This window comes from Trichoplusia ni, chromosome 14 (genome assembly GCF_003590095.1).
Source record: "Trichoplusia ni isolate ovarian cell line Hi5 chromosome 14, tn1, whole genome shotgun sequence".
NCBI lineage: Eukaryota > Metazoa > Arthropoda > Insecta > Lepidoptera > Noctuidae > Trichoplusia > Trichoplusia ni.
Genome location: NC_039491.1, coordinates 4,393,362 through 4,537,540, shown reverse-complemented (window position 1 = coordinate 4,537,540; position 144,179 = coordinate 4,393,362). Strand labels below are relative to the sequence as shown.

Below are 144,179 nucleotides of genomic sequence, written 5' to 3'. Positions count from 1 at the left end.
TAGATGAGAAACGAACCCACGACCTCTGGTATAGCAGACAGAGCCACTAACCACTAAGCCAGTCAAATATAACTACAAAGTTATATATTAGATTCCTTGATTATTTACCAAAGCTATAACTATCAAACCAAACCAAAAAGAAGATCTGTTAAGTTTGAAAAAAATGCAATTTCATTGGGTTTCTAGTACCAAAGAAGATAAGATCATTGGAAAAGGCAATTCAAAGAAAGACCAATTTTAATTCCTGTTTAAAAATGTAAACTATTAACAAAGCAGTCTTCAAGTCTTAAAAGTCTACATAGTTTCGTTTTAGTAAAAACGACTTTAAGACAACCTACTTCCAATGCCTGTACCATGAGCTTGTAAAATGGAATTTTTCCCGTTGTGGGAGCAAGACTCCATATTACTGTCTTAGCGGTGATTCCCTTTCACAAAGACTGCAGTTTGATTTTAAGATTTCATGGTACACGGGCTGGTCTTTGCTAAAGGATAGCTATACAAAATCTTTTACAAGCCAACAAACGATAATCACAGCCTTATTCGTTTCACGAAACGGCACCAAGTTTCTTTGTCATTAGTCGATTAGTTCACTTCGAAATCACAAGAAACTTACGTATTGTCGTTAAACTACAGCTTGTACACATAAACACGCAGTTTTCAACCTTATTGTCAAGACTGTAAAGGTGTTCAGCATACCATTAAATTTGTAATCGTTGGACATCAAATACGTAAACTTTGGCTTGGAAACCGCAAAACAGGTGTTTACACTCTGCTAGGCTGTGAATTTATCAGGTACTAGCTGTTGTCCCCGTGGGTAGAAGATATAAGCCATGATTTATACCTGCCCTGTTTTTTTTCACATTTTCCAATGTATCTTCGCTCCTATTAGTCGTAGCCTGATGGTTTATAGCCTAAAGCCTTCATCAATAAATGGTCTATTCAATACAAAAAGATTTTTTCAATTTGGACTAGTACTTCCTGAGATTAGCGCGTTCAAACAAACAAACAAACTCTTCAGCTTTATATATTAGTATAGAAGTATAGATAGATTGATTACCATTCAACTCATTTTATATCCGAAATTAGGTTTACGTCATATATGTGAAGACATCCAGACACAGGTCTCAACAGACATACAGGCAATCTGCACAATTATTATGTAAATGTTTCAAAATGAATACCTTTTGATACCGGAATACGGTTTCTTTTGGTAGCAAAATGAGTGACAATACACAAAATGAGAGACAGTACTGTCTAAAAACAAAGTTCTTTTATTCCTTTATAATTTTTTTTGCTCCTTCAAATAATAAAAGATTAAGGAGTGTTTTATTACACAAATGCTACTAAATTCCTTCCACTTTGCAAGGCTGTTTGAATGCTTACTGGTGCATTCATGAAATGTGCACCGGGGAACGATTTACGGTACTTAATAGGACCGAAACAAATCTCCACTGACAAAATATTCATACTTCAGTAGTTCTTTGTTTTGATTATAAAATAGCAAACATGATTTTTACTATCTTTGTTTGTTCATAAAATATTTTGATAATATTTAAAAAAAAAACCGCTTTGTCGTGTCAACCAGTGTTGTTCCCCGATTTTAATTTTAGTTGTTGTTACTTTAAATTCATTATCTGTGTCAATTTCAAGTATGTATGTACCTGTTATGGTTCATGAGCTAAGCCTTTCGGCTGTTGTAAGGACAGACAGTGGAACCACATTATTATTGTTCCGTTTTTACTCTTTGATTAGGTTATCCTTAAAACCGAGAAGTTTTAAGTCCAATAACTTGAATAGTTACTATTAGTAACGCGTACTTTAAAAAAAAATCTCAACATGATTCTGACATTGCAATTGTACTAAAATATAGACGAGTACTGAACCAGTTATCCCTAACAACAAAAATAAACATTTATTACTCCAACCAAAAAGTACAAGCACCAAAAACGGGCAACAGTTAGAACAACTAAAAATCTGTATCGCATAAATTTCTAATGGCCTGCAAATGTTATCCTAGCTATAAAAAGTCCGTGCTAAATACATGTAACCAATACTGCGTAATGCCCATTTATATGCAGCTACACATTGCCCTGCACATTAGCAAATACCATCAAAATAGTCCGTTTAGTAGGGTATTACTGTGGTCAGCGTATCAATTACACACTTTCCTCCTACGTATACCAAAATAGTTCTCTATAAAATTATTCAATTCAATCAGTTGGTCAAAAATGTTCGCTGGATATTTCGAGACTGTGGTCGTTGTTAGATATGGATCGAGCCACGCTCTAGCAATACGTTTTTACGAGTGGCATTGGCTACGGTAACTGTTATTAGAATTGTTCCATAGTCCACGTATGTTTACTGAATGCACTTATGGGATGCAATGTTCACATTTTGATTTTGCTGGACCTGTATGATACTGAGGTTTTAGAACAGGCACGGTTTGAATGTGTCGGGATTATGTTGGTCATTGTCGTTCTGTTTGTTCCATTCCAAGAAGTTCAGATTATTTGAATTATGAAATAAAAGTTCTATACATAACATTATCTAATTAAAATGGTTTTCTGTAGTAATTAAACGAAAAATGAAAAGGAGCGTTTACAAAACTAAACAACAGTGCTCAAAGTGAAGAATAAAGGTTTACAAAAGAACACTCTAAAAACGAGAAATTCTATTAATACATATTTTTATACAGACAAGTAGCGCAATATCCTCTTCATCAATTATTTACGAGCCTGAGACAGACACTTTAGCTAACAAATAGATTTACAAGGATAAAATATTCTGTCGTTTTCTTTAAGTTTTTTCTTTGTTTCTTTGGAAGAGATTTACAGGAAAGTAACGCGGCTATATTATCTCCAAATCAGAGCTTATTATTATAAGCTAAGAATTTTGTGTTCACATATTATTTTTAACCTGTCTCCCACTAAGAAATTCATACTTGTGTCGCTAAGGTTTTTACACAAATTCAAGTTACATGTAAAAAACACATAGTATGTGCAAGCCAAATCAGGTCTGACTGTGACCAGAAAAAGAGAGCACAAAAAAAATCACATTTTTAGGCCTGTAGGCCCCCAGAACTGTATTCTAGCAAAATAGAACAATTAAAAGAGAACAATTAGAATAGAGCTTTCAGTAGAAAACAGTTTAATTAATTCAAATTAGCTGTAAAACCTCTAAATTAATAGATAATGAAATACATTAGCAGATCCTATTATTGCAGACCTAATTACTAAAACAGCCAAGTATACATTAGTAACAATAAACCCACACCAGAAATATGTTTTCAAAATTATAATTCACATTTCACCATCCATTTCTGGTGACCGCACGTATAATGCGAAACTGGTTTGCGTGGACACAGACACTTACCTACGTGGATATGTGAGCGTTGATGAAATGTATTTCGCAGAGAGATCGCGGTCGTGTCCGAACCTAGCCTGTAATGGGATTATTGGATAACCGAAGCTTCAACCTTCAATTACTTCATTATTTCACTTAAAGTACATGTAGATTTATTTATATATCTGTGTGAAAATGATTGCTTTGTGTAACGCTTTCTTAGATCGATGGATATACAACTAGTGAATACAGCTGTGTCGGACTGATGCTGTATCCAAGTGACATTTTCACAATCATTAACTTGTCTCGAATGTATGAAGATGATATTTTGTTTTGATAAGTCACGTGACTTTGAACTGTCATCTTTATACATTCAACCGTTTTCTATGGACGTTAACGATTGTTAAAATGCCAGTTTTGTAGCGGGGCTGATGTGTGATTACCTAGCTCTGTAAAGTAATGTTGCTGTTGTGTAAGGGAAACAACGTTCCACACTGTGTATTGCGCTGTCACTTCTTAAGTACGGCGAAGTGCTGTTATCTCTGTCTTTAGTAAGGTAATAGCAACATGTATGAAGATAATCAATTCCCAGGAAGTGTTCTGTAATTTAATGAAGGTAAGTGAAATTTAAACTTCATTCATAATTAAAATTTCAAACCTTTCCTTTCTACACTTTTTATTACGTAAGCCTTTAAAAAAAATACTCCCATTTCCAGATCCAGAATCATTTGCTCAATGACACCCAGACTCAGAACAACAACGAAAACTTCTCTTTGCTTGTCCTACGCGGGGATCGAACCCGCGACATGTCGCGCCCAGTGGGTTTAGCGTGGTGACCTCAACTACTCGGCTATCCAAACTAATTGCAAATCAATGCGAGACCTATTTCCAGGTTCCAATTTAGTTATTTTATTAAACCTCATTAGTGTTACTACCAAAACCGCAGCTTGCATGAGCTTTGCATTTAACACATCGACCTAGCTATAACAATTATTTAAAGGCATAGTCATATGAAAGTAAAATCACATAGTGCCTAATAAAAATGTAAAGTTTGTTATGAGCCTAAAACAAGTACCTACATCCTAACAGCTTTACTGTCAAGACCATATGTCGAAGGTTCAAATCCTGTGAAGATTAATATCTCAAGGTATTTTTGATAGCATGTGTGTCTTGCAAATAACTTTAATTATCCCTTGCTGAAAACTGTTAACAGGAACATTGTTAGTAAAACGGCAAAACTGAGTATTATTCAAGGTTGTCCACAGCCACGTCATAATAACAATGGGTTTGAACTCTGACGGTAGGTTGAACACCAAATATCCGATAGAAGAACTTTAACTTTTAATTTTTAAATCGCCTTTCACTATAGGCTACTTAAAATAAATGTAAACATTAGCCAGATGAATCAGTGTCACAGTACAGCGAAGTTCACTTATCTTAAACTTTCTCAGCGCATCAACTTCATGAATAACGCAAGCGTAGTCGTTTGAAAGAGAATCAACATTTACTTTTTTATAGCTGAACGGCTTACATCGTACACTTTGAGAACTCATACTTGATAGTCTTTTGGTTAGCTGTTTTGGTGTATTTTCATCTTAAATACTTTTTTCATAAATGTAATGATATATGCAGTTCTCATCAATAGATTACTAGTAACTTAAAGTATTTACGTGACTTACTTACTCACGTCAATATGATAAGTTCTAAATTGTCATTTTTTTTAACAATATAATGGTAAAATCAAGTCAGTTATAATACATGAAAGTACTATTTTAGTAATTTTGGTCAAAGAAAATAATTTAGGGTTTTAAATATTAAAAACCTAAAATTGACGAAATATTTGACTTTGCATTCTGCGTAATTATAGATATACAGTATAAACAAACGAACAGTATTTTTCATAGCAGTCCATATTTTTTTCTGTAACTGCCTTTCCATTGCGACCAAACTCGTCAATCCACTTTTCAAAGTCCATGAGAATGGACTCTGACCATTCGAATCAACCAGTCGGTAACGTTTCAACGTTACTGCCCTTGCTTTGTCACCGCTGACAGGAACGTGATTTCTATTTCGTAAAACTGTACCAGTATTTTGAATAAAAAAGTTTACCGAACTTTAAGGGAAATAATGTCAATACTAGTCACGTCAATAGTAGCAATGGAAATGCTAGTAATGATTGTGTGCAGGCAAATTTAAATGTGTGAAAAACGAAATCAGTTTTTAAATATAATGATATACAAATTTTGCTGTAAGAAAATACTTACTATTGTATCTGATAAATACTTCTTTTAACTGATCTACTTACCATACTCATGTGCCTGAAGAAAACCAAGAATAAAAATCCTGTCCTTAATAAACGGATAAAAAAAGAAGGTAATCAGATAAAATACAAATCAGTTTGCCTTAAAATCATAAAAAGTTCTTTTAACTCGAAAACAAAATAGAAATCACGCAAAATACCTACACAGGTGAGTTAAGGTTAAGACACCTATTTTGACCACATTTACCTAGTTGTTTTTTAAAGATACACAATTGCTTTCTTGCAAAATCATTCACTTCTAGTGACGGAAGAATTCTTTTAAAATCGGGCTCTGTTTCAGCATACCAAAATCCAAGTTATAGTACTAAATATAACTCATGAAGATAATAATTATATTGCAAGGACGTAAACAATATTTAGTTGGAAATTTAAACAGTATTGTTCCATTCCATTAGGAGTTGTCGAAGCGAGAAGCGTTTCATGTACTGCTAATTAATGGTACGCGACATGGCGAAAATACACGACACCGCCGGTCCGTGTCGTTTCGGTATTATTATGACGATAACAATTAGTCTCTTATGATTCATAGATGGTAAATGACAATATTTTGACAGTCAAAAAGTGCTACTTCGTTGTCATAATTTGTTACATGTTGTATTGTTGCTATGAAAATACAATTACGAATACAAAACCAGAAACCAGAACGTAAAGAAAATCAGATATTCTTGAAAACAAAATTTGCCTTCACGATCAGGAGACTTGAACTTGTAGACTACTACAGTCTTAGCATCACGGTTTAAGGGTTATTTACGGCCTAGTGACAGAGAAAATCAAAATCAAAAGCTTTTATTTCAAAAAGAGGGAGACGGCAGTGCCTTAGTAAAAGGGCTCTGTTTTTACACTAGAGAACAGAACCCTAGAAAAGTCTATCAAATAAACAAAGCATTTGTTATGATTTACCTTAATTACACTAACATCCCTTTTCAATAAAAATATTATACAATTCATTTACCATGACCCCATCTGTTAATTGAAGGTGTTTTAATAAATATCAATTGTCCGCGAATTGCATCTGTCACAATACACACATCATACAATTGTTTTCCGGGGTCATAGTCGCATATTAACTGCAATATTCGTGATCAATCGAAAATTGCAGTTCATTGTTCAAAGGGTTCACTGAAATATTAATAATGTCACACTGTGTCAGTCCCTCTAGAGAGTCTGAAACACAAATGTGAATACCTGATATACACCCGTGTTTAACTGTATATACAAGGTATCCTCCAAAGGACAAACAGTTCTAAGAAATATGGTTCGTGCTAAATATTATGGTTGGCTAGGATATTCCTACTATAAGATTTTTTAATAAGCCTTTAGGAAGAATTGCAAAAACTATATTATTGTATTATGAAATCAATAAAATGAATATACAAAACCTGTCTAAGATGGTTAAAGACTAGAAGTGGATTCTAGTTGAGGGCGTCACTCGACATTTTTATACTCACTGTACTTAGGTATAATTTTTATCGTTTGTTTTGGCTATAAAGGAAAAATCCTTCTTCTGCAACGCGTTATTTAAATTTTATATCATTTAAACCTCAGTGTAGTAAAAAAACCTAAAATTAAATTACTAATGTAACTTGAAGTTACGTAGGTAGGTACATAGAAAATCAAAGAATATTTTAAACACAAAATCCGATCATTTGAAAAGGATAAGTTAATGATATTTATTGAAGGGCTTTCTATCTGAACAATAAGATGTTTTCATACAAACTAATACTAGAAACGTCTGGCCCTTAAGGTGACCCCGACCCTTACATTATATGATGCCCTTACACGGTCAGCATAAACATGTAAAAAGTGTGTAGGAGCATTTCTTACATTTACAATTTATGTTTAATCGAAAACATTAAATTTTTTATAATTATAATTATGTTCTATGAAAGGAATTTCGTCTAGAATAGCCACACACAATATGGAAATACAGTTTCAATAAAAAAGTAATTTATTATTCATAACAACATTGTTCGAAAATTAAAATAGCCATTCAATTGGATTGCGTTAAAAGTTTGGCATTAATTGTGACCTATTGTTGAATTATGGCAATATGTTCACAAATCACACTATCGTCTGTAATTATCGTGTTTTGTTTAATTTAAATCAAACAAGAACGATCAGCAAATAAATATGATTTATGCTTGATAAAATTATAACTGTTTTAATAAATTTTGGATCATTTACATTGATCTTAACGCATCCATACATGGTGTTTTCTATATTATTATTCTTTATTACTGTTTATCACAGGCCCTCCTTCGCTCCTTCCTTTGTCAGATAATAAGCGATTCATGTTTATCGCAAACTTAAGCAAAGTCGGTAAAGTGTGATTCTCGTACAAACCAGCTATGGAAAAACATCTTATAAAAATGGATATCACTCAATTACTGTACCTACAGCTGCTTAGGCTTAAACACATCATTTGTAAAAATCTCAACGATCTTTCTATTAAATTTCACAGCGTATGGTCTGGTAAGGTGAGGCCAAGAAGGATCTGCTTACTTTTTCGGTACGAAATCTTAAAAATACAAGCTTGTAGAAAAGTCTTTTCTGAAACACTATTTTTAGTCTTACCTAAATGTGGCCGTTCATTACTGAGTACCTGTGTCACGTAGTTTATTAGAAAATCTTGTACATCATAAAGCTTAAAGCCAGCTTTATTAAATATTTGAAGACTTTATTAAAATACTTCTATGAATAAAGAACGTCTGACACGAACTTTGAACGAGATAGTAGCGTTTGTTCTTTCAGGTATTGACCTAAGGATTCCTTTAATGTTTTTGATGAAACTAAGTGCTTACTTAGAGGGTAGAAAAATACAGCAAAATGTCTGCACTGAACGCAGTTTGCTATATTGAATTTGAAGCTTACTGTGAAGTTAAATGTCCTCCGTTGTAAGAGGTTATTTATTGTTTTGTATACTACATTTGTTATTTATTGATGAGTTTCTATTAATTTGTTCTAAAACCTTTGATATAAAATCAGCAATGTGATGCGTTTATACGTTATTGTAACGTACAACGCCATCGTTTATAATCCTTAAATCTTTAGACGAATTTCCAGTATTTTTCGACGTAAATATATTTCATGTTCCATTTATCACTTTAATCTTAAACTAGAGATCCAGTAAAGCGTTTAATAATCCCGCAATGATATTCCTGTGTAGCAAATGTCGGTTATTACGTAAATGAATGAGCCTTCACTTATATAGCCTCATTTGTTTTCCATACTGATATTATATTAATGCTGGTTACACAGATGTTTGGGAGTTTCGGCGCCAAAGCGTAGCTGTAAAAGTTATATTTGACAGCACTTTTTTAACTGTTTGTGATACAATGGAGGGTTTAGTAGGTTTTTTAAATGTTAATTTTAAACTTAGGTAATGATGTATCTTAAATTAGACTTTTTTTAAATTAGAACAAATTAATGTTTTTATTGAATTTTAAGTTCATATATATAGTCACTATTGGTAAGAAGTTTAGAGAACGAAATAATAGGCTTCAAAACATAAAAGCAATGTGTAAGGAAAATCACCTACATATAAGTAAGCTTAAAATAGTTAAACACTTCTATCATTATTCTCCACAACATTTCTCCCCATATTTCTCAGTAAAATAATAAAAATACATACACTTTTAGGTCAATTAACGCGTTCGCTCAGAGCCAGATAAAGCGGGTCTTAAGCGCCTCCCAGTCCCAGATAAGACCCACCCATTATTTTTCTCATTAGTCCGAGCCCCAAGATAACACTGCCTATTACCCGGCAATGTAGAGGTGTGAATTGCTTGACTAATCTTTTCCTTTATTGCTTCAGATTAAAAGATAACACTTATAATAGAGTCTGTCTCATTTTTTTCTCGCATGGGTTCGTAATGATTTATTACCGAGAAGAATTGTTGGGCTCCTGCCCTTATCATTGAGTGCTCCTTAAAAGAGTTGCGAAGCGAAATTCGGGATTTACTATGGGGATTTTCATATTTAATAGGAATCGAGTGCTTTTTTGTACGGTTTATTTTATAGATTGTGCTAAATAGGCTGAAAGCTTTAAACTTGCTGTATTTTGAAGTATGAGGATAATGTTTTACGAATATCATTCCTTAATCTACAATATTATTCAATGTGGATGACTCAGGGTTTCTGACGTCTATTGTGCGACCGCTTTTCGTTAGTTAGGCGTACTCCCTTGTATAAGCCACAAGAGCTCTTTATATTTCTCATATGCCCTAGAATTAAGGCTATTCAAATTTAAATGTGAATGTCATGAACATTTTTATGTTGTTGTATTATGAGATTAACAAAATTGTGAATATGTACAATCATTTTACTAATAACAACATTTAATATCATTCAAGCTAGCCACTTAATTTTCTAGCTATGAATGTTAGGTATTTGTAATTACAAATTTTGTGCCATTTAGAACTGACCGCGATGAATACCTTTTGATTAATTAAACGAATTATTTCTGGTTACGTAATCATTGTTCATGTGTAGCACCATTTCTGGTTTAAATAACCTTCTTTTAAATACAAACTTTAACAATATTATCTTTATAATTTGCAAAGAGCAAAAAGCGCTACGCATCGATTAATATTTACAATTAAATATAAATGTCAAAATGAAAAAGAAATAACTTCAGACTGGACTCAAATATAAATTCTTGGTTGGTAGCCTCGGTAGCTTGGTTGCTAAAGCGGTTAGCAGGTATTGTTTGAGTCCTATCTTAGTCTTAAGTATAAATATATAGTCAAAATTTCAAATATTATAAAGAATCAAAGGAGTTTTATAAAATGAGGTTGGTTGAGCACTTCAATAACGTTTCAGGTTATCAGACTTAGCCTGGTCGTACACGATCTACTCGAGAAGCAAATATTTATGTTTGAAGATGTCCGGAGCATATCAAACAAACAAGATGCGATACGACGGGCAGAAATTTCCGTAACGTGGTATGGGCAGGGCTAATTGGGAGAGAACCGTCGGTACGTCGATTACTTTATTAGAATTTTATGCTTACAGCTAAACAATCACCTCCGACCGTTGAAGATAGTAAATCCAAACGAACAATGACTATTTTTTGCAGACAGTAATGTCTAACTTGACTAACTGACTGTTCTAAGCAATGTGTGTGTTGCCTCTCTAATAGATGAAAAGCTCAATTTATGTCCCATTTTATCCCTCCAGTTGTATACTTAGTATACTTCAAAAACGTTTAAAGAAGAAAGAAAAAAATTAAGGCTAAGAAAGAGAAATTCCGCTCTAAGTTGGGTGTTGCTCTGTCACATTTCTACAACCATAATAATGTTTTGTCAAGTAGTGGTGGCACCATCCACCAACATTTAAAATTCAAGACTCGTGATTGTATTATTTCAAGAAAATTCCACGTCATCCGGCTCGCGCTTGCCTTGCATCACGTGTACGATTGGCAAAATTTAATACTGTGGCTTAACTTTATCTTTTTTACACTGTTTTTGTAGTGAATCCTCTTATCCGTTCATTTAATTTGGACTTCGTGTCATTTTGCCGCTGTCTAAAAACGACAATCAAATCGATCGATTAGGCTATATTTTTTAGGACACATGAAATTATAATCATCGATACACAATCAATTTGAAGTTTACCCGCTTAAGCGAAAGCCTCGTTTATCACTAAGCTCACGCCCACAGCATCAATGGACCTTTGTTCGCATCACAGCGGATGAATATTTGAAGCCACCACTCAAATTCAGTTCGACCACATGCGTGCCAAGCTTTATTGCCCACTGTTTGTACATATGCCGTATTTTTACGGGCTAAGGGGATAAAATGAGGAAGTGTATTTTACGTGTGTATGTTGTAACATGCACACGTACATGTCTAAATAAGTTTAACACGCGAATTTTATTTTTGGGAAAATATTTTTTGAGTTAACATGCGACCATGCGAGGCCCCTTTTATATTCTATACACTGATGACGTCACTATTACTAATAAAATAGACTGCTATTTCCATAGCCTGTATTTAGTTACTAAAATATTTCAGTGAAACGCTCCTAAACCGTCAAAGGACCAATTCGTGTGTAAATATCTGGTCTACAACGTTAAAATGATAAATTTTCAGACTGAAACATAATCGTAAAGCATAATATTTGAAGGCACTTTAATTTTCTTCGACCGCTAAGCTTACAGTAAATTTTATTGCCTGGGATAAATGTAGGTACCTACCGATGTACCTACTCATAGAACCAGTGATGAAACTGTACTGGAATACTAATGTACAACTTAACGAAATTGGGGTAAGAAATTGTTTAAATTGTTGGCGGTTAAATATTAATTTTAAGGATTTTAACAAGGGTTATCAATTCAGTACTATTTTCTTTCTATACATTCTTTCTATTCATCTATACTAATATATAAAGCTGAAGAGTTTGTTTGTTTGTTTGAACGCGCTAATCTCAGGAACTACTGGTCCAAATTGAAAAATTTTTGTGTTAAATAGACCATTCATCGAGGAAGGCTTTATTCTATAAATCATCACGCTGCGAGTAATAGGAGCGAAGATACAATGGAAAATGTGAAAAAAAACAGGGCAGGTATAAATCATAACTTATATCTTCTACCCACGGGGACGAAGTCGTGGGTAACAGCTAGTCAGGTATAAGGAGCATAAACATAGAGTTTTCTTCTTCTGAATATGATAATTCAATTAAATATTTTTGATAGTATAACGATTATTTTCAGTTCCGTTGAAATTATTTTCCTAAGAAAACTTGAAAAAATTAGTTTTCATCATCTTGAATCATATAAAGATTTAAGAAACATGATTATTCATATCGTTCCAGTTTTTTAAACATTTAAATGATCAGCCTGCATTAAAAGTTGAAGCATCAGTAGTCTCCATTCTCCAATGGTTGCAGAATCCATATTGAAAAAAAAAATCTTCCAAACTTTCCTTATAACTCCTAAGGAAGAGGCAAAAAATGTGGGTTAAGCCCATTTATCACTATTAACACGGCGTGCAGACTAGTTCACAAATAAGAGCTTTATCCTCCGCCTGATAGTTCCTAACGAGGGCGAGTCCTTAGACCGCGTTCACATTGACAAAGACTGATATGATGAACAACTCCTATGTGACCTATATCTGCAGAACAAGATACATAAAAATAGATCGATATTTTGTATGCTTCTTAGAGGAATCAACGATTTTCTGAGAGTAGTAAAATATAAAAAAACTAAAGTTAAAGTTTTAAAAAGAATTTTACGCGGTTCAGAAACTGTTACGTCACATTCCAAGAAAAAAAGGAAAATGAAACATCAAATTCACGAGAATAACATTCCTTTTTGACAAATGATGTCACTTGTCAGTCACGTGATTTGGGTGATTCGTCAGCGTTAACGTTTAGAGACAGGCACAGTTCTTCCGAAATATAGTAGGTACACACCTCTGTCCCCTCGAATGTGGAAAGAAAACGTGATAATAAAGAATATGCTATAAGGAAAAATAAAGATAGAGAAGCTAACAGCGACTCAGAAAACCTTCCTACTAAAAATAACACAACAAATAGGTACAAAAAATCGCCAGGCTACCTTTGAGCCTTGAAACTAAAGGACGAGTTATAAGAAGAATACTACAGGTATTTTGTAAAATGGATGTAACACGGAAAAATAAACCAACCTCTTTTCGCGAACTTAAACGACCATAATATGTTGATTATTTCCGAATATCGTTTAATTGTATCCATTCATTTTTTATCTGCAACTTTCCCTACACATCAGTTTTTGACCGCAAGGGATGCTAATAATATCATTTGAAATTCAACTCACTCCGGAAAAGTGGGACAAGATCATTTATTACAATTTTCTGTCCGAATTCGGTTGACCGGCCATAAATCCTGAGCAAACACATTATTTCTTTTCGTGTCGTCTTTTTCTTATACACTTGAGTGTCCTTCGTCATAACCTTGCTTACTTGAAGCTGCGAAGAGTTTGTCGTAACTTTTATAGAGACTTTCGTAAGCCTAGATAAGGGCGTTGAATAATTATTTTTTGTACAGTATGATAAATAACCAACTGATTGACGCTGTTTTAGAGTCCTATGATATGATATAAACTGTTGACAAAATATAAAGAGACCGCTCATTATATTTTGACTATCCGGCTCTGCTTTCACAATGACAATAGGCCAAGATCGTGACTGTACAGCTAATAGAGACTAACACCTCGACATACCGATTCTACATTTACTACTACGGCGTTAATTGCATCTTTCACATGCTAATTACGATTATTTTTAAAACAATATAATTATTTTTATTTTCAAGTCTGTCTACACCTCAAGAGTCCCTCATCATCTTTAATCGCTGTCGACAGCTCTGCGCTAATGAGAAAAATAATGATGAGCCACAGACTCAAAGCCTGCTTTAATCAACACCTACCAACAGCTCACGGTCCTCTTTAGTAGGTATCTTTTTTTGGCTCTAGACTCGGAAAATTGTCTAATTAAATTATGTGGCAATTTTATGCATTACGTAATACTGTGGCCCTTGGATTACGAAGGTCTGTTAATCGCTAGCGCTTCCTTTATTATGTAACTGGGTTTGTTGTTATAACAATTTATAATAGTCACGTATTTAGTGTAGCTGTTTACATTGCGGTTTTTAAACACAGAAATGCTGGGTTCAGAAAAGATTTTCCGAATTGAAGCGAATACGGTATGACCAATTACTGTTATTTTTCCATTGAGTCATCGTGCATATGCATCAAGTTTTTCGACAATATTTTTTCGGCGTATTCCTACATAGCTTCAAAAAGCCCACATTCAACAAATTCTCCGAAATTGCGGTTATGTGGTTACGTATGAAAGTTTGCGATAAATATAACAAATAGCTAAGTTTACCTGTAATTTTCACGTTCATAAATCAGATTTGACCAGATTATTGCCTAACGGGTGTAGACAAATTGGGTATCATTAGATTTATTAAGGCTGCCAGAAATATATCTGTTGAAATGGGAGAAAGTTTGTGGACGAAAAACATATAAGTGCTATAATATGTCCAATAAAATACTTTGCTTAGGTAGAACAAATTTTTAAAACGTGTATCAGAAACTTGAAAGTCTTGACTGAAACTATTTCAAGTCAATTTTGAAGATTTCTTGTTAATAATGTCTTCAACTATTTTTTGATAGTAACTGTCGTGAGAATGATTCATTATTAAATGATGTAACGGTTTACTCACGCGTATTTATCGGGGTAGCCCGACTAGTTTCGGACCCAATCGGAGTCCGAGCGAGCGAGTTCGACTCGCGATCCCGCCGCGTCTGCTCATGATTAAGGACTCCGATTGGGTCCGAAACTAGTCGGGCTACCCCGATAAATACGCGTGAGTAAACCGTTACATCATTTAATAGGTCTTCAACTATGATCAGCTGTGTGTGGTTATTTAAAAAGGAAGAATGTGTTATACAAAAACGTTATGAATTTCAATTAAATATGTACATTGAACAACCATGCGATTTTGAAGACCTTTATGCATTACTAGCTGTTGCCCGCGACTGCGTCCGCGTGGTTAGAAGATAAAGTTATGATTTATACAAACCCTGTTTTTTCCACATTTTCTAACTATTAGTTGCAGCGTGATGGTATAAAGAATAAAACTTCCTCGATGAATGGTCTATTGAACACAAAGATAATTTTTCAATTTGAACCAGTAGTTCCTGAGATTAGCGCGTTCAAACAAACAAACTCTTCAGCTTTATGTATTAGTATAGATAGGGGGCAAATAAAATATAAAATATTGAGTAGATACTTGCGTTCCAGACTACCACTTAGCCACTCCTGTAACATAAACAAACGTGTTAATAATTTTCTCATACAATTTTCAATTGGAATCCAATGCACTGCTTTTATTCGATATTGCTTCACATGAATTACTGTTTTGATATCGTGCATTTCGTGATTGCGTTAATTAGTTAATAAGTGAATCGGGATTGTATTCGGTATTGCGTATTATCTATACCTCTTCCTGAATAGGCATGCAATTCGTTGGGTTGAAGTATAAATGGTTACAATAATTATTCATTATTAAAATTTTGCTTAGACATACATGGCCGAGTATATTTAGCAAGTCTCTAGATTAATTTAGGCTGTCTCCATTTGTTATAAAAAGGTGCCGATTTATAAATATTTGTTAATTAAAAGAAAACCCCAGGCCTTCATTTATCACTTATTTTATAGGATTTGTCAAAGTTTAACTTAATTACAGAATAAACAAAATCGGTTTATCAGTTTAAGAGATGCAATGCCACAGACCGATAAAGAGACACTCAACACTGACTTTATTACGTAGGACGTTAAAAACTTTTTTAATAAGGATCAGCACCAAGATCTCCTAAAAATATGGATAAAAATCTTCTTGCATAATATTCTACGAACCTAAATAAAGGGTTACTGAAGAAAATTCTGTATTACATTCGAGTTCATATCTATAAAAGTTATTTACAAAAAACCTAAAATGTTTATATTCAATTACAAGCGAGTACTTTTAAAGCGTTAGGAGCTCACCAAAAACCTCTTTCTGAGAGGCCCAAAATTTATACCTAGCACCATTTTAGTGAACATTATCTTTTGTTACACGAAAAGATTAGACATTTTCGGCCTTTTTTATTCTTTTACAACAAAGGTAAAGGTAAAAATATCGAGTAAAATAAGATAATGTGTACCTTTGCCCCATCTGAGCTCTTGACTCGGCATCCAGAGACCGACTTAGGTGCTATGGCGTAAAGTACAAACTTTTACGAGTGGCTTTTTTGTTTTTTATTTTCATACAGGTCATTACGCGAAAACAGAACAATGTGTAGTATCTGATTTAGTTGTAATGTGTACGAAATTCTAATATTATGTATATAATCTCTGCAGCCATTTAGTCCATAATATACTCTTTTTTTCCGGCTATGGACACCTACTGGCTAAGTTCACATACATCCCATACACTGTGACAAAAAATCGTGACACACTAAAACCAATAAATGAACGAATAATTTCGTATCATTTTAACTTTATACCATTTTATATCACTATAACCTAGAATGAATTAAATACATACTATTTCATCCAATTAATTTTCTCCCGATACCAATACCAGCCTCCAATGAACCATAAAATACCAATACCAATACATTAACAAATCAAAATCGAACGATCAACATTACCAGGCGTTCATGAACCGATACAATCGTTAACAATCACAACTTACGGCACCCCTTGAAACCAAGCAGGCGTAGGACTGTACGACCTCCCGAATCCCGTCTGTAAATCTCGTAAAAAGGATTTGCTCCGTTGTATTCGACGCCGATTTACCGCAATACACCCTCGTATATAATTCAAACGTGTTTAGTTTCGGAGGTTAACGTGGTAATGGCATACTTTTAAAGAACCGTTCGTGTGACTTTTGTTTTTTCTTACGAGGTTATTTTTAGAAGGTGTTGCCAGTGACAAGGGCTTGTGTGAAAGGATTTAAGGGGTGTGTGACCCTAGTTCAAATATCGATTTGCTTAAGCGAAAGTCCTTAAAAAGTAACATTGAAGTCGCTTACGCTTCGAACTAATATATTTAAAAACTAATATGAAAATAAATGAAAAGCAAAGCTTCACTGTCAATATTATATCTTTTAAATTGAATATGCCTGTCGATCTAGAATCACTAGCCTTGATATTCAAAGCTAATATATTATCACTAATACTCTGTCAGACGGGCTTGGTATCAAATCCCAGTGCTATTATTTAACCTGTCACGACGAACATGGAATAAAAATCAAATATCAAAACGTTGATTTACATTCGATTTAACCTTAAAACTGAAACAAATAGCTTTGAATCATTTGTAACTGAAGGATACTTTTAAAAAAGTTGATATAAAAACATAAAAGCTTTGATCTTTAAAAAAAAAACACAAACGTGTTAGAATTTATAAAGTTTTGTTTTGTATTATTTTTGTAACTATTTGATGTGGTGGTCTAGCGGTTTTATTGGATTTGCACGCTCGAGGTGCATGTTCTATCCATACCCAAAGAGGTGAGGTTTTTAAGTTTTTATAAGATTGTTTTTATTTGTTTTAAGACACCACGTATTAAACGATGAATCCGCAGAACTTCGACCACGATTATAAAGTGCTAAGTAAAAATTCTATTAACAAAATTGAACTTCTCACAAACAACTATTGAATTTCGGTTCAGTTAATTTTCCCTTTAAACATGACAAGCGAAAGTTTAAACACGATTCGCGGATTAGCGGCGAGATGAAACGCCATCGGTTCACAGCCTCCAAAGCTTGTGGTTTAAACTAGTAAGTTTGTAATTGATTAATTTCTATTGTGTTGGTGTTGATGAATAATGGATGTAAACAATTCACTGAGAGTAACAAGGTTTTGGCATGTATTTGTAATAAAAAAAGCTAAAACTTACTGCTAACGGCGCTTAAAGTCTGAAAATGTACTTAATACAGAAAAAAGTAATAGACTTGTAACATGCCTTTACTTTTAACGGTTTTACAATTTAACTAGTTTACAATAAAAACATGTAGTCATTTACCTTTAAAAATTATTTAATATAGAACATTTTTTATAGTACTTAGCAGCCATCTTTAAAAAACATCACTAAGCTTGTCTTTTAGAAATATGCAGACTGTTGACTTTCAGTCTTATCTTTAGATGTTCATACCTATGTGGTGTAAAAGTGAAACTTTTTAAAGGCAATTTTCCGTACAATCTCCAGATTCTATCGGCTATAACGTAATTCTCAGGAGATATCGTCCGGACCATTCAATCGAGATCTACGGAACTATTGAAGATTTCGGACCAATCTAACTCTACTATAAATAAAATAACATTGCGTACGTACTTAACTTTGTGTTATTCCGACTGTTCTTCTATCCAATATTCGCAATACAAAGGTCGGAACAAAGTACGATGTACAAAAAGACTGGAAAGAATTACAAAAATTAACTTTACTGCTTTGTCATAAAAGTCAACTCAAGATTCAATTGGTACTTCATGATGGTCACTAATGTGTTCGATATTTTTTTAAGCAATTATGCGAGTGTTGCCTGCTTATCTACATGCATGTGACATATTGGTATAGTAGTAATGATCTTCTTTTCATTGAATCCATAACTCATAAATACACATAAGTACCTTATTTCCGAAATTAGATCACGAGTTATATTATAAGGCTTAGATGTAAGTTTTTCATGTTTTTAAAATTATGTTTACATAACTAACCGAAAATACTCTGTGATTCGCTTATAGCAGTTTAAAAAATCTCAGATTCTCCAGAAATAGTCTTAAACTATTAAACAAGCTAGTGCCTCGTTAAATCACTGTCAACTTTCACGCCATTTTTCTTCTACGGTATCGTCAATAAGCTGCAGACAATTTCACGAGGCAAAGTCTACATTACTGTATTTATTTAGATAGTGGCTCGAGTCGAGACGGCGACGCCCGTAATGGATTTCTGACGTTGAAATAAATGATAGATCGCCGCCACACGATGCATTACCTGTACACAAGTAGGTGTGCTATGAGTTTGATTAGAGGGACCTTATTTATTAATGGCCTGTAGGTATTTGTGATGTCGGCTTGTTATTGATTTTTTTATTAGTTCTGTTTCTCATAAAAATTACATATCGAAAGAAAAACGTTGGGAATTTTTAAGCTTTAGATATGACCAAGATACTTTAATTATTTATCCACTATAAATCAGTAGGCAAAGTATGGATATTTTCAATTGTTTTATGACTGTAGCATTCAATACTCTTTACAAGATTATTAATGTGGCCACAACCTCCAAACAATTTCTTTAGGAGTCAAATAAAAATTCAATTCAAATGCTACCTCTAGAAATTCTTAGCTCTACTTTCGTCCCACATAACGAAATGATCGGTATCCGAAATAAATCCATTTGGAATAAAGTTTTCGAGTGCACGTAGACATTTGACTTCATGTGATAGATTGTTGCTCGTATATTTATTGATTTGGGTTTACGATACGGTAAATAATGGTCAACGGTAGAGCCAGATGTTTGATACACACCTCTTGGGAATATATAGTTTGGAATCCATTTTAGACTTTGTGTTGTGACTTTTTCAAACGACGACCGATACTGTAGTTATAACGGTAATAATTTGAAATGAGAACAAATTTTCTACTCATCTAAGCAATTTGACGGATTTTTGCAAACCTTCTTATACTCAAGAAGATAAATCGAATCAAAAGTCGTGTAGAGTATGAAAGTGACGGTATGTTGTGAAAATATATTTGACGGATATAGCCATTTGGCGCATAACGACCATAGAGAAAATTTTACACTCTCTACGCAACATTTACCTCATTTATTGTTGAACCTCCAAATATGTAATCTACATTTTAACCTCAAAATAGTAAGTTTACGGGTTGAATATAAATCCACATTACTATCTACTACATAGTACATTGTCGGTTAGGCAACGCTCAAACAGCGGACATAATCGGTACATAAAAAGTTCGTTAGACTGACAGTGGACTAAGTATACACTCTAGCCTTAGCTACACCCGGACCGAACATCGAGTCCGGGCATTGTTTTGTTACAACTTTAATTCACAAACCAACAAGCTTACCCATTGATGTTACATTTCGTCGAACCTTTTGCACGAGCTTGAGTAACGTAGAGGATATCTGACATTTCAACAAAAACTGAAAGCAAGGTATAAAATATGGGTAAAAGTCGCACAGAGCACCGAGCATTCCCACAGAAGTAAAATTACGTGGAAAAAATGCAACATTTCATGGAAACGCTGTAATCAAAATCAAAAAAGATTTTATTTCAAAACGTTGTCTAGGCACTTTTAAAACATAGCAATAATGTCTCTTGATTGGAGAAAAAGAAATGGTTACAAATTTCATAAGTTAGAGTAACTTATTAGTACTTAAAAATATATTATGGCAGTAAAAACTTATACATTATTATTAATGTATTTCAAAACAGCTTAAGAAAATAATCTAGTACATATCTACTCTTACAAACACAACTATATCTCAAACAGCAAGCAAAGTTATGTAAACATAACAAACTTTAAATTATTATGAACAGCATAATCACGTGTGTCTAGGTGAGGTTCACTTTAAAATACACAATACGCCAGCGAAGCTCCAGTGGTAAATACTAATTAATTGGGAGCGACAAACTTCGCTCCCGGTTGCATCGTTCCAACTCCATGTTTTATCACAAGCCCGACCCGGCCCCCGGCAAGGCTCGCTATTTGTCCTATAAAAGCTGTGCCACACCGAGAGTAAGTATAACATTTTTTGAACTTAAATTTAGTATTCATTAAGATTTTACTTAATTTTGTTGCTGTGTTTGGTGAACTGTTTAGCTTGTTTTGAAAACGATAATGAAATATTTTAAACTTTGCCTTCAAACATCGTTCTCATCGCAGAAGAAATGAATCTGCTTAGAAAATTATTGTCTTCAATACGTTCGTACCAAAGATAAAATAAGTTTCTCCTTTGTGATTTCCCAGACTATTCTTCCAAATTCAGTCGACTGGCTAGTACTATAAAAGCCAAAGCATGCGTGAGTAAGATTGTTACCAATAGGTATGCGAAACGGCAGGACAAAATCCGAAAATTTTCGGGTTCTGCAATTACAGTCGATGAAAAATTCTTGAATGGCCACACGATAAGCTGATGATTTTTAAGCACGCGGGATGAAGTGAGACTTTTTCTTCATAGCCTGTATCAGATTTTACTCCTGGATTGAGGAATCAGACTTCTCGATCTTTGCAAATTCAGAGACAAATATAATGTACAAATAGAAAAGTTAAGAGCTCATATTTCTTTCAACGTTATAGATAGAGATCGCCTTTTATATAAAAACTTCATTTGTCGCCTAATCCTGATTAAAATAATTAATGATGTAGGAAAATACACGTCGCAACAACAATTTGTATTCACGCTGATTAAATAGCTTAAAAGCTTGTCGCGTGGCTTTTAATATTAAAACGAGACAAAAATGGATTAAATAATGTCGTGGCAGATTTATAAATCACTCTATATTTTGTATTTAATAAAGTCTTGAAAACGTTGTTACAGATACCTGATGTTAAGGAATTAAAATTGTTCTAAAATGACTTAGAAACAAGCTTGACTGAATGAGAAAGTTCACACGAAGTTGGATTTGGTTCCTGTACTGGAAAATACGTTGTTTTCATGATGGGCATCATTTAAATCGTAAAGTTATAGTTAGTTGTTTCATATTTGCCTCATTCCATAAACATACAATTTCCTTCCGTTAAATACCAATATCGACTATGAATGCAGGTTTAGTCGGCCACCTAGCTAATTCTTATCCCACGCGAGTTCAAACCCGCGAAGAACAGGCATTTAAGTTATATATCGGCCGTTTTGTGTTAATATGACGCATATTTTCCCCCTTCTATTTTCTATTTTAATTTATTTGTTTTTGTGTGTATGCGCCACTTTTTAAGCACAAATAAATATATTTTCTTTCTTTCTTTCTTTCATATAGGAATGCTTGTCCTTAATCTGGACGCATGTGGCATTAACGTAAGTAACGTAACGTAAACTCCAAAGAATCCTTAGTGTGAAAAAGGTTTTTTTTTTATTAAAGAAATGATTGCACTTGATTTTATTTACACTACGAAATGTCGTAACGATGAGATCAGAATGTTACGTAATTTGTGTAATACATGTATGATCCATTGTGTTGTCACCCTAATACTAAATTTTGTCTGATGCTCGTAATATATGGGACGTGGAAATTATCTCATTTTATATGTAACTGTCCTTGACTAGTTTGAGGCCTCTTAATAGTCGTTTGATCTCAAGTAAAATATTATTTTTGTCGTTTGACCTTTTGGAATAACGTACATTATTCTTTATAAAAAGTCCTTGTTTTGTCTATCAGAAAGGCAAGACTTTTAAAGGAGATTGGACTACGATATTACTTTAATGAGAAAACGTTCTATTTGCCTTGTTTTTTAACAACTTTGTAAGGATGTGTAGCATTTCAAGTCTAATTGAAAGCAGATAAGTATAACTGTAACTGTTTTACAAGAACGAAGGGACCCACTATTTAACTTTCCTTCAGAACTACGAACTAGAAATCCACAGACTGACCGTCACGAGCGATGCTTAACCTTAAACTCCTGAGGGAATGGCTATTGCATGATAGTTTAAATGGGATGGTAGAATCTCTATTTTAAACAGGATAGGCGACAGGACGAACTAAATCCGTTCTTACAAAATGTAACTCCTTCTTAGCCATAGATAGAGCTTATTAAAAGGAGGGGGGCCTAGTTTTACCTTACCCTGTATTGGGACACTTGTTTAATTTCACGTCAAGGGTGAATTTTCAATTTTGAATTTTCCATAAAAATGCAATGTAACTAGAAGTATTAAAATATTTAATATACGTTGATTTTATTTAAGACTCAAATAAGTACAACAAAGTGTAAAGTTAGGGTCTAATGAGAAAATAATGAATTTTCCGCATCGTCATAAGCTATGCCTTGGATGCTGTTGGCAGGTGGTGTAGATCTACGAACATTCTATTTTTTATCGGATAAGGCCAAATAATATACTTTTTAAGGAATAAATTTTCCTTGTTTAAATATAGTGCTGATTATACAAACAATTTATTAATATCCTACGATATCTTTATTTGTTTTTGTGTAGGTGTTTCACGTTTACAAAATATTCTTACGAAGAGAATGTGGCTGTTGTGGGAGTGGGAAGGCATGATACGCTAAGTGAAGTGTTGTCTCATTTCAATAACTGCAAAAACGTTTGTTCTGTTCAAAAGAGATTGTATTAATAACTCAGATCCAACGTACAAGAGAATAAAATTAAATAAAAAAATAGAAAAAAAAAACAATGTGACCAATGTACTTCCTTCCGATAGAGTCGAGTTCAGATTAATTATAATTTAGATCAAGTGGGTTCTTTAGAACATAACACTAGCGCCAATTTGAGCAGTTGGTATGAATGGAAACTACGCTCTATTGAAATCTAAAAAAAAACAATGCTAATAAGCGAGGAACCAGCGGAGTCTGCGGAGTCCAGTTGGGTCCGAAACTAGTCGAGAAATTAGGCTAAACGTTGCGCGGGGTTTCACTAACATCCAAGTCATATACACAAAGACACCCAGGACAGCATTCGTGGATCACACAAATCGTTGTCTTACGCTGGGATCGAATTGGTTAACTAACATTGTGATAGGATGATTTTATATACTTGTAAGATGCCATATCTACGAACACGTCCGTTACAAATAGTTTCACGTCCTCTCATTACGCGGCCTCGATTTACCAAGCAAATACGTAAAGCCCACGTATAGGAAAAATTAAGTTAATTTGATCCGATTCCTGCCTTTTTATTTCGACATATTATATTTCGAGTTTTGAAAGCATTTTATTTTCTACCTACACAAATAATTGATTTAACATTTATGCCAAGCACAAAACGGAACACTAGCCAAAAATAATAGGTTTTCGAATATTTTTTGAAGAGATTCACAAATTAATATCAAACTTAGTGTAAGTAGTAAGTAAGTAGTAATTCACAACTGAGCATAGGGCTACTACTCCAATCGTCAGTTGAAATGTCTACAGCCAGAACCTAAACTTAGTCAAAATATGATTAAGGTGATTAAAACATAAAGGAATTAATTTAATTTAATATAATTTCTGCCGTAGTAACTCTAGTTCGTTGGTTTACGGCGGCAATAATTGAAAGCTCCGTTTTAATAGGAGGCACGATTAAATATATTACGGGTGGTAAACAGCGGGGTAATGCTGACCGTTACTTTATAAGACTAGCTGAAGTACCGTGGTTCTGTTTGTTTAATCGAGAATTTATTAATGACTATTTGCGCCTGAAAGGGTTACCTGAGTTTATTTTTTCAAGGTTCGACCTCCGTGGTCGAGTGGCGTACGAACCGGTTTCAAGGTGTCGCTAGCTCTGAGGACCCGGGTTCGATCCCCGGTCGGGTCAATGTAAAAATTCACATTTCTACATTCTCTCGGCCCAGACCCGGGAGAATGTAGAAATGTGATACCTTCGTTGTATCTGAATTCCATAACACAAGTGCTTTAGCAACTTACTTTGGGTTCAGAACAATGTATGTGATGTTGTCCGCATTTATTTATTTTAAGGTTGTTAAGTCACGTCTTATTAGCACGGGTTCGAAAACTCACACCAAGTTTCCCATAAACCATACAAAATAAAGAAGTTTATCTCAGATACACTGTTGGTTCGTCTTACTGGGACTCTACATTTTATTGTGATAAAAGGCTGTATGCCTGTATTAATCCTGTGTCAACCGTCTCCATGCCAAATTGCAACAAAATATCTCACTGTTTGAGCTCGGAGAATTACAAGGATACGGAAGCAAGAACATACAAACCCACTCAGAATATTACGCCTTATAATATTAGGGTGTTGTTCGTGGATCAATTACATCTCTTTTATTCTATTTTAAGCCAACGCTTAGCTACAGCCGGTGTTAGTCAAATTAAATTACAATATTAATCACAGAAAAAAGAAACTAAATTTGTAAGGCATGAAAAATAATAATGTATGAAATTTGACTCCTAGTAACGTAGTGGTTACTAACGTAAATGGTAAAAGGTTTTACCAAGAAATGTTAACTTCAAAATAATCTCTAATTCGCCTTCAGCAATAGAAGGAAACATGATACGCAACATGGCATATCCCTATAGTAACAGGTAATAATATTCCGCAATTTTCAGACATCCGCAACTTTGAAACTAAAATTAAAATAAATGGAATATCAGGAGTGCTAGACAATTGATAAACATACTAATATAAAAATACTAATATAACTTCTAAACACATACATAATACGGATAAATTACACCCAGACATAGAATAATGATCGTGCTCATCACACAAACGTTTGTCCTGGGTGGGGATCGAACTTAAGTTGCACGGTTTTATTTGATTAAGCATGTTAAAATTTATAATTAAAAATATTGAAATAATATTTTTCGTATTAAGGTAAACGAAAAGAACTGTCACAGTATACTAGTGTTAAATAGCTTGTTTGTTTAGGCTCTGGCAATGTGCTCTGAAGATGCAAAAAGTTGAAGTGGTTTCAAGAAACTTAATTTCGTAACCAACAGATGTACATATTGAAAATTAGTTAAATATGTCCATTAAATGTCCAATGTTTAAAGTACGTCGTATTATGACTTAACGATACCGTAAAAGAAGGGATCTACAAAATTGAATCGCATGCTAGCCTGACCATAATACGTCAATAACATTATTTATACGTTTAACGTAAGTAACGTTTTTGACTGAAGTTTACAGTGGTTAAAATATTAACTAACAAAATTAATTTAATCTTTAAGGTGTTTGTATTTTATAAGTACGAGTCGTTTTCTCGAAACTGACTAATTACAGTCCAGTCAGTCAAATAAGCTAGAAACACAAAAAGCTACGAAATGCATAACCCACCTAATTAATTACTCTTGCATTCGTTGCTCAAGATCGGCAAAAGAAATTATTCTGGAAAAATTAACTATCTTTTCTCTTTTATGAGATGCAACTTGGTGAAACATGGAAAGACCCTGGGACCCTGTTGCCCCAGAAATCGTGTTCCGTTTTTACTTTTTTGGTTAGGTATGAAACTTAAAAACTCTACTCTAGACCCGAACTGAAAATCATTACGACATTGGCAACCAGTCTTTCTAAGCAATACCCATTATATATTGATTTATTTACGTAATGATTCCATTGTCAATACCAAGGCTTAAAAACAAGTGACGGGTCTTCTTGGTCAGAATACGAACGTTAATGCTTTTTTGGTACGAATGTTGTAAAATATGTCGGCACCAAATCGTAACCTAAAATCAAAACTGTAAAATCTGTAATTAACGGTTAATGATTTACTTTTAATAATAGTTTTTAACGTTTATTTAACTACGGTAGAAATAAAAGGCTTTATAGGCCTTCTTAATTAACACGCAATCTTTTTGTTAAGCATGCGACCGATTCTTTAGTCGCGTGTTTCATTAAATATAATTTTTATTTTAAATGTCAGATTTTTTTTTCTTTATAACTTTTAGTACGATTTTTTTGGTCGAATTTTGTTGGTACGACATGTTTTGTTCGACTATTTGAAAGCTTACTTGTAATTATGCTCGGATATTATTCGAGTTTGAATCGTTTGAGTTTATGACGGCTTGTTTGTTTAATGACATTTTAGTAGTCGAGAAGGAACAAAAATTAAAAGAAGTGTTCAGTTCTTTGTTCCTAATTTTTTAATTTGCTTATTGTATTTAACGGAAATGAGTGCTTTTACGACAACTGATGTGAGTTTGACATGTCCGTTCAGTTGATTTGAGCGTACGTTTTATCTATTGGCGTTCAACAGCTAGATGAAAGCATCAAAGTCAGCCAAAAAGAATAAAAGTAAAAGAAAATTGATACTGAAGCTTGGTCGCTTACGAGTAGGTGGTTTCAGATACATGAATCTGAGCATGAACAGCAAAATCTAGGCACTTCCAGAGTTAATAAAACTAAATATCACAGACCAATACGCTGATCGCGATAAGACTAAACATTCTAATATCTCAGTTAATGGTCTATGAAGTTCAATATAATTGGACACGTATAACCCCAGCTAATATCGTGAGCCAGCTCTCACAATTACTGGCACAATACAATTACGAGTCAGCAATGCTTTAACTTATTACCAAATAAAAAGAAAAACCACTTCAAACCGCGCCTTCAGAGCATAAATCTTACTTTTAATAGCAATTTTATTGCCAAGGAAAACTATTATTGCACAATTTTGAAGTTGCTGGACTAATTAGAGAAATGGCTTTTGATTCACTATAATTAACAATAATTTAATGTTACTGTAAAATGGACTTTATCAACTTCTCATAAAGTTAAATTTTCTTTGACATTTACTTTTATATATGAATTCAATACACAATGATTGCGCTAACTGGTAACTGTCTGAAATTGCATAGGACGGTTTCGTAACAGAAATAAGGCGGCGAAAGATTAATAAGCTGATTGGATAATGACGCTCGTCATTACCTATAGTACAGTGAAAAGCAACAGTCACGCCGAATACGAGTCTTAGACGTTTATAAGCTTACTGAAACGCAAAATTACGGGTTTGAACATAAGATAAAATATATTATACTTAATCTTTTCCTCCATATCATTACTCCCTAAAGGCAGGGAAGATTAATTGTGAAATAGCTAGGTCAACTTAATATAGAAATCATCATGATTTGTATCGTAGGACCCCAGCGTATCCCAAGGGTGCCGTAAGGGACAACTAATGGATGCGTGCCAGAGTAATGGACTTAGAAAACAATATAGCGACAAGAACACTGTCTGTACTATGATTATAGTTCTTTGTATTTACTTTAGCAGAGTAATGTTCCGAATCGTACCTACAGTATTTGTATTATTTGCATGTATGTATAGGTATAGGTATAAGTAAGTTGGAAAATATCAATTTATCCATTGAGTGTTTTACTATTATCCAATTTTATTACAACACTTTAGTCGACGGTAGTACTTTCGTATTATCATATTTCACAGTTCTCTATTCAGTGTTCGACGCAATAGAAGTTTCTTCGAAAATGAAAATAATTTCTGAGGCAACCATCAAAGACTATTCAAAAACTGTGGGAGTCAGGAATAAAATCGACAAAACCATGACACTGCCCCTTTTTATCCAAGCAATTCTCGGGCACAACATCTTAGATCCCACTTGGGCTTGGCGACGCAGAATCTCACATCACATATTTGTAGTATTCTTACTCGCTTACGTTTTACTCGGCACCAGAGATTATTTAAAAGATGCAACCGATGTACCAGAAATAGGAGAAGCATACTACACGATACTAATAACATCACTATTCCCGATGAAATACTTGCTTTTCGTGAACAGTAGAGGAACGTTTCGACATCTCTATTTAATGGCCAAGACTTCGCTATTCGAAATAGTAGAAATGGAATCTACTGCGAAGTCAGTCGAGTTGTTGAGAAAATTGAAGCTGTTTACGAGATTTCTGCTGGTGATAGTCTTGTTTCCCGTGATAATGTATTTAAGCGCCGCGATGTGGTTTTATGTTCATGGTGAAAGGGTCACACTGTCAAGGACGACTTCTATTTTAATGCCCCTGACTTCCCCATACCACGAACTTGGTCTGACGCTGCACACGATGTTCTTTTTTTACATGTCATTCACTTTCTTGGTAATAGACATGTGGCTAGTTATTCTCATGTTTTTCTTTTGCGTGGCTTGCGACAGTTTGGCGACGTTTTTGTATGTGGAGCCGAAAGAGTCGACCGAAAGTGATACGGAATACGCCACACGTCTTAACGACAGTCTTAGGTTGTTTTATGGTCGTCACAACGTATTGATGGAGTAAGTATCATTTCTTTGCTTTATTGAAAGAAAAGATATGTGAATAATGGACGCCTCTTATTATTACAGGTATCTGAATATTCTAAGCGATATGTACAAATGGCCAACTGTAGTTCCTTTGATAAGTGTATTGCTTGCATCTGGACTAATATTGTTTCTTATGAGTGAGGTTTGTATTTTCTGGTTTCGAAAATAAATAAAACTGATAGCCTTTTAAAATATTGTCTCTTTTTTTGTTTTTCAGCAAGTTGAATGGACATTCTTGTCCCATTTAGTGCCAACATTCATGGAAATATTTGCTTACAATTGGTTTGGTGAACAAATTAAAGCAAAGGTGAGATTAAATGAAAACACATAAGGCGCCGTATGGTCATATGTATGTACGAAGAAAGAGACAGCACAATTCTATTGGGTTCACAAAGCCATAGTGACGATAAAAAATTTGGTTTCCTTTCAATAAATCAGTTACAAAATACATATATATTCTCATGAACTTATTTTTATTTTCAAGGGAACCTTGCTTAACATGGCGTTACTAGACTTTGATTGGCCAAACATGCACCTAAAAGACAAGAAGAACTACCATATTATCATCACTTATATGGTAAAGGACTTCAGTATTCAAACGGCCGTAGGAAACGATCTGTCACTTTGCACAATGACTGCGGTAAGTATGAACTCTGTTATACGAATAACGAAAAACGCACCAGTGCCAAGCAAAAACTGTTTTAAATAAATAAGGGTTACTTTAATAAGTAAAATCATATTCGACATCGGAGAAAGATATATCTTTTTATGTACTAGCCACGTCAGATTGCTACTGGAACGTCTCATAGAAACTCGAACATACAACAACAACGTACTAAAGTACTGCATAGAACCACTTTGGGCAGAAGGAGAAAGCTCCCGTTTTTCTTGTGTCAAATGTTAATTTGACGTCTGACAAACATCCCCTCTCCTTTGACATTTAACTTCATATCTTAGCAATTCGCAAATTCATAATGCTTAAGACGTCACTTCCATTTTAATTTAATTACTTATTCTATAAATATTAACGTTGTGCTCTGAAGTATGACAGATGCCTAAAACAGTGTATTTTTTGCAATCTTTTTCTGGACACAATGAATTTTGCTCTAAAAATTTAGGGAACCAAAAGCCCATTATGATATAATCGAAATATTTTCACAGGTTCTCAAAGCGAGTTATCAAGCCTTCGCACTACTCAAGTCAATGGAAGAGTAGCTTTCTATCTCTATTTGTATTTAATGGCACACTCACTTAAATTCCACAATCTCAAATGTACTAATGTATCACACGGCAAATTACTTACACAACCCAAAAAACCAATTACAATAAAATCATACGTTAAAAGAGAAAAGTTCTTTTTTATCCAAACCGCTTAACCACCAATCAGATAGCATTTGCACGCTTCAATTGAAGAAAAATAGAAGTGTATTACCGAAATTGGACATTGAAAAAGGTAAAGTTGTCGGATCGTACGTAATCCTTGGTTTCAGACTTTTTTTTACACAACTGAACGAGTAAAGTTTGACTTAGAACATGGTGACATTGTGTGAAATACTGATAGCATGTATTTTTATCTTTCCAATTCAACCAAACGAAGCTCACTCAAAACGTTCATGCGGATGAATTAAGGGATAAATTTCTTTGTTAAACTTACAACTCAAAGGTCTTTACGGTGATATTTAGCTTTCAGAAACATACAATACCAAAATATGCCAAAACCAAACTGATTTTAAACGTGACTGCACTTTCAAAGCTATTTAAATACGCAGCAGTAGCCGAGAACCACTTTGAATTGCTTTCAACTGGTCTGAACCGATTCAAACCAGTTTGATCTGGATCAGTGTTCAGAGCGCAATACCGTGAAAATGCTTTACGATCACTGCTACGGAGCATTTATGTGAGTGTTAAAATTCTCACCGACTGTACTATTATACTATTGGTTTTCGAAATGAATTTTTAAAGCCTTCTACGGACGCAGTATGACGATTAATAATTAATCTATTTATCACGTGACTTTTTGTAGTGGAACACTGTGGGCAACATCTACTACTTTTGTTTTTGTCAAACTAAAATTTCTAATTTTATCGTTTCTCATTATGTGTATACATTCTAGTATGTAATTAAATACGTCTTACGTACTTACATTTAATTTCTTGATTCATTTTTGTCTTCAATACTTAAGAAAGTGCACCGTTTCCTTGAGTACAAAGCTAAAAAGAAAACAAAATTGTCACCTTCGTGAAGCAAGTAGTAGTAGCCAGAAGTAATCCCGGGAGGTAAGTGTGGTAATTCAAAGTCTTTCCCCCTCCCCTCCCTCCGAGACCATACATGTGATGATTGAACCCCGGTACGTGGCGCAGCTAGAAATAAAATAGTTCGCCGTTGTAAGGTGTTATTTTAAAACCTTGAGAACTCACTTTTTGGGAATGCGGAAGTTTTGCGGCAACAAAGTTTACTGGTAAAATTCAAGAATAGAAGGTACTGTTTGGTAAAGTATGTTGTAAACTTATAGTATTCCATTATGTCATGATAAGTTTTCGTTGTTGATAAAAAAATTCTCATTAAAGAATTGGTTTGCGAAAAAAGTTTGCGATTTTCCACAGAATTTTGGAGGAGGTTTATTCGTAATACTAGCGAGAACATAACAAAAAAATAAGAACTTTTCAATCCTTTTTGTCTGTTTTGTTTCTCGGCGATAATAATCTGTACTTCGTTAACAGAAAGTAATACTTTTGCTCATTAAATTTTACTCCAAATGATGTCAGTTAGTTAAGGCTACTAAGTATGTCTTAATCCTTATACGTGTATTAAAATAAATAGAAAAAGATATTGTACATCCAGCACTTAATACATCGTTTTTTAATGGAATTTACTAAATTCACGAGGCGAGATTACTCTTTTAGTTTTTGATTCTTTAAGAATTTTCACTTTTTGTTTGATGAAAAAAAAAGGATTTTGCCCAGATACGCTTCTATGTACTTACAAGATATTGTCACCAGTTTCTAAATAATACATCGTAGATATTAACTCTCTGAGAATTCATGCCAAAACAAAATGAAACTTTTTGAAGCCACTGTGGATGACGTAACATGAAGAAACTAAGATTCTACTTCACTGAGCAGAATCACAAAGCAAATTCAAGAGAAGGTCAGGATGCAAGAAAAGTCGATCGGAATTTACTTTAAATCTTATCTCAGCTGAAATATTTACTTTAAAGCTCAGTAGCTGTAAAAATAAGTTTCAGTCTTTTATATTAGAATCTGAGTTTATGAAATTTTAGATAAAATCAGTATGGGTTTAAAAATTTATGTTATTATTACATGACGACCAAAAAAATTGAAACATATTAAAAGACGACGGAGTACAAGATACAGTTAATTAAGAGCGGGATTTTTATAAAATCTTGCTATTTTGTGCAACCCAGAAATTTCGTATGGTATCACGAAACCTACTAAAATAGTTTTAGCAAATTGCTAGTATCACCGTATGATTTTATTTTATGAGTTTTTTCTTTACTGCAGTTCGTTAAGCGGGATAATGTTATTACGACTTGCAATACAGTTCCGTATTAAATATATTTAAAGAATGTTTTATTAATTAAATATATAACCATGAATAGAATCTTCTTTTTTTAATAGAAAAATACTTTATTTTGTTTGAAAGCAATACGGCCTGCAAAAATCGAGATTATAAATAAAGAAAGTACAATAAACAATTAATCTTAAGTTTTTTTATCTTCTAATATCTTTGAAGAACCCCAAAAGTGTGAAGCGGAAATTATATCCAACAAAAAGTGTTCTGTGTTAGCTCGGTAATGAAATTAACAGTCCCTGCTGAGTTTAGTTAATTTCAGTTTTACGGTAACTCGAGGCAACTGTTATATTTCATTGTTGGAATAACACCTGCGCTTTCTAGGGACTGGAAAAATTCGGAACGAAGAATTCCGGGAAGGAAAATTATCTGCAGAAGTTGGAAATTGTCTTCTGTTAGATGTATTGTCCGTTAGTTCTAACTACTTTAGAGTTTAACCCATTTATATGATGCAGCTTATAGTTCGTGACATTAATTGGATTAGCTGCAGTGTAAGTGCGAATAAATGTTGTGTTGAGTAAGGTTATTTTATTATAAAAATACTTCTCTCTCACTTTTTAGAGATGTTTAGTTACTGATAATAAAATTGTATTATGTTGCTCACCGCACACTAAATAGGTAACAATTTTAGTAAAGCAAAATTTTCTGTTTTATTCGAAATTGATACATAGAGCAATTGCTCTCTTCTTGGTGCATTCTATGACATTACATAAATCGGAGTGTTAAAAATGCAATACCAGTGCTTTTCAGTAAGGAACCCTAACATAATATATTTTTATATACACAACAGTAAAATATTAAAGTAACACTCCACCCATTTATTTAACTCTATTGTGGGTCTTTTCATCCCAAGTTGTTAAACGCCTACACGAAAAGCCGGCGATAACGCGGCCTGCCCCAGAAAATGATTTGGCCCGCAACGGAATCAATCAAAATTGGAAGTAAGGGGATTACGATAGGACATAATTGTAAGGAAAATATATCGAAAATCGATGGACAATTTCATATAGGGATTTGGACTAGTCTTGCTTTTTGTTCTGTAAAGAATTTGAGTAGGATTGAGTAGTATTAAACACGTAGCAGTATTGATACAAGCAATGTCCTCAAGTTTCGCTCGCTATTTGAATTTGTTTTTCCAAGTGACATAGTCTAAAATTTTTTGTAAAATGATGTCGATGACACCGCTCATTATCGAATTTTAAATCTTAATATATATAAATCTCGTTTCACAATGTTTGTCCTCAGGGGACGCCTAAACCACTTAACCGATTATAATAAAATTCGCACACCATATGCAGTTCGATCCAACTTGAGAGATAGGATAGTTTAAATCCCAAGTTATAGTCGTAATTTCTTCTAACCATGCGGATGAAGTCGCGGGCAACAACTAGTTTTATATAATAAAAATAGATTTAATTCCATTTCAATTATTCATGTATTTTTTTCGTAAATCACAAAATTAGTTTTTATATACCTTTTAATCATTTAGATGCACGTTACGAATGAACAAAGTAATAAAACTACTAGCTGTTATAAAAGCAAACTTTATTTTCGTGCCAGGGTCTAAGAGGCATAATTAATATCAATTATTTTCTCCCTATTAATCCTGTTAAAAATAATCTGCATCCCCTTTTCACTAAATCATGACCCTTAGAATTTATTACATGAAATTAATTAAGCGAGATCCACCCCGAAAATGTTGCAAAACCAATTTAAATTATGTTAATTATTTTATAATCAAAATATTTCTCCACGTCTACATAAGACGTGGAGAAAGTATATGTGAATTAATTAAGGAGTATTATTATGGTTGCTATATTAAAGTTGTTTTAAAAATAATGAAAAAGAAATACATAAAAAAATTGAATTATTTCACCATGTACTTATACATTGTGTGATAAATAGTGGTAAATATTACTTATACTACTAAATTAATTTAATTTTAACATACTGTCATTTACGCATAAACTGAATTATGAATTTCGTTTGGTGTTGCTTTATAATGTTAATATATATTAAGTAGAAAATGACTTATATAATGATACTATTATAAGAACTTTTAAACTCGGGGCGTTTAATAAACCCTATTGACATAACATCATCCTACGAACTGGCACAAAGAGCTATTGCAGTCCATTAAAGCTTCATATTGCATTGCATTACAATAAAGTCAACAGTTTCCTTTCATACAGTTCAAAATCGACACCGCTCATTACTAAATGACGTCATCATCATCACTATCATCAGCTCATATTCGTCCTCCGCTGGACATACATAGGCCTCGTCAATTGCACGCCATCGAGATCTATCTTCAGCTAAATGATGTTTCTATAAAACGAGCTCTTACCCGTGACTGCGTCCACGTGCCCACGGGAATAGGGATACGGTGATAAAAAGTTTCCTATGTCCTCTTCGACGTCCCAGGCTACCTCTGAGTCAATTTTCATTACCAACGGCAGTTGTGGTGCCCTTGTGGTTTAGTCCGGGTTTTTAAGCAGTGCAGGATCGATCTAAATTCAGTATAAGTATAAATATGACTTGGTAAACGTATCTTCTTAACTTTTCTAGTACACCACTGACAAAGGATATGTATGTGTATGGACTATTATAATACGGACTTAATACTTTATTATCTGCTGCACAAATGCCAAAATGCAGATATAAAATCTTATTTATGTTTGCGATTCACAAAAAAAACCAAAGTAGCGCTAAATTATTAAAAATAATATTAAATTTGCCAGTTTACGTTATTTTGCCTCAAATACTTGTCAAGATAAAGTTAGATGGTAAATTATTCAGTATCGCAAAGACCTAGATTACTTCTCAAGCCTCTGAGTTTACCTTACCGTAATTTCTTATTAAAGTAGGATAAACTTTCAAGTGTCTACTAGTTCGAAGTTAGTTACTTGTAGTGTTTCGGGTAATTGGTGAAATCATTTGCTAAAGGCCGAAGAGGGAACTAAAAGGAATATTCAGCAAATAAAATAAGAACCAGTGTTGGTAGTAATTTAGTTTTCATTTTATGAGAGTTGCTTAAAGTTGATCGATCACAGGTTAAGCTACGTTTGATAAGGTCGGATGGATGGATCTTTGACCTTGGATGTGTGACCATCTATGTCATAAAGAGTTCTTTCGTGTTTTGAGAGGTCCGATTAATCCCGGCTGTTACGTATCTGTGACAGTCGTTATGGGTAGTGAGGAGCTAGAAAGTCTGAAATAGTTGAATAAACATAGAAATATAGTTTTTGTGTGTAAAAAATACCTTCTATCACAGTTTCATTTCGTAATTACAAAAAATCTTCTCAAACACGGTCCACAAAAAATAATTGTTAAATATCTTTAATGTAAACTAGTCTGGAATATTGAGCGTAGTTAATGGTAGTACTTATAGTAGACGTTGACAAACTTGGTAGTAGCGTCAGATTAGTGCGGGCCAGCACCCAGAAGACCTATTACGTATCTTGCGAATTCAAAGAAAATTTGTACAATTATTGCTATAAAGTCGCTACTTGTTTTTTACTTTATCGTGTTGCGTAATCTGAGATAGTGATTCCGTAACGCAATAATTGTGATAAGTTTACGTTAATTCGCTTGGCTCTTGCAAGACACGTAATACAGCCACCGGGTGGGCGACGGGCGCTTAGCGAATAACTAACTGAGAATCCCCGGGATTTAGAATAGAGAAATGTTAGGTGTTAGATAATTGTCTTTTGTTGTGTTCTACGTTAGTGTTGAGATATTTTCTTTTAAAAGCGACATAATTTATTTACTATAAGTCGTGGAATACAATTTTATATCGTCGTTATATTTATGACCTCCTAATGCAAAAAATAAAATCTCTACATACAAAAATCAAGTACATAATACGAATTTAATTAAGCGACCATCAGTGCTGATAGTCAAATTAAAATTTAAGGTTATGTTAAACGATATTTTAAAAAACAACCGAGGGTCGGCTTCCAGTCTAACCGGTTTCAGCTGAGTACAAGGAGCGACTGCCCATCTGACCTCCTCAACCCAGTTACCTAGGCGACTTTTCAAGCTTCTGACTACCTGTAACGACTGTCATAAATGTAGGTATAACAGCCGGGACCCACAAGCTAACGTGCCTTCCGAAACACGGAGGAACCCGTTATGACAAAGATGGTCACCCATCTACGGACAAACCGCGTCAAGCTTAGCTTAACCTGTGATCGACTCACTTATGCGGTTATAGCTTAGCCACGAGCTCGTTCTCTTTCACACGTATTTTAATTTAAATTAAACGACTTTCTAGGCAAGTTTTGATAAAATACTTGTATTTACAACATGTTCACAAAAAGACATTTGAGAGCTAAATTAGTTCAAATAGTACAAAACCTCAAAGGACACATCGAATTGATAACTTTTATTCCGGATGGACGGAACGTAATAACGCGCGTTCCTCTACATGTACCTAATATATTTAGATATCATTTGGGAACGGCAACGAGTTTTAACTATTTGTAAACTCTACACAGTTTTGTGAATAAATAACGTTTCATAACATGTTTACGTCACGCATCATAGTATGTATAATATTTACCAACGCCTGTTTTCAATAAAAACACACTGATATTTGCAGAAAAAATATATCTTTCTGTCTTGTCTTTTTAAATGTCAATAGAAAATAATTTAAACAACTGTTCTGTTCTCTGTTCTCAATGCAACTCCGACTTATATATTACTAAGACGATAAATTTAATATAACTAAACTCATAATTAAATACAGAACACTAAGATAAAGCTCGCCATTCATCATGCGACATCTGAACATCGCACCTCAGCGTGCTATCTACACAATAGTTGCAACAACCAGTCGCAGTCGTCGACGCTAACAATGGTTGCGGAATGTTAATTGCTGTCGTTTGTCGCGAGACACTGATAAATGTTGACGCTTGTCACTTGAAGATTTCGTTTGAACGCACTAGGTATGGTAAACTTAGCGGTTTTATTAAATTGAATCCCTACTTTTTTTATTTTTTATTTAATTATGTTGCCATATGTTGTAAGTTAAATATAACACTTTCCGGTTTCTATGTAAACTGATATTTTGCATGCACATAAAGATAATAAAAATAAAAGCATTGCCAATAAGGCAATGCTTTTATTTTTATTATCTTTTGCAACAGAGCTGTTATAAATTTTGTATGAAATACACTTTACCAGAAATACTCAATTTAGCCGAATCGCAATTTTTTTAATTAGTTTTTAATCTTAATTAAAAAGAAAATAGTAGCCGCATACTACACGTTTCTAATAAGTCGTCATTGGTTGAGTTATATTCATGTTTTAAAGTCTTTAACATGATTTAAAAGTGAACAGATATAAAACAAAGTCATATTTAAAATACCATTTGCGAAATTTGTATGTTAAAAAGTTATAAGTGGAAGAATTTATCAAATGATTGAAAATAACATTGCTCTCTAGCTATGATTCTTCGAGGTAAATTTTGTTTATGTTTTGTTAATTATTATATTATTTAAATTTGTGAAAATGGTTGATTTAAAAGGATTAATTATATTTAAATTGATAACTTTCAAAATCATAAAAATATAACTATTCTTGAAAACGTTCTTTGCATAATGATGATTTAAATTATTCGTGAAATTAAATTTCATTTTAACGTAAATGGTATGAATATTTAAGCAAAGAATTTACTGTTTTGTAATAAAAATAGTTTTGTTTTAAAACTGCGATTATAAAAGCTAGTGCGTCGAACATTCCCGCGATCCTGTCTCAAATATAATCTTGTGAATATAGCAAGATTCACCGCAAACATCTTCCAGGCATCTCCACAATTTGATAGAGCCAGCAGGGACGATATTTTTAATAGAGTTAGGCTTCCTGCGGGATATATTGAAGTAATTCCACATTTTATTGTTGTTTGGCGAAATTTTGTTGAAATAAAAGTAAGAGATTGCTCTAAGGTACAGCACTTTTATTGTAGAGTTTGAAAGTTTCGTCGTACTTCTTTCGTCTTTCTTAAAATGTGAGAGCTCTAAAAAGTAGTAAAGTATCTTAGTGCTGTTCCGTGTTACGTAATATTTGAAGATAGTATTTCGGTATTAGATTTTATCGAGTAAAATGTATACGTTTGTCAACATTGATTCATACATTGTCACTTAAGTACAAGCCGTTTCAAAATAAAGTATTATTCACGTTTCTTTGTCGGTAACCTTTGCATTTATTTATGAAGATGTAAGCCCACGCTTTATTTCGATTTGGAAACTCATTCAATAGTTGTACATGCTCTAAATATTATAGAGTTCAATTAATTCAATTCAAACAAAGGCAATAGATTCTTTGTTATTGGCGTTTCTATAAATATTAGGTAAAATAAAAAGAGCATAATCATATTTAGAGAATAATCTGTACCAAGTACCTTTACATTTGAAGGTTTATGTTTTGCAATTAAGATCACAAATTGACAAGCTTTTTTCAGCATCTTTAAATGAATTTCACTCTTTACTACACGAGACCAAAATTTTTGCCGTTATTTATTCACAACTAACTTACCTTTCGGTCCCTAAAATACGGTAACTCCCTAAAATTGCTTCCACAAAGTATAAAGTATAAAACTACTATATAGTAGCGACATAATGTACCATGTAATAGGCGCTGACGAGGTAATGTCTTCGCTAGGGAGCTTTTCGCTCCTCTTTTTACTCGAACCCCAAAACATTATAGTTTTTATCAAAGGTGAACCAGGAGATAGGTATGAAAATACAAAAAAAAAGGAATTTCTATCACGGATTCAAAGTATTCAAGTCAAAAAGAAAAGGTAAGAAGTGAAATTGCTAGGTGACGATAGATTCGATTTTGTTTCGCGTTTTTAAAAAAAAGCGCGTGTTGTGAAAAGATTTCTATAAAATTATTTTACTTTTTACTTAAATCAATTTGAATTTTACCATTCTCAGTGCTGTTCAAATCAATCTCAATTGACTTGTATAAAGCAAAACCGAGCACTTCTACAAAAACATCGAAATGAAAAATAGTCTAAAAATGTTGTGACATTTATTTCGGGTCTCGTCTCCTGTCCCGAATGTTTTATGTTATGTCGTCAAGGGGTTGGGACATCCAAACTCTTCAGTTCACGGCCGTACAACGGAACTCCATTACTTGACGCACCTTCGAGCCCTGAACCTTTTCCCAACGAGATTAATGGTCATAAAGCATTATTTCTCGTGTCCCCTTTTAAGGGAATATTTTGATTAAAAATGTAGATTTTTTTTCGTTAATGATTGCATGACTTATGAGGGTTGAGGGCTTGAAGTGATGAATCGTGTTTTGGGTAAAAGAGTATTTTTTTGCGAATACAATGTTTGTTTTATTGTAGCTATCGTATTTTAAGGTTGAACTTCTTAGCATTGTGTTGCGACCGCAAACTAACAAGAACCAATATAACATCTTCTGTGTTGCTATGTACTTTCGTCGTTATGTTAAGCACTGCCTTGCGGCGGTCGAACATGTTAGTTATGTTACAACTTAAGGCTGTAAAATCCGTTCAAGTTAAAGTGTACTAATGTTTTACTGGTGAACCATTTCGACAATGAAGATACGCGCATCGTTGTCTAGTCCAATTGCGGTTCTATGAATGGATTTTGGTTTCTTAACCCCAAAGCATGCAAGTGCCATTCGGACTTTTTCAAGTTACATATACATGCTGATTATTCCAAGAGATTTCTGGGAAACGGTAAAGGAAATCTTCATAAGTAAACCTGGAATCTAAATAATTTGCAATCGCCTTATAGGTTAAATAGCTTTATGATCAATGCTTAATCACGCATCAAAGTTGAGTCTTGTCTAAGACAATAAGTCTAAACTGGCATTTAATTTAAGTTCTAATAGTTTGAATTTTTTAGTTTTAAAACATAAAAACTAACTAAAAATTTGTTATTAAATCACATCCACTAACGCCTTCATAAAACATGAAGGCGTTCGTGGATGTGATTCATCACACAAGTTTACGAGGACTTTCGAGTTTTACTATCATGAAGAATTAATTCAACTCAATTTAAGATTTAATGAGTTATCAAATATAAGGAGGTTCACATTCACTGAACTACTTAACTGAGAAGTGCTTTCAAACTCTTTTGTACCATAAACCACTTTTTATTTATATATAACTACTAAATTTCCCACCGCTTGGCAAAACCGCTTCTCGCATAGAGAAGAATTGAAAATTGACAGATAGTATAAAAATTGTAGTATAAAAAAGAACAAAATGATATATTATATGACATTATTCTGTCATTCTATTATATTTTTATTGCATGATAAAGATTTTTCAATAAAGGTATCACACACTATCATACATAAAATAAAAACCCGCACACTTTTCGACTATAAAATCACCAGATTTTACTCAACAAAATTTACTTGAACATTACTATAAACCGGGTTTTATCAAAGGAGCAGGGAATCCGCGTTGTCAAGCCACAAAATGCTGAGATAACTCTGTCCACTACAAAGCAGTAACTGGGATGGTACAAAGAAAATAGTTGACGGTTGTGGCGCCCCTTGGCAGTCACGCGATTTGCTTAGCTCAACGAGCATTAAAAATATAGAGATTTTAATAATAAATTTATTAAAAACTTTACTGCTCATACCTAAATATTGATTTATTTTATTTTTTACGAAAATATAAATATATAAATTATACAGTCGCTTTATGAAACTATTGATTGGATGTAGATAAACTATGGTATGTTATTCTAATGACCCCAATGTTTGTTGCTGAAACAAATTTCATTGCCGGCAATTCAGGTTGCTCAAAATACAGACTACCTGTTTAATTACTTACATAATTATATTTTTGTTTCCTTATGATAAGATACTATCCTAGGATCCTATAAGTTTTCTACCAAAACCTTTAAAATAGAACCCGATCACTGTGGTCTAGTCTATTTATACAGTTGCAATACGATAATGTTATTAATAATTGCAGTGTATTTGAAACCATGATCTAATTTGGATAAACTCTCGTACCTTCGAATAGTATTAAATTAAATCCCATCTGCTATAATTTACACATTTAACTGGTTCACGTCAAAGCCTGTAAACTTACCAGTATTGGTTCAATATTAATGTTACGATTATACACAATTACTGAGTTTCAATTATAAATTGAAAGTAAGTTTTTGGTCTATCTTTAAATTTATCTTCTTGAAAGAAAGATTTTTTATTTCATTCGATACATATTTTAAATGTTAAATTTAAACAAAACATGAATTATATAAAGCTAAAAAGTTCGACGTAAATCTGTGTCTGCCACATTATTAATTTATTAAAATTAATTCAGACAGTAATGTTTTTTAAAGATTCCTCCTACGACCACCTTCAACATCAAATTATGTTACAAAAATATAACAAGGAAAACAACAGTTTATTCAAAAACCAGGAAATAGGTCAAATTCGATTTGCAAGATTAAGAAGAATATTACAGACAACGGGACAAAAAAATCTAAACTAGAAATACTTCCAAAAAAACCTTCCTAGTTTAGAGGTCTATACAAAATGTATGTTTAGAGCTCAATGTTGGTAATAGCTCTGTGAAATTAACAAGGCATAACATTACAACTAAAAGTGGAACTATGTTTACGGTCAATTTGTAACATGGGCTGGCACTAAGGGGCTCTGACGTCACGCTAGCTGACACAGGCGCAAGTTAAATTGTGCGGCTGCTCCGTAAGCCCGTACGTACATTACGAAGGGTACTACTCGCTGTTTGGTAGCTGTATTAGATGCTATTGTTATTTAGCAATTAGTATTGTATTTGGAGCATGATTTTATTGTGAATAGTGATGATTTTGGTATTACATAAAACGGCCCTACATTTGATACCCGATCCACAAGTAAGGTTCGGTATGTATACTCAATGTTTTTGTTAAGTAGCTTTAAGAAACTTACTAGTAGGTACTATAGCTAAGAAACAAAATAAAATTTAAATATACTCAAAAAACTATCTAAAAATATTTTTCTGGTTATGGTTGGAAATAATGTTTTATATTTCTCAATACAAGACAGAGAGAGCTGCAAATTGTAGGTATGTAAAATGTGTTATACAATAGGGATGATGACAATTTTTTTTTTCAGTGTCCGTCTTGTAGTTTTTTGTATAATAATGAATACGTATTTTTTAATTTGTCCCGCAAACATAAATTGACCAAATGACAGCGAATGAAACTTACGCGCGACGTCACGATCGTGTATACATTTTACTCTATCGTTACGTCACAAGCCCCCTCTCCTAAACTTTAAAGCAGTTAATCTTTGTCAAATCTAGTTTTTCTGAAAAAGGAAAAAATACGTGTCTCATACTTTTCAATTTTCTAACTGAGGGACTAATGAGATTTTTTCTTTTTATACCCAGTCATCATCCCTATTCAAGAGTACTAGTAATTAGTAAATGAATTGTCACAGAGTATTGAATACACATGACCGTAATAAGTATAACAAACAAGTAATAATTAAAGATACGAGTACGTACTGCAAAATAATGACTGATGTTCAGCGTAGTAAGTTCTTACTTTGATATAATGGTGTACATGGTAAGCGCATTACTGGAGAAATGGTTATTGCGTGCTGTACGCTGACCATTGTTGTCTTTGTTAGCCCAATGTAAATGATGTATCACAGGAATATGCAATGGAGTCTTGATTAATTCCAATTTACGTGAACTTGATGAATTATTGTATTATGAGTGCTATTTGGTATCCTTTGATGCATATTTATGCTAATCTTATAAAATTGACGAGTTCAACAATCTCAAGAATTAAGGGTATGATTTATTGATATTTATTGAAAAAGCTATAAGATATCACGATGTTATTAATAAGTGCAGAGCAATAATGAAGTATGTTACAAAGGGGAGAAGATACGTGCCCTCTCAAACTCTCATGAACTCTGTAGTTTTGACAGTTTTTGTCAGGTAAGCGCCAGTTTTTTATTGTAATCGTAATAAATCTACTTATTAGTTTGGCAAAATTTAATAGAGTATTTGCGCATTTATTTCCAATCAACCAACCACATAATTAAAACCCCACAACTCTAAACGCGATAATTTTAGGCAGAATTATAACTAAATGTAGGTCAAACCAGTTTGGCAAACTATTTTAGTCTTAAATTACATTACCGAAGTGCTTATTCATGCAAAATTAATGTTTCTAACAAATCCCACGTACCTTAGTGTTAGTGAAAATCACAAACAGTTACATTGCTCCATAACCGTCATCCAACTTGGTTTGAAATTAGATTTATTGACGTATCGCGAAACGTGTGCGAAGGTCCGAAACTTTTGAGGCAACCTTACCTGTTGGTACAAGATATTTGCTATGGCGAATTATTCTTGAACTGTATATTAAATAAAAACGACTTCAGCAATAAGGAATCAAGGAGATCACAAACATATCTTCAAGCATTTGTGGATCACACAAATGCTTGTTCTACTCGGGGATCGAACCCGCGACACTTCGCGCTCAGTGGGCTTGGCGTAGTGACCTCAAACATTCGGCTATCCATTATTTTTATAAATACTCGAGCGTTACGTATTTTCGTTACGTATTCATTGAATCTATTTATCGTTTGATTTCAAAAACGAAACATGGACACGGACTATCTAGATGGATTGTCATGGACGAGTCTAGTCTGTATCTATACATAAATTCGTTACAGAAAAGTGATGACGGTGTGACAGTAAATATGCCTGGGGGTTTTTTTGTAAAAAGACTAGATAGGCTCTCTATGATATCGTCATTATATTTTTAAATTAGGTGCAGGTAAAGATTGTAATATTTTTTATGATAACTCTCGAGAGAATGAATCATTATTAATTAAAGATACGGTTTACTCACGCATATTTATCGGGATTGAGCTGATGCCTGGGTCACAAGTCGCCAGTTCAACTCGCAACCCCACCGCATATGTAGGCTCGATATTAATAACTCCGGTTGATCTCGAAAATAGTCGTTCGATCCCGATAAACAGAAAACCGTTGCATTATTTCATAGATTTCAATAAGTTTTGTAACAAAAATCTTTTTTTTTTAACCTTAATTAATAATTTCATTGTTTCTGATTCAGTAGTCTGAAAAGCCTCTTAAAATGCGAGTGTGTGATTTTGTTGATTAAGAAGAATGATGACACAAGTAATTTATAAGTTAACATTACATAAGCTTAAATCTCAAAATCACAACTACTACAAAAAATAACATTCAGATTTCGAAAAGAACCCATCATTCTTAATTCATTTGGCAAAAGATTGAAGTACGAACAAAAATGAAACAAACAAAAACAAAAGAAAGTTTCTAACTTGCGCTAAAAGCCTTAGGTCTTAAGGGACCGTCATACATTATACCGAGTTGTGTAATAAACAGTTTTGGTTGTTCAAATTTTAAGTGCTCTGCCAATGTTCGACGAGATCCTAATATAATTTGTCCTGAACGTCATGTTAGACTTAACGCATATCTACATAACAAATAGTATGGAGATGAACGCTAATTTATGGACAAAGGCGTTTTGTTATGCGCAATATACAATACATTATTGCTATTATCTTGTTGGATCTTATTAAGGGATCGTTTAATATTCTGTTTCGTGTAAGATAATACTGTAATGTATTGTGTAACGGTTCGTGGTAATGGGTTGACGAAATTGAAGAGTTTGATCGTTATTAAAAGCTTTGTGATAGAAGAATGTTTTGGTATTTTAGTCTTCGAGCTTTCTGCTTTTTACTGTAAAACCATAACAGGCTGTAGAAGAGAGACATATACCACGTAACGTACCGTCATACTTATACAACTGTTACTGCTTCATTTTAAGTGGGTTGATTGTCACTTCTAAGTAGAGGAGCTCGTGGCTAAGCTATAACCGTAGAAGTGAAACGATTACAGGTTAAGCTATGCTTGACGCGGTTGGTCCGTAGATGGGTGACCATCTTTGTCATAAGGAGTTCCTCTGTGTTTCGGAAGGCACGTTAAATTGTGGCCCCCGGCTGTTATTCTTACATCTTTGACAGTCGTTACAGGTAGTCAGAAGCTTGAAAAGTCTGACAACCAGTCTAACCCAGGGGTATCGTGTTGCCCAGGTAACTGGGTTGAGGAGGTCAGACAGGCAGTCGCTCCTTGTAAAACACAGGTACTTAGCTGAAACCGGTTAGACTGGTAGCCGACCCCAACATAGTTGGGAAAAGGCTAGGCCAATGATGATTATCACTTCTAACCAAAAATGAGGGCCCTTGACAATTTCAATGAATTTTACTTCATTTTTCTTTTGAAAAGAATTACATTGTATTATCAACTTTAAACATTTAAGGGATTACCAGAATTGTTAGTAATTTTCCATGGAATGAAAAATGTCATCTCTAAACCGACACAAATGACACTTTGACAACACTCCCGCTGTTTTCTCAATTATGTTCATTACAATTGAAAAGAGGCGCTGTAACAAGGAAATGTTTTATAAATAAGTAGGTGACTGTCTCGGAAATAAGGCATGAAACGCAACACTGACATCGGCGGACAGGCGTAGCCAGGGGAGGCCTCGTCTGGTCCTGAAACAAGGCCACGTGATCACAACTCAATTGTTTTAATATATTTTCCACTTAGAAACCCCTCTTGTGGTTTAAATAAAATTAGTTGTTTATTTTCGTTTTGAATTGTTGTAGAGAAAATAAAACTGAACAAATTTTAATGAAACTTGTTTCCGGACGTCTTGTTACTAAAATAATTATAATTTCAAAATATGAATTGTAAGTAACATTGACTGGCTTTGACTGCACGGATGTCCAAGTTGTTTGGAAAACGCCAAATCGACTTCAAGAGAACAAGTCAAAGTTGTGTTATCAATAAACGCTTTTTCTGAGTCCAGGTGTCTTTATGTGACATGAGTGTTTGTGAAATCAGTAAAATATTCCTGAATATTGAACTCATGGCCATCGGTAGCCTTAGTATGAAATCTGCCATAAACGGATCGCAACTTCCAAATGGAGCTTTATTGGCACTTGTTTGAACCAATCTAGTGAAAACTAAGGGTTGCTATCCATGAACCGCTTATTATACCACGACCTGTGCTCAACTCAAAGCTAAGGCATACAGGTACAATGTATTCAATGTTTATTCAAAATCCAGCTTCCAAATCAAGAGCTAGCTCAACTGTCAAAAACTTTGGAATGAAATTAGCATATAGGAGTGGTACAGACAGTGCAAACACTTAGATGGTGAAGTTAGACGCCACAGCAGCACTTTATACTACAGTCACCCACCTATGCACAAACTAAAGTGGCCTCCATAAATTTCAACGGTCTAAGTTTAAACGGGCATTCTAGAATTATATATGTACTAGATATACTTGAAAAAATAACATATTTTTAACGACTGGGGCTTTGATTAAAAAAAATTCGACTCATGTAATAGTAACTCTAAGAGATCTAGAAAGTGATATTTAGAATTAAGTACGAAATTTAAATGGTGATGTAGAAATTTATTGTTACATTATTGATTCGCAAAATGTCATTAAGCTGCCTTTAATATATGTGCACATGCCGTACCCAAATAACCACTTCTACTTTACCTATCTTTATAGCGTAAAGTAAAAAACTATAAATCACCTTCCAGTGTATATATGGGGATAATGAATGCCGCTGTTACTGTTTAGTTTGTCAACAGTTCAAACCTGAAACTTCTTATAATGATAATTTATTCTAAAAAATAAAAATGAATATAAATGAATAAAAAAATCAATCCGTTACTACCGCATCCAGTAAAACATTATCTCTCCCGTAACTTTTCCCTGAAGGCGTATATTTCTCTATACAGTGGTGTCTCTGCGTCTAATAAAGTGGTCACAGTCGAAGCAAGATTAACAGCTTCTCTTTATTATTGTTTGTGTACGGGCGCGTGCATAATGGCGCCTGTTTACGAGTTTATAGAAAAATATGGCGGATTGGGACCCGAGCGGAAGATATTGTCATTGATATTATGATATATCGACAATGTTCTGTAGTTACATTGTTGCGTTTTCATTTGTTATGGGTCGTGGTTTTGTAGTGTTGTTATGTTTGTATTTGTAGGGTTAGTTTTATTTATTAGTATGTTGTAAATTTTATTGTTTTTGGGTAGAGATTTGAAAATTTTATTTTTTTAATAGTAATGTTAAGTTTTTGAATGTTATGACATTTTTTGACTCTGCGGACACTAGTTTGTTTTCACATAGCATGTCCAACACAGTCAGTTTTTAACAATAAAAACGAAATTCGTAATTATAGTCGGATCTCATTTCTAATCTGGTTTATTATCCCAACAAATTACATAAACTATAGAAACATCCGTCTACCTCGACAGACCAAAATAAAAACACAATGCCCAAACAACAAACTTTTCCACCCTTGACCCAAATGTCTCCAAACACTCTTTTCAATTTTACAAACAAAAGCCGTCGATTTCAAAGCAATATTTACATAATAAAATATTGAGGACATAAAACATTCTAATACAAATTATTGAAGCATCACAAAACAGAGTTCTATTTCCCGTGAATGTTATCTCACCATCGGGGGCCATTATCCAATGCTTTCCCGAATTATATTTGTGAAATGGGACAAAGCGACACGTCCAAGGTATTATTATATTTGTAAAGAGGCAGCCATGTTTGCAGCTGAAGAAAAGTGAAGTCAGATTGTGGACAGGGAATTTAGATTGCTCGTAACGTGAATTGTTGAGCAATGATTACTTTATATTATATTTTTTAATTTACGAGGGTCTTAGCAGAATGATGGACTGGTTTAAATTGATGATACGTCGGTTGGTACAACATTTGTAGGAAAAGTCACAGTGGTAATTTTTAGATTTGTTAAAAAATTAGTTTTTGACTATATCATTCAAAGTCAAGGTTCGTTTGGGTGTATACAATAATTTCTTATTGATTGAATGTCATGTAAACCACAATAAACCTTATTTTTTATAATTACAGTGTAGTAATTAATTACCTCTATGTCTGCACCTTAACGAACGCACCGATGGGAGGATCTTTGAATAAATTAAATGAAAACGGTACAAATGAAAGAATTTATCATTTTGTACGTGTCCCGACTTATATTGAGTATCGCTTCTCTTTATTTAATTTGTGCTTGTCTGTCCTGCGTGGAAATTTCATTTTCTTTACATATACGTGACAAGTTATTGGGATCGAGTGACGGTTGTGTATTTAAATTGAAAGCGTGACGGGTGTTTTTCTGAAGACCTCGTTTGGGATGAGTTCAATACTCGTCTCATTTCGTCTCGTATGGCACTCGTGCCTTTGTATATTGATGACTGAATAATGATTGAGCTATCACCTTTTAAGGGCCGCGCATGTTTATTTGAGTGCTATTTCAATTCTGCTCACATTATTATGCATTGGTTTGACGTTCGGGCTAAATTTATAATGTATCATAAGGTTATCAGAAATTGGGTTTCGTAAATGATTTATTGATATCGATAAATGTGAAAATGTATTTCGACTATCTACCTATAGCTGTTTTCTTTTTCATAATATAGTTTTTAAACAAAGGCGAGCTTGTAACGAATGTAGCATTAACAAGGACTAGATAAGTCACCGACCTTTCCCGACCTTAAAACTAAAGTATCAAAACAATGTCCAGGAAGATGGGTTCCTCATTAATTTAGTTTAATTAAAACTGACTTCTCCTAAAATAACTTGATTACAGGGCACGGAGCGTAACAAAAATGTTTCTTGATACAAAACACTTTCTGTTATAAGAAATTGTTGTCGCTTCTTTTTTGTTTTTTACAACAACTAATTGCTGAATCTGGAGTATTTTTTAATTGTTTCTTGGCGCTATTTTGTATAACGAACCAAGTAAAAAAACGTTATTTAGTGGGTGGCTGTGTAGGGTTGTGACACGGAGGAATTGTAGAACCATGTTACGTTACCTTATAAAAAAAATGTAACAGAATTTCGGCTTATGTGTTCACGAATCAACAAAAAATGTGTCATGTTTTAGCAATATAATTTCATGCTTTTAGTTTCATATTTTCACTCGACAATGTTGAAATTTACGTAGTATCTAAAATACCTCTTTTAAAAAAGTCCATAACTCAATACCTAATGCCACATCAGACATTGGTGATTTCATTCTGGAAATAAGGTCCGATCTACATACACGTACGTTAGGACACCGACATGTTTTACATGAAAAAGGAACGCTGCTATATAGGAAAAAGCAATATCGTGTTAGTGCCTGTGTTCCGTTTTTGGAGCAAGAAACAAGCGATTGGCGATTGTTCTGTACATTAATAAAACTTAAGGATACCTATATCTATGTATGGACTCTACATTATGTCATGACCAGCTTAAAAATAAAAACAATTATTAAAGTAGAAATTGTTCACGAGGGTATTTATATAACACAGCTAGTTGTTTGCAATTAAAAGAATATTTATTTAAGAGTAGGTGGAAAACAGGATTGAATGTCATACTCCAACCTACTCAAACTCACTCATTGAAAATACAATATTATGTTACTCGCCTTGCTCACCTACAAAACTCAGTGGGAGAACATTTTTTGCCGGCAATCTAGCGTGATATGTGAGCTAAAGCCAATAAAGATTTCATACAAGATATTGAAAACCAAATACATTGTGAAAGATTTTCTATGAAGCTATGTGTTGTATAAATATAGAGCTAGATAGACTCAAAATAATACAGCCATCAGAGGCAACGTGCCTCTTTGTCGGCGGAAATTCAATCTTTACCATTTGCGTACCTACGATTGTGAATGTTGAGCCTTGGGCTTTCAATACAACTCGACTCTCGAGTCTATAGATGGGAGGCAATCAGTAAAACAAATGCCAATCCAAATTTGTAGAGATATACCAGGTTTATATCAAGGTCCCCACAAGGTACCCTGGTTTATTCAATAATACCTACTGAATCGAGCGTGTACCTTTGACTGTTTGTTGAAACTTATGACAAAGGAAAAAACCGGCCTAGTTCCGTATAAAATGGCTAAAGAAAAACTAATTAGCATACAATTTTTTTTCTTTTCTATTATAGCGGCAACTGAATTACATAATCTGTGAAAACATGAACTATCTAATACGGTTTATGACGGAAGGATAGTCAGGTACACAGCGGACAGCGGAGCCTTCATATCAGAGTTTTTTTTTTTACACTGGAAAATGTAATAAGAGCAGTAAAAACCTACCACTTTCATGTGATAGATTTTCATCTCGTCCAAATTAGTGCAACAGGTGCCCCTGAAAAGAGGGGGGAATAATTATGCCACCATCTTCTCTTTAATCGCTTGAGCCAAAAACTCTTGACAATGTAATCGATATACTCGAAACATTTTATAACTTAACCCTTTTTATTTTCTTTGTAACACAATATCCCGCTTTTAATATACACCATCACCTCATCTGCACTTCTGATAAAACGACACTATGTTCAGTAGGGTCATTCTGAAAGTATACCAACAACGTTCGGCGCGGACTAACGGAACCCCGTATGTTTACATTGGTAATGGGAAACGAAATATTGAGAATATCCCTCCTATTGTGTTGGAGCTTTTGGCTTTGTTCGACTTGCTTTAGTATCGTTTGGGTGAATGAGCTGTTGAACTGGTACTATCGACTTTTTTATATTCCTCGTTTTCGTAAAAGCTCCGAAACCATGACTAAAGACTAGTGTCATTCATATTTTATAATTACAATTATGTGTCGATTGAAGGCAAAATACATGTTGTTGGGTTTACAGTAACATGAAAAATCTCTTCGCTTATTATATTTATCTTTATCGATTATCATTAAGATAGGTAACTTTAAGTATTTAAAAAGATTCTTCGAATATTAATGTTTGGCTCGTCATGGTCATCATTAACGTCGCATAACACACTGCAGGTCCCCTTTTTATTATTTTCTTCTCTTTGTATTGCTCTAATCTTCGACTGAACATGATTTTGTCCATCCAAGTCATAATCATCATTCAGCTATAACTTGACTCCATCTACCTTCATCACATCTGGCTAAGCATCGTAACATCAATGATGATTGGACGCAACCATTCATCATTTTGCAATAGCAGAATCCTTATTTAACGTTAACTCCTCAGCAAAGGTATCACGTTATTTGAAATTACTTCTGTGTACGGATATTGTTTCATATTATTTCGCGATAAACTTGGCGAACCTATCTCGGCTTAGTAACTGTCATATGCAGGGTTACAAATGATGTCGCATGGTAATTTCTAATCTAATGTAAAGTTGTCAGTATAGCAGAAAGATAATATACTGTCATTTCCATTATTCACTCTCTTTTGAATGGACGTTAGGCTTGCTACACCCTCACGGCGGGGTGGCTCAGTGAAACATCAAGCATTGAGTCTTGCGTCTCATTCATGTGAAATAGGGATTAATTACTTTAAATCTTTGTTATTCAAAATTAGTTGTTTTAGTTTTAAGTAGTTAGTTTAAGTCAGTATCAATTTTTATTTGAAAAAGTATTCTATGGAATTTTTTGGCCCTTTTTTCAACTGAATTTGATTTTGGAACCACGGATGACATTTTTAAAACCACTTTCTCTAGACGAGAACTTACAATCGAGATAGAAACTATGCGTTAATCCCGTTTATAAACTATCTGAGTACCAAGTTTCGTCTAAATCCGTTCAGTGGTTTCCGTGAAATATAGATAAACTTTTGCGTTTATAATAAGAAGTAGTAGAGATTTATTTCCCTGTTCAATAAAGCAGTATTATTTCCCGTATAACAAGCCTTATTTCGTTATCAAAAATTACGTACGAACGAAGCCCGGAGGACTTCGTTCATTTGACTGACGTTGGCATTATATCAAATTATTTATATCGACCTAACGGGGACTGGAATAAACTCGAATCGCGGTTAAGTCTCACTGTAATACTGCTACCGTATTCAAAAAGGTTGCATATCAATATTTTTAGTATGGTTCAAAACGTCAGTGGAAAAATAAATGTTTTAGAACGTGAACATATAATAAATCTACGAGCCACTTATTTAAAAACCTTCCAAGCTGACTCTCATTATTTTTTGTTAAAACAATATGGTGGTTAATGGTGGTTTCTATTACCATTGATGAACAGTTTCAGTTTCAAATACCATTGCCTTATTTTAGGAATTAGTTTTGAAATCTTTGTGCTGGCCTTACACCACCCGTGAGCAATACGAATGCGTTATTTGAAAACCAAGTATATTGTCCATAATTGCAACTCTAGTACACCAGGATATAATGACTTATAAATGAGGCGCTTAAGGTTGTAGTTGTTGCGACGATAGCTCAGCAGGTGGAGTAAATAATAAGAGTGGACTGTATAACATGTGAATACATATAATGATTTTATAGAACAACAATTGAGTACAATTAAACAGTAAGAATTAAGGTTTAGGCATAAGAACTAAAGAACGCGTGCGCGCGGCCGGTGCGCATAAGCAAGCTTTGACCTCTGGACTCGGCGCATTAGCGGCGAGCCGTTGCACCACGACGTCACAGTCGCCCCCACTTGCCGTGGACGCGGTTGAAGCGAGTGGCACGACTCAACAGTAGTCTTCCAAGAATCAACTGTCGCATCGACGATGAAATAAGTAAATTATATTGGGTGGAATTTATAGAATTAGTGGATTTTGGTATTTTTTTAAATTCAGTTTTTACGTCATATTTTTTCTAACCGATTCCAAAAAAAAAGACAAAACTCGGCTCTATTTTTGAAAAACATCCATATAAATAAAACTCTAAAGCGATTCCAATCACATATTCCGCAATAGAACTACGAGCGGTCATTGCCTCTGTAAAACCTAACACCAAAAATTTGTGTGCATAAAATAAAATATTGTACATTGCAATACACGAACTCATACCGTGTTATGCCTCAAATCTGTTGATTTATTCTCGAGACTAGCATTCTGAAAAATAATTTGTCATTTATCAAAGTTTGTATGCCAATGGCCTTTCTATCCTTTATACATATTGTTCAGTACTAAGTATCATTACTCCAACCCAAAATAATTATGCATATTTAAGTGAGACCCGAGTAAATTGTATTAACAAACTAAATAAACGGCCATTACTTAGCCAAACCAAAATTACTTGAGGCCGATGCTAATCAAGATCTATTCGACTCATTAGTGGCTAACGAGAACTTAACTAGGGTCATCCCAGTGGGCTTCTACCCTAAAAGCTGAGGTAAGTAATTCTTATTATAGAAACTACGCATCGTTTGCCACCCAACTACTCCTGTGTTTATTTTTGTTTGACTTTATTTAGATGAAAATAAAAAAGCTTCTAATAAGTAATCATTACTTTATGATATGATCGATGTTTAAACCCTCCCGTCGGGCATTTATTAACAGGTATTACAATATTTTCAATCAATTGAGATAAAATTGCTTAGAAATGACATACTCGTATTATGATGACGCCGAGTCCTCGTGATCTCGAGCTTATGATCATATTATATCAAGAAAAATAATTTTAATGAAGTTATTAAACAATTTCACTTCGATGTAAATTGATGGTGAAATTGCACTTCCAGTTATTATTTTCAATAGCTACATGTTTTTTGTTGTACCTAAAGTATCTAAGAGCTCATTAAATCAGTGAATCTGAGGCTATCAAAACCCCTTTACCAAGCAATGAAAAACAAAAAATACATACTTTTTAGTTTTTATTAACATATGTATATTAGGAATTTAACTACACCTAACGCACAGCGAGATCTCAAGTTAGGTCAACAACTCAACCCATTTGGGTAGTAAGTGGGCAAGCTTTGTTTAACCACACAGATCTTGGCTTGCGTAATTGCCGTGCACCTGAAGCTATGACTACTAACAGATCTATTAATGGTACATATGATGACATATGATGCTCTTAACCTTATCTCTAATTCGATAGGTATTTGAATTTCGTATTTCTAATTTGTATTCAAAATACTGTTTTATGTTAATCGTTTTTGAGTTTTGAATCACAAGTTTTTTCGAGAATTAAGAGATTACCGTCGATCGATCGTTGTTTTTTTTTAATATCTGAATTTATTTCGTAAGACCAACGCGAGCTGAACGGTGAAACTAGCCTTCAGTTTACATCAAGAGCCGGGTATGAATTCGCTCGAGGGCAGTGTAAAAACAGCCTTACGATGTTTCTTGACCGAAGGCTATTAAATACGAGGACAAGATGAGGATGAAATCATAAATATGTATATCCGCATTCACTAAATATATAAGAACATCACTACCGAATATTACAATGTGTAGAAATGAATAACGAATTCAAATTTGCGGGCGCGGCAACCAACCGCGTCATTTGCAGTGGGTTCCGTATTTGTGCGGTTCTCTATTTACGCCCAGCGAACCCTGATTACGGATATTGCTAATGGTAGGCGGTGGATGCGGTGTACTACTGTTATATCGATTTGTTTATCGGCTATACAAATAAATGGTTTTGATTACTTAATTTTTGCGCTTATTTCTAGTCTAGTAATGAAATTCAAACATTATGTTGTTTAAACAATTTTATGAAATCAAATTTGTGGTTACTATTTTCAGAGCTATTTATTGGAGTAGAAAATATTGAACATTTTAATTAAAACTGAAATTTCAGAATTTCAAATAAGTAAAGTGATTGAGAAAAAAAAACAATAATTCTTGGATACATGGTAGTAGAATAAACAGAGTATATTAAACATATTATTCTGAACTATAGAAATACTTCGCTTTAAAACGGTTTGATTAAAACTATTATTTACATAATGTAAATTAAGTATGTACTAAAAGAAATAAAACAAATTAAAAAATAATATACGATGCTTAGTAGTTTAACTTAGGTACTTAATATAAAGGAATTTTCTCAAACATCTATCCATTATATTAAACAGACAAGATTTTTAATTACAATTACACAAGTCTGAAGTTTCTTGAACATAACTAATTATGAACAATGAAATACTTTAAAGCAATAGCGTCCAACGCTGTAAAGCAAAAGTTACGATATTTTTATATGCTTTGAAACAACGTTGAAATTTTATTTTCAAATATTTCAGGAATTAATAAAACATCTGTTGTACGAGAAATTAAATACTAGTATAGTTGTTTTGTTTATTTCTTTTGACCTAGAAAACGGAGAAGTAGTTTTGGATAAAATTCATGCATAAGTAAAATAATACTCAGGTGGATATTAGGAGCTACCAGGGCATTTAATACATAGAAAAACAACCATAATGTTATATAAATGCGAAAGATTTTCAACCATTAGATTACATACTACTTTTTTGGAAGAACTAATAAATATTCTGGTTTAACTAATAAACAGTTTAAAGCCGTGTGCTCTCTTGCATTTGTTTATCTAATACCATCTAATTAAGTGATATAAGTAGAACAATTAAAGCAAGACGCCACTCTACGCTATGTATTGCAGTTTTATTCTTTCACACCTGTAAAAAAACTATTTTTTTTTACAGGACGTCCAGGAAGCTTTACAGTGGTAGACCCCTTAAAACACTACACTGGAAAGGAGACATCGCTCTGATCTGTATAGTACGTCTCGTTTCGGCGACCACAGTTTAGTTTAGGCCGTGTTTTCCAAAATACCCTTATAGGTGAATTGATCAACAGGTTTGAAATAGCTCAACAAACCTGATGTCTTTCGATTGACACATTTAATTTACAAATCATATCTTTTTCACTGTCAAAACAAAATTGTAGTTATTTTTTTATTATATTTTTTTTATATTCCACTGTAGCTTTCAGAAATCCAATGTGATATAGGGTTTCATTGGAATCCTTATATAAATCCTTAAATATGAGTGTAACCCGTATCCTCAGTGATACTGGTTACGCTCATATTTATTTAATATGATATAATATGGCTACTGTAATGAACCCATTTTCCAATTCACAGAAGAGTAATCATGATTACTTTTGTGAATATTTTTGAATGATTTGTTTATTTTTCTAAAACCCAAGTGGCTAGTGAACTATTGATTTTATTTCATTTTAAAAAGAATTTAGCTCAGAAAAATCATACGTTGATCACGCAAATGCGGGGATTGTAACAGTTTCACGTGGGTTTTGCGTGGGGACCTATAATATTATGTATACCACTACTACAAAGTTAATAACAATAGCTGAATAAAAAAAATCCAAGAAGTTACATATTATATTAGGACTCTTATAATACATATTGTCGATGTCCAAGCTGCATGGCTTCGCAATGCTTGACTACATTTGAATATCATTCAGTACATTTAGTGAGTTGTCACATCTGTGTCAAGGATTGTCTTGTCAGTAACAGCGTTTCAACGTATTGTGCGAAAATTAGCAATTAATCAAGGGCTTACATAAGCATTACGTTCCAGCGTTATTTAGAAAGCGAAAGTGTTCCTTGAAAATCAACTCGACTTACACAACAATTAATTACAAATAATGAAGCAGGCTCGTCTGTGTATTTAGTGGTGTAGTTGTTGCTTGTTTGTTGTGTAAATACCGAATTTCGTATCATAGTTATACATATTTATGGGCCGAATATAGACAAGTTCCTGTTTACAGTTAATGAGAACGAACTAAATAACATGTGTTTGCTCTCTGGGTGTAATTTTTCTGCCAAAAATTTTTTTTATTAAAAATCAAACTCACATAAATGATTTGATTAGATGGGAGTCAGGAAAAAAAGGAAAAAGAAAATTGACAGAGTCTAATTTATGAAAGTGCTAAAATGGATGTACAAACGGACAGATAACAGACTTCTAGTAATATGTTTCAACTTCTTACCTTTTGAGAACGGAACCTGAAAAATTATATCGTGATCATTATCTCAACCCACAAAATGTTCAAACAACATTAACCCTTAACAATCGCCGGAAACCCAAGAGACCTTTACCTCATAAATATTGAAATCTATAAAACGTTTTAATCAAGCGTTATCGATACATACGAGACTGTATCATTTACATCGGGACAATGAAAACGTGAACTTTTCAACGGAAGCTTTTAATTTCAACTTTTTCAACGTACACTGAAGGTTATTGATCACCGGACCGTATTAAAACGCAAACACGGGCGTCTTAATTTGCATATACTTGTAGGGTTACCACTGACTGCTGTGACATTTTGTTTATGAGTATTAAATTTTTTTTTATCACAACGTAAAAAAAATGTATTTACTAAAACTTTATAAACTTATCCACCCTTTTATTTAGTTGAAATTGACATATTATTATTTATTCCTACGTGATACTTTGCGTATGATGTTTGGTACAAATTACTTAATAAATTTTCTTCTTGGAAATGGATAGGATCGTTAAGCGTCGGCAATTCGTTGGATGCCTACGATTATTGAGACTTGAGAGTTTGACTAAGGACCGACCGCATCGGTATGCCTAATTAGTGTAAAGAGTCTATTGTATAATATATTAGTAGCTGCCAAATTCACTTCAAAAGTATTTATATTTATCTGCTTCTTCGTTTCGAAACTTTTGCATTGTTCTTATTTTTAAACATTTTAAATCCAATTTGTCCTATGGTATCTGATTATCTTCTCAAAAACTTATTTCTCACCCTAACAATATATGCAAATAAACAAACATCAAAACAGTCAAGTAACTACAAAAATTACATATCATCATAAATCAGATTTTCTATCAACAATGTATGTGCACCTAAGGTCGGTACTTTAGCATAATTATCTCACTTTATAAAAATTACATTTTCCAACTAGAATAAAGTGACAACCCTGCGAAATGAATATGTAACATCAAGTGATATTAAAACATCAAGTGCTATTTACAACGGCCGGTGAACTGTGCGTGTTCGTAAATTATTCTGTCTCTGCTGTCGACGCAAGGCTTAACGTTATGTCGTGATGTTCGTAATACATTGACGTGATTTTATCGTTGAATATGTTCAAGTTATTGAGGCCTTATTAGTCCTTTGATGTTATTACGCAATGTGATATGTTTATGTATTCAAAGTGAGCTCATGAGTTGTAAGTTTTAATGTGGGTTTAACATTGTTGTGTTAAAATATTTTGGATTTGGCACAAAGTAAAGGAAGTTGCTCACTTTTCTCCGATAGAAGAGTAAATTTAAATTGCTGTACATTTCTTCCCATGTGATGCTAGATTATTTTGATTTATCTACTATAGGTAATTAATTAAAATCTTTGTGATACTGCCTTTTTTCTACATCGGACCAGTAGTTCCTGAGATTAGTTCAAACAAACAAACTCTTCAACATAATAATATTAAGTAAAGATTTAAAATCAAATCATTATATTTCATGTAATACGCCTAACCAGTAAATTTTTTAAGGTACTATTTGACTTTCCAACGAGATACAATTAGCCCCAACATGTCTTTACTATGAAATGCGTTCATAAAGTCAGTAATATCTCGTTTGAGTTTTGTCTCAACTCCAAGCCAGAGTTCTGTTTCCAAGTTTCCCTCATCAATTTCAAGAATTCCAGATTTAGTCGGCTGTAAGGAAACTTTCCAAAACTGGTACACTTGTAGGAGTTATCTAAAGAGGTAGAATGTATATATATCAGTGTTATTTCTGTGTAGAAAGAGGTTTTTCGGCAGTGGGATATTAATTGGCTAGTGTTGTGATAAAAAGTTTAGTAACTTTACTACTTTTGTATTATTAAGTTATCATAATCTAAGTTTAACAGAACTCAGGTAGATAATATTTTTTTTACTTTTATTCGTCAACTGTGTACTCGTCGGCAACCAGCACCTATCCATCCCTTATTAATCTTCTTCTCTTATCTTCTACCTTCATAGCCGAATCCTGGCCTCGCACGAGAAAAATCATACAACTAAGTCCATAGTTCATCAATTTCATTACAAACTTTTTTGTTGGGTTTGGTTGCCTTAACAATAACCTACTTAGACCAACGAGTCCCGAGGGACACATTAGATCTACTACTTATTGTTCATGTAGGGTGTAGGTACAATAACAAGACGAAATAAAAATGCCTAAAAATCAAGTTTTTATTTATGACATGCTAATTTGTTGTCCATTAAGTCATTAAATTGTGTCGTTTTTCTGCAGAGTTATTAAGGCTCAGGTCAAACTTGTTCATTCAGTTGCATTCAACTATAATCAGTATATGTTATGTAATAAACGTAATTTTAAGAGTTTAATAACTCTTAAAATCTGTTTCCATTATATTGTGTGGGGTTGTGAAACTAAGTGTCTGAATTTAAATCACCGACAGACCTGATTTAATTAGATAGAACTAAGTACCCAATTCTTAGCTACATGATAATATGTTAAAGCCTACAGAACATATTTTGAACACGTTGGTTTGTTCTCGAGACGTTGCACCCACATGTTGTGGTACTTTACGACAATTAGTGGGAGGTTGGCCTGTGTTTAGCTGGAGGAAGATGTTTCTTAGTAGACATAATAATAAAATACATAGGGATGGAGATGAAACACTAAAGTAGGCTTGTAATATCAGAAATTGTGAAAGAATACATTCCCAGTCGGTTTCTTCACAAAGATAACCAAGAAAATTCTAAGTGTTTGGTAAGTTTGTTATGATATTAGTAGGATTCCAAGAAACAAAGATATGTAAAAAAGTATTTTTCTGGAAAACATATTTGTTTCATATACTAGGCCTCTTTAACAGTCGACTGATGCCTAAATGTTTCAGATTGTCCCTACAAATAATATGCGAATGAAATAAAAGCAATTTAAGAAATGTAATTTCTCAGAGCTCAGAACTCGTACTTACGTATAAACATCGACGCATATGAAACTTAAATTACCGTCCACACGTAACACAAACTGCAATTACGTTCACGTGTTGCGCAGAAACCTAACCGAATAAGAGATAGTACTACCTGTAGAGCTGATTCAATCCGACAGGAATAAATAACACTACGTTTTCCAAGAGATTTCGTCTTTGTTCTCCAATAACAGCGTACCACAAAAGTTGCAGACGACATTTCAAAAATAATAATCTTCTTCTTATCGTATCGTCAATTTAAGACATGGTGTCATGATGGGTCTAGTTGAAACTGCCCGTAGGTCACTGGTTTAGCTAGATCCCACCTATACATAACAGGGTGGCACTCTAAACCAAAATATCCATTATAGGGGCGTGCACTGATTCCATGATTGTTTGAATACCTGCATGATGGAATAAAGCAAACCCATATTTTATTATGCTATATCTTGGATTAGGTACTGTAAAAAAAAGAACCTTCAAATACTCCTAACCTCTCGAAAACCTTCTGTCTTGTTTGAGATTAAGAGTTATGTCAATTGTTTTTAATAATAACCCTAATAATTTGATATTGTATTTTTTTTTTGGGAGTTGCCCTCTGTACCTCTTTTCCTCTAAATTTAAGGGAGTTGCTCGCCCAAAAAGTTTTAGAGGGAAAGAGGTAGTTTTTTCCTCTAAATCTGCCTTTAACTCTTTTATTTGGCTCACCAGTTACTGGCTACTGTAATGTGTATAACAGCTAGAAGCATAAAAGCAGGTGCTAATGAATTCCTTGCTTTAGTAACATAGGACGGAAAGGATAGCTAGTGGGACGTTATTGTTTTATTAATATTCCTCGCGCTAGTGCACCGTCTTAGCATAATGATTATTACTTTAATAATCCAGAACCGACTAAGTTGGCAGAAAGATTATTTTACACTGAGACTAGTCTGCTATTGATCGGATTAAATATGCCTTGGAGAATAAGCAAATAAAGTGACTGCTCTTCATTTGGACGATGGAAACCTTTTTGGTTACAAAAAGCCTACAGATACACTAAGAACGACCATACTTAACACTGAGAGTACCCATTTTTATATATCACGTAATGAACAATGGCGTTTTGAGGCTATGTACGCGTTCAAATTTCCTTGATATTCATTCACTTCGACCTTGTGTACATTCAAGAAGAAAGCTTTTTTAACCGTTCAAATTTGGTTCCACAAACTAGCACGATTTGTTTCTTAACTAAACTTGCTTAAAAGTCTGTAGTGTGAAATCCACCTAAGGAAGCCTTATTAAATGTTTTCAGGAACTTAAAACAGTTCTGGTATTATCTAGCAACGACGGTTAGATGAGTTTAGTTAGTTAGAGTTGCGAAGTGACTGAGGCCTCGTTCATGGACACGAGAGTCGTTGCGCGTCGTGTAGAGCGACTCTTCACGTAGTAAATTCAAATATATGGGAATGTATGAAAGCGTTCAGGCAGAACTGCGTTTTATTTGAAATTCGACAGTGCTCGACCAATCACAGTTTAAGTATAATATGTTTGTAGAAACAAAACAAATAAGTAGAGTAAAAACTGGTGTAAAGGCAAAAGATATTTAGCAAAAGATAATTTTTCAAAAGGAATTTTTAAATTTAAGAGTTAGTAATAAGGGCTTTTTTTCACGTCGCCTTGATTAGTACAAGCATTAAAATTAGCTTAGCACTGACAGCGTTTGGACTATTTTATCTTTTTAAAGTGATTCAATCATTTTCAAAACGAACGACAATGTCTGAATTTCGTATATTCCCCGAGTTTCAATCTACCTTTACTAGGCACCTATTATTAGGCTAATGGCAAGGAACCTTCATTACACATGAAATTGTTCTTTTGAGGAGAGACAGTCTGTCAAAAACAATTTTGAACACAAAAAATAGTCTAGTAAATTAACGATAAAATAATATGTTATTGAAAAAGACAGACTAACCTAATTTGTTTTTTTTTCTTAAAGGTAGTAACTTAAATTCGAGAGCTGGAAAAAAATTCTCTTAGATTTATCTTAAGTACTTATCTAGCCGGTAATTGATATGATTTTTTCATACAAAATAATATATTTCTTGAAACAATAATTTAAAAACGAATTTATTTCTCGGACTTTATTAGTTTATCTAATAGATACAATCTATTAATTTGGCGTTGTAATGATTATATTTACTTTATTTTTTTTTGTGACGGCTGGGCTTTGAAATACCTTAATAGTTAAAATAGTTGTAACTGAATAATCATAAAAGGTCCTCTGGTGACTGATGCTTGCTTTTTTTATCTGTGGTTGAAATGAGTAAGTATCATATGACAATAGAACAATCTAGAAATGGTTTTAATATTATAAAGAAATTTGCGAGTTTAGCGATAGATAACGGCAACACGGTTTCTTTGATACTCATAATTAGTTCCTTTGAACTTCATGCTGTACAATTTTAACAGCATTTCTGAAAATAACTTTCTTGAGTTATTTACCTTTACTCGATTTAAGTATAAACCTGAGTTGACAAAGAGGTAAGAATCAGTCATCTATTAAACATAAATAGAGCTAAGTCACAATCACATCTATGGAAAATATATGTAGAGGGTGGAATATAATATATTTTAAGTTTAGTTTTATTTTTGTACACCAATAATACGGTTTGTTTTCTCAAAAAATACCCCATTAGTAAACGAGAACGATATTTTTGAAATATCGTTTATGTTTACAAAAAATATTATATAGATACGATTTCTGGTATAATCGAGGATACCTAATAGGTACCGGCACAAACTACCCTTAATGGTATTAAAAAACTTTATAACAACTAACAGAAATAGTATTTTAATCTTCGATCCGATCATAACCAGCCATCGAGATCCCACTTCAATTAAACTCAGACCACGTGTAAATAGCTGAATATTTTTCACATTTTCATCGAATAACACTCGAATGGAAGTATTTTAAGCCCACGTTAGTTTATTGGCGCACGAAACTACTCAATTTTTTACGAGCTAGGAAGTTCACCGATGAAGTTGAAAAGTATAACAGGGGTTGCACGCGCATTGATTTCCGAGTTAGCCAGAACTAACGCCTGAACGAACTGGGTTGAGTTAAATCCTTTTTTTATTGCGCCTGTGAAGACATCCGAAATTCAGTATCTATTTTAATAACACCAAACATTATCACGTTATAAAGCGGAATCTTTTGTGGGAATGTTGGGATTTTAAATCACATTTAAGATTTTAGAACTACTTAAATACTTCAGCACTTAATTTACTTTAGTGTCAGATATAATCCTACTTAAGTGTTATAGTTTTATTACTCAAATAGAATCTAAATATTTTTCGGGCACATTCCAAAATGAAAAAAAAATGATGACTCTACTATCGCGATTCCAAAATATCATTCCTACAGAGGAAAACTGACATAGAACCCGATAAAGAATTTTGTTCAAGTGCATCTAAACAATAATGTTCACCCAAACATCTCATGTAAGTCATGAAAATATTTGTTCTGTGCAATCGAATACCGCGTCAATCGAGACCTATTTGTCTTGTTGAACAAATAGGGCGTCCTTACAACACAGACCGGGAGCTTTGATGCCACTTAGCGTTGAAGAGCAACTTCAACTTACTAGGATTAAATAGCTTCTTTTGTTTTAGTTGGTGTGAGACGGTAAAAAATAATTGACTGAATATTGAGGATTGTTACTCGAAACTTGCCGTAATATAAACTGTCGTTGCACGTAAGTTGTCTTCTTTGGTGGTTTAATTTGTAAGATTGGGATATCGAATTGCATTTCATTTATACGTAACGAAGCTAAACACAATGTGAAAAAATGTACAGTATTTTACCAAACTGAACTCTATTACTAACCTTCTGTTATTAATTCGACTAGACTGACATTTTCGTAGGTAATTTATTTTTGTCGTTTTTGTTTAAAAATCAAAGTCTTTTGCTGGAATAAGAGTTATTATGTGCAAAATTATTTTTTTACATAATAACCCGTAGGGCGAATATCACTGTTTTTTTTAGTTTTTTCATTCGGAAGTTTTATTATCATACGAATAAGGCCTAAAAGAACGGTCCAAAATTAAAAAAAAGCTGCATAAACTTACATCGGAATACTATATCAAGCTCTCAAGCACAGTTCCTCTTCACTAACAAGTGGTAGACACAAAAAATATGCGACATCACAAACACATAATTCTATATAAGGACACAATCATTTCAATGGGATCACGATGGAATAACGCGCTGTTACGCACATTATACAGGCGTAGGACACACTGACTGATATTCACTGCAACGTTTTGGACAAAATAATTTAAAAGCTTGTATTTAGCCACCAATCACCAAGGTTAAGTAAGTGAGTTTTATGACATATTATATATTAAAAGATTCATAAAATGAGGCTGTAGAATTGATGATCCAGTGCTGCTTTTTGTAACTTGAGTCTTGCAAAAAAGATATTATTATAATGCTATGGTCAACACTGTATGAAATTCTAAATATTTTTTATATCTACATATAACAAATATGCTTAAATAACGATTAACTTATTGTTAAGATTTCACCAAATTATAATATTACTTTGATGACAATCCATCAATCGTTGAGCTCTACAAAACTCTACATTTAGGTACCAAGACGTTTAAAAAGCTACCATTAGCACAATTACTCGAAAACAAAAGAGGTTTGCCATCCCCTCGACCGGTATATCGCTCCGCAATCGTCACAACGTCTCACTGGCGGATGTTAATGTTCGCAATTTGAAGCCAGACGTTGACGAATACAGCTCTTCGTTCGAAACCGGTTAAAGTCCACGTCACAGGGGAAGCGGGAGCTAGTGAAAAAGAGACCCGAAATGTGAGACTTTTCCAATGCATTTTTGCTTACCCAAGTGTCATTTTTGCATCCGTAAAGGGTCATACGAAATCATAGAATGTATAAAAATGTTTTAGATATCTGATGGACGAATGCAAACTAGAAAACAATTTGTTGTTGAAATGTTAGATATTTCTTAAAAGGTAAATTATGATAATAATATTGTGTATCATTTTATAATGAGTTATTATACAGATATTTGAAAAAGTTTAGTTCTTATAACATTACTTATATATTTAACATTTTATTCCTGTGCTTGTATATGATACAAAGTAGGTTGCCATTTTGAAAACGAGAAAACAAACCATACAGCACATAATGCTATTCTTTTCCACGAAGGTCCTGGTTTAATAACTCAGAAGAACGTTAAATGAGGTTTTATAGTTTAGCTTTCAGTATTCCGCTAACTTTATCTCAAGTTATCCAAAATGACACTTGTAACGTTAGCTACGAGCCAATAATTAAGCGTGGTATAATTATATACGCGTGATTACTGAGTGTGTCGTTCTGGTTACGACCACGTCACATTATGTTGATTAGAGCATCATTAGCAGTGTATGAAACCGCTGAATAGTTAAAATTTGACACACCTATAACGCTATTTATATGATTAAGGATAAGGCAGATAAAATTAAGTCTAGACTATAACTTGAGTTCTAAATCTAATTGGATTTTTTCATTGTTCAAGCTAAGATTAAGTTTCCTAAGTTGCATCATAACTTTTGTAGCTTATTATATTCTAAAGAAAACTTCGCGGAACGGAATATTGCTAATAGTTCAAAAAAACATTTACAGTACATTGAATAGTTTCTTACCTTTATCAAAATGAGTACGTGATCATTATCTTACGTTTATATGGTACTAACATCAACCTCAACAAGCGTTGATTTCAAGTTTAATTAAAAATCGTTGGAAGTAATATTGAAGATAACATTATTTACGTACTTATATAATTTTATTAATACCTTAACTAAAACATTATAATTAACTACAATAGATCCGTAGTACAATAACTAAATAATTAGAAATTCTAATAATTATAACTTCATTTATATTGCGTTTAGACCATAATTATAAACTTTAACTTCTATTTCCGTGTCATGCAATCTAATTTATAAGGGGTCGTGAAAAACGTTCAACTTCCAAAATAAACAAAGTAACGTTTTTGTGCCATCAATCACGGTCTTACTCTGGCAGGATCTGCCAATCGAACAACTGACATTTGCAGTCAAAACGTCAGTTCACTTAAACCAATGCTGCGGGCAAACCGAGGCCCCTAGAACAAATTAATCTTTTAGAACAAGATATAATGTTTCCGACTGATTTATAATAAATCCCTTACTTATTCTCTCTTAAAAATATATCTTATCTTTAAATCTTGCAAGTAAAATTTTACCCAGCAGGTTAACTGTTTCATGTGTATTTTTCGTAATTTACCTGAGACCTACTATTTTATGATAAAATAGAGCTCATTTGATATTGGGGCAGAAATATAATCCTAATAGGCTACGCTATAAAACGACACAAAACCATCGAATTTGAACTCCTAGACTTCTATGGCAAATACTTCGATCCCAAAGAAAACAGCTAAAATCTTTTTAATTTGCGTGTTGTGAAGGTGTGTGTGAAAAATTGTGAAGGTGTAATTGCCCAGCGGTGTATCGGACTGGCTAATTAATCTTAACTGGCAGTTCGCCTACGCAATGGCTAATGCACGATCTATTTAATAAATTCTACGCTTTAACACGTTATAAATTATTCTATTAAAACCTGAGTTTAATACGAGAGCGTTTTGAAATACCAGTTTTGGAATTAACCATCTTTAACGTTTTATATGGTTGGTGTCAGATTTTAAGCCGTCCTATAGCCTATATACACTTTAAAAATAACGTAAACCAACATTAAATACATAAAATTGATTTCATATTATTAGCTAGCTCGCTAGTCTAATCTACAACTTAAAGATAACGTGTATATTGTGGGCGTAGGGACTTTGTAAGGAGCTTGTGTTAATATAGGACAATTCAGACGGTCAGAAACAAACACAAGTTTTGAAAAAAAATAAGTAATATTTACACTCCATCTTCATTTGAGCTGTAAGCTAGCTACATGTAACTCTATCAATTTGATCTCATATAATATTATGTAGATTATGATTCGCTCAATGGAATGTATCTAATATTACTGAAAGCTACTGAATTTCATTACACACTTTCAATAAAAAAATAAATTACATCATAAGTTTACAGGACAAATATTTTTTGTTTTAAAATCAGAACGTGGCCATGAATAATGGATTGAAAATATTTAACATTTTCATTTACAATTTCAATATTTTTTTTTTACATTTCAGATTAATTTGTGGCAAAAAACCTGATTGAAATAAGCAGTAGTGAATGTTATTATTTTTATATATTTGACTGATTTAGAACATGTGGATACTATACTGAAATATACACACTAATAATAAAGCACACTGACCCTGGCCCCCAGTACATTTTACAGTCGCTAGGGCTAGCTAGCTCAATAAAAACTCAAATGTATGGAAATGACATTTTGTTAAATTGGTCACCTGACTTATATGTGTCATATCCAAAAATTCGCGTTACATGCGTGTATTTTTATCACCGTTTGTTAAAATAATAATTTAAGTCAAAGAATAAATACACAATTATTCTAAAAAAGAATTTTATTTTGAAAGTGATTCCAAACTGCGGAATAAACACACGTACATACATAATGGAACGTGGTGTCTCCGAGGCAAGCTAAATCTCTGGTTATAAATGACACAAGTTTTAATTGTACGGTGCGAAGGAGTGGTCCCGTCTGTTGAAACACTGTCCCATGATTTGTTCGACGATTTGTTGGCCCAAATGTTCAGTACCATTGTTTGACAGTTACTCATTATTTATATTTATATTTTATACGCTTTGAACCACAAATGTTTCAAGTAAATTGCTCATTAGTTTTAAAAAGTTAAGATCATACATATGTTTACTCATAATCTCAGAAAGGGTTTTACAAAGTTTTTCAGAACTGTACCAATTTTTTTCAAGATTAGAATGATTTTCTAGGATTTTGATATATTTTATTTAGTTATATACTAGATATAGTAGAACATAGTTGATATTTTATTTTTAGATCCGTCTTCATCATTTACATTTCAGCATTCAACTACAATGTTTTTTTTCGCTAACTATGGCTGATATGACGTGTTGAATGCACCTATTGAAATTTTCTTTGTCAAAAGAAGCAGAATACTATTTTTGCCAATCTTTTTCATAGTTTCCAATAATAGACTAGTTAATAAAGCGCTAACAAAGCTTATAAAGCGCTTTTCTGTGTTAACGCCTTGTGTTACTTCGATTTGAACCCTCAATGGACGATATTAGCTTTTTCAGTTAGGACCCGTTGTACCCCGGCCTTGGAACTTTGCCAGATAGATAGGTATTGGTTTGCCCTTTATAAAGATGTGATTTATACCATACCAAAGCTGTGTTGTATTACATAAGTGTGCATAACTAATTTTGTGTCAAAATGTAAATATGATTACAAATATTGGTAAATAATTGTGTCTTTTTTTAACCTGTTCAGATATTTTTTATTTTTTAACAAACACACACTCTTAATTTAACAAACACTTTTAATTTTTGACAAAATCTTTAAGAAATCTATAAATATCACATGAATACACAGATATAGTTTGTTCACTTATTAACGTGCCCTATATGGGTACAGATTTTCTGTTCACTATTTTAATAAGTTTAATACATTTACGACTATACGGGTTGAGTGAAATTCAAAGTAAATTATGACACCCACGCTACTTCCGAGTAAAAAGATATTTCAAGCAAAATATCGACATAATAATTAGCTTACGACTACGAGCTGATGCAAAAATACTTCTGTAGCAAAAATATAGTTAACCTAGCAAGCTTCCGCTTGCCTCCCAAGATGGAACTAATTTATTTAATGAGAAAAGCCGCCGGCTACCACTTCAGTTGGGATTTAGACTGCGAAACTTTATTTTGTTTTCGAAAGTTTTCTGTTAATAATTCTTGTGTTATATTGAGAAAACAGCAATTACCTTCTGACATAAATATGTTTGTTTTATTGGTCGAAGAAGTTATAGTGTAGTGATTGAGAATGGAGTTTTTTTCTTGTGATAAAATTCCAGAATGCATAGATCGATTATCTTTTTAAGAAAAGAAATACAGTAGAATCTTAAAGTCATATTCAGTTAAATACAAAACATACTTTAGACTACCGCTATTTGAACAGAAATATTACACGAATTTTATTTTCCAGCAAAAGTAAGCCAAAATATACCATAAAATTTAACTACAAAGTAAAACCAAAAAGTAATCGCTTAAAAATATAAAGTTGCACGCAAAAGTACATTTCCGTAATAGACGCGAAGTAAAAAGGAGCGCCATTTTGCAGACTTGATACCTCTTTCGCTTTATCTCGGCTCATTAATCTAAGCACTCTCGGATTTATGGCGAGAAGAGGAGCAGATTATTTTACAATTAAGTATGTGTTACGCGATGGTTTTGGTAACGGTTCTCTAAGTATATGATTTTGCTTTAACGTTTTCTTAGATTTATTGATTTTAATCTTGTTGTTCCTATGAACAAAAATTGATGGTCGTCATTTCTTATCGAACCTCCTATCCGAATGTGCAAACAGTTGGAAGTCAACAAGCAAAAATTACTCTTTATAGCGTTTTAGGGTGCATGCCTCAACAATTGAAATTTCAATTGTTTCAGCGACTGCCGCTTTTTTTAAACTCGTTGACTCCAGAATTGCAATTGTCTTCAAAACTAAACACAGTAAATAGTTTCATCTGTATACCTAAATAATTTCAATCGAAATAGCTTAGCTTTATTGGGCAGAACTTTTACTGACATTGCTTTCCCTCCTTAAAATAAAACCAATAAATTCCCCATACTTTGGGAACGTATTAGCCGATATGCAAATCATAATGTCAGTCTACCAAACGGAAACATAAAACGATTTTAAGCAATAAACAATAAGCTGTATGAAATATGCGCTAGTAACGAGATTTTCCAAATGGATCGCTAGGAATTCAGCTTATTAAATTTTATTTGCAATATTCTACGGCTTTTTAGAGATATACGGTGGAAGGTTCAATTGGCATATAGCAGATGCCATCTATAATATGCCATTCCTTGTTATAACTGTAATTTGGACATTCATTGGTTAGGGTCCAGTCCAATAATTCTTGTTAAAATCGTCGCAGTCATGGTGAAACGTTGAATACGTGCGATAACTACCATCTTATGACTTTTCTAGGAAGTACTGTACTAACTACTACTGTACCAGAATTCGACGATTAGAATACAACTCAATATTCTACCACAAACCATTCTAGACAGTCGCTATAAGTCAGTCTACCAGCAGATATCCAATAAGGATACCACGCATTGCATTCTCCATACCGCCTGATACGAGGCCTTACATATTCTATACATGAGGCCGCTGCTAATAGTCCATTAAATTGCCACGGCACGCGATGCCGCCGATCGGTTTGTGTTCATATTTATTGTTGGCGACGAAGGATTACGGGCAGAAGAGCAGCGAGGCTTGCTGGTTGAATAATTTATAATTAGGTTCGGGCCTTTGGCCTTTACTACTAGGAAGGAAGAGGCTTGAAAACATATTGAAATTGTTTGCATACAGTTCTATGCAGGTTTGAAATTGATACTTTTTTTTGTTGTTCAGGGAATTCCACTACGTTGATCCGTTTTATTTTTTCAACTTGTTATAGAATCAATATCTTTTGAAATCTATATTATACTATTAAAATCACTTACTTCTTTCCTACCACCATTAACGGTTGAATTGCAACAAACATCGACTTTCAACGGGAAATCCCATCTCGCCCGCCTTCTAGCCCTACATTGAAGATTTACGCAGTATCGGAACACGAAGCATGTTGACCTAGCAGTTCAAATCTGTAGTTATGTGTTTACCGCCACGTACCTACGTATTGTTCGTGCAATTTCGTGATTTGCTGCAAGTTACCGATGTGATTTGGTTTCTGTTATGTTTGGTTTTGTGATGTTAGATAGGTAATGTTTTGTAAATCACTAGCTCAGTGGTTATAAATTTACTAGGTGTGCCGTTGCTGTTAAAATCGCGTGTTGAAATTATTTGTGTGTTAATAGAAGTTTATTATTTAGGTTGGCCAGATAAAGAGTCTACATTTTTATTCGTATAAAAAACGCTTTTCGGACACTAAACACTCAAATATTGTCATCTGTTTGTAATCCTCCAAGAATAAAATACGGAACTAAAAAAGCGTCTAACAAACGAACATTCGAAGTCTACAAATAGTCCGATAATATCAAAGGCTTTCTTAGAAACTTTATTCATTAAATTTTCTCAGAGATGTAATCTATTTGACACACCTGACAGCTGGTGGGACTTTCCTACAGATCTGTTATTAATTGAGGAACGAATAATTTATGAGATGTAGCGATCATCGATGCGGATTATTCGTTATCTCGCCATTAGGAGACTGTCGTTAGCGAGGGTTGCGTTCCTTCTATGGAAACCGCATTTGATACTGGATTTAAAATTATGATTTTAATATTTTGGTTTTGTTTTTGTTATTCATATTTAATTAACTCTGTCATAACATAATAATAATACAATAATTGTAGTCAGTTAATTCAGCTATAACAAAAGGTTTTTGGAATAGAAAACTGTTCTAAACACTTATAAAAAACAGATGAAAAAAGTTGTTTAAATTGATGTTCTATTTGCTGTCTGCTCACTCAAAACTTAAACCACAAGCACGCTACATCTTGAAGTAGATTTTTTTAAATACTGTATTGAATATAGTTATTTAAATTATTTCGAAGAAAATGTCTAATGAACTACTGGAACCGTCGATAAGCTACGTTAACTAACTTTAAGTGATTAAGGCTACCGACTAGATTTGAAAAAAAAATCTACTTTCATTTTTTTGTTTAAAGCTAAAACGCATTACCCGATAAATTATCGATTGTTATCTTTGTGTCACCTTCATTCATTCCATTAAAAAAAATACGCAAATAATATACCTATATATAAACTTTTTGCTCTAAGTAAATCTGTATATATTTTTTCTCGGGTATATCGGTCTTTTCACTCAATACAAAAAATATCTAGCATCGAATAAAACTACCTTAACGGGCCTGCTTTTCGAAATCGTTTGATGGTTTACGCTAAATTTGCCAATGAGATATCGTATCGGATTCATGGCTTGTAAAACCCGATGAAAGGGACACGCCAGTCGCTGTGGATCTGAAACATGATGTTCCGTACATTCAATATAGGCTCTTGCATAATAGCCTGTTAGTATCAAAGGTGTATTTAGATTTGAGATATCTGAACGACAGATTTTAGTTCCCCCTGAATAGATTTGTAAATAGATTCTTTTGTTGTTATTAATTATGGTTGCATTATTACATTCAAAACTAATACAGTTACAGTACAAAACTGTTTTAATATCTCAATTTAGGAGGTACGGGATTCATTCATGAGTGTTAAAAATGAGGTTTAAAAAACAGTTTTGTTAAATTTTGAAATCTTTTGCAACATACATCAATAATATTTATCAATATTATTAAGGCAAATTACTTTTTGAAAATATAAACGTCTATAAAATAAATATTACCAATTTTTTTTCTACAATTAACACGAAACTTATGAAAATAACATTCGTCACCATTTTGGCATTCTACTGAGAACACAGATCCAATAAACAGTAGTCATTAAATTTGTTGTCCCTATTCGAAGTAATCCCGTATATCCTATTTCGCGGAACTTCAATAATGCCTGATCCAATATTAACTGCTCATTTCTTGTTCATAAAAAGTTTCCTTTTATGAGCATTATAAGGTACTATAAATGTAACAGGTTCGTAAAATTAAGGGAATTTTATTTATAACTTCAACCTTTGTAAATCTAAGTTATTTAAGGTCGACCTTGTGTAAATATGTAAGATATTAATTTGGACCTCGATGTGACCTTTTAACATCAGGTGTTATATATAAAATGCATGGAAATAGAGTTCATGCGAACTAAGGCAGTTTATAAATTATTGAGAATTGGTTACCGTGTCATTCGAATTTATAAGAGCTGAAAATGACACTGGTCTAACTGGTCAATCCCTCAAAAAGAGTGAAGTAAGTGAAGATGAAAGAATGAAAAGTAAAATAGGTGCTACCGACGAATTAATTCGGCACCTAACCTGTTGCTTGATTTCTACATTCATTTTTAGTATTTATTTATTTAGAACAGCATCTGAAAAAATGTTGACTGTCGCTTACACAGTCCAAGAGACATAGCTTTGTGAGAGATGAACAGAGTTTACGCTATAGATATGGAACCCTTAAAAGAATCGCTCTATGTGCCGTCGACGGCGTCTCTCTCCCACAACTGCAAATTCCTCACTTATGGTTGTGGTGGCAAGCCTTCTGATTCGATTATCTATCTATCTATCTTCTATCTCTATATATATAAAAATGAAATGCTGTTCGTTAGTCTCACTAAAACTCGAAAACGGCTGAACCGATTTGGCTTTTTATAGTCTTGAAGTATTCGTAGAAGTCCAGGGAAGGTTTAAACGGTGAGAAAATTCGAAAAAAATGCGGAAAAGGCGAAAAAATAACAAATTTAATTTACTAAGGTAAAGGCACCATATTTCGATATTGTAAAAAAAACGGTCTTATCAAAGCAAGGTCTTATTTAATCAATAATTTAGCTGCTTTTTTAATAATTTATGTACACACAAATAGTCTTACAATTAATGATGGCTTTAGTTTGTGTAAGTTTTCTAATAATCACTCAGTTTAAGGCTAGACACTATTTAGCAAATTTAGTATGAAACATACATTCAAGTACAGCTACTTGAATGCATGTTTCATACTAAATTTGCTAAATAGTGTTTAAGATGATAGTTTTATATTGTGTGAGTTTTTGTTTATTTCAAAATATTATTTTTTTTCGAAAACACTTAACTCTTGAGTATTTCTTCACGAATTGAGGAGAAAATTAAGTTTTTATATACCGAGCCTTTTTAAATACTAAGATTGATTTAAAATCCAAAGACAATAATGAGATTTGCATTTCTCCTTTCCTAAATATTTTTTACACTCAGAATTAGGAACAAAATGCATTGGAATTAGAATTTTTAAATCGGAATAAGGTGCCTCAGACTTCTTTACATTTTACACTATTTAACATTTTTTATCTTTTATACAGTTAATCTGTGAGTATATTTCAAAATTAAGATAAATAACACTTCTAATAAAAATTGCCAATTCTACAGAAAGGTACTCAATTTATGTTCTTTTAATTTATAATGAAAACACCGCGGAATTAGGTGCCTTTACCTTACTTTCCTGTCAAACATTTGACATATTTTGATGTCTGTCATAGTTTGAAAAGTAAATTACTTAAAAGAAGTCTTTATTGTTTTATATATTGTCATAAAACCTACGTAGTAGCCAGCGGACCAGTCACTTACATTTTACTTGATCAGGTAACTTCGCAATAAAACTATAACCATGATTAAAAAAAGGTAAATCTTTCCCAACCTTTCAAAGGAGCTAAAATATGGAGGATCATAAGGTCCCAAGAATCTATCGAAGAGCGTCAGGAGAGAGTTGATGCTGTTCGGGAACATCAGGCTGCAACTCGCTCCGTACCGTTAATTGCGTTTGATATCTCAGCGTATCTACGCATCTCCTTCTAGATCTCTATAGGCAAGTGCCGAACATGATGCGCGACAGTCCGCTGATCGTGAACGTCACGCATTGTATTGCAAGTCGGACGTTAATTTACTGATGCTTGAGTTCTCATCGAATTTGCATATCTACTAATAACCTAATCAGTCTTTTGAAACAAGTGATGAACGTGATGGTCAACAGTTTGACCGAGAAACATATATTGTACCGAACACTCACACAACAAAATATTCATAAACAATTAGTAAGGCAGAAAGAAATAATAACTGGAGAACGGCATTAAGAGACAGAAAGAGAGCGCAACGAACATTTGAATTCTGATCGCCTTCGACATTCTTTGAACAATACCGAAATCATCTGACATAACGCATCGGATGTGTCTCAAAATGTTGCCGCAAGGCATGGCGGCCTTTCTTAGGTTGATAAGGAACGGAGTGCATTTTCCTATACTCCTATGATTGACTGCGCTACAGATTCCGCCATCAGATATGGTTCGGTATATATTATGAAGGTGTTACATGGCAAAAAGAAACAAACAGTATGTTCTTCTCAGTTGGGAAAGTACGTATTGAAATATTAAAAAATCCTTCAGAAATATTAAGACTGCTAAGCGGTGACCATTCACATTCCATCTTTTGGTGCAACAGATTTAAGAAGGCCGATTTATGCTGACATTGAATGTGCAAGCCCAAGTTTACCACCTTATTGGTCATTATTGCCTAAAAATTAACCAAAGTTTTTACAAATATATTTCGTATCGAATTATCATGACATGAAAATGACCCACCGGCTCATATTTCTGACCGGCAGAAGCACGCGATCGGTGCGTAAAGGATTGAAACACTCTACCATCATCTTGAGAACTTGCTGCCACGTCCCCACGCTATTAGACGACTTTGTTTGGGTATATACAGTGTGTATGAAAAACCCTGTCCAATCTTTGAAGGAAAAGTTACTTGCCAGAGGTGCAAAAAAAAATAACATGACTTTCTATTAGTAAAAAAAATTCCGAAATCGGTTCAGCATATGTTGAGATTATCCCCCCAATTCACAGACTCACAAATTTTACCTCTTTATGATATTATTTAAAAAACATTCCTTAAGTTTAATTTTTCCAATATGCACGCACATAACCTACACATACCTACTTATATTATAAAGCTGAAGAGTTTGTCACGCTTGAACGCCCCATTCTCAGAAACTACTGAGCGGTATGAAAAAATATTTCAGTGTCAGTCCATTAACTCAGGAAGGCAATAGGATATATATCTACTATCAATCTATGATTAATAGGAGCAGATCAGTAATGAAATATGTTACAACTAAGGGCAGAAATTCAAAAAAACTAATCCGATTTAAAAAAAATCCTAAGTTATATTTTCTAACCATGCGGACGAAGTCGCGGGTAACAGCTAGTTACAAATATTTTATCAATAATCAAAAGAATGGTTTAAAGTACCAAAAACTGATTCTACAGATCGATATCTCTCTTGTGGGTGTTAATTTTTGTAGGATTGCTGTTGCCCGCGACTTCGTCCGCGTGCGTTATTTGAAGACATAAGTTATGATTTATGTCTCCCCTGTTTTTTCCAAAGTTTATAGTTTTCTTCGCTCCTGTTAGTCACAGCGAGATCATAATATATAGCCTAAAACCTTCCTCAATGAATGGTTTATTCAATACAAAAATTATTTTTTCAATTTGAACTCTAGTTCCTGAGATTAGCACGTTCAAACAAACAATTCTTCAGCTTTATATATTAGTATAGAGTATAGATAAATATTTTTTTTTGTATACGGGGTTACAAAATAACCTACAGTTGATTTGTATATAGATCTATACAAATTAATAGTATAACGCTCACTTTATGATACTATTCTAATACTTTTTTTATGTTGCAGATATGGGTGTGCTTAACGGCTCTAATAATGTTTTAAGAGCGAAAGCTACTTAGTAATATTATCGTCGCTCGACGGTCAATGACTGACTTATGATTATAATGTTCTTAAAATATTTTTAGGTTGATCCCAGTGGGCAATACATATTTTAGTGGAAATTTAAATTTCCATTTCTGCAGCTCCATTTTTTGCAGCCCAATATACAAATAAACGATTTGTATATTGGGCTGCATCCCCGAACAAATAAAACATCTGTTTGCAACTTAATTTACAGCATTTTTAGTTACATTTCCTGTTTTTTATTCAAATACTTCGATACGAAGAAATATGTACTGAAGAAACTCTAGGTAATGCAAATCACTTAGCGGTAACTGAAACTATGGAATCTTTACTCAAGCATCTCCGCATTGAATATAAGGAAAAGCTAGATAATTATCTTCACTTTCTTTTAGAAATCTTTCCTTACCAAATGTCTTCCAATCACGGAAAGTAATTAATTATTTACCTGTGGGAATTGTGAGATATTCGTTTGCGGATAAACAGACTATTCACTTAAGGCATATCTGGGAACTGGCTGACTACACGAGGCAAGGTAATATCTTTCTTACATCAACAGTTACCAACTAAGTGATTGCTTAAGTGTGACCGTTGGTTGCCAAATCAACACTGTAGGTTCTAATCTAGGCAAGCACCAATACTTTACCAAACTCGTATATTACAAAGTAATAATCACTCGCTGAAAACGGTGAAGCAAAATCTCAGGATACCGGCACCTCTGAGACATTCAAGAGTTTAAGGTAAGCTTAATATTGGAGCGAATTTGAAACATTCAAAATAAACGTAGCTTCGAAAATACAAAAAATAATTAACTTTTATTTTTCTTCTAATTTTTTTGTGTATTTAATCAACGACTGTTCTAAAAAAATGAAACTACGCTTTTTATAAGTTATTCAGATTTAAATTGCCTTCATTTACTAAAGGCATCGCTCGGTAGTAAATAAGATCCAATTTATACTAGATTGGCTTGACCCTCACATCCCTGACCGTTATCCAATTAATTATCCCACAGTATTAGTGTAAAATGGAGCTGTTGTATGTGCCATTAATAAAGGATTCTATATTAAACGTTTAATCCTTATGCTGCTTTATAGTAGAAACTTCGTACATTGCTATGGAGGATTGCTATAAATAAAGCTATAGAATTACCTATCATCTGTTAAATAGTTAATAGAAAAGTTAAAAAAAAACTTAAATGAGACAGGTAAATACTTTTTGACTGGCTTACTATGCTATGTCTTGATGCTATTAAAAAATTGATCAAATATTCTTTTGCAGATCAACTAAATGAACAGTCTATTTTTTGTACGCTTGCATCGAGGTTTCATCCACTCGCTTTCGAATTTCTGTCATTTCATCTATCTATCTTTTATTTTCAAATTTTGTTCATAATTTCATTTGATTTAGCAAACCCCTTTTGGTTTTCTAAAAAAATGTTTTCACACTAAACCTCTATTCTATTAAGAGCAAACAAACACACAAAAGTTTATTTACAAAAATGTTGTCTCTACCTTCATATCATATCTTCGAACATGTAGACTAAATTCAAAGCAAAAAAAACCTAGTACGAAGCTGTTTTTAAAGGTAAAAAAGGAAAGATGCTTCGCAAAGCATGTAGCCGTTGTATCAGCTCACTGATCACATAAAATCGTCGTTCTCAAAGCTAAAATAAATTTCACAAATATTGGTATAGAGTTTAGTGAAGCACCGGAGACTCGTCACCAAAGGAATGTTTACAATTCTACGTACAAATGGGATTTAAATGTAAACATTTTTAGGGACTTGGTGACTTTTAATCAATAAAAGGATTCGAAACACAGACCAAGTAAATGTTTAGTTCACACATTGTTTACAGTGATCATATTTGTTGCTTATATTTTTTTATGACGCACATTGTGTGTTGGAATTTATAGATCGAAATATTCCTTGTTCGATTAAAGCCTTGTATTAAATAGTAGTACCAGTGATACATGTATCTAACTAAAATTACTTAATATTCAACGCAGCCATGAGATTTAAATTTAGATCGCTATGATGCAACCTAATTGACTGATTGGGACTTGCCATCACAGTGAAAGGATTAGCCAATCAGTGTGCGTGAAACTCGTCAATTTCCCAGTTTGCGTCGAATTTGACGGGTTTATTTATGCAGTCACCTTCCTCTCACGCTAACACTTGAACCTTGTTAGTTTCAGCTTTCAAGTAAAAAATCAACATCAGCCGAGCCTTTTCCCAATTATGTTGGGGTCAGCTTCCAATCTAACCGAATGCAGCTAAGTACCTGTGTTTTATAAAGAGGGTCTGCCTATCTAAACTCCACCCAGCTACTTAGGCAACACGATACCCCTTAGTAAGTCTGGTTGTCAGATTCAGCTAGGTTGAGGTCGGCACGCCGACTACAAGGTGCGCGTCGTGTTGCGGGTTCAGTCCCCGATTACGAATAACTATCCACGAATACTCGTTCTGAGTCTGGGTGTTGTAGTGCATGTGATTTGTATGTTTGTGAAAACTCCTGAGAAACAAGGATTAAATTCCTTACTTTGGAAGTCTTCATTTGTCTTTATATATTTAGAATTAAGTTATGTAGTTGTAGCTTAGCCACGATTACATTAATATTCAGCAAAAATAAACCAGTAGACATTTCATGAATGGCATTTGACGAATTAATTTCGAAATAAATTACTGAAGTAATGGTAAAATATTGTTATAATAACGATATTACTAAAGCCGTGTAATGTAACAAATTGAAGCTGTTATAAACGCGACCGCAATTTATTGGCCTTCGCAGTTGTGGTTTCAACACGAGTCATTATTGTTTGTAAGTACCTACACTAATATCTAGTTATTTTTATAATTGTTGCAAGTTCTTTGCTGAGGTTAGATCAGATTCTTTTTTCGATTCTTTTACCAAAGGAGCAAACGTCCTATTACTAAAATCCTATTACTGCTCCGCTATTCGTCGTTCTGTCTGTCCGTTCTTGCGTCACCAAATTGTATCTCACGAACCCCGATGACGAAAATTAAAATTTTCACCACGATATATTTTTTCCATTATAGCGAAACATAATTATAAAAAAATGTGAATTTTTCTAGCAACAATAATTTTCTTTATCTTTTTTCTAGATTTATTTTTTGCTTATAGATAGTGTGATGCTTTTGTGTATGTTTAGGCACAGCTTGTTCTTTTTCAATGTTGCATGGCAAAAATATATTACAGGGTTTTTAACGTAACAAATAATAAAGATTATATTATGAAACCAAAACAATGTAATATAGTCGGTATCAAAATGAGTTTCTGTACCGAAAATTATTTATCAAGGGAAATTCAGACATTCGTAAGTTATCAGAGGACATCCAAGTTATTATTACAATACGAATTCCCGAGCGACGCCTGGTGACATGGGTAGTGAAGCCCGAATATCACTGGCTATGGGAATACTTTGGTACAGAGAGCAACAAAAATCAGTTCACACAATAACATTTTCGAAACAACTGTACAAAATTAAATTCAACTACTTGAGATTGCGTTATTGATTAAACACTAATTACAGCTTTATATAGTTACAACGTAATGAACACAAAAAAATATTTATAACTTAAAAAAAAAAACTTTTAGTAATTCAGATTTTATTTACGGTTTGTATTGCTGACTGTACCCCAAAAGTAAATCCAAGGTTTATGTAAATACATTAAGGGAAATAATAGTGATATGTGGTTGTGGAAAGTTACGTATTGCGATGTATTTGTTGGAAGATTTTTTTCGGTTAGTGTTCAATCTGAAAATGGAACTTTCGACCATACAGTGATACCTAACACGAAACATACATACGTTAGCGAGGTAGACCCAAGTGAAGATGGCGGTCTTTGTGCAAAACATGGCCAGAATATGGGTATCCTTACTAATATTATAAATGTGAAGTGTGGATGTTTGGGTGTTTCTTACTCAATCACGCAAAAACGGCTGAATGGATTTGGATGAAATTTGGAATGCTTATAGCCATTGACGAGGAAAAGAACATAGGCTACCTTTTATCCCGATTTTCGAAATAGATTCCGAGGAAAAATTCAAAAGGTGTTTAAAAGCTATAAAATCACAAAGGGGATGTATTCCCATGAAAACGGGGACCACCGAACGCTGTAAATTGAAGTCCGCGCAGACGGAGTCGCGGGCAACAGCTAGTTGTTGCAAAAATGGGAATAATGAATCGATACGGCATGTTGTCTATTTGTTTTTCTTTGGATGCTATCTTTAAATATGAAATACGATTTTTTTAATGATCTTTTTTATTTGTTACTTATTGCATTAGAGAGAGCTACTTTGTGAATTTAAATAAACATGTATATTTATTTTTATATCTTTTGCCCTACATTCGTACTTTAACATGGCTGCTTTTGAGTTTTTTTCAGGACAAATAAAAAAAGGTTTAAAAGTACTTTGTGTCTTCCCGTTGATCGATCATGTTATCGATTCAGAATTATCTAAAAAAAAATACCCGTAGTTCGAGAAATAACCCTATATTGTATTTTAATTTATAACTAATGAATATATAAATTATGCTTAACTTTATTGCCTGATATTGTATGTTTAAAATTAATAAATTTGAAAGGAAATGTACATGAATAAATTTTAAACAATAAATGGGCAAGGTCGAATCAGTCTTGGGATATTGAGGGTTCCGTACAAATTAGCCAATAAAAACAATTTGGGCACCCGTTAAACTTATGACCGTAATAACGGTTGCTTTCATCTTTATATTTTGAATTTTTTGTTACTACGGAAAGAGGAATTATCTGTAAAAGATCAAATGTCAAAATGAGATAAAGCCCGACAGCGGTGCCTTCACTATGTAAGTTTTTGCCATTGGATGAGGAACTCTAAAATAAACAACAAAATTCCGTTGAAAGAAACAATAAGAATTATACCTACAAAGCATATATTCAGTTCTGAATAAACGCAACTGAAGTTAATTAATTAAATACCGGAAAATGCCAGTGATGAACTTTTGTATTATTTTTGCCATTAATCTTAAAAAGCCTTTTCCAATAATGTATTTACTAGTACGAGGCAAAGTAATAAATACCGATGCTGTTCCATGGTACAGCTTTAACAAAAAAGTCCTCATTCCAACGAATAAAATGTTCTCGACAAAAAAGTAAAAAAAACACACACACAGTGAAATAACGCGCGTGACCGGTATACCTTGCTGTATTTTTATTTTGTTAATTCATTTGCTTTTGAACTACACTTTGTTTCAAAAACGTGGTATTTGATTTGCATATCCAATCGTTTTAATTAGTTCAACTTTAAGGAATATGTTTGTTCTTGTTGACAATTTTATAATGTTAGAAGGATACCAAACGAGTAGTAAAAGGATCACTGTTAGGGTAAATGCAAAAATAAAAATAAAATGTGGTAAAGTGCGAAGCGAAATCCTGATACTGAGGGTTTGTACAAATTATATTTGCTAAAGAAAAATAAACTGTTGGGCGACAAATTAATTTGTTACTCAAAAAAATTTGATAACCTTTCCAATCGTTTCCTAGCCCCATTTTTTATTTGCGCCAGGCTACTAATAAGTCAGCATGTTTAAAAAAAAACTTAATTTTTTAAACGCCCTTTTACAGATGGTCGGATAGACAGCTGAATACTGGCGCGCTTGTAAACTATATTTAATGAAAAAATGGTTCCTGGCCTAAAAGTGAGACCTAAAGGAAATAATCTCATTTGACAGGTAACGTTCTAGATCAAAAAAGATTGAGTTTGTGTCATGAAAAAGCAGAGTAAAATCCAACATTCGAAAATATTTCAAAAATGAAGGTGAAAATATAGAAAACATTTTTCCGCATTCGAAATAGCTGGCTAGTGTCTACTGGCTTCGTAAACAAGAACAATATTTTAACAACATACGGTACGTGGAATTACAACTTAAAAACAATATCTCATGCGAACTGGCCAACTCAAAAACAAAGACCGACCTGAAAAATGTAATTCTAGAAGTTGATCAAATATTAAAGATGAAAAAGAAAATGGGTTAACACCTATGTATTTAACAACGAAACATGCATTATTTAATCTATACTTTAGCATTTAAATACAGGTGTACAACCAAACAACGAACTGGCCAGAAAAAGCTTATAAAACCTCTGTCAGAAACGTCAGAAAAAACGAAACATCGCACGTGTCCTATAATCCATTCTACTGCGCTAAAAAAAGTTAGTGCACGCCCGCACCACAATTCGGCCATATTAAATTGGCTGGTAAAAGCGGATTGCTTTTGGTTTATTAGTGGGCTAATTTGATTTTATGTCCGACCACTACGGTCTTGCCCGTGACTGGAAAAGTAAACAAATGAAGCATGTTTTTGGCCCTGCCACCCTACTTGCCACCCTACTTTCGACTTTATTTAAGCAGGTTCGACGTAGGTTTTTTTTTCATTGTTCTGTAAATTTTAAGGGCTGACAGGCGTTTATGGACCTTTTTTTGTATTCTTTTTCCGTATCAACTAAAATCTGTACTAATGTGTCTTAGTTTTTAGTGCTTGTATTATTCTTAGTAAAAGGTGGTGTAATTAGACTGGCATTTGGTCATGCGATCTTATTTTATTACTCGTCGAGTAAGGTTACATATTTTTGTGAGCTACGATCAATTTTTGCTGTAATGAAACCGTGATTCTGGTTGTATTTGGTATTCGTATTTTTTTCTAACGGCGCGGCATGAAAAATATTTACCTATCTATAATAACAATGAATTACTTTAGATATGCTTTATCACAACTATTTCTCTAGAGTATAATGTCAAACATAGCATAAAAGTCAGCTAGAATACCTCAGCTAAGCGCAACCCGATGAAAATGCCACGGAACATGAAATATCGTTAGACCTTTGGAGGTCATCCTCGGTAGAATAGATGGTCCACACTGCATTCTAGTGCAAGTTATTTTAAACATTTTCGAAGTTATGATAGTGTAAATCAACGCTTTATTTCAACGAAAATTTGATAAAGAATTTGGAGAGTTTAAATAATGAGAACGCTTTTACGTTGAAGTGAATAAATGTACAACGGAAAATGCGACCAACGACACTGTAATTTTTAGAGTTCCGTATCCAAACTATACAACGAGATTCAGTTTCTTAGTCTCTGTTGTCTATCTATTTGTGTGTTCATCTATCTGTCTATGGTCAGCAGACTGTATTTCGTGAACCGTGATAATAAAATCACTAATGTTGTATTTTCGTTATCGCTAGGTATAACAATAAAAACTAAAAGATATTTTTAAGGTTACGGTACTGAACTATTTGTGTCTGCCTCGCATTGGTTTACTAAACTGGGACACATTCTATGCTTTGTTTACACAAAATAGTGTTTTTTAATCTAGTAAAATAAACCAATTTTGCCATCAGTATGCTATCTATACACTGTGTTGCTAAAACACACAGCCAAAATCTAGTCATCCCGAACACAGGTATGTCTTCCTAGATTATGTAAAAACAGACGTTCATTAAGATACAAAAACGTGGGATATTAAATTCTTATACGCAAAAATAACAAAATATATTTAATGTCTGAGCTCTAATAATAATCAAAGAATTTAGCAAACGTTTAATCCCCACATCTTTAACGTTTTATTATCTTTCCTTTTCCCTGCCCACCGTTTACATTGCACGACAATAATGTAAAAAAATAATTGTGAAGTGGAATTCTTAAGGGGAAGATACTGAAGATTCTCTTCAAAAAAATGTCCGTCGTTTGTACAATTTGTTTCAATTCTTTGTGGGGATTATTTAGCTTTAAATAAACATTAACCTTTTTTATATCACTCTAACATTCGTATGTAGCTATGTCCAACAGCTACTATTAACTGTTATGTAGATAAATACTTAAACGAACTACTTTTGTGATATAAGTAGAGTGAAACAAATTCTTGGTCTTACATAAAAGATGTCTGTGTTAACCTGAATACGTCAAAATAAACAGGGTTGAATGTGCGGCCTACAAGCTGTCAAGCTTTGTCAAGACGAACATACTTTTCTACACGTTTGCTCGGCAATGAAAAGCATACATTTGAAAAGAGCTAAATCTACTACATGAATGATGAGCTATTTTCAAATGTTCCTTATTTTTGGTACACGATCTTATCGAGAATACAAGGTCGGTTTAAATCGCTAGGCCTTAACAAAAGTCCTTTTCTTAGATCATTAGGCACCTAATTTAATTGCGAGTAGAAAATCCAAGGGTCCCACCGCTTGGCGTGGCCTGAATCTCATTAATTTCGCAACGAATTGAATTACAAAACCGGTGAGATCAGTTTTTAGGGCAATACAATAAATACAAGATCTGAGATAGAATAGTGTTTTTTTGTGAACAATAATATAAAATCTTTGTTGTCTTTTATTTGAAAATATTTTTATGGCTTTACATGTTTTTAGAGTTTCGTGATCAAAGAGTAAAACCTATTACTGAGGCTCTACTGTTTGTCGGTCTTTACTTTAGTCTGTCCATCTATCTGTCACGAGGCTGTATCTCTTGAAAACATGGTAGTTAGTTTAAAATTTCACAGATTATGTATATCTGTTGCCGCTATGACAACAAATACTTACTAAAATAAGATAATAGGAATAGTTGGTACCATCATATTTTTTGATGAACGACAATTACATTTTATGTTGGGTAGCAACAAGTTTATTTGTATCCCAACCGATTTGCTTTCCTTAAACCTATTTGAACAGTACCCTTAATGTCGCAAATCCGACTCGCACTTGACTGTTGTTTTTTATGCTTGTTTTTACTTTTAATATTATTTGTATCAGTAAAATAATTTTAATTTTTAAGGACACATACATATGAATAAAGCAACAATTACTTTCAAACTAAGCATTCGTGAATTAAAACTGATAACTGAATATATTTCAGCTTGAAAGTTACTTATAAGAATGTGGAATTACATACTTATATCTTACAGGTACGTTATACGTATTAAGCATTATCGGTGTGCACCGCTTAAATCGCGGCGTCTGAGCGCGTATCGCCAATAAATCCGATCAACCACCATCGCGCACACTCGCGCGTTGCGTGTTATAATCGCCTTAGCGATAGGTACGACTGGGAAAAATTGAAATCAATATGATGTTGTCAACAAAAATCAAGTTTTTTCATACAAATGAAAGTAGCGTCTGTATTTGCAAAATTGTCTACAAAATTCCAGAGTAAGTATTGTTATTGTACTTTCTTTCATTGATATCACAAGAATCCTTTGCATGTCGCCCACGTAAACGAAGGTAAAAAGAAGGGTAACATCTGAAATGTTAACCACACAATATACTCATCATTATACGCATCAAATGTCAGTCAACGCGACAAAAGGCCTCCGAACTAACGCTTCCTTTTCATGCCCCTTTTCTCAACACATAAATGCTTACTACCATTTTACCACTTTTTCTACGCGAACTTAACCCTTCCGTACATCGAGATGTATTCATATGGTATAAACTACGTATTCACGTCCAGTTAACAATGATCCCTATTTTACTAAATTCTACTTAAAACACGTGGATCAAACTATACTGGAACCTAAGGCTTTCAAGAAAAGGTACAGATGACCCATTTTTCTCGACCGTTTTAGGGCCGCTCCTAAAGATTAGTAATACTAGGACGGTCCTTAGAAATATATTCATATGGATACGAGGATATGAATGTTGAGTTTCGTTATTGCCGGGATATTTGACGGTTCAATACCGTAGTCCTTTATAGAAATGCGAAAATTTTTGTGCGCCCATAACAATAGGTTCCACCTTTAGTATTCGTGTTTATAGAATGACTTCGGCTTTTATTCTTTTGTTGTAATAAATACTGGCATTTATTTGCGAGAAGGTGGTATTGAATGAAGTGATGATGATAAATTAATACTACGTTTGATCTGAGAACAATAATACAGGGTATTGTATGATCTGTCTGCTTTATATATTTGGCTGCAACGATCATTTTTCAAGTATTGCAAATGTAATTTAACATTTTTTATTTAGTTCATAAATAATTTTCACTCTATTGAAATACATAATTTATATATACTGTTGCGTTCAGTACCCACTTATACTGTAACAGCAAAGCTGGTACACCTGAAAGCCTCTAAAAAAGTTCGCGAGAATATGTCTATTTTTCAACAAATCAATTATTGTGGGTGCGCCTTAGCGGTAGCCAGGGCGAGTCGCTATTAAACCATTTATGATAATTACATATTGAGTGTTTGGTGTAGGTATGCTTTTGATGGAAAAATGGTACCTACCTATAACTAAGAATCCGGTGTTTGTCGCTCTATTCTTCTGTAACTAGGCTGTCATTCTAGTAAATCGTAATAGTTACTTTTAGTGAATCGTACCTATAGTTTTAATGAACTGTTGACTTTAGTGATCATCCGGATGCAGCTATGTTCTAGTTACCTGGGCAACACGATACTCCTTGGTAAGACTGATTATCAGAGTTTCAAGCTTGATGATATATTAATAACGGCCGGGACCAACAATTTAACGTGCCACTGTGCTCGGACCCACCGTTTCAAGTGTAGCTTAACCTCTTATTGACCAAGCAGTTTTAGCTTAACCGATTGCCTGGTCTCTATGGAATAAATATTAAAGACTAGAATAAAATTAATATTTAAAATGCAAAACGACATTTTTATAATGGCTAGAAACCCTTCATGGTTGAGTCCGACTCGCACACTCCCAAATCTACTCTCGATTTAGAATGCTATAAATAAACTCTAATTAATTGTCTTTGTCACGTAAATTTATTTTCTGTCGCACTAAAATGGGAGTTAATCTTTAAATTGCTGTTTCTACAGAATTGATTCATTGAGCAAATTTAGTGAATTGAAGTATAGAGATGCGAGTATTATGCGTATATTTTGTGTAAAAAATAATAATGAAATTATTTTGTCCATTATTATGTTGATCAAATTATATCGAATGGAACGTATGCGTGACGTCACTATTGTGTATAAACCTTAAAGCAATTTTTATTTAAAACAAATTACGTTTTTAATCGTATATCAGACGAAAAAAACTTTTCTTTCCAAATCCAGTTATCATCAACGTTGGTGTCGTTTAGTGTCATTGTTAAGATTAATTAAAACTCTATTAAAGTAAGCCCATTGTTCTAAAAAAAAATAGCTGGCTTAAAGTTTGAATTAGGTTAAAAAAAACAACACTCAGTTCATCACAATATGTTTATATTTTTTACTTACACCGATTCAGTTCACTTATTCTTTATTTACAAAAATGACAATTATCACAATCAAATTTGCGATGATGATCACATTAACCAAGTTCTATTAACACACGATGAATATGATTTAAAATCCATTTTTTCTATTACAATATAAATTGAAGCGTTTGATAATCTATTTTACAATAACGACATAAAAGAAACAATGCTCTCGCGCGAAACAAATGATAGCCTTTTGAAGTTTTCCAATTAATCTTGTTTCTTTGAAGTAAAATAAATTAGGAAAATGTTACAGTTATAAATTATGTTTAGTCTGTAATGATTATACTGTTAATACGGAACGAATATTTGTTTCTTAAACAATTTCAAAGGGACCAAAGAGTAATCTATTTGTTGATATTTAAACCAGGTATTTAACATCTCAAAAGCTGAAACGTTCAAATTAAAACATATTTTACTTCTGACAGAATGCCATCAAAACACAGAAGCTTACAAAACAATTCGAAAATATTACGACCTTAATAAAATTAATATGGCATAAAGTAAGATGGCTGCGGAGTTGTGTGCCGCACGCGACGCTAGCGCCGACGCAGGGTTGCGGACGCACGCGCGAAACTCGTGGTAGTCTGCGCGTGTTATTGCACAGTAGTGGACGTGCACACAGGCTGTGTCGCAGTCGGCTACGTCCGTTGCGTGACGAACGCGCAGTGCTGTTAAATACCTACAAAAAACATATAATATAAAAAACTTAAAAATATAACGTTAAGAATCCACTATCGATATTAACTTGATCATGATAAAATACTAAATACCCTGTGTCAAGCTGGCCAAGAAAACTTGTACCTAAATGTTAATCTCCTAAGATGTCCTTTCGTAGACATGGACCTTTTTTAACATGTGTCATTTCACATGATAGTCTGCCCTGCACGCCTACACAAGTATCTCAAGACTCATATAGCTACTAAGTTGAACTTAAAAATAATGTGACCACTGGTAGTAAAACGAAATGAAGTTGCATTCTTTACGCTCACTCGAAAATATAAAATGGAATTTATTCCTAGGATTCTAGCCCACACTCTATTAATGTAGCTAACGTGATAGTTTTAAAAATAGGTACGTAAGAAATGCCATCCTATCTTTGAAACTGCTCTCCTTATAAGACTGTGGCACTTACTTAGTAAAAACGCCGCGGTCGTGTTGGTTTCGTATTCTTTCAGCCAAGGCGTCGAGTGAGACTGCATTCACCTCCCTCAAGCCGTAGTATTGAGTTAGGTTGTACTCTATAGCCCAGTGGGCCTCTCCTCTAGTTACATCTAAGTAATACTGCGTATAATCCAAAACCTGAACAAAACAAAAATCATTATACATTTTTGAAACTCAAAAACCTGAGCGTTTTTATGAAGTACGATTGGTACTTAGTCATACCTTTCCAGTATTAGAGTCGAACTTATAAAGTCTTAATCCTGGATTTGAGATACTGCCAGCTCCCCTTGGCGTAACTGAAGGTGCCAATAGAGCCCAAGACACCGGCCGACCTACGAGACACAACAATCTTACATTTAGATATGAACAATCACTTTATCTAGGAGCCGAGCCGTTCCCTAAGACATACGACATTAACATGACACTCAAGTGACAGCACAATGACGTATCGCATAACTTGTCTTGCGTCTCAAATTTAACAGTTTAGCCTCCATGACAATAAATTTCTGGTGGAATAAAAATCGGAATCACGTATAGAGTAACAAAAAACATTTTTAGATTTGCTCTTAAACTTAAAAAAAGTTTGTGTCATCTTAGAAACTTTTGTCGCAGCTTTTAATTTACATGAATAACTGTTCAATAGCTTTATAAACATTTATTATGTCTTTACATTATCTTTGTTTCTTATGGCCTTTTTGTACTAAGATAACTATAACATAGAGAACATCTGTTTTGTCTTTACAAAATTAAAACCTTTTTACCTTCACTATAAATAAGTCTAAATGTATCAGCATGTCGATGACCGTAGAACTGTCCAGCGATCACATCGCTGAATGCTCGGATCACGTGCACCAATCTTGCGTTCGCTGTAGGAGACAGTTCGCCTCCACCAGCCGCTGATGAGCTGCCAGCATTATGCCGTTCTTCTACTCCGGGTCCTGCATGAGCCACTAAATACACCTACGGACAAAAATAGGATAGAGAAACAGCAAGGCTACTAGCTTCTCTACTTCATTGATTGACAATTTAGATTTTCCACCTCGTGAAAGACCAAAAAAGAAAAAGGGAGGAAAGCTTTTGATATTTGGTTTTCAATTTCCAGTCCATACATTGAAAATATTTTCCTTCCTGTATATGCAAGAACTTGCAATTTAGATAATGGTCAAAATATATTTTTTTTTATCATATTTTGTACTAACATACCATTTCGTTTCTTCTCCTAGCTTTGCTAAGGACTTGCTCGAGCCACTCCCATTGCGCTCGTCCTCTATGAGGACCGTCGGTCCTGGCGGCTCCGCCGGCCCATAGCACGCTGTTTAGCACAACAATCCTTAGTCTGCTGTGTGATTGTTCTATAGTGTAGTATCCACCTAAAAATCGGGCATACAAATGAACTTTCTTGTTCCTCTGTTATGCTGTATAAGGCTGTATAAAGCTACATAAGGTTGATTTCAGAGCTACTCAAGAGACCCGTACTGTTAGCACTCGCCAAACTCTGAAACGATTAAAGAACCCGAAGCACGTCGGATACGGACTAATATGCCTCGGTTTAAAATAACGTTTTGCCGCCTCACTTTATGCGGTGGGCCCAGATAGGTCTCTCGGACAGCTGTGATACTAACTTATTCTAATTTTCATGAAACTTACCAGTTTCAAATGTATTTAACGCTTCCGTGGGTAGCCACTGCATCCACATATCAATCAGTCTCTTGGAAGGTGGAGGGTCATTGTGTCCTAGTGCAGGGAACACAAACTGGCTGCTGAATGTCCTGCTAAGTATATCCGTCACATTCCTCACAGCTTCCAATTTTATTTCCTCGCTGAGGTGTTCCATTGATGAGGACAGGATGTCTCTGTAAGAAAATATAATTATTATTACAATTTCATTTTAATCTTTTGAATACGGTTGTCTCATGTGTATTTAACGCAATCACCGGACTAGTTTCCGACACAACCGGAGTCTATCATGACTGAAAATTAAAAATTGCTTTTCAGTCCGAAAATCATTTCGCGTTTCCGGGAAATACGTATGAGTAAACAGTATTATATAGTGAGGACATAAAATTATAAATTATGTCTCAATTATTTCTTGAAAAACAGAAATAGAAATAATTCTAACTATGTATATACAACAACAACTACATAATATATTTAAACACTAATTGAAACCAAACAGTTACTTCATTGTATTAGAAAATTTAGACAGATAGTTCACAATACCCAGTCCAGAGCACGAATTCCAATGTGTCGGGATGTCGTGCAGCCATGAGTGCCGCGGCGCTTTGTATGAGCGGCCAGGAGCTGTCGCACGTGTGGTCTCTGTGGCGACCGTTGCGGTGAATGTGCTCATTATTGCCACGATTGTGTCTGCAGCCTATAATACAAAGACGCTTTTGGAAATGTTCGTTAGGTGGTAATTAGGCTCGTGCGTAAATTAGCCATGGAATAGACTTTTTGAAAATTACTTTAGTATGTTTTTGTTTTAGGATCTAAAACATCAACATTTGTATTTGCTAAAGCTATTACATTAGGAAGCTGAATTGTAAAAGCAAACAAAATTAATGTTTCCAATTCACACATCACAAAAGTAAATTACCATTGAAAACATTATCATATTTTATGAATTTTCACAGCCGTTGTACATCAACGGGAGAGTACAAATAATAAAGTCATCAACATAAACAACGGTATAAATTCATAAAGTACCTCTATGCAGCTCTGGGGAGTTATGAAACGGGTCATAATGAAGATCTGTGACGTGCCAAAAGTACCCTAGAACAAAGTCAGGGGTTAGTTTTTCATAATATCTCACCAAATATTACAGTTAAATGGTAATAAACTGCTACTAGATTATCGTAATAAAATTAAACAACATTTTGATTAAAAAATAACATTATTTCCACATTTCGTTCCTTAAAAATCAAGGGCAAATTGTTTGTAAAAAAAATATACTTTGGCATTTCCTTTTCATTATAAACACGAAGAAAATTTAATGAACACTGCGGGGTATAAATCGGCGACTGAGGGATTAACGCTTCCAACGTCTTAAAATTTTCTTAATAAAAAATGCTATTAATTTATGTGGTTTATCATCTTTTAAAGACTAACGTATTTTCGTGAAAAACATTAACCAATATTTATGAAAGTCATCTTATTATAAAGCACAGATCTTTCATGTGTTTCTGTGCTCGTACAAATAAGAAACATATTTTTATAATAACTATCGTGAGACTGATTCATTATTAAATGATGTAACGGTTTACTCACGCGTACTTATCGGGGTAGCCCGCGGCGGGATCGCGAGTCGAACCGCGATCCCGCCGCGTCTGCTCATGATTAAGGACTCCGGTTGGGTCCGAAACTAGTCGGGCTACCCCGATAAATACGCGTGAGTAAACCGTTACATCATTTAATAAAAATAAGAAACAGTTTTGTCCTTTTTAAGTGCTGTTACTCCTCAAATATTTTTCAATTATTTAACTCTTTTATTTACTTCGTTATGTGGTGTAAGTACTCAGTTATCATAATCAGCAAATATTTCGTTCAGATTAAATAGCACCACACAGAAAATCCAAGAGCAGTGTCACCACTATATGTTTTGGTACTATCAGTGCTATTTAGTCATACAGAAACATTTTGTTCGAACATAAGACGTTTTAAAACGGATAATATAAATTTTATTTGATATACTGAAACACTCGACAGCTTTCTTCAGTTCAAATGAGTTGAAACGTACTTTAAAGACGTGTAATTTTCTTTTGTTTTTCTTTCTTTCAATACAGCTGATTTATTATGCTAGGTACATTATATAATGACTTACCTATTTTAGCATCTGTGAGGTTAAGCCATAGCAGGCTCGTGATGTAAACAACGAAGTTACTCAGCTTCATATTACTATTATTGAGTTACATAACGCCGCCCAACTATGTCTTCCTTACGTTGAGCGCCGCCTAGCACATTGCCTGTCAAACATATTAAAATTATTAGTACGTAATACGTTAAGGAAAGGGAAAGGAAAAGAAGAGTCTTGCAGACGAAAATACTTCATTAGGTTGTTGTATTTCAGTTTCTTTTTGTAGTAATGTAAATGAAAAACTTCTGTTAAAATAATAGTACAGTATTTCGACCAAATACATATATATTTTTACTGTCACAACAATAAAGGAATCCTAACTTTAATTTCTACAAATAAATACCCTAATTACCAAAAAAGTGTTGAATGTCTACAAAAGTTCCCAGTAACTGAGTAAATACGATTTCAAGTACAGACGTAAACAATGTAGGGACTTGGTACTTTTCACAATTCTTATAAGCAATTGACTTAATATTTTCGCAAAACTGGCTGTATTCAAGTATTTTCCGTAACAGGCCTTTTCTTTAGCTTAAGTATGATACCGATTGTGAAATGTAGTGAAATATACTTTACTAGCTGTTGCCCGCGACTTCGTCCGCGTGGTTAGAAGATATAAGTTATGATTTATATCTGCCCTGTTTTTTCCACATTTTCCATTGTATCTTCGCTCCTATTAGTCGCAGCGTGATGGCGCCTAAAACCTTCCTCGATAACTGTTCTATTCAACACTATTCAATTTGGACCTGTAGTTCCTGAACAAACAAACAAACAAACTCTTCAGCTTTATATGTATATTAGTATAGAGTATAGATTAGATTCATTAATATGCTACTAATTCCTACTCATAATTTAAACATGAAAGTTTGTATATATGGAATTTTGTTTTTTTTGTGTTATTGCACAGGGTATAAACAAATTGATTTTTATCAATAACATCAACAGTATTGTGAATAATTTCGACCAGCATTTTATAATAAGTCAATTTACAAGAGCTCCTTCTCCGTAATAAAGTTGGTAACAGCTGTGTCATTGGAAAACAAATAGCTTTTCTCAAAAGCGACAAAATTTGTTTTGTTTATTTTGGAATATCGATACAGATAATTAAATGGATACATTAAACTATCTGTTAATAAATGTTTAGGTTGTCTTTCAAGATACCTTGAATAATGTTAAAGATTTTATTTTTCCTTAAAAAAAACGCAATAAATTAAATAAAGCTATAATTTCTACTACATGTTTGAAATAGAACAAAACTGTAGCATATTGACTAAAGGTCAAAAACCTCTTTTCAAATATTGCTGAATTGCGATTTTTCACACACAAAACATTTACAGGTTGTTGCCTACACACATTCTCACATTCGAGGACGTCTGCCCTTGACCCGGCTTAAGGCAGAACTCAAAAATTCATTCCGACAAGACTGTCTTAAAAGGAGGTTTGTTAAACAAGATCCTCCTAACAATTCCAACCTACATTCCTAAATGTTTCTCACGTGTAATGAAGTATACAGGAGCGTACTTTTAATTAATCTACGCGGGTGCATTAATTTTGCAGAGGTCGTCTTCTTGCCTTCGTGATGAGACCTTCATACCTACACTTCCTACTGTAGCCACCCCGCGGGGATTTAAATGAGGATACGGGATCTATGAACTCTCATCATTAGTAGTTGAGATGTTCGCTTAGAGCAAAACTTCAAAGAGAATTTGTTTCAAAGAGCTAAAGTACTTCTCTGTTTTTAAGATGTGCCCCAAATTGTGTTTAGTCATTCTGTTCTTCGTATTTTAATTATTTGGAGCTAATTATTATTTTTCCGAGAATTGTTAATTTACTATATGGAATTTCAAAAAAATATTTACCATTTTACGATCGATTTAAGAAAACTGAAGAGATGGTTTGTTTGGATGCCCTTATATCAGGAATAACAGGCCCGATTTGAAAAAATCTAAAATGTTAATTCATAACCCATTTACTGACGAAGGCTATAATAGTAATAATATGTTGTTATACTATGACAATTTTTAAACAAATATTTTTGAATGGGCGAGTCTGTAACACAAGAACATATTTCACTATTTTCTACTTAGTAAAGATATACTAATACCAAGCTGTAAATTAATGTACACGAATAGTATAGCAAGAACATAACTTATCGCCTGCAAATATCCGAACAAGTTTTTTGGTTGTGTCAACAAGAGTAATGTGTTTTGAAACTACACAACATCGAGCTTGAATTGTAGCATTCTATGACATAGTATCATGACATATTGTCTACTCGCATGCTAACAACGTTCGCTTATCAAACGAGTTCTTTTTTTACATCAAATAATAAATATTTAGAACGACTTTGCAAATAAAATTTGTTTTTCTCTCATTGAAACGTAATAGATGAAACTGTGATTTTTTTGTTATAAATTACTCTTATATCTATCTATAATAGTTGTGGCTCGCGGCTTAACACTTTTGGATCTCGGTTAGGGCTGCAAAAACTTAACTCGCCTTTAAAGAAGTCTGAATCAAAGTAGCCTATGTGTTCTACATCCAACAAATTTTATCGATATCGGTCCCCGGTTGTGCCGTTAAGAGGTAACAAACATACACACATGACTGTACGGATTATTCGACTCTGTATTGGATGCGCTTAGTATTTAGCTGCTTTGACAAGCTGTCTAGAGAAACATCGTAAGGACACCTTTGTATGCGATTTCAATATATCTTGAATTTCAATTTATCAATCTTGAAATTGCTAATCCGCAGAGAGCTAACGTGGTGATCAATGCTTAATTTTCCCTGTGTTTAGCAGTTTACGAGTTTACCATACACGCTGAAGCCAATCACGCGGCATCAGTTGCGTATTCTTAAAACTAAAACCACATTGTGTGATATTTTGTAAGCCAATGACCGAAAATCCATTTTCAGATTACTAAAGTAATATAATTACACCAGTACCAAAGTAGAAAGTTCATTAACGAACGACCTATTGAACATTAATGGGCTGCTTAAACGAACAGAGCAAAAGTTCATCACTGTCACCTGGGCTCTTACTATCGGACTTTAGAGGAACTTTGTTGCCGTAGTGGGAGCAAGACGGGAATACTCGAAGCATAGCGTTGTCTCTTTTTTATATTGACTATAGTACTGTCTGTAGATCTCGAAGTACAGGCTCCATGAGGACGTGGGCATTGTTTTAATGTTTGTTTCTAGTAAATTTGTAATGATTAGAATTAACTTATTTAATTTCGTAGATGACGTATTGTATATTAGTATTTTGATAAAAAGGCATATGATCATTTTTAAAAGTCAGTCTTAATTTCGTTTTGGCATTAGCAAACACACTAAAATGGATACATAAATTGATACTGAACGGTTTACTTGTATTAAACTTACAATATCGATACAATATCGTCAATAGCTCTAATCACAAACGTCCGGTCTTGATTATTATCTTAACCTATATTATAATCAATCTCAGTTCCGAGAACTGAACTTAATTGTTAACAACAAACAGAATATTGAACATATTGATTAATCACAATATCGTTTGATCCCGTAGACCATGAATTCTAGTAAAGAAATAAGCAAACTAAATACCTCATTAATGTATTTATTTAACCTAACTCCAATGTTACGACCTCATTTGAATAAACAAATATAATCAAATAATACGAAACGAGATACTTTCATTAAGCATAATATCTGTTAAGCCTCTCAAATGCCTTAATTATTTAACTGAAATTGACGACTCTCCGTAGTACATTTTAACGGCGTATTCATTAAAATAAAACTAATTACTTCAGGTCAGTATCAAGTACGGTTAGCGAGTAACTGTAGCAATTATGTGCTTGAATGTAGTATGAATTTTACGCGGGTCCACCCTGGAGTGAGCTAAACAAAACAAATATACAGGACAACACTCTGTAGGCTCTCGAAACGGTCACTGACGGACAAATGGGCACTCGAAGCGAGTTACTCGAGCCACTAGAACAAGCGGTTGGGGCAAGTGATGGGAGAGCGGATTGAGGTGTATAGGCAGACTGTGCAACCACACACCAGTGTTAACCAACACTTTTTAAAGGAATATTAGAAAAGATATGTAATGTAGGCGCTGCTCTACATTGTAGAGTGCGCTGTCACTCTTCCACTACTACAACACAATAAAAAATGTTATCGCTACTGACAACATGTTAACATGTCCTTAGCTTTCCTTACTTAGTTTTGCTCTTTTTTAACAATTGTAAGTAAAATCAATAGTTTACTGACTACAAAACGGCCAATAAAACAAATATAAAATTTCGCATTGAAACTTATACTTCGCTTCAGCTACTGCTTTAGCCTTCACCCAACATACCAATCGTTGTTCTATGAGATTGACGCGCCGTCGGCGACGTACCACTGTTGTAGTGTATTTGAGTGCAAATGAGTTTTTTTGTTAACTGTACCTAGTTTTTTCGTGTAAATGTAGGTCGAATTCACACGTTCACACTCGACCACGTATTTGCATGTTTTATTAGTGAAAGTGATCTGCTTTCGAAGTAAGTCTGCGGTTTTATTTTTTCTTCTGTTTTTCGCACGGTTTCTTTAGAAAATTATTCCGTTGCGCATCAGCGTTTTCGTGTTGCCTGGGTGCGGTTGAATGAGGTACAAACTGACCTATATTGGATTCTTGTTAATTCTATTGTCCGGTAAGAAAAAGCACAAAACAATTTCGTAAGTGGTTCTTAATTCGTGCCAAGTCCAAGCCAGAAAATAAAATATTCAGCTTAAAACCAATCCATGAAGAAAGACTTTAACAAATACAGCAATTTAGAAATAAATTAAGGAACTTTTTCCTGTAAAAATGTTAAAAAAAAACAAAATATTGCGATGAAGGTTTCAATAGACTCCATAAAATAAATTGTTCTAAGAATGTATTTGTTCATATAATATGACATTTGCCGCATTGCCATTGACGACCTACCCTCACTTCAATATATAATAGTAAAACGATCTCTAGAATCAAACACACATGTGCAAGTACCGCCGAGGGACAGACTATAAACATCCCGAAACTCGTAAAACAATTCCATTTATAGAAACTCAAAACCGAGACAATAAAAAATAATTGTGTTCTCCGTAGTCACAAACAAATTTCAGATAGACCAGAAACTTTTAATTGGTTTGTCAAAAGACTAATTCCCTTTTAAAGTTACTTAGTCCTGTGTTAAAGCGGCCAACTAAAATAGTAGGCTTTGAATTAAGATTCAGAATCGTATTTTAATGATATTGGAACTTAGTTTTCTGTGATAAAAACTAACTATCTGATGTTTATGCAATTTATTTGCGACAAATTGTTGCTGTTGTAATGTAAAATAAATTAGTTTAGGTGATCTAACAAAACAAACAAGTATTAGATATTTAATTTGATAAATCGATTCATCAACTAGTTAATGATAAAATTTATAAATAAATGTGCAAAATAAAACCTATTGGTATACTGATTTGTTTTTTTTTCGCTAGAAATAATTAATATTAGTGTTACACTATCATTACTATACGTATACATGCAATAGCAGATAGCAATATCAGCTTTCAGCCTTAGAAAGCATAATAATATCGCAAAAGAGCATAGCGCTAAAATACTCAGCCTTTAATCGTTTCCCACAAACAATCACAGCCCTCGCCAAAGCATTGATTTCTTTCCAAATAAAGCTAGTTATACATTTATAGACAAACTCAACCTATCACGCGAGGTACTTAGTTGCATGGTGACTGACTGATTACGTGTCACGCTATTTTTGTTAAAGGGGGAAACAAGACTAATAGCGTCTGAATTAATGATGTAATAATTAAGTACGTACTCGAACAATGAGGTTAATTTAATAGAAATATTTTGTTGTCATCCTGCGTTTAAAATAATACTGGCTTGTAATTGACCTATTGCTTAACGAAGTTTCATAAAATAGTTTCTTCATTTTTTTTATTCTAGTAATACGGTCATAGACGTAGACGAGAGACGTCTCATCAAAAACATAAATGTGAAATGAGAGTTCAATATTATGATATTGCCCAAGTTGTTGACTTCAACGACAAAGGAAATTAGATCCAAACGGGTGCCAAGTTCAATAGTCAGTCCCGAAATTCATTCAGGTACAATAAGATAAAAAATAATTTCTTTATTTATTGTAGCCTAAGGTCTGACTTTTCTAGTTCTATGTGAGACATCAGTATACGCAATGCTATGCATCGTTTTTCTTCCACAGTTACAAAAGTCTTACTTTAAAACTTGAAGGTAGTGTGCCTGTGTACAACAGAGAATATTTAACAACTGCTTGGACTCTGCATTAAAATTTTCAGCAGTAAAATGCAGCAGTATTCTGTGGAAAATTTAGTTAAAAGTTTCTTTTCTTTCGACCGAACATAATAGATCTTTCCAACGGTTTACTATGAACTCTAGAAACAGTTCGACTGTTATTGTAGAAACGAGATGCTGTTATTCTCTCTCTCGCTCTCTCTGTCTTTTACGTTCACAACATTCTTGTAAGAAATGTTTCATAGTTCAGGTACAGTCACTGCTGAATGCTAACTTCTTTTTAATAGTTTTGATTTTGACTTTATGAAGGATTTATTTCTTTAAATGCATCACATTGTTTGAATAAAACATTCCGTTCTAATTGAGTTAAATACGTCTGAACTGCAGTGAAAAATTCACTTTTATATTTCTGGATTTGATAAAAACATTCTTATTCATAAACAATAATTTAATTTAAAACCTTATTTTTCTATACTTGTTAAAATTGGGTTTAAGATAAATTAAAAACCATGATTAAAAAAATTCAGCCTGATAATTATGACCGATCATAAATTATGATTAAAACTATAAAATACTTTATTATATTCTACACTCATTTTACTGAATGAAGTTAAAAAAGTAAGCTAATTAAAATCTTAAATCTCTGAACATATTTTTTCAATACAATCTCGTTACTTTCTTCGGTAACACAACATTATTATCCATTCTTTGAGACACTAAATCGACACCTCTAGCGTAAAATGCTCCGTCGTTCCCTTTGTGCGAAAAGGCCATTGACCTTTATACAGGGAACAGGAGCGAAACACGAAATGTAAGAAACCTAAATCATGTAGGTACATGTTACAAAAGGTATCCTAAATAAAAATCGTATGTACAGAACATAAGAATCTTATCTGGGAACTTAAACGGAGAGGAGCGCACCTGTGCTCTACAGTGTGTTATAAAGTGATTTATCTTCACAAATAAACTCGTTTCTGTAGGTAACAGTCGTTGTTAGTATTTATGTCATCCATTACACACACGTGTATTTTTTGCTTCTTCGTATAAGTCTAATCAAATTAAAGCTTACATCGTATACTCTAAGCAATACACGTCTGTCTTGTGTTACTATGGAAAAAGTGTAATACAATGTCACACTGAAAACTCTCATAAGGTAGAAATAATAAAATCGAAATAAAGCATAAATAACATTCTACAAACAGTACGTGGAATTGTAAACGTAACACTGTCCATTTTGTCTACGAAACAACGCGGATTATGGTAAATGAAATTGGTGTACAAAATTTCATACAATAACCACTACGACACGTAGGCAGCTGTAGCACCTGTACATTGCGCTACGCGTATGTACTACGACGTAGCGTGGTTCTACACAAGAGTTACGCTACATTCAAAGTGACCCGGCTTTTAGGACAAGCGAAGTGCCTGTAATCTGACACTTGTTTGTTTGTCTAATGGTTTTCATGTAAGCATTTTGCATACTCTTTGTTCAAATTAAATTGACACTGACGACTGTATTCTTTATTATTATTTTAATACCTATATAAATCTATGTAACAGTTATTAGAATGGTTCTTAACACTATTTAAGTATCTAACTATTAATTTGTAGTTAAAAAAATGAGAATTTAGGTTAAGAAAATCATATTACAACCGAGAATTCAGTCAAAGTAATAATTTACAGTGTGAGTAATTGGTTATGTGCTAAAAATAAATACAAAACTCTTTATGCAACTATTTACATAGTGTAGAGTGCAGTGTGAAATATCTTTTACTTTCCTCTTTTTGCATTCATGACACCATTCTCGGAGGTTCTTAACTTACAAATGCTTTTCATATTCACAGTCTTAGCTCTTTTACTGGTTTGTTTATTTAACCGACTTCCAAAAGAGGTGTAAAATTAGGCCAGTGTACACTTTTCACTAGGATAGGATCGTTACAGGGTATTATTATATTATAATGGGGTCGGGTCGGGTTGGGTTAAACTTGCTCAGATAAATGTTAATATTTCACTGAGAGCAACTGACGTTTGATCTCGGTGAACCCAAGAACTGAAGGCTTTTAAGGACTAGTTATCCTTGTGACAACCTGACATATAGCATAAGAAACTGTTTAATCTTGACAACACACACATTTTGAATATAACCGTTAAATAAAAGAAAATAAATTTTCCGCGTTCTACATTTTTACAAAGTCCAATTTTTGTTGTAAACATCTGAAAATAATGTAAACACGGCAAAGTGAATATAACACTTTTATCTATTAGATAGCTGCCCTTCTTAGGGACTTCACTTTTTTACGATTATTTTTAAAGCGCCGTAGGGAGAACCTTTCCGCGTGCGGCTAAAGTTTCAAGAATCAAGCGATGAATACGAGAAGAAAAAATATTGTGACGGTAACGTCGTTGCTTTTAAACAACAATAATTATTCACAAATGCATAAATTTCATTTTGTGTTTAAGATTCAAATTTGTTTTGATCACAATGGCACAAACTAAATTTACGTAAACGGCAATGATAGTTTGCTTAAATGCTAAGAGCAAAAAGTAAAACAAGACAACATTACAAAAGATTTCTTCGCATCAAGATGTATTTAATGACATCCTTACTTGCAAACTTAAACCTAACTAATTCCAGAAAACACTTAAAGCAACATGCAAAAAGCTTCACAACGTTCTGAAACAAAAAACTGCAGTACAAATAAATATCAGCGTAGACTAAAGAAAGTTATCCCATCATTTAGGTTCCGAACGCATTCCGGTCTCTTTTCTCCCTTCCACCGTCTGTCAGGCGAGCTTAAATTATAAATGAGGCGGACACAAACACACCTGGGACACCGGACTCAGTGAAATAACGTCCATGTTTATTTTTACGTAGACATTAAGTCTCTAAGGATTAGTGGTTAAGATTAGTTCGCCAAGTGGATTTCTTCTAAGGTTTCTTGTTACAGAATTGGTGCTTCCTTTTCTTGGTACTAATGAAAGTTGTAAAACAACAGTGCGGACCTAATTCAACCAATAGTTTGTCTTTGGCTTCGGGTCTTCTTTGGTTTTCGGTAGAATGTTTAATTAACACTGGTTTCGAACAGGATGATTTTCTTGACTTTTCTTTTTTGTGATAAATCTTTTGAAGATTGGTATTAAAAAAAACATGCATGTAGTTATGGGGAAAAAAATAATTTTCCGTAAAACATAGGCTTCAAATCCATTTATGAAACCAAATTCTGGCCTTGGCCACTGTTTAGCACAAAACTCAATTATTTATTGTTAGAACTAGAACACAAATGGCAAATTTGTTACAAAAACTACCATTATTTGTTACAAGAAAAAAAACAAACAAAACAAATAGTTAGACAGCAATTTTCGGGGTTCCCCAGAGACGCTTACAAAACTTTTACGGGAGAGCTCTGAGGTGTCTCCAATAATACGTCAAGTTTCCTTCATATTGATTTTATAAATTCGATACGACATAGCAGCTATATTATTTCTTTTGTTTATAGCCGTGGACATTTAACAGCTTGGCCTTTTTGGATTAAAACGTAATCGTTAAATATTAGATAAACACAGTATTTCATGGTTTTATACTAATATCTAAAAAGCTCTACATAACTGAATTAGAACACCATTTAAAAATCTAAGAGTTAATGTGCATATCGTCCCACTTAAGGTTTTTATGTTCAACGTGCTTTAATGTACCTATTCTCCATAATGAAAATTGTTGAATAAGGTTCTCACCCTACCTATGAACGCAAATTTAATTCTATACTCTCAGCAAGACTCCGCATGGAAGAATACCGACCGCCGTACATAACTCCATATGCAAATTTAGTTTCCACAATTTAAATTTAACTTGAGCCTACCATCGAGTGCGAAACCCGGCCTTAATACTAGCTATGAAGTCAGTAAGCCTTAACATTAAGACGGGAACGATTTTAGACGTTATTAGCATACACATTAGATCCTTAATGCCATACTGCCTGAATACAGCATTGATGACGCTTTTAAGGCGACTACGGGTTAAATCTTTTACGATCTACATAAAAATGTCGTTATTTTTTCCGGAGCACCGGAATGTGAAATTTTTGGTACAAAAACGCCCTGTTATTGCTTCCTATCATCGTTACCATGCATAGCAATGGATGTCAGGGAATGAACAAAACTAGCACTTTGTTTTAAAGGCTGCATCTATACGACTACATGGGCTTTCATGCAATTCAATATTTATTCGTGGTTTTGTATAACATTTATTTGCACAACAATAACATTTATATCCATTAGGTAGGACTGCAATAAAATTGATTCACTTTGACATAGGTACATATATGTATTTCGGAGGGGAATATAATTTCATTCACTATAATACTACTATCATACAAAACTATTTTCATTACAGCAAAAATCGTAGTTTAATGGATTGCACTTACTTGCACTAATACCTAACATAGATAATAGAAAGTCCGAATACAATAAGAAGAGGTTCTCAATTGGTCTGTATTTTTTTTTATTTTCGTCTCCTCGGTACCGATTTGAACCGATTTTGTTGATTGTCAACGTAATAATATTTTCTCTAACAGCATTAGGCAGTAACAGTCTTGAAATTATAAAACGAACAATGCATCTTCGCCTTAAATCCATCAAAAAAATATTTTAACTAAACATTATTCAAGGAGGGTTCTTAAAAGACAATGTATTCTTAAGAGAGCTCAAGAAACATTATGTAAAGGTATGTACATGAGCTAAAAGTATTTACGTAACGACAGCATAATGGGTTCAAGCTGTCAAAAGTGCTATGGCAGGGCTCTATGATGTTTATTTATACATACGGGTGGCTGTTTAGACCGGGAACTCTACGTTTTTGTAGAGCACCGAGGTTGGACTGTTACTGTAATTGGACCCGAACATTTTTTTCTTAAGTGGAATGTAATATATCGTGGTATCAAGGATTGCAACGTCCAATGAGATCTATAACCACTGAGTAAAGTTCTATCAATAAATTGTTTATATGTATATTTAAAAGTCTTGTTAGTCTAGTATTCAAAAGAAATTGTCTCGCTGCTAATAATTCTTTAGTATACATAGAGTATTTGCTATGTTTAAGACGGTTAACCGTATGTTTACGAACCCGAGACCCGCAGAGAAATACTATTACATCTTTTGTAAGAACATGAAAACTGACAAAAACAGAATGAATTCTCATTGGTACAATGCGTATTAAAGGAGCTAGTCGTAAGGGCAGAACAAGGAAACGATTTAATTTAATCTCAGCCGGGGAACGTTGAATTAATTTCGTTATTTGGACATTTTTAGAAGGGAAACTGAAAAATGGGGGGACGAAAATATACCGCCATAATTTCTGAGCCAAATTTTGGCTTTCAAAAGTTAGATTACAAAATTTAAGGTTTTCGTTTGACGCCTTGAGTGCGAATAATTGATTCAACATTTTGACTGCATTTTCGTGCATGGGCAGAAAATATATTTTGGAGTTGAAAAAACGTGTTTGTATTTAATAAAACGTTGTATATCTGAATATAGCCATGATATTTGCTCTTGTTTCGCTACGTGTTTGCGTAAACTAGTGCTAATATTACGCGCGGTTTTACGGTTATTTTATATTTCAGTTATAAAAGTTTCACTTGGATATGTTGACAGCTAAATTTTATATTATCGACATATAACTATGCTATGCTAACTATGCGACATATAACTAAAAATATTTATTTTCTAAGATTCAAATAAATATTTGATTATTTTTGAATATATTTATTAAGAACTTTACCTTAAACGTTTTTTCGAAAAACCCTAGGTCATATAAATGGGGACTAGTTTGGATCTTTATGTTTTTATTACGAAACGAGTACGATAAAGGACTTTCAGCTACAGAAGTCGGTTAAGACAGCCTGATTAACACCAGTGTTTTCGGTTGACATACAGAAGTTGGGAAAAAGTATTTTTACAAGGTGTCAAGCGCATTTTGAATTTTATCTATGTTATAGCAATTTATTGAATTTGATTGAAATTTCATTAACCGACTTGTTCTATTGCCGTCTATACCTCATTCCTTAATCTAACAATGAGGGGTCAGTTCTAATAATAATTAACCTAATTGTCGGTGTTATTCGAATTTCAACTATTTGCCGTTGGGTTAAGTTTTATAGTGGCAATATGTGGTCTAAGTTGGTAATGACAGGGCACCGAGGAGCCGCCAAATTACAGACGAACGTGGCTAATACGCTTGTGTAGTGTTACTCAATTAGTGTTCTGAAAAGTAAGCTTTTTTGAGACGGGTGTTTTGTTTCCAATGATTAAATTTCACACTCCTTCAAATGTAATATATTTTTCGAATTCGTTCTGTTCTGTATTTTTGCTAAAAACACCTTATTCTCGATCCAATACCTACCGAAAGTGTAAAGCAAAATAAAAATATCGAACTATTCCAATTAGTGTTAATTTCGAGCGTGAATCGTGCATATCTGACAGTTTCAATGCAATAAACCATTTTAAGTATCGAATTCGCTAATTGCTAATGTTAGGACAACCACATTCTTTGCATAGTTTGGCATTTTGCTCGGCGCCGTGTGACGTCACACGCACGTTTACGCATACATTTATCTCGTACATGCACACATGTAGGGAATTAAACAACAATTAATCATGTAGGTGGTCGCATTCCGTTGCCAGTTGGCACAAGTCCAATCGTTGCCGGCATTGCCACTGGATGGCATTGCTGATTCCAGATTAATAGAGAAAAAGAACGAATTTGTCAAGTGGCCGTTGTACTACACTTCAATCGTTTTGCTGAGAGACCGTGTTTAAAGATTCCGACCTGAATGTTTAAAATTTTAATTCAAAGATCTAGTTTGGAAGTTTGTAATGAATGGAAATTGTGTTTTATTCTTGCTCGGAATAATTGGGGACGGTTTAATTCCTATCTTGAAATAAAATTGTGAATAGTTAGAGGGGAGGAAATAGTTTTGAAGTTGACTCTTATCCAGATAATTTTAATGAACTCTTAAAAGAATAAGAGCCGCTTTAAACAGAAATGTTAAATGATAACTTTGCAGACTATGTAGGTATGATTATGAATTCGAATTGAGCCCAGAATTTGAGCATTGATGCTCACACTATTTAAGTGTAGGTTTTGCATTTTTAATTCCCGATTTCAATATTTAAAGATCCAGATTTCTTCGCAATGTTTATACGGTTTTTGCAGTTTATAGTGTCAAACATTTGTGAAAGTCACATTGATACTACTTGGTAAAGTCGTATATAAAAATATAACTTGATTTGTCAGGATCAGACTTATGGTTTTAACGAGTTAACGTGAATCTTATTCGAGTGAAAAATCTTACCAGCGGATACCGTGTTGGTCGGGTTACTGGGTTGAGGAGGTTGAATAGGCAGTCGCTCCTTGTAAACTACTAGTACTTAGCTGCATCCGGTTAGACTGAAACCGACTTAAGCATAGGTAGTTGTAGAATAGACTAGCAAGTGAGATGATAAGTGTAGAGTCTTAAAACATAAACATGTACACAAGTGACGAATACAATTTAGATTTAATTTACAGGTTTTTTGTCAGGACCACTTCAATGCTAATTTATTTTTTGATAGATTTTATTAAAAGAAAACACTTACATAAACAAAAAGACGACAAAATCAGAACTCGCAAAAACATTATTAATGTCACAAAAAACGTTTTCACTAGTTAGAAAAAACAAATATTTATTTTTCTAAAACATTGTCAAAACAGAAACCTTGGAAACAAAAAAGCTCCAAGAAATTTCCTTAAAAACTGAGGCGTAATGTTAATTAAATATGCAAAAATAACGGTAATCGAGTTCCTTACAATGACAGGTAAACCGTTTTACCTAAAATTTGGAAGTAGGGCCTCTGTACTGTTGAAGCGAGATACAGCATTACGCTGTATAGAGTCTCGTCTCTCTTCCACAACGACACCAGACCTACATTAAAACGTAATTGTTGGTCCAGAATGAGGCTAATATAATATAATGGGCCTCAACTTGTTTAGACCGAATCCTAATGGAATGGGATCAATAACCATGATGTCGGTTCTTTTGTACAGGGTGTTATTATAATGCGACCTTATGAATTATACTGTAGTAAGATTAATTTATGCTTAAACCATTTTTGTCTGGCTGTTTTTTTAACATTTCAGATTTATTAGAAGCAATACTCAAATCGAAAAACTATTCAACTCGATAATTTGATTTACTCAATCTTGAAGATTATATGTAATCATGGTAGAAATGTACTATTTAAGCACACTAGCAACTTGTCGACATGGTGCCAAGTAATGACATACTAACTAACCTTAATGAAATACGTAATGAATATTCAGTAGAGCGAACAAATAAACACTACACTTCAAATGAAAGATCAAGGTTACTGGAATCTAATCCAATTATGCTCAATTTCTTAATCTGTAACTCAATGCCCCGTTTCATAAATAAAACAACATTTTATTTCCCGAGCACAACAACTTAATTAGTTTCTATAAAAGTTTAAAATTAAAACAGAAAACGGTTCGCTACGTATTAAACTCGTAGAGTGCTACTATGTTACGGCGTAGCATTGCTACGAAGTGTACTTAGTAACTTTGTAATGCGCTTACCACCGGAACTCAAATAGCTTGTAACCGGTTTCAATGGAAAACCGTTGGATAACTATAAATTAAAGTGTCGACTGTTTGTTTATTTTTCTTAGCACTTGAAGCGGTATAATTAGAAGTTGAGGTTTTTCTGAAGACGGTAAATATTTGAACCATACTTTTAAATATGTTTAAAGATTTACACAGTTATTGTTTAGGGTTTGAATTTAGGAGTTAAACCTAAGCCAACCCGCGGTAAGCTAGCATGGCGAGCAATGCTAGAAGTTCTCAGTATGGAAATGGACCAACGCTGACAAGATAACATCTGTTCATCTGAGACCGTTGAACCAGATATTGTTCGATTTCAGCATTAAAAAAATATGGCGTCATAGCATCCACAACGGTGGCTGGCTTATCGCTAAAGTCAACGGCTTTTTGAAAACATTCTTTCATACAAATAAAGCACTTATAATAATTGTAAAACGGCTTTTAAGTTAAAGTTAATAATTGTAAGACGGTTTTTAGAACTGCGAATCACCCAGTCTGTCCGCCTGACCAAAAGTACCTCGTTTTTTCTGGCCTCTGTTTTTCACCAGTTACTTTTTAAAATTTGTTTTTTTGTAGCCTATTTGAACAGAACCTTTATTCCCGCACTCGGCCCACGGCCGATTTTTCTCCTAGAATCTCCTCTTTCTTAGTAGCCGGTTGCAAACGATAAATTTGATAACATATCAAATTAAGCATAGAGGTAAAGTTCACCTAACGATACGTGAAAAGAAAATCCAGAAAAAAAGTCTTCAAGACATTTTAATACTTACAAAAACGCTACAAAGGTCAAATTTCCTTAACACATTATGTAAAAAGGTTCGCTTAAGTAAAAATATATCCTAGTAAGTATTCAATCATACAATGGCAGTGTAATCCTTATTCTCTTATTTCCATGTCAGGCCAAAACATGTTTTACATTTATCTCTTTCTGGTATAATATTTGCTGAAACGTGGTAAACATATAAAAGAAAAATGTAAAGACAAATATTATGAGTTTCGTTCCTAACTTATGTGGAAGGGTTCGTACGAGTATAATAAAATATACGTCCCGCCAAAAATACGCCGGTATTGTCGAAAACACTCCGAAAGGAATTCGAAGATTTAATGAATTTTTAAACAAATGTTGTTAATTGAATTAATGAAATCATGTGAAATGAGAGTTGTGGCTGGCAGCGAATTAATGTTGAAATTAAAAAAAAACGAAAGAGTATTTAAATGAAGTAAAGATTGAACTGAATTTAATTTTGCGATGCAATATCGCTGTTTCATTTGAATTGTAATCGTTGTTATTCTGATATAAAAGTATTTTATTATGTAAAACATGTATTTTACCTTCCTGATGAATGTTTTTTTTTCCTTTTTTTATACGCGTCTCAACTTTTACGATACAAGGTAGATAGATCCTACCAATAACAATTGGTAGGTTTTTTAAAAGGAGAGATTGTACAATCAAACCAAAAGATTCCTTATCAAGCTCTTAATCTAGTTGTTTATACCTTAGTACACATTATATAATACTACTTGCAATCGACTGAGTGATGTGACTCACATACCTCACAAAGGCATTTCCTATTCCCTTGAAGACGATATTTTTTCGTAAAAAAGGTAATAAAGCAATATTACAGACGTAATATATGGAAGTATAGTTTATTTTAGGGTTGTGAGGAAAAGGTTCTATTGAAATGCCGGTACAACACGTATTGTTAAACTACCACGTTACGTTGGCTGAGTTGAATAATAATTGATTAAAATTGCTGTACAATGTTCATGTTTTCTTTAGGTATGAATGTTCTACTGCAATGTTAGGATAGAATGGAGATATTCTACTCTACCAGAATATTTTATTATATTGTTAGTAAAAATCTCTATATGAGATGTTAATGAAAACCTTTGCAGCGTCGACGACTATATAATACAATTGAAGAAGAAGAGAGACGCTACCTACTCTAAGCCATTTTTTCAATAACTATTCTTTAGAAAGTGTCTGTACTTAAAAGTATCAGTTTTTGTTTAACAAATATCAATGATTAATGAAACTAACATAAAGAAGTTCGTATTACGTATTACTAAAGAGAGATAAAAGGATTTTGAGTTACACAAAGTGGGTGTTAGAGGGAGAGAAAAGTCGTAAAATGAACATAAGAAGTTCGAAAAAAAGAGATTGATAGCGTAAGGGTACTGATAAATGCAAAGGAGGATAGATTTTCAAGACCCATTTGTAAAAAATTGTAAAAAGGCCAGAGAGAAGGAGGCAAATATTACACTATACTAGCTGACCTAGCAAACGTTGTTTTGCCTAATACATTTTTTTTCTAGTTGAATGTATTTTTAATGCCACATTATAAAAAAAAAACAAACAATTTCGTACAAAAAAAAAACAATAATTTTATTTTAGTGTCAGCAACCCTTATCACTTAGGGGTATGAAAAATAGATGTTAGTCGATTATCAGACCTACTGAATACGCATATAAAATTTGGTAAAAATCGGTTAAGCCGTTTCGGAGGAGTACGGTAACTAACATCGTGACACGGGAATTTTTTATATTAGAGGGATACTGTTTTGGTATCTTGATTGTCGATTAAATTCCATGCAAAATGTAGATTATATACCTCCAATACATTATACGTTCAATGTCTACGTATATATCTAGTCATTTATCCTCTATACGAAACATAAAAGGTCCATCAAAGTAATTTATTGGCTGATATAGCTGCCGCGGAAATTAAAGTTAAAAGCTTAGCTCAAATTGTCAAGGCTTTTATTCTGATAGGGATTTTATCGTGGACATTTCTTTTGTTTTCGCCAAGTATTATAAATAAAAAAAATTATATTAAATATACAATAACGATAACTTTCAGTGTATTTTAAATCTGTCTTTAAGTAATCTGATCGAAGTTATGCACACGTGACAAAGAATTAAACAGTGTAGAGTGGCATCTCTGTTTTACAAGTGCAAAGATATTAATTTAAGGAATGGGAATATGCCTATAAATATAAACATAAATCTCAAGTTGCTATTGGAAAACTCGAAATGTAGGAATGCAGTCGACAAAATTAAATATTAAAATGTTTTGTTCGCTAATTTGTTTTAATGACTAGTTTATCATTATCAGTGGACTTTACAATTGTGTTCATCGTTAAATTTTAAACTCTACAATTCCGAAATCAACAATTTCGACAAACAATACCTCTAAATGAATTTATCTACTATTGTTAGCAGTATTATCGTTGGCTTTAACGTTTCAACATTATACACTAGAACCGTATTCCAGCTTTACGGTATAAGAACGTACGTAATAATAGTAGCAATATAACGACAGGTAAACTCCGAATAGCTTGAATACACCCCGTATGCGTAATGCTGTAAGCTCACCTTGTTTGACAAAAGAATAAAGGCAATATATACAACCATACGAGTACATGCCACAATTTCACAGCCAATTTGCAATAAAGGATCTTTGCAGCACGCCCTCCGTTCTTTTCAGATATTTTTACGCAAATTGGGGTAACTTGTGAACCAAAATGTTTGAGATATTCGTGCTCCTCATTAACTGAATATGTTCAGGATTGTCACATCGAATGCTTAGTTTAATGACATTTTATTATTGCTAATTGCTAAAACTTGGAAATATTTACAAAAAATGTATCTGTATAGGCATTCACACATGAGTCTAATACAATTAATGTGATTATGTTTTGATCAGATATCTGAGCCGTAGAAATATTTGATCTGTAATTACGTCATGAGTAAAACATATTTTATTTGAAGTAACGTTGATTCACGCGATCAATAAATCTAAAAGTAAACACAGTTAAAATATGACTTACACGTCTAACACTAAAGAAAGGGCTATTGACAGTTCCAAAAAGTTGAAATGAATAATGTTTTATTATTTCGTTATTTCTCCATAAAATATGCGCATATGAACCAAAAACAAACTCCGAAAATTTGCTGATGTTATTTCTTGGTTGTTAAACAAACAAGTTTGCGAAATCCGAGCTCGTCTCTATTTATATTCCCTTTAAATTCATTCTGGGTACAAAGAAAGCGCTGGCTTTCTCTGACCGTCAAGATTTATCGCTCCGGGCTAATGTGTGGTTACCATTTCTATTCTTGTTCAACTGTTAAGGATAGGATTTTCAGATTTTCTAGGACTTCTTGTAAGTATGGGTTATTACGTAAATGCGTACAAAAATCTTAGAATCGGATATTATTATAGAACACCATATACCTACTGTGTGTATGTTAATAAAATCTAGAGCAAGATATAAATTGATCAATACTTCTACTTTCTGTATTATTCTAAGACACCTGTGACAAACGGTAAAAGAAAAACATTGCAGGAATCCTGGAGTCCATATATAAAAAAAATAGCCATCCACTGTGACCTAGCGCAGTGATGAATGTTGAAAGAGTCTGATTTAGGAAAAGGCCTGCGCCTAGTGATGGGATGGGTTTTTTATTAATGTTACTAAATAACTGACAACTATTATATTTCTAAATACATACAAAATGCAGATAAATTACACATAAACACAAAACAAATGATCGAGCTCATCACAAAAATTATTGGTCTGGATGAGAATCGAACCCATGACCTCTGGTATATGTACAATGAGTCAGGGCCACTAACCACTAGACCAACAGGCCAGCAAACCTTTTCTGTAATCTTTTTGTTTAGGTAGACATCACGTTTGCAGCTTTTTATTGATTACCCTTGAAAGGGTGGGCACGTGACAAAATGCTTAATCATGGAATTTACTTAGAACGTTATTTTGGTACGAGTAAACCACCACAACCACAAAATATATTAAAAAATCCATCTCTGTTAATTATTTACTAAGAAAAATGTACTTGATGGGTTCCCAGTAGTTCTCAGACTTAAGCCAAGTAGTATAAATTAATTAGTAGTATTATAGCATGGTTTGACTTAAAAAACAATCTAAAAATATCTAAAGGTAATTTTTTTTTCGTTGAAATCTCGTGTTCTTTTTTAAAAGCAAAAAATACAATTCAATATTTTATATGGCAATCTCAGACTTCAGGCAATCAGACTACGTTGACGACAAGCTTACTTTTTTTAATAAAATTTCTTAACTTAATCTATCTTGTTATATTCGACCAACATTTTTCACCAAATAATAGTAAAAACAATTAATGATCTCGGTATGAGGTGTGACACAATATCAATTGAGACAACAAATTCCGTTTCGAATACCAACAACGGAGCTCTATATAATTACATGCAATATGTTAAATATTTTCCATAAATGATTTTAACATACCTACATTAATACACATTTGCTCATTGATAACGGTAATACGTAACCGCAATGTTCACGGGAAAATGTATGGCGGCATAGGTTTACAAATTAATTTATCATTGTAGGCTTTACCGCTGAACATTAATCAACGTACTAATATTATAAATAGGAAAATTGTTTGTAAGAGTATCGAGTATGTAAATCAGTTATCTAATTTATATGTAAACGATTTGCTATCGTTGTTTGTTCAACCATATTTAATGCAGTTTGACGATTTTGTAGTAAACATTTGTTTTGATTTGTTATTTGCTTTTTAGCTAAACTTATGGATAAATAAATATTTTGTGTAGCTCAATAACTATTCGGAACAATTATTTGGCTTAATTTTTAGTTGAGTAAACCAGCAAATTATCTATTTGCTCAAATTAAACGAGTAAACTAACTGAATAAAAGTGTACGTTAAAAATAAAATCTAATAAACAACTTTTTTACTGTAAATTATTTGCTAATATATAATGCAAATTACTTTTGGAAAATAAATAATAAACTGATATCAAAAAGATATTTGAATAAAAACTTTTTGAGTATCAGTTTTGAGTTCGATTTACAGAACGAGCAAAGTGTTATTGGGTTTTTCCATTAGGAAATAGACACTAAGAGAGCTGATGTTTGGAATCGCGCCCGGTGTGATGTAGGCTTGCATTTTAACATAGAACAAAGTATTGGGCTTACCCAAATATACATAGCTATAGAACACGGTTCGAAGTTCAAACAATAGAAAAACAAGGTAACGTAAAAACAAGCTTCTATATTGTATCTTTTTCAATGAATTTAAAATACTTAGAAATGAAATTCGATCCAAGTTATTTCTACGATCACTGATCGAAATCTCAAATGTTTGGAAGCGACAAGTATGTGTCATAAAACTATGATAATATAGCTTATTTTAATACAGCCAAACTTTTAGGCTTCTGCTCAACTTAGATACAAAGATAGGGGCTTTAAACATTAACAGCCTTGTCTAAAGGTATGTAGCGTTTTGTAACAAAAGGTGCATGTTCCACCGAAGGCAGAAGAAGGTACATATACCTAAATTAATGAAAGTTCAAAGACCTCATACGTGTATAGAATATTTTAAATAAATTGTTAACATTGTTCTATCATGTTCTCTAATTTCATTCTAAATTGGTCTACCAATTGATCTGAAACAAAAATGTTAGATCAATATCCGTCTTAATTATCATAACATAATCGCTATATTCAATACTGTTTTCGAAAAACGTAACAATAAAAGTAACTTCCATAATGCCTCAAACAGTTTCTTTCTTTTATCGAATCACTAAATTATATGTGGAAATTCTATAAATGTACTAAAGAAATACTCGAAATAAATAATGCCTTGTTGTACTCAATTTGAATAACAATGCGCGTGATTAATACAAATTGGCATTCTTATCAGTAATAGGGATATCTCGCAACCTTGTACGTCTCGACAATTTGCAATTTTATTGTCACACACAAGTTTATGTGACAGTAGTCGAACTGTAAGCAATTTTGTTTGGCCTTTGTTGAAGATTGGTTTCAGTTAAATTACAAGCTTTTTTCGACTCGCAACTCAACCGCCTCTTTAGAATCAGCTATCTCTCCAATTCGTGATAAGAGGACTCCAGTTGAATCCGAAACTATGTAGTCGACCGATAGAGATAAGTAAATACCAGTAAGTTTTATTTTTGTACATGCTAGCATATGCGGCCCGTGTTTGACTTAAATTTGTTAAAAATAATATAAAAATGGCGAAACTCTACATACTATAATTAGGTACATAAAGATAGGATGCTAATAACAATAAAGATTGTATGCAGTGTTGTCCGTCATAACCTAAATTACACTATCGTACTTTATGACCCATGAAAGTGGCTTCCTCATTTTAAGGCACATTTATGGGGCCTTAAGTTAGCCTGTAAAGCAAGGCAACAACGTTGGACACACCCTTAGTAATCAGTGGACCCTATACTTAATAGAAGTATACTAGTAGGTTTATAAAGTACGATAGACCAATCTATACTGGTCGAACTTTATTAAAAAGTTTATTTATTTATTGTAAAGCTTAAATACCCTTAGTGCTAGTTAGTAAAGTTTATGGTTTTTAATTTAAGAAAAAGTAATTCTTAGTTCTATTTTTTTAGGTAGTGTAGGTTCGTAATGTCTAAGTAACATTTTAAATGCTTAGGAACCATTTGTTTTTATTAAAATTGGCTTTGTATTTGTGTTTTTACGATTGCCGCGGTTTCCCACAAGTAGATGTTAGAATAGATAATAACAGAATAAGCATTTTTTTACGTTTGGATTGCACAGTTGGTTATATTTTATCAATGTGCATCACATCCGTTTAGACCTAGAAGAATTTATGGACAAAGACTGATACATTTCACATATGTTATTACATTTACATACCTTCTATATTTATGTAAAGGCAATTAAATATGTACAATACTTGATCTTTTAATTTAAAATATTTTCATTTCTTAACCGGCTTCTCGACAATGGAATAGTACAGTCAGCAACAGAGGTCGAAACACAAGCAGAAAATCTTAAAAAATAATGTACAGATCCCAGAATTCTAGTGACCTATTATAATTATACGAATGGGTGATTTTTAACCATACTAGGTGTTGATCTTTAATTATCCAGCAGCACAACAGTGACTCATTGTATTTGATTGCATATAGTTACGACAATGGGAACATTTAAACCGACCTCTGTTGCTGTCCGTACTACTTTGGAAGAACTCAAAGATGAAGGAGACATCTTAAAAGAAATAACACGTTTTTACCTGAGATTCTAAATACAGAAAGCCGTGCCATTTCAATTACATTGGCCCGTAGTTTTGAGCCAAAACCAACGACTTTCACAAGACGTCTTTTGATTACGAAGAAAATTACTTCGTGTTTCGAGCGTAATTAGTTTTCTATTATAAATAGGTAAGAAACGTAAATTGTTTCCTTTTGTAAGGGACCCAAATTGGTTGTAGGAGGGAAGAGGAACTTTTAAGCTTGATTTAGGATTAAATCCGCCCACACCTTCCGATGTTTCGCTATGGTTTCAATAATCGTCTTGTTGGTTTGAGAGTCGAAACATCAGCAAACTTCGGGAAGTGTCGAGTATTTAGTTACTAGCTGTTACCCGCGGCTTCGTCCGCGGGGTTAAAAGATATAGGTAAGTTATTAATTTTTGAACGAAAGCCCTCGAAGATGAATAATTTTCCCTGTTTTTTTTACACATTTTCTATTTTATCTTCGCTCCTATTAGTCGCAGCGATTCAACAGGAAAAGATTTTTTCAACTTGAACCAGTAGTTTCTGAGATTAGCGCGAAACAAACAAACAAACTCTTCAGCTTTATATATTAGTATAGAAGTATAGATAAGGTATATACTAGTATATACCTACTGTTACTGGTTTTTCAAGAATCTTTCATTCGCTTATGCGGTCATAAGTAGCTCTGATAATTAATTCAATGTTTCAGGGACAGTTTTTGCTCCAGTTTTGCTGTTTATGTTTTAAATCCCTAATTTTAAGTATTACTTATATAATAAAATTAGATAATTAATAGTTCCTCTTCTTCGTAGAGGCCTGTAATTTTCACAAGTAGAGAATATTTTATATAACGTCTAATTATTTTACGGATAGAAATATTTTTAATCGTAATTCGTCCCTATTTTGGATAAATAGACGACTGTTATTTGTTTCACGATGTCCATCGTAAACAAAAGAGATTCAAAAGACAAAATACTAACGAGAGACAAATGAAAACATCTCAGAGAAAATTTCCGTAGCCTTGGGGTCGTGAGCTTTTAGTAGGCAGCTCGAGGCATCCATTAAGACCCCGAGAAGGACGCAGCACGACGTGTTTACGTGTTATTGTAAGGACGATGTGTGTTGGGAAAGTATCGGTTACTTTCGAAACGTGTTATAGTTACGCTCATGAAGATATTGATGCGAAGTAAAAGAATTTCTTCCTACGGTACGCGGTTGGACGGGGAGGTTGTGATGAGGTAATTTTATTAGTCACATCAATTTAACACAAAATGCTAGGCAGAACAGTAGCTGGATTTACGTTCTACGATTTTTTTTGGGCTAATCAAGGTCGATAATAAAACATTAAGAAAAGAAATATACCGTTTTTGCTTTTTTGAAGTCGGTTAATTGTCAATAATATGACCTCGGATAATTGTGAATAATATACCTTCAATTTTAATTCTATAAAGATACCGGTGTGATTATAACATTTTACACGTAAAATGGTACTCTATGAATACTAGATTATCTAAACACACCTAAACAAATACCTTCACCTTGATCGTGTTAAGTTACGTTAAGTTACTTTTAGCAAAAAATAAATGCATAAAAGCAGAGACTTTAAACCCTAGCTACAAAATATGTACTAAGAACTCTGTTCACTTGAGGTGCATAATCTCGTTTATAAATATGAGAATAGTTTTGTAGAAAACTCCAAGCTCTGTGTGAAACTGTCACAAGCTGCTATAAATAACATATTTTGTACCACACACGGCTTCATAAGCATGTAACAGTAATAGCTTTATGCCTGGAAATTATATTACCAAGTGAAAATATATTACTATCTCCTTAACGCGTTATGTAATAATGTTCCTTGAAAGCAAAGTGAGAGTTGTTTTTCGTTTATATCGTGCTACTACCACTGATCGTTTTTTGGCACTTTACGTTTTTATGTTCGTGTAGCTAGGTTGCGTATTCATTAACTAAAAGACTTAATTGATAAGTTACATTTTATGCGTACAAGCCCATGAAAGAATAACGAAATTGTTACTTGCTAAAAACTGTTAAAGAAATCATCGTTAGATAACAAAAACATTTTTCAGAAATTTTCAAGGGCGTTTTATGACGTCAGAGGCCTACGGGCGACTCTTATACCAGATTATACATCAGTCACAGGAAAAGATGACGCAAGAATTATTAAATTTATTATTATATGCGATAGAAGACATTCTTTCTAAACGATTAATGTGCTAAAGACAACCTTATATTCAATTAAGTCACAAAATTCATATTCCTTCCATTACCTAAAAATAATCATATTACAAAGGGGTTTGATCAGTCGATGCCTAAAGTACCAAAACGAAGGTACGTTAAAATATTGATCGAGTAAACGAGCCAGAATTAATTTAGCAAACCCGTATTTACGTGTGTGAGCATATTTATACAAACTTTTGTTGTTACACACATGGAAAACTTTAATACGCGAACACGATCAGAGGCAAACTTTACAAAAGATCATAATATACCATTACCAACAAAACAAAGTAAACAACGAAAATGATTGAGCCAACATAAGAAAACCTAACTCGAACAAGCTTCTTTGGAAATTCAATATTGGAGTTGGTACAGAAATCAAATTATACTAACAATAACGCCGAACTTTGACTTTGTCGGTGAAACTTTTTGTTTCACTCTGACACGCGTGGATGTCTGACATAAATCTGAATTTATTTACTTTTATTATAAGATGTTATGGTATCAAGGCAGATTCGTGAATATTGCTTTACTCAAATAACTTTGCAATTGAAACTTTTAACTGGTTTAATATTATCACAAGTGATTGATTGATCATTGAACTAGGCCGTGTTGCTGCAAGGTCTTGGAGGATACAAATTTTGTTTACCCTGCCGTCAACACTGCTCGGCTACTACTACTTGTTCTAAACTATTAACTATCAGCTGGTATATCTGGTACAGTATTTTTTATACTAAATTGATCTATCGTTACTTACTTGTCTATAATATTCAGCTAATTTATTGACATGATACGGTAGAAAAAAAGTAAAAAAAAAACTGCTTTAACACAAAGTTTGCCGTGTAACGAACGGCTTAAACTTTGGCACGTGTTGCGGCGTGGTTTAATAATGTAAACACTTATTTCAAACAACTGTAATCTATTATTAGGAACAAAGAGGTTAAATACGTACGAGTGTGCAAATATTATTACAGAAGTTTTAAATCGAAACCCACGTAGTACACCAACCTACAATACTACTGAAATGTAACTAAACTTTAAGAGCTCTTGCAGTATTTATTTTTTACACGTTTTTTTCTCTAAGGTTACATTCAAACATAAACACGTGTATTTCACACATAAACAAGTCTGACAGCCAGTCTAATCAAGGGGTATCGTGTTGCCCAGGTAACTGGGTTGAGGAGGTCAGATAGGCAGTCGCTCCTTGTAAAACACTGGTACTTAGCTGAAACCGGTTGGACTGGTAGCCGACCCCAACATAGTTGGGAAAAGGCTAGGCCGATGATGACATTCAAACATAAACACACATAAAATACAAAGAAACCACACTTAACGTAACTGAAAATATACGAAGGAAACTAAAAAAAACCTAAAGGCTTCAAGAAAAGTTAAATCGCATTAGAATAGAAAATTTCTTCGACAAGTGATGTGACTTTTCAAATACTAAACTACCGACTAGTGTTAACTACCGACCCTGTTATTGAATTTCACGTGCCTGTGCCTAGTAGGTATTAAAGAGGTTGTTGCGCTGGATTTTTTTCCGCACCAAGAGTATTTAGGAAGCAGTAAAGCCGACCATTGTATTTTGACCTACAAAAAGTGTTACTTAGTAGCGACCCCCGATTACATAATTATATATTTAGTTTGTTTCTTTATTCTCAATATATTATGATATAGTTCTCTTTTCGTAATAACTAAAAAATTTACCATTTAGCAAAAAAATAATAATTACAACATTTACCATTATTTTAAAAGCAAAAAAAAAAATTACTACATTAAATACCCAAATTAGGATAAATAATTAAATTTTCTTCGACTCCCTCAATTTTCTTTCACCTTGAATTTTATAACTGATTTCGTCGAACTATCTTTATCATAATCAGGTCATTTATATTTTTTCTTTGTCGTTCTCTCGATCGCAATGTGCTCAGTGAAGCATGTAAGAAGCTCGCCCATAAATGAGCTCTATTTAAAGATTATTTACATCGAATGCACCTCAGGCAATCACTGTTCATTCGCTTTAGTTCTTTTTTATTTCATGTGAAATAAATAGAATTTCCATTCAATAAATAAAGAACTTGGGAGGCCTATGTCCTGCAGTGAACCTCGAAAGGCTGAATTAAGGATTGAGGAGATTAAGATAAAATTAATTCAATTTATATATGTTTTTATAATTAAATTTTCGTTCACGGGTTTTTAAAATCTCAAATAAATAATTTGTTATTTTGAGTATTTATTTTAATAAAACTATCTGTTAAATAAAATAAAAACATTTAAAATAAAATATAAAGGCCATTTCCAATTGTTTTTTTACCTAAAACACGTATGAATTCCCGTATACGACCATTATCCTAATTATAATTATCTTAAGAATAAACAACACAGTAACTATTTTATATCACCGAAAATTAATAATACAATAATTGAGTCCAAACCAATTTTTTAAACTTTTCTCTCATAAAAAGTTCACGCATATAATTTATTGAGTATTCATTTGACTGCTATAAAAACCCGTAATCTAACTGGTAAACGACCATTTTCAAATAAACTTAATTCATAAGTAATGGATTTCAAATAGCACCGAGAAAGTTTTACGAGTGATTTTTATGACCATTGCGTAATAAATTCACTCGTAATACCTAGGTATTATACGAACGAAAATATCTCAAGACTTGACGAAATGAAATTCCGGTGTAATATAATAATACTGATGGTAGACAATGTTACATAGCATTAGCGGAGTCACGAACAGAAAGCTTCCAGTGAATGAGAATGACATTCCTTTTCGACAAGTAATGTGACTTTGAGTTGTCAATTCAATACATATGAGCGATCAGGGTTAACGCTCGCAGAAATTTAACTTGTATACGGGTCCTGACTTCACAAACCTATTACCCTCACTCACACTAATACATTTTTCATTAAACTCAACCCTAATCAACCTGGCCTATTTTAATTGCTTGGTAACAAAAAATCCAGACGTACCCCTCACTGTTTAAACGCCTAACCCGCTTAAATACCCTAAAAATGTTGGGATAATTACACAATTCATCATTGTCATGTGGCTGAATATATATCCGGGTTTTTGTATTGTAACCTTTTTTGTATCTCAGGTGATTAAAGAGAAGAAATAAATCGGATACGTAATTCTGTATTCAATTTCCCTTATATTAATGAACTTTTTATTTAGTCTAATGTATTTCTTTACATACTGTCTGTAATTATTTTAAAACAAAAGGTAAGCAATAACGCATAAAATACGTCGACTATAAGGGTAACTAAAAATTAAATGAAAAAAGTCTGAATTTATGCTTTTGACGAATTAAAGATGCTGAATTAATTGCTAGTGTATTTAACAGCTTTATCAGGTTTATCAGCTACAGCAAACCTCTACGACGTAGCAAGTCTCTACGTTGTAGCATATCTACAATTAATCTGGTATGATTAATTAAAGTACACCCAAAAACTGTACAAATACTAATAAAATATGGTAATAAGTATCACTAGGTTCTAAGTGTAATAAAATGTAACAATTTATAACACCATAACATCCCTAAACCTCACCCAAAAAACAGACAAAAAAAACATAAAACAAGGTGTTTTATTAACTCACGATATGCAATTTCCATCAGCGGTATGTCCATGAGCGGAATTCCAGGATAATAAAAAATAAAAGTCACAAATCACGCAATAGGAACTTAAACACAGTTCGATGTAGAATCACGCACTCGCGGGGTATCGCGTCGGTCGGGAACGACGTCCGTATCGTACGACGGGCGGACGACGAGTGACTGCGTCCTGCAGGTGCGAAGCGCGCCACATCTAGGGCTGCCACTAAACCACGATCTTGAGATCATGGGCGTTGAAAAAACATGAACGTAGTTTAATAATTTGTATAGTTATTCATTCATTATGTCGTATTGTATCGTTAGCTCATTATATTAAAGAATAAGGTAAATAGATACTCGGATATCTCTTTGATTCCAACTTCATCAGTTTTTTTTAAGAAATTTGTCGCTACATTTAAGATTTTACCGTTCTATAAAATATCAAGGAGCTTAAATCTAACACAAATCCAATTTCAGGGAACATTGTTATAACTGATCACATTCATTAGTTTTCTTTTGTTTACTTGATGTTGTTAATGTATCCTTAAGATTAATTAAGGTTACACATACTCTCAATACAAAATATAGGTATACATATTATATGTGCTTGTGGCGGTTATTTCTGTAAAACAATATTTTACAATACTTTATTACGTAATTAAGTGTTTTAATGCTTTACTCACACTTTTTTATCGTGATCATCCGACTAGTTTGGAGCGAACCAAGTATTCAAGTATTCAATCATGAGTTGAAGCGGTGTTGGAATTTATTTATTTAATTACAACGGCGAAAAACCAATTACAGCAATTAAAATATACATTATACAAATTAAAACATTAAACAAATTAGAATATAAATAATAAAAAAAACATAAAACAAAACAATCTCATAAATTATCTTACAGTACTTCTGGCAAAAGCTCGACTTGCAATCCAGCGGACTCCGGTTGGATCTGAAATTGGTCGTGCGATCTCTTATATCCCTTATATTCATTATCAATCCGCCTCACGAAAGTTAATATGCATGGTCTTTTATTTACTCTATAGATACATGAATAATGTACAATGACGGACTTAATGCCTGAGGTATTCTTACTATAATTGATGCGCCGTATGATGCAACGGGCAACCGTAATGAAGATGACTAAAGAAAATTAATGGCAGTTTCATTTATCATAATAGTCAGTTATTTTTATTTTGTAGAAAATAATTGATTTCTCCTTTTTTTGTTTACTTTTAAGAAATTTTGCGTATCAAGAAATATGAAAACTCTCACGCATCACCATTCGACTTATCAACTATAGTCAAAATTATCTCTTACACACGAATTAATCTCGTGATTCTATTCATCTACCTACATATTATCAAAGTTACTGGTTTCCTGTAATAGCTTGTATCATTGATTGTATCACATATTAGATAGGTTTCTGATTGTATCACACGTTACGTAAACGATTTAATCCGTTTCTCGAATGTAAACTATTTGGTCCCTGAAGATGATTTATCACTTCAGTAATTAATGTTTGTAGAATACAGCTTTGGTTCGGATATTATGTTACTGGGATAGCACTTATTTAAAAAAAAAAAACTATCAGAAATGGAGATTGGTTTCTATATTCGCAATTTCCTTACTAATTGTAACATTAAATACACAATTTTTGGTAATTAGAGATGAGGTAATGTGAGGAGGCAGTAGTAATGAAACCTTATTTAATCTCTATTTTGCATTTGAATATGTTTAGGGCATTAGGTATTTAATTTGTCATAAAAGCACTAAAAGGTCGTCTGAAATGTCTACCTAACCTTTTCATTATAATTAGAGCTTATAATGTTCAAGTGCTATCAACCCCTATTAGGTATATACCTACATAATAGGGTGTCAAATTTTAATATTTAGAGTTCCTGATCCAACAGGTAAAAACGGAAAATTATTGTTACTTTTACACTGTACACTTTAAGTTGACCATTTGTCGGTTCGTCTGTCAGTCCGGCTATATCTCATCAACTGTCATAGATGGACAGCTGATTTTTCATAAATACTTTATTTTTGGAGCCGCAATAAAAAATACTAAATACTCAGATCGAGGTTACACTCACATTTGACTTTTTAATTATTTAAAGCAAGTATTTGGTATATTTTACTATAAAAACCTCAGCTAAATGAATTAATCGTGTCGTATATCTTATTTATCTTTTAATATTTACCGTAAAGCTTCTAAAATAAATCTCTGAGGCCCATGTTTAGTAGTTATAAAGTCTACAATTCATATTTTATACAAAAGTAGAGGGCCTATGAATTATTTAGTTAGTGAACATTTAGAATTCATTACGAGCAGTCAGACGGGGTCTGGCAAATGGTCAAATCTTAAGTGGTATGTTGTAAAGTAATTAACTAACAAGAACAACAATAAATTATAATTATAATTGTTGTCTATTTTAAATTAAACTCTGTCTTGTGAATACTTAAGTCTGATATTGTTTGCTCAAAAACTTGAATATAATATTACTTGATTCCAATAAGGGTGGCCAAAAGTGCCTAAATTTGTCTGATTGTGACATTTCCTTTCGTGATTTTTGACGTGAGGGATATAATCATATATTAATGGCTTTGAAATACACTTCAAAGCCAAAACTGATTCACGTCTACGATTAAAATTTGTGAGTGTCACTGTTACCCCTATGCGTTTAAACGACAAGACTTAAGATAATGAAATGTATCGTAGTGTGGGCTAGTAACATCACTTGAAACAACATGTTTAGGGAAAAGGGTAAGATTGGAACCATACTGAGGCAGCGCTATCCGCCAGTGTGTCACTAGGCTGTATCTCATGAAAACTGATAGCTAGGCAGTTGGAATTTTACAGATGATATATGTCTGTTGTTCTACCACCATAAATAAAGATCGTGGTTAAGCAATGGTTTTTGATTGGTCATATATTTTTTTGTAATAAAAAACCTATTTTTCTTTAGCCTATTGGACGGTACTTGTGACGCAAGTGTGACTCGCACTTGACCGGTTATTTTGTTAAGTATAATAATATTATCTGTTAAGTTTATGATGTTATTTGATATGAATGTTTATATTATCGAATATGATAGGTATGTGGCATTGCAATATTCACGTTCTACGAAAAGTATTTTAAAATAATCATTTTATTTCATTCACAAAATAAATGATCAGTAATTACAATAAAAAGCCGTCCTACGATTATATTTTCGATCGTATAATTAATGCCAGGTACATTTTGATGAACAGTTAAAATATTTATTAACTCGCGGTTTGATCTGAATAATTATTTATGAGACCAATACGTTTTCCAGTTTATTATGGGAAAATTATATCATTAAATTCAAACGATTACGATATATTTTTGATGTGCATATATTTGCCACTAAACATAATTTAATAACATAACATATTTTCCAAAAAAGTTCAATGTATTAACGTTGTTTGCTATGATTCATAAAAACGATAAAAACAGAACTTACATACAATACTCTATTCATTTTCAATTCTTATGCTTATAAGTATCTACTGCCTTGGAGAGATAAAAAACAAATGACTGCAAACTATTACAATATGATGCAACGGTTTACTCACTCGTATTTATCAAGAGTGCCCAACTAGTCCTCACTAGCTCATGATTAAGGGCTCCGGTCGGGTCCGAAACTAGTCGGGCGATCCCGATAAATAAGCATCCGTAAACCGTTGCATCATATCAATAATGAATCACTCTCACGATGTTACTACAAAAGACTGCAAACTAAGCCATCCTGAACATCAAGTTTCCTTCCAATCACTCCGTTTTAAATGTAAGGACTAGGAGTAATTAATCAACGCATTAAAAGATCAATAACTAGATAGGAAGGAATCGATGTTTATCGTACCTAGTCAATGTCCTTTAGAACTCGGTTCTAAACATAAACCCAGTTTTATGGAGTACTAAAATGTGCTTGCTTCATACCCATACAGATTAAAGTAATAAATTAGATAATGATATTATGAAATTAGTTCATATTGTGTAAGCGTGGATATTGTGATTTTAATTGAATGTTTAGAGGTGTTTACGTTTTATGTGTGGCTTAATGTTGTTGTAATACACAAAGTTATTAACTTTCGTAATTATGAATTATAGTCTTAACGGGATTATGACAGTCGATGTTAATATGAGGCTAACGTCTGGTAACCTAAGTTTTTGTTTAATAGCGGTATTTCAGAATCATTTTTTCAATTATGTTTCATTATGAAAACTATTAAACTAAAAGGAAACAAAACGAAGCCTGTGAATGAAAAAAAAATACAAATTATGAAATGAAGTTAGTTAATTGCCCATTAATGTTACGCCAAATCCTCTATGTGCGAGGATTAGATGACGATGTAGATGCTTTTTCTGATGATGAGTGTCTTTCTGTCTGTTCCTTGAATTGCAAAACCCCTGCAATACAATTATTGAATCAACTTAGTTTTTCTAATGTACAGTTAAATAACAGCACTATTACAACTGAGTTAAGGAATAATAAAATAACTTATTTAATCATTCTTATTTCGTTGAAACACGAGTGTAACTGACTTACCTACAAAGGAATAGTTCGTCAGAGTTTCACCGCAGTTCGCCGATGTAACTCCATAATATCTATATATATAAAAATCAATGCCACTTTTCGTTGTAATTCCATAACTCAAGAACGGGCTCACCTATCCAAACCAAATGCTTAGGATTTGGTCGGCATATTTAGTAGATGGTTTATGTGAAGTTTGCACAAAATCGGTCGAGCGGTTCCTCATTTGTCACATTTTTTGTAATAAATGAATTCAATAGAAACTTTTTTCACAGAAACTTTTTTGAAGTTTTGTTGACAGGACAAGCACGTTGTTATGTCATTCATGCTGTCAATTCATTTTGGACGTGGTTTGATTAAATCATATTATCAGCGATAAATTTCTTTTCACATAATTGCATTTGCAGTGCATTCATACAAACGGTGAGTCCTGAATTTATGTATACTTTTCTAAGTTGCCGTATATGATTTCACATGGCATCATATGCGACAGCTTCTTGGGAATTTGTTTTTTTTTTTGTTCTAATTTTTTTTTTCGATTTTTAAGCGAAAACATATGTGCATACGGGAAAAATGCCACCAGCCAGACGAGCAAATATAGGTCGGCGAACGCGTAATGCAAATGATGTGGCATTACTAAGACGATCACAGACTGCAGATGAACGCGCACAAGCTAATGCATCGCAGCGTGAACGTAATGCACGCAATAGATTTGTTAACCCAGTACCTGTACTGAATCTTGCACGGCCATCACGAATACGTCGTGCTGTTTTGGCTGAAATGATGCGTGCTGCTTTTAATTACAACAGTCAGATTGATTATAGTATGTATGGATACATTGGAATGATGGACGCAATATGTCCACATTGTGATGCGGCTAACTTTCGAGGTGAAACACCCGGCATGTGTTGTGCTAATGGCAAAGTGAGATTGCCAGCATTAGAAACTCCACCCGAACCATTGTATTCATTTATTTTTGGGACATCGCAAGCGTCGAAGCACTTTCTGAGTCATATTCAACAATACAATTCGGCATTTCAAATGACTTCTTTTGGTGCAACTAAAATTATTAGAGATAATTTTATGCCGACGTTTAAGGTAAATACTTCAACAGGATTATTCCATGTTTGTATCAATCTGAAGCATAAAGTATATTTAAAAAAAAACTGATATAAGATTTACCTAAAATTGTATACATGTTACAGATTCAGGGCCAGATTTATCATCAAGCTGGTTCGTTATTGCCATACCCCGACGCTGATCATCAATTTTTGCAAATTTATTTTATTGGTGATGAAAATCGTGAATTGGATCAACGTTGTGCAATTGTTTCGAATACAAGACGAGAAATTATTCGTGAGCTACAAAGGTTTTTCCATCAGCATAACGCATTAGTTCAATTGTTTAAAATTGCTCTCGATCGTATGCCAACTGATAATCACAAAATCGTAATAAGAGCTGATAGAACACCTTTTGGAGAGCATGCAAGGCGATTTAATGCACCAACAATTGATGAGGTTGCAATTGTAATTCTTGGTGATCAGTTTCAATCCCGTGATATTGTACTTCATCGTAGAAATGAGCAATTGCAACGTGTTTCGGAACTTCATCGTAGTTACGATGCATTACAGTACCCAATATTGCATTGGAAAGGTGACGATGGTTACCATATCAATATACCAATGATTGATCCACGAACAGGTAAATAAATGACCTATTTTTAGTGTGTTGACATTTCATTTCTACAACTTTCTAAAGTCACATTTTGTAATTATTATCAGGTCTACATATACAGAAAAAAGTTAGTGCCATGAATTTTTATTCGTATCGATTGATGATTCGTCCACAAGAACAAAATTATATCTTAAAATGTGGTAAACTATATCATCAGTACATCGTTGATATGTATGCCAAAATAGAGACTGAACGTCTTAATTTTATTCGTTTCAACCAAGCAAAATTAAGATCCGAAGAATATATTCATTTGCAAGATGCGATAGCGAATGATGCTAATGTTAATGACATCGGACGTTTAACTATATTGCCATCTTCGTATATTGGTAGCCCACGGCATATGAACGAATATGCACAAGACGCAATGTCTTATGTACGAAAATACGGTCGACCGGATCTGTTCATTACATTTACATGTAATCCGCAGTGGGATGACATCAAGAACAATTTATTTGAAGGCCAGTCGACAACTGATCGTCATGACATTACAGCACGTGTTTTTCGGCGAAAATTGCCTGTTCCAGAGTCGGTACCCCCAGCCGTTTGTTTATTTATGCTCAAAATGGAAAAACAAAAAATATTGTTTATCCAAGTGTTTTGGATTAAGTGTGTTGTAAATAGCTAGCAATTGATTTCGATTTTAAATAAAATATTTTTTTGATTAAATAAATGAATTTGATGTTCCGATTTGTTTATTTTATTTCACTTTATACGTAGCGAAGCACGTACCGGGCCGCTAGTTGTTTTATATTTTTTACCCATATTTTCCCGCCCCGAAAGTTTTTTGCCGAGAAGAAAAAAGTATGATCAGGTGGGAAGTTTTGCTGGCTACCTTTTTTATTATTAATGTAGACGGATCGGGGGACCAAAAATCTGAGTCCAGAAAAGTTTTGATTTTTCAATTTTCGTCTGCTTTGTAATATATGTATGTTTTTGCAATATGTAAATAGTAAAATTTCCCGCACACAACACATGGTTTAACGCTTAACAAAATAATTATTTGAGCTTTGTTAAAAATCTATGATAGTACAAAGTTTGTAAATTACTAAGTAGGTAAACTGACTTGTTGACACAAATCGGATAAAAATATATTTATGACAGGAACATTGAACGCATGGAACATAAACCATAATTTTCAAGTACACAGTACTAAATAAACAAGAAACGAGGTTTTCTATAATGGAAAAAATATAAAAAATACTGTGCTATGTAAAAAGTATTCAGGCGCTAACCCATGTTTATGGCGTGATAATCAATTCGGTCACGCGATGAAACTTGTTTTACCTTCTCGACGTACATATATGTTGGTGTAAGTCGGTTCAATCTGAGATTCGACACGTTACTAGAGGAAATAATGTCCTCTTAATAATGTTTCGGGAACTAAGTCTGAATTGCGATTTTAGAATACTATCTTATTTGGGCGATCTTTTTTTGTTTTGACGGAATGTTTTCTCGCTCACTTTTGCTCGACCGAAATGGATTGTCTGCAGTACTGCTAAAACGTCAGGAATAAATTTTGAAGTTTGTTTCTTTTTATTTTTGCAGTATTTGTTTTGTAGTAAGCTTATTAAAACCTCAAAACGTTATATGTGACAAGGGCTGTCATTTAACCAAACTTAAACAAAAAAAAAAGTATTAGCCCAAACGTATTTGGCATTGAAATACCCTTAAGAATGATTAAAAAAAAGATAAAAAAGAACATACAAGCCAGCTAAAAATATTGATATTTTTCTAACGGATATAAAAACCACGTTGTTTTTATTACAAAGTTTATTTTACACGCGGCACAGAGATCCAATCAATCTCTAGCTTTTATACGAAATATATAGAGTGAAAAAAATGGGCTCCCGAGAGATCAGAGAGCCTAGAGCTAATCCAAAATATCTATCAAGACTAACAGAAAATTTGTAGCGTTTACTGGTATACAAGATTAATTCCAGCTCAGTTCTCTCGTATAAATATCAATATAATGAAAATCTTGTCAAAAAATAACCTTAAACTTCTCGCATTCTAGCTTTAAATACATATTATTAAACCTACTTAATTCAAAAGACTTACTGAACCGCTCAACCACACCCAAAAACAGATTAATCAAATCGAATAAAAAGTGCAGTCATCGATTTCACAGAATCGAGTAAGTGATGCACATTACATGCAAATGCTTTCTAACACTCAAACTATAAATAATTCTGTAACCCAGTTTATGTTGGCAACATAAACGGAACGTTACGCGAACGATCTTGCACGAAACTGTTTAATGTGATTTATTAAAACCTATTTCAGTTTGAAATTCAACGCTTTTAAGAGTTGTGGTGAATGTTACTTTTGTAGGCGTTTTTACAGTTCCGTAACCGATGGGTAAGAAAGGTACCCTGTGACTAGCCTCCGTTGCCTGTTTGTCTGTCCGTCTGGTCATCTGTCCGTCTGTTCGTCTGTATAACAATACGTCCTTTCATATATTCCCCTATCCGTCGGTCTTTCACCATTCTGTATCTTATAAACTGTAGCAGCTAGTTGGGTGCTGTTGAAATTTACAATAATAAAAAGTAACAAAAAAAATAAGGTTGAGATATAATTAGTAGGAATGTTTCGAAATTTGATAGGTTTTTAGAGTATTTCTATGACACCCTTATTGTTGCGAGTCTGACTCACACCTGAATGTTTTTAAATGTTCCGTTTTGATAAAATGTCGGTGTTTCAAATAAACCTTATGGGGGCCTTTTGGAATAAATAGTTTAAGACGAAATTTATAAGGGGTTAAGTAAATAATACTTTGGGTCTTCTTAATAGAAATAAAACCCTTAAAAAAATGTGTAAAATTTGTTCATTAATTATGTTTTCCCATACAGGCTTGTAGACAAGCTATTTGGCTCAAATTTATTGAACAGATAAATAGAAGTCACGTCAATTGTTAAAAGAGAATGCCACTTAAAGTTTACCATTCGTTTTCTATTCTAATACGATTTGACGGTGCGACGTAGATTATATGTTATGGCCCCTCAGAATAAGTACATCGTACGTAATTTCATAGTCGGAAGACTCCCCATACAAGTAGTGCCAAGAAAAAGACTACGTAAAGAAGATTAATAAACTAGTTGGGTTGATTTACAACCTTAGAAAAACCTCACGTTTTTCCTCACAGCCTGAGTTCATGCTAAAGCCTAGCATGCAATAATAATGTGATTGATTTAGATCCTTTGCATAAGTAGTGGATATGCAAAGAACCTGCTTTTAAAGTATGGATTGAATTTCAAAGCGTTTGATTGAAGGCCTTTTTAGAGGATATTATTTGGGGCCGCACATGCTACTCGTCATTTATTGTAAAAAAAAAACATTTTTTATTCTTTTATCTAGCCCATTGTATCCCAAGGAAGAAAAAATATCCGAACGATTTTTGTAAGTCCCTCCGTTAGGATTTATGTAAGTTAAATAGAAAAGTACATGCCCGGAAAATTCAACCTTGCTCTTATAAATAAAACGCATTCCTTTGAATTGTGTAATGTGGCAGTTCCTAGAACTCCTGAAGCCGGACTGTTGGCATTGTGAAAAGTGCAGTAAAGTGCACCGTCTCTTTTCCACGAAGTTAAACAGAGGGTCCACCGTGGCGTCTTAAACCAATTTAATTTGGTTGTGGAAGCGTGACACCACAATACTCTTCCACACCCGTAACAATATTTCATCTTTAATATGTACTTCATTTCATCTCTTCTTTTACTCGAACCCTATAATACTATTTACTCTATTTGCTTAAAATAATAATGAAAATTTCAGAAACGGAAATCATTAAAAAAGATATGTAATACAAATGTAGAGAAAATCATGTTTATTTCCAATTAATTCAACTATAGATTACACTTTTAGCTTTAACTATTCATATGAGAAAAAAATATATAGATAGTAAATCACAATTTAAACTATTAAGAAATAATGCTACGTGATCTTCAGTAAGATAGTGAGAAATTCCTCCATATTTTGCACTCAGAATTGAGTAAGAAAAGAGTGATGACTGCTCAAATTTACACATGGGACCGTATTCTTCACATTCCTAACAATATATGAATTAATCGTGCATTCGTACAATACCAAGACAGATGGGTAAGTCACCGTCTAACAGCATTATATTAACCCATTATTATTAAGCTATCATTTCCAGTTATCAGAAGCACTGTCCAAAGCGCGGTCGTGGGCGGAGAATTTCTACATAAATTATGTTCTTAATTATGAATTTCATAAACGTTTTCAGAAGTTTTGATTTTGGTTTCATACTTTAATGAGTCTGGCCTAGTTTAACTTAAATGATTTAACACAATTATTATCATTTCAAGTCCTAAATTTAGATTACTTTGATTTTAGGCTTAGTCAGAATACTTAGCACTATTCTTTGATAATGTTGAAAAACACCCATATTTTGATTCCAAACATAAACGGCCGCAATAAGAAATTCAATGCCTGTGTCGGGTTTCACAAAAAAATCCAATAACAAGCATATTCGCAACTAACATTCCAAGCAAAAATCTGTTAAATATAGCTTTAGCGGTGGCAAAATTTCTATTTAGTCCGTAGAGCCTACAGAAATAGATCAGTAGTATTCAAATTAGGTAGGCTAACCTAATACTACATGAAACGAGAAGCTTGCGGGGTTTCATCAATCACTCAACAGTATCGGATTGGTGGAATCCAGGAATTCGCTCTCTGGTTACCTATCCGGCTGATGGCCTAATATAATCGTGCGATCGCAGTATTAGTACGTCCATGTTAGATGATTGGAAACGGTGTACGGTTATCAACAAAAGCTGTAGAAGACTATCGAGTTTTCGATAAACCATTGTCTGTGCTACGTCGTTAAGCGTTGTTGTTATGGAAACATTTCATCAAATAAGTTTGGCATACACATGTCAATTATATAAAAATGTATACATTTATTTTACTATAACACGTTAAAGAATACTATCTATGCTTTTTTTGCATACAGAACTACCAATCCACACATAAAAAAGTTCCTAAAAGAGGCCCAATTTACAAAGATTAATTATTTTTACTCAGATAACAAATAGTTATAAATTCACATCACTAATCCGCCCAGCCCAGACCAACCGCCTTATTAACAATGTGCCGACGTACATTCAGCACTTCCGGTGCCGCGAATCCTACATCCGGTTACTTCTTCGGGTATGTGGTCACATCGCTGGAATTTTCCTTCAGCGTTTTTAGGTCGAATTCATTAGTGTGCCTGTTCTAGAGGAATATGAGTTGATTAATTATTCAAAAGTAAGCGTAGGTTATGATATATTTCAGAATGAATTTCAAGGAATTATAAATGACTGAAAATAAATACGGTTAAGGAATATCGGGGAATGGCCGGGATAGCTCGTGTAAAACAACTGTTCCGCTGGCCTACTGACGTCGGTTGAGAAACACCGGGGAATATATCAGGACGTATCAGGAGTATCTTTTACAATAAGCTGATCGTTAACCTTGGAGAGGCACCACTAGAAGAAGAATATATGAAATTTACTTTGCTTTTTCTTTCAAGACAAACTAATGCCAAGCTTGATTATGAAAATTCAGCGGCAGTAAAATATTAACGCTGTAGAATATTATTTTTAAATTATTATAAAGTAAAAACATCTCTATTTAAACAAAAAAATCTTCTACAATTACAAAAAAGCCGACTATTGAATACCTTTTGTGAATAAATAAATAAGCGCTCAATAATCTTCTTTAACACAAGAAGAAATCTTAACCCGTTTTAAGGTAAAAAAAAGAATTCATAAAAAGCAAACTTTTTTGTAAGCCACATGACTTATAGGTGTTCAGTCTTCATTGCTGACGTTGGTTTACTCCTAACACTAAACCCGACAATTTATTCACGGATAAGTATAAAAAGTAGCGCTATGGTGTTCATAAAACCTTCGTAAACGATTTTAAATGGCCAATGAAACACCCTGTACATTTTAAGTCGGACAATAGAATATAATTCAGTGGTATATTGCCGACAGTGATTTAGCATCTTTTTGGTTGATAACTGAGTGGAACGGAGAGCGAATATCTTGAATAAAATGCATGAGAATTGTCACATTAATATTTATGAATGAAAAAGTAGGTATGTGAGTGTGTTTCTATGTGTTAGTGTATGTTTGTAATCCCTTCGCGTTAATGCTGTTTCGATTTAGTATGGAGTTAGATAGCCATAAGTATGCTTTTACCGCTACTTTTAATCTTTGATGATGGTCATAGACAGACGCAATGTAGGAAATGATTAAAATATTTTTTTATGATGACGTAATCTGGTAATGTGCGAGTGTCTACAGAAAAGTTTAAATCTCTATTTCAAATTGGAGTTTATTTTTCACCCAAACGTAAAAATAAAATAACCGTTTTTATTTCTGTAAGATCTTTATTTAATTCAGCTTTATTATCCGCGACATGTTTACGACAAATTTAAGTCAGTCTAAATAAAACAAATACGAAAAAAAGACAAAACACAAACGCTTCACCGCTAATCTTTTCACCACATCGTCTGTCTAATCCAAGGTGTAGCGGCAAAAACCACAAGGGCGACCATAAACTTTGATTAGATTTTGTAACACGCGGCGTCGTCGTACATTAGAATGCGTGAATTGGTGCCAAGTAATTGGATTTTTCGCGTCATTGCGCCTGATCTCCTGTATCTTAGGAGCCAAAATGTGAGAATTCAGGGACCTACCATCAACTCTTCAACTAAGACCGTATCTGTTGTGGGACCGAGATAGAACACTGTACGGTGTAGAGCGACATCTCTCTTTCACACATCAACAGCCTTTTTTCATGAAATAGTTGTCCCGAGGATTTCGGTAGGTCGTGAAAAAGTCGCGATATTTTGCATTTTGTGCTTAGGTATCATTTGGACTTGGGATTGTGCGTTGAACCGGTATTTTTTCGTTGAATATTCAATGCTGCGATTTCATCAGAAGATAGATAGCATCTGTACAAACGTATGTGGAAACTCATTTATCTTGACATTAAAACTTGAAGCACATGCAATCATATTAATTTAATTTGAGCTCTTTTAACTATTTTCATTTCATAAGACTTTCTATGGAATTTGCTTTACCTCATCCAAGAGAAGTTAAATCGATATCTGTTGGCGTTTAAATTTATTTTTTAACATATTTGTTTTACTTATTAGGTATTGTTTAATTACCCATGCTACAAAAAAGTGCTCAATATTTATCCTACTACTATTATAAAGGCGAAAATTTGTAAGTATAGATGTATGGATGTTTGTTACTCTTTCACGTAAAAACTACTGAATGGATTTGAATGAAACTTTACCACAATATAGCTTATACATCAGAATAACACATAGGCTACAATTTTTGAGGTTTCTAATGTGAGGTCGTAAAAAAACACATTTTTTGCGCTTACATTGCAAACGCTGACTTAATCCTACAAGATAGATAGAAGGCAGATAGATAGATAGAAGGCAGGTATAAATTATAACTTATATCTTCTAACCACGCGGACGAAGTCGCGGGCAACAGCTAGTTTAATATATTATAAAGATTGTGAAAGCGTGACAGCACGCTACACAACGTAGAGCGCTCTCTCTTTTGTACATCCGCAATAATATTACTTTAAGACGAGGCGGTAGGTCCCCTGCATTTTCAATCGTTTAAATACACCTAACCTCTAGACCATTAGGGCTACGTCTTTATTTATGCAGAAGCATTTTTCCTCCTCTGGCTTTGTAATGTGTTTAACAATTCCTGAACTTCTCTGAAGTTTTCAACTTCAAGTTTTTTATTTTACTTAAGGCATTTAGGAGCACTTAAGAAAGGTCAAGGTCCCAGATGTTTGGTTCCAAAATTTTTACACAATCTGAAGTCTGCATGGCTTCTTATAAATTAGTTTTGATAAATTCAAATAAATTCAATTTTTAAGCATAGTATTGTTTGAAAATTAGAAACGTAATATATACCTAGTGAAATGGTTGTCACATTTTTATTCGTAGTTATAAACTATCATTAAGTTTTTTTTATTAAGTTTACTATGAATACACCAAATAAGTGATCCAATAGAATATTTTTCCATGCTCAAACAAAATCAAGTAATAATAAATAAATCACCAAAAAAAGATTCTTTCACTACTCACGTTCCAACTTCCACAAAATAAGGTTTCACAAAATCCCCAGATAAAGACATGCCAATGAAGACGGGTCATGATAAACTGACCTCATACCCCACTTCGCATCCGATAGAAGCCTTCATAAATAGCCTAAAATATATAGTTCCCTATAAATCTCAGTGAGCGGGGCGTTGGCACGATTTTCTTATATTTCTCTTACTGCTCATACATCAAATTACAGGTGAAACAAATTGCAGGCCACAGCAATAAACGCGACGTATATTTATTTATAAAGGTCTTTGCGCGTGACACGCATGCCGAGCATGTTTCAGGGTGAAAATTTCTCTTTCATTCTTATGAGCTTTATTCTGCACGTATTATTGATAGTTTTGTGTTTTTGGGCCATTCTTAGCAAAATACATATGTATAATAAATTTTGACAATTTTAATTAATAAATCTGATAAAACACATTGTGTGGGAAAGTGGGAAAAGATGAAGACAGGTGGTTTTAATGTGTTTATTTAGCTATTTGATTACAAGCGATTTTTTTGACATCGGCCTTTAAAATATATACATAGTCGATATGAAATCACACGGTGATAACTAACCGCTCACAAGATGGGTTGCCTAAAATATCACTATTATATGCAGCTGGTAAGAATGACCCAACTATGTTTTAGTTAGTAATTGAGTATTTGACAAAAAAACAACAAAGCAGCCCAATAGCTACTTTAGTATTTTCAGATCCTGATTTAGAAATTCATTAGAAAATTTATTTATCACGTTATTAGTTTCAAGTAATGTGTTATATTATATCGTTAAGGTGCCGTTTGCGGTCGCTCAAGGAGCTTTAATTTCAAAATAATTATTGTTTATAATTGGTAACAGAATACGGTCTCAACGTTTCAGTTTTAACTATTGAGTTAAATATATTTGTTTACTTGTTCTTAGGTTTGTTATATTTAGAATTTATATTTACATGACTCATCATTCAGCGAAGAGGACTGTCAGCTGGGTCCTCTCTTCGACAATCTATACATATAATAAAATTGTAGAAACTTGAAAACTGTACATTGAATATTTAAAAAGAAGAATAATTGCTGGATGGTCTATGAACGATTACGAAGCCGAAAATATGATTTTTAGAATTTTTGTCTGTTTGTCTGTATGTATGTCCGGAAAGATCTCCGAAAGTATTGGACGTATTTGATTCAAATTTTCAGAGAATATCAACAAGAGGTCCGGTCAACATACTTTTTACTTATTATCTCGCTTTTCGTTACAGGGGATGAGCAGAAGCCTTTTATATCTATTAACAAATATCAAGTTATCTCATGAACTACTGAATATATTTCGTTCAAATTTTGCATGAACATTGTTGAACGCTTGATACAACACATATCCAAATCCATTACGCTACTATGCGGAGGGCATATGCAGTAAAGTTTTGAATTTTTGGACCCAACCGTAACATCGTTTAATACAATTATGAGATGTATTTTCACCCCTTTTAGTAGTGGGCAGTACGGTCATCAATTTACACAAAAAACATCACGCTATTTATCTTAAGACTTTGGTAGAGCAATGATATATTTTTTCGAAAATAAATTATTTTCACAAAATCAGTCATTTTATTCTCGTTCCAGTCTAATAAAGCGCGACTAGAAAAGACTAGAAATATTTGACATCAGGATAGTATCGTAAACGTGTTTGATTCAAACATCTGATAATGTTTATGGCTCTAGGTCTAGAATCATAAAAATTTAGATATTTCTTATATCTAATAAAAATAATCTAAATATATAATAATCTAATAATCTAATAATCTAAATCATAAAAATTTAGATATAAGAAATATCTAAATTTTTATGATTATCAGCAAGGAATTAAAAACAAAATATATTATAATATATTTCTTAATTTCATGATATTCGTAATGTATGTTATTCAATATTGCGTTACATTTCTGCGATGATCGTTATTATTAAACTTCAGTGTTTTTCACATCTTGAAAATCACGCAGACAAACGTCGCGGGCAACAGCTAGTACATTTATATAAATTCTAGCGTAAGTGTTTATGTATTATCTTCTCCTAAACGGCCGTACCGATTTGAATGTTTTTGTTTGAATTTGAATAATGCCCTGGAAAGAAATAGTCTCCCACTAAAGACCACTTTACCTTCGAATGGTAAAAACGGTAAAAAATAACAGGAACACATAACTTTATTTGCTCTATTGTGTATATTATCGCTGTCGCGTGTTCGTCTGACGTCGTTACGCATCCATTACGCCATATTTGCATTGGTGTAAATGTAACCCAGTTCAATAGTTTCTTGGAAAAAGTGCCGAAGACCCATTAGTACGTTTGCTGTTATTTTTTTGACATTTGCTCTTTATCGCCCGGTCTAATAACCCATGTTCGACAACTTACCAACTCAAAATATAATATTTGTTTGCTAAATCACGAAATTAAATTCAAAACTTAATAATAAATAACAGCGAAGGCAATCATCCAACAAACGGGCTTGGTACCGTTGTTCAAGTGTTTTAAACAACAAAACCACTTGTTTTAAGTCCACTTAGAACTCCAGTTAACTTTAAAGGAATTGAATGCGAACAAAGTTAATATAAGTAATTACAAAGTAAAGATACGTGAAGCAAATTAAATTAGCCTTCAAGTTCGGGGGTGTGTCTTCAAAATCCTTCGAAGAATCAAATTTAAGTTTAGCACCTTCGTCGAACAGCGCCGTGAAATAATCAAACTACAATTATGTAAATTTGAAATTTTCCTGGAAACTGAAAGTAGATTTATTGTGGTGTTGAGGAGTACCCTACGAAGGGATTAAAGTTTTATCATAATACCGATGTGGACTCGACCAGAAAGTGTTAGAATTTCATATAAACTAATAAAATGTAGAGATTTTCGGACGGCACGTCTGGATGGACACAAATTTGATAATAACACTGTTGTTAAGGTACGAATTGTGTGCGGTCCGATAATTCGTAATGTGTAATAGCGTTGAACAATGAAAATGGGATGACCATAAATCAGTGGAATCGAAAACAAGGCAAAATCGGTGTTCTGTTTTCTTTTTCAGTAACAAAACGTAGTGTTTTATGAGATGTGTTAAATGTATATTTTGTTTCCATATTTGATCTTTCGACTTTAAGACTTATTAACATCAGTCAAATATTTTGAAACAGAACATCAAACAAACTTTTCGAGAGTTACGTCTAAAAATAAACAAAGAAGTATTAATTAGTTTTCTGTTGTTAAAACAATAAAAAACTAAATAAAGGTACACAATTTGACTTACCAAATATTACAGTCAAGACGAATGTATTGATTTTCTATTTAATTTTGTTGCTTGACCTTTCTAACACAGTTATTAAATCCCAATAATAATACCTTTATGTTTATATTTTTGAACTACCAATACGTTTTCCCCTAACTTCCGATCAACAAATTCGGATGTAGACGGTAAAACGAAACAATCGCCTTTCTTTAGGCATAAAAGTGGTACTGCATTCATATAGTAAAATAGCAGTTCATCTTCATATATAAATAAGAGACTACATTTACAAAATAAAAATATTTTTAACTAAGTTCACTAGAGAGCGCACTAAACCAAATCGTATAAAATGTAAATGAGAGACTCGTCGCCTGTTTGTCATTCGTTTGTTTACATTCTTGGATAAACGTTAATTTTATGAGCCTTTTATAAATGTATGAGAATTATTTTTATAAAATGTGTAGTTGTTTCATATTGTAATCATTTATTGTTATAAAGACTCCTGAAGATGACTTTTGATTCTAGGTTTTATAAGGTAATTGATTTTGAAGATAACCTAGTTTTATTGACTCAATTTAAAGAAAGATACAGTAAACTTATTCGTATACATTGGTATGTTACCAGTGGCGTGCACAGAGATTTTAGTCAGGGTAGGCAAAAAGAAACGGCCAAGTGCGATTCTGATTTGCGACTCTCACTGTTGGTACAAAATGTAAAAAAGGTTACCCATCAAATTCACGACCGTAACAAATGATGCTTAACCTCGATTTCTCGGTGATCTATGAAACTGTTTACTCTCTAAATAACTATCAACGTTCATGCCTACAGCCGAAAGACAGACGGACAGAAGGCCAGCCGGATTTAAAATGTTGTGCGGTAAACTTTGTAGTTACCTACCTAGTGTACCTAGCCAACGTGTTTGAATATTAAACTTTTACGGCTATCTTTTCGTCACATCATTTATCATTCCATCGCAGGTAGTCAATAACGTATACATTTCTTTAAAAGTTTTTCTATTGACATCATACCTATCGTAATATTGTAACCACGTACGTAAACACGAAAATAACCTTTTCGTTGAAGTAGGTACCAAGCGGGAATCTTACCAATAAATCGTGTCAAAGGTACTAAATAGATATTTTTCTGTATTTTTTTTTAAATAAGTTTAGATAAGTGAAGTAAATCTAAGTATAGTTTAAAATAAATGGATAGGGAAACAGAACAAGCGATTTCTCTGTATCTGCGAGCAACTCGTTACATTTAAATCATTATGTTTTCTACGTATTGTTTTGAACGATTGACTCACCTTTCTTAATTTATTAGATGTCTTGCGTAGTTTTATCTATTTCAAACACTTGTTTTTATCACAGAAAAATAGTTTTAAAATCGCACTTTATGTGTTATGAGCACACGCCGTTTGAAAGTTCACAATTATTAATCAATTTTTCACTCTTTTATCGACTTATATCAAATAACTTAAAAACCAACGACCCAGAAAACGAATTATGAGAAATGAAAACAAAAATGCATCGAAAAATATTGCGGCTCACTTTACGATAATTACTGTCAAAACATAACCACAGATAACCGCTCATGTCATCCGCTGTCTTTGTCGTGCAAAGGCAGTGTCTCTTTTATCACACACACTAACAAAACGCAGACTATTTTGACATTGTGTGACAAATATGTATAGGAAAACAGACATAGACACATTGTCATGACTACGAGTCTGTCACACGCACACATGCTTAAAGTACCTACGTCACTGAGACATCGAGTTGAAGTGTCTTTCCAACGGGAAAACGGTGCCAGCGGCGGCGCACTTCGGCAAAAAATTGTACTAATTTTGAAATATTGATAATCCTCCCTTGATAGATTATGTTACAACGTGTAATAGATAGATGGCGCTGATACATGTTTTACGAATATTGTTTATTTTATGGATAGTAATTATGTACCTATAATATCGAATTTCTCAGGGTAGGCAGTGTCTTTTTGTCTCTATGGACTGCACGCCACTGTATGTTACTGAGCTCCTCGTAAACGGATGGACCGATCAGAATCTATTTTTAGTGTGCTTTTGAATGGCGCCCTGGATGGTTTAGATCGAATCAAGTTCACTAGATCATCTGGTGTTTTATAAAAGCAGATTTATTGTAATAATGGGTATGACAAATCGTCTCGAGAATACACCTGACAAAACAACGTGATTTTTTAATTTTAAATCTATGTATGTTCTCTATTCCCATAATTGAATATTACAATCACACTTGCTTCAAAATTGCAACTGTGAACTGCATAAAACAGCAATATATTTAGAGCATCGCTTGAGTGGATCACAGGCTACGGTTCAGGGAATTCACGATACATTTCACTGGGAAGAGATCACAAATCAATACTTAGTAGTGTATTATTCTTTGATGTCTATTTTCGCCCGACCGCAGTCTCACGCCACTCAAGCGTGCAGCGAAACTTTAAGACTTAACTACTTCCATTGTTTACTTGTATGAGGTTAAGTAGAGATTTTAGAACGAGAGAATTTCGCCGATGTTTGCTGACTTTTATTTAAAATTATTGTATTTTCTTTCAGGTTTTAGTCAAGAATCTCTAGAATATTAGTTTTTTATTCATATTAGAAGATTTACACATCGATTAAGAAATGCCTATTGTATCACTTCACAAAATAGAACTTTATTCAAAAAAATAAAAATTTTACACGTAGTAATGACAGACCGCGACTGCGATACTCAAATGTTTTATATATGTAATTTTAAAATTGTTCACAAAATGCCATTACATGAGAAACAACTCCAACAGCTGCCAGACACAATGTTGATGTCCACTTAATATAAGTTCCAGTCTCCCTTATTTCAAGTCATACTTAGAACTAAACATTTTATAATGAAAAAACTTGGATTTAACTCCTTAAGTTTAAGAACTTGTGTACAAGTTTTAACTCCTTCTATAATCCGTGACCATCTTTGGAACCCGCAGACGTTTATTGCTGTGGACGATATAATAAAAATCTTAATCTTCAATAAGTATTAAAAATCTCGGAAAAGATAAAGTATTTTTATAAAAAAAGAACTAAGTTCTTAAGGTAAAAACAGAGTTCCCGTTTTATAGTGAGACTTTTAGTGGTTTATTTTTGAACTAACATTAAACTCAATTTATTTTTAAATTCTTTTTTGGACTTTTTTACCCCTAACATGACATGTTTCGTCGGCCTAATAAGGTTCACTATAGTGAGTTTACAATACCAAAATATAATGGACACGAACAATAACTTAAGGAATAGCTCGTGTTACATTTATATTTACGACATTTTCAACAATCAAATCATCTACCTAGCCGTTCCCTAGCTATATTGAGGTCGACTTCCCGTCTAACCGGATGTATCTAAGTACAATTGTTTTACGAGGAGCGTCTGCTTATCTGACCTCCTCAAACCATTTACCCGGGTAATACGGTACTTACTCCTTAGTAAGAGGTCGTCTAAGTTTTTGGTTTCTGACAACCAGTATTTACAATATTTTTTGGTAAAAACTGGCCATAGATATTAAATCCTTGTTTAACAAGCATTTAAATCGAAGGTACAAAAACACCCCGTCTCTGAAAATGCATTCGTTGAAGACATTAATGTATGTCCAACTCGGGGAACGACCTCCGAAACATCGCGCAAAGTAGGCTAGGCGCGGTGATCTTTCCTACAAAAAACCAGTAACCCACAATTAACGTGTCTTCCAAAACACCTACCAGTAATCTGTAACGACATTGATTGTCACCCATCAACGAAAAAGCCGTGATTGGCGTGGCTCACCTTCTTATCGATCAATACCTACGACCCGTTACGAATGTGACTGTAATTTGTCTTTCCCAGATCAAAAATTCTATCATCGTTTTGCGCCTTGTAATTTCATGTACAGTTACCTGTTACCTGCGAATTGTTTTATTATTCAACTGCGTCGGCGAATATCTTATGAGGTGGCGTTACTACAGTTAGCTTCTCCACTAACAAGGTTTCTTGAATTAAATTTTATAATTCATAGTTTTAGGCAGATTGAGCTAAATTATTTAGCTGTTGTGGGATTCGTAGGGAGATGTGACAAAAATACATAACGCAATTAAGTTACGTGTTAGTGTATTGTATTATATTACAAAGCAACAAAAAAGGAATGATTGGGGCTTAAAATATAAGCACTTTTTACGAAATTATGTCCGCGATTTGAAAATCAATAGATGGAGAGATTTGTCAACTTAAATCACTTA

The 144,179-nt window shown here is 33.4% G+C and overlaps 2 protein-coding genes across 2 annotated transcripts; one reads left to right on the top strand and one right to left on the bottom strand.

Moving 5' to 3' along the window:
• Positions 1-27,889: 27,889 nt before the first annotated feature.
• Positions 27,890-30,410, top strand: LOC113500708. The gene is made up of 5 exons (XM_026881591.1): positions 27,890-29,105; positions 29,175-29,274; positions 29,350-29,439; positions 29,617-29,772; positions 30,294-30,410. The coding sequence occupies exons 1-5, from the start codon at positions 28,315-28,317 to the stop codon at positions 30,345-30,347; spliced, it is 1,191 nt and encodes a 396-aa protein (XP_026737392.1). The 5' UTR covers positions 27,890-28,314; the 3' UTR covers positions 30,348-30,410.
• Positions 30,411-88,322: 57,912 nt separating this feature from the next.
• LOC113500599 (acid sphingomyelinase-like phosphodiesterase 3a) lies at positions 88,323-122,716 on the bottom strand. Its single transcript, XM_026881453.1, has 10 exons — positions 122,221-122,716; positions 93,322-93,463; positions 92,208-92,273; positions 91,722-91,875; positions 91,149-91,354; positions 90,705-90,871; positions 90,263-90,461; positions 89,724-89,833; positions 89,473-89,639; positions 88,323-89,019 (listed from the first exon to the last, which is right to left on the bottom strand). Exons 2-10 carry the CDS (start codon positions 93,389-93,391, stop codon positions 88,809-88,811), a joined length of 1,350 nt encoding a protein of 449 aa, XP_026737254.1. The 5' UTR covers positions 93,392-93,463; positions 122,221-122,716; the 3' UTR covers positions 88,323-88,808.
• Positions 122,717-144,179: the final 21,463 nt, after the last annotated feature.

What these genes read in the sequence shown, in the direction of transcription:
- LOC113500708 (XM_026881591.1), top strand. Translation starts at nt 28,315, where the DNA reads ATGAAAATAATTTCTGAGGCAACCATCAAAGACTATTCAAAAACTGTG. An exon ending in CGTCACAACGTATTGATGGA is followed by an intron (nt 29,106 to 29,174) that starts GTAAGTATCATT and finishes TTATTATTACAG; the next exon opens with GTATCTGAATATTCTAAGCG. An exon ending in TATTGTTTCTTATGAGTGAG is followed by an intron (nt 29,275 to 29,349) that starts GTTTGTATTTTC and finishes TTTGTTTTTCAG; the next exon opens with CAAGTTGAATGGACATTCTT.
- LOC113500599 (XM_026881453.1), bottom strand. Translation starts at nt 93,391, where the DNA reads ATGAAGCTGAGTAACTTCGTTGTTTACATCACGAGCCTGCTATGGCTT. An exon ending in TCGACTCTAATACTGGAAAG is followed by an intron (nt 89,640 to 89,723) that starts GTATGACTAAGT and finishes TGTTTTGTTCAG; the next exon opens with GTTTTGGATTATACGCAGTA. An exon ending in GACCGCGGCGTTTTTACTAA is followed by an intron (nt 89,020 to 89,472) that starts GTAAGTGCCACA and finishes TGTTTTTTGTAG; the next exon opens with GTATTTAACAGCACTGCGCG.